This window comes from Adelges cooleyi, unplaced genomic scaffold (genome assembly GCF_023614345.1).
Source record: "Adelges cooleyi isolate 19-005CV unplaced genomic scaffold, UGA_ACOO_1.1 ACOO_flye_CR_arks_rails_tigmint_CR_PRNA_108, whole genome shotgun sequence".
Classification (NCBI taxonomy): Eukaryota; Metazoa; Arthropoda; class Insecta; order Hemiptera; family Adelgidae; genus Adelges; species Adelges cooleyi.
The window spans coordinates 6,742-150,920 of NW_026095761.1; the positions used below are offsets into that span (position 1 = coordinate 6,742).

At 32.4% G+C, this 144,179-nt stretch overlaps 2 protein-coding genes, 2 long non-coding RNA genes and 1 other non-coding gene across 11 annotated transcripts; 3 read left to right on the plus strand and 2 right to left on the minus strand.

The window, feature by feature from the left end:
* Window positions 1-227: 227 nt before the first annotated feature.
* Trnad-guc (transfer RNA aspartic acid (anticodon GUC)) lies at window positions 228-299 on the plus strand. Its single transcript has one exon. It is a non-coding gene; the product is annotated as a tRNA-Asp (tRNA).
* A 31,822-nt stretch (window positions 300-32,121) lies between these two features.
* LOC126838910 (6-phosphofructo-2-kinase/fructose-2,6-bisphosphatase) lies at window positions 32,122-60,213 on the plus strand. 3 transcript variants are annotated; one of them, XM_050573696.1, is made up of 9 exons: window positions 32,122-32,600; window positions 52,749-52,874; window positions 52,995-53,155; window positions 53,400-53,534; window positions 53,615-53,872; window positions 54,060-54,278; window positions 54,516-54,750; window positions 55,064-55,191; window positions 59,293-60,213. In XM_050573696.1, exons 1-9 carry the CDS (start codon window positions 32,435-32,437, stop codon window positions 59,374-59,376), a joined length of 1,512 nt encoding a protein of 503 aa, XP_050429653.1. In that variant the 5' UTR covers window positions 32,122-32,434; the 3' UTR covers window positions 59,377-60,213. The 3 variants fall into 3 exon arrangements, with proteins under 3 accessions (XP_050429653.1, XP_050429662.1, XP_050429670.1); XM_050573705.1 differs by lacking the exon at window positions 32,122-32,600 and adding an exon at window positions 42,346-42,479; XM_050573713.1 differs by lacking the exon at window positions 32,122-32,600 and adding an exon at window positions 47,448-47,926.
* Window positions 34,746-36,574, minus strand: LOC126838928 (uncharacterized). 4 transcript variants are annotated; one of them, XR_007685751.1, is made up of 6 exons: window positions 36,454-36,574; window positions 35,717-35,802; window positions 35,461-35,571; window positions 35,188-35,351; window positions 35,054-35,109; window positions 34,749-34,900 (listed from the first exon to the last, which is right to left on the minus strand). It is a non-coding gene; the product is annotated as an uncharacterized LOC126838928 (long non-coding RNA). The 4 variants fall into 4 exon arrangements; XR_007685750.1 differs by having other exon boundaries at window positions 34,837-34,900; window positions 34,978-35,109; XR_007685749.1 differs by having other exon boundaries at window positions 34,746-35,109; window positions 35,461-35,562.
* A 3,202-nt stretch (window positions 60,214-63,415) lies between the features above and the next one.
* LOC126846030 (endothelin-converting enzyme 2-like) lies at window positions 63,416-88,116 on the plus strand. The gene is made up of 14 exons (XM_050585116.1): window positions 63,416-64,093; window positions 83,518-83,653; window positions 83,719-83,880; window positions 83,960-84,108; window positions 84,418-84,480; window positions 84,789-84,989; window positions 85,080-85,207; window positions 85,283-85,607; window positions 85,676-85,857; window positions 85,933-86,049; window positions 86,119-86,374; window positions 86,445-86,540; window positions 86,906-86,982; window positions 87,278-88,116. Exons 1-14 carry the CDS (start codon window positions 63,701-63,703, stop codon window positions 87,366-87,368), a joined length of 2,376 nt encoding a protein of 791 aa, XP_050441073.1. The 5' UTR covers window positions 63,416-63,700; the 3' UTR covers window positions 87,369-88,116.
* Window positions 88,117-116,396: 28,280 nt separating this feature from the next.
* LOC126845237 (uncharacterized) lies at window positions 116,397-121,231 on the minus strand. Of its 2 annotated transcripts, none has more exons than XR_007686739.1 (4): window positions 120,554-121,231; window positions 120,070-120,469; window positions 117,141-117,312; window positions 116,397-116,638 (listed from the first exon to the last, which is right to left on the minus strand). It is a non-coding gene; the product is annotated as an uncharacterized LOC126845237 (long non-coding RNA). The 2 variants fall into 2 exon arrangements; XR_007686738.1 differs by having other exon boundaries at window positions 117,141-117,330.
* Window positions 121,232-144,179: the final 22,948 nt, after the last annotated feature.

The window sequence follows — 144,179 nt, forward strand, 5'->3', positions numbered from 1 at the left end:
CACGGAGGTCGTCGAACATTTCCGAAATTGGATTAAGTGGAGGAGGCTGAGATGATAGCATCGATCTGTTATTTTGTGGTGGTTGTAGTTCTTCTGTATTCGAGTCGAATAACATATTACTCACAACTCCATTTATAACAGCGGGCTCACGGTGTATCGTGATATTTGCGTTAGCGTTTTCGCTATTATTTGTTCCGCCCCTGTTCGCATCCGCCACTGATGATTCGTCCTCGGTAGTATAGTGGTAAGTATCCCCGCCTGTCACGCGGGAGACCGGGGTTCGATTCCCCGCCGGGGAGCCAGTTATGACGCGGTCGTGTGTGGACGCAACTCACGGGTTGGGGTTAAGTCAATAAGTTCAACACGGGGTTGCGGCGTAAACACTGTTTATTGTTCGACCACGCAATATATAAAATAGGTTTAAAATTTAAGTTTACAAAAACGCGGACGGATCCGGAATGATCGAACTAGCGGGCTAGTCGTGGGGGGGTCGCTAGAAGTTAAGTCGGGATAAGGCGTCGAATTAATTCTAGGTGATACGAGGGCGGACGGAATACGTTGGGAAAACGGTAAGTCGTCGGTCGCGCGTCGTATCGGGAAGTGATTAGCTACCCATTATATTCGCCGCGCTATGCCGGCGTCCGAACTGGACTTTGCACCCTAGGTAGAGAGTGGTGGTCAGCCAGTCAGTTCGTGTCTGCCGGACGGATTGTGGCGGTAAAGTGTCGCGGCCCGTGGCATATCACTAATAGTACGCCGCAGTGCGCGGCGTCCTATTAGTAGTATGTATCACGGGCCGTGTCAAGAATATATGGTCAAATTGCCGATTTGAGTGATTAAAATGGTCGAAATGATGAAAAAACAAAAATTTTGACCTTGTTCATGATTTACAAAAAACTGAATTTTTTTGCCAAAAATACCCAACCAATATGGCTCTACTGTGGCTTAAAAGATTCACAAATGACTCAGCTTGCCTTTTAAGGTTACCACAGTTGTGGTTACTGAGGTTACCACAGTTGTGGTTTCTGAGGTTACCATAGTTGTGGTAACCTAGGTTACCGTGGTTGTGGTAACCTAGGATACCATGGTTGTAGTTACCTAGGTTACCATGTTATGTTGTTACCTAGGTTACCGTGGTTGTGGTAACCTAGATTACCAATGTTGTGGTAACCTAGGTTACCATGATTGTGGTAACCTAGGTTACCATGGTTGTGGTCACCTAGGTTACCATGGTTGTTGTAACCAAGGTTACCATGGTTGTGGTTACCTAGGTGACCATGGTTGTGGTAACCTAGGTTACCGTGGTTGTGGTTACCTAGGTTACCATGAGTTTTGTCAGCAATCAGAATATATGGTCAAATTGCCGATTTGAGTGATTTAAATGGTCGAAATGATGAAAAAACCAATCATTTTGACCTAGCTCAAAATTTTCAAAAAACTGAATTTTTTTCCAAAAATACATATCCAAAATGGGTCTACATTGGCTTTAAAGATTCACAAATGACTCAGCTTGCCTTTTAACCTATACATATGTGTTGATTGTACATATATTTGTGTATAGGAAGAAAAACCTAGGTTTACCCAAGGTATGAACAACACAAAAACACACTAAAACCTACATAAATTCTACATTTCTGCACTAAATTCGCTCAAACCTAGACCAAACTCAAGAGAATTTTGTCAGCATTCAGAATATATGGTCAAATTGCCGATTTGAGTGATTAAAATGGTCGAAATGAAGAAAAAACAAAAATTTTGACCTAGTTCAAGATTTACAAAAAACTGAATTTTTTTGCCAAAAATACCCAACCAATATGGCTCTACTGTGGCTTAAAAGATTCACAAATGACTCAGCTTGCCTTTTAAGGTTACCACAGTTGTGGTTACTGAGGTTACCACAGTTGTGGTTTCTGAGGTTACCATAGTTGTGGTAACCTAGGTTACCGTGGTTGTGTGTAAACTAGGATACCATGGTTTGTAGTTACCTAGGTTACCATTTTATGTTGTTACCTAGGTTACCATGGTTGTTGTAACCTAGGTTACCATGGTTGTGGATACATACGTAACCATGGTTATGGTTATCTAGGTTACTATGGTTGTGGTAACCAAGGTTACCATGGTTGTGGTTACCTAGGTTACCGTGGTTGTGGTAACCTAGGTTACCATGATTGTGGTAACCTAGGTTACCATGGTTGTGGTCACCTAGGTTACCATGGTTGTTGTAACCAAGGTTACCATGGTTGTGGTTACATACGTAACCATGGTTATGGTTATCTAGGTTACTATGGTTGTGGTAACCTAGGTTACCATGGTTGTTGTAACCAAGGTTACCATGGTTGTGGTTACATACGTAACCATGGTTATGGTTATCTAGGTTACTATGGTTGTGGTAACCTAGGTTACCATGGTTGTGGTAACCTAGGTTACCAAGAATGTGGTTACCTAGGTAACCATGATTGTGGTAACCTAGGTTACCATGGTTGTGGTCACCTAGGTTACCATGGTTGTTGTAACCAAGGTTACCATGGTTGTGGTTACCTAGGTGACCATGGTTGTGGTAACCTAGGTTACAATGATTGTGGTAACCTAGGTTACCATGGTTGTGGTCACCTAGGTTACCATGGTTGTTGTAACCAAGGTTACCGTGGTTGTGGTAACCTAGATTACCAATGTTGTGGTTATATATGTTACCATGGTTGTGGTAACCTAGGTTACCATGGTTGTGGTAACCTAGGTTACCATGGTTGTGGTAACCTAGGTTACCATGGTTGTGGCAACCTAGGTTACCGTGGTTGTGGTAACCTAGATTACCAATGTTGTGGTTACCTAGGTTACCATGGTTGTGGTAACCTAGGTTACCATGGTTGTGGCAACCTAGGTTACCGTGGTTGTGGTTACCTAGGTTACCATGAATTTTGTCAGCTTTCAGAATATATGGTCAAATTGCCGATTTGAGTGATTTAAATGGTCGAAATGATGAAAAAACCAAAATTTCGACCTAGGTCAAAATTTTCAAAAAACTGAATTTTTTTCCAAAAATACATATCCAAAATGGGTCTACTGTGGCTTAAAAGATTCACAAATGACTCAGCTTGCCTTTTAACCTATACATATGTGTTAATTGTACATATATTTGTGTATAGGAAGAAAAACCTAGGTTTACCCAAGGTATGAACAACACAAAAACACACTAAAACCTACATAAATTCTACAATTCTTCACCAAATTCGATCAAACCTAGTCTAAACTCAAGAGAATTTTGTCAGCTTTCAGAATATATGGTCAAATTGCCGATTTGAGTGATTTAAATGGTCGAAATGATGAAAAAACCAAAATTTCGACCTAGGTCAAAATTTTCAAAAAACTGAATTTTTTTCCAAAAATACATATCCAAAATGGGTCTACTGTGGCTTAAAAGATTCACAAATGACTCAGCTTGCCTTTTAACCTATACATATGTGTTAATTGTACATATATTTGTGTATAGGAAGAAAAACCTAGGTTTACCCAAGGTATGAACAACACAAAAACACACTAAAACCTACATAAATTCTACAATTCTTCACCAAATTCGATCAAACCTAGTCTAAACTCAAGAGAATTTTGTCAGCTTTCAGAATATATGGTCAAATTGCCGATTTGAGTGATTTAAATGGTCGAAATGATGAAAAAACCAAAATTTCGACCTAGGTCAAAATTTTCAAAAAACTGAATTTTTTTCCAAAAATACATATCCAAAATGGGTCTACTGTGGCTTAAAAGATTCACAAATGACTCAGCTTGCCTTTTAACCTATACATATGTGTTAATTGTACATATATTTGTGTATAGGAAGAAAAACCTAGGTTTACCCAAGGTATGAACAACACAAAAACACACTAAAACCTACATAAATTCTACAATTCTTCACCAAATTCGATCAAACCTAGTCTAAACTCAAGAGAATTTTGTCAGCTTTCAGAATATATGGTCAAATTGCCGATTTGAGTGATTTAAATGGTCGAAATGATGAAAAAACCAAAATTTCGACCTAGGTCAAAATTTTCAAAAAACTGAATTTTTTTCCAAAAATACATATCCAAAATGGGTCTACTGTGGCTTAAAAGATTCACAAATGACTCAGCTTGCCTTTTAACCTATACATATGTGTTAATTGTACATATATTTGTGTATAGGAAGAAAAACCTAGGTTTACCCAAGGTATGAACAACACAAAAACACACTAAAACCTACATAAATTCTACAATTCTTCACCAAATTCGATCAAACCTAGTCTAAACTCAAGAGAATTTTGTCAGCTTTCAGAATATATGGTCAAATTGCCGATTTGAGTGATTTAAATGGTCGAAATGATGAAAAAACCAAAATTTCGACCTAGGTCAAAATTTTCAAAAAACTGAATTTTTTTCCAAAAATACATATCCAAAATGGGTCTACTGTGGCTTAAAAGATTCACAAATGACTCAGCTTGCCTTTTAACCTATACATATGTGTTAATTGTACATATATTTGTGTATAGGAAGAAAAAACTAGGTTTACCCAAGGTATGAACAACACAAAAACACACTAAAACCTACATAAATTCTACAATTCTTCACCAAATTCGATCAAACCTAGTCTAAACTCAAGAGAATTTTGTCAGCTTTCAGAATATATGGTCAAATTGCCGATTTGAGTGATTTAAATGGTCGAAATGATGAAAAAACCAAAATTTCGACCTAGGTCAAAATTTTCAAAAAACTGAATTTTTTTCCAAAAATACATATCCAAAATGGGTCTACTGTGGCTTAAAAGATTCACAAATGACTCAGCTTGCCTTTTAACCTATACATATGTGTTAATTGTACATATATTTGTGTATAGGAAGAAAAACCTAGGTTTACCCAAGGTATGAACAACACAAAAACACACTAAAACCTACATAAATTCTACAATTCTTCACCAAATTCGATCAAACCTAGTCTAAACTCAAGAGAATTTTGTCAGCTTTCAGAATATATGGTCAAATTGCCGATTTGAGTGATTTAAATGGTCGAAATGATGAAAAAACCAAAATTTCGACCTAGGTCAAAATTTTCAAAAAACTGAATTTTTTTCCAAAAATACATATCCAAAATGGGTCTACTGTGGCTTAAAAGATTCACAAATGACTCAGCTTGCCTTTTAACCTATACATATGTGTTAATTGTACATATATTTGTGTATAGGAAGAAAAAACTAGGTTTACCCAAGGTATGAACAACACAAAAACACACTAAAACCTACATAAATTCTACAATTCTTCACCAAATTCGATCAAACCTAGTCTAAACTCAAGAGAATTTTGTCAGCTTTCAGAATATATGGTCAAATTGCCGATTTGAGTGATTTAAATGGTCGAAATGATGAAAAAACCAAAATTTCGACCTAGGTCAAAATTTTCAAAAAACTGAATTTTTTTCCAAAAATACATATCCAAAATGGGTCTACTGTGGCTTAAAAGATTCACAAATGACTCAGCTTGCCTTTTAACCTATACATATGTGTTAATTGTACATATATTTGTGTATAGGAAGAAAAAACTAGGTTTACCCAAGGTATGAACAACACAAAAACACACTAAAACCTACATAAATTCTACAATTCTTCACCAAATTCGATCAAACCTAGTCTAAACTCAAGAGAATTTTGTCAGCTTTCAGAATATATGGTCAAATTGCCGATTTGAGTGATTTAAATGGTCGAAATGATGAAAAAACCAAAATTTCGACCTAGGTCAAAATTTTCAAAAAACTGAATTTTTTTCCAAAAATACATATCCAAAATGGGTCTACTGTGGCTTAAAAGATTCACAAATGACTCAGCTTGCCTTTTAACCTATACATATGTGTTAATTGTACATATATTTGTGTATAGGAAGAAAAAACTAGGTTTACCCAAGGTATGAACAACACAAAAACACACTAAAACCTACATAAATTCTACAATTCTTCACCAAATTCGATCAAACCTAGTCTAAACTCAAGAGAATTTTGTCAGCTTTCAGAATATATGGTCAAATTGCCGATTTGAATGATTTAAATGGTCGAAATGATGAAAAAACCAAAATTTCGACCTAGGTCAAAATTTTCAAAAAACTGAATTTTTTTCCAAAAATACATATCCAAAATGGGTCTACTGTGGCTTAAAAGATTCACAAATGACTCAGCTTGCCTTTTAACCTATACATATGTGTTAATTGTACATATATTTGTGTATAGGAAGAAAAACCTAGGTTTACCCAAGGTATGAACAACACAAAAACACACTAAAACCTACATAAATTCTACAATTCTTCACCAAATTCGATCAAACCTAGTCTAAACTCAAGAGAATTTTGTCAGCTTTCAGAATATATGGTCAAATTGCCGATTTGAGTGATTTAAATGGTCGAAATGATGAAAAAACCAAAATTTCGACCTAGGTCAAAATTTTCAAAAAACTGAATTTTTTTCCAAAAATACATATCCAAAATGGGTCTACTGTGGCTTAAAAGATTCACAAATGACTCAGCTTGCCTTTTAACCTATACATATGTGTTAATTGTACATATATTTGTGTATAGGAAGAAAAACCTAGGTTTACCCAAGGTATGAACAACACAAAAACACACTAAAACCTACATAAATTCTACAATTCTTCACCAAATTCGATCAAACCTAGTCTAAACTCAAGAGAATTTTGTCAGCTTTCAGAATATATGGTCAAATTGCCGATTTGAGTGATTTAAATGGTCGAAATGATGAAAAAACCAAAATTTCGACCTAGGTCAAAATTTTCAAAAAACTGAATTTTTTTCCAAAAATACATATCCAAAATGGGTCTACTGTGGCTTAAAAGATTCACAAATGACTCAGCTTGCCTTTTAACCTATACATATGTGTTAATTGTACATATATTTGTGTATAGGAAGAAAAAACTAGGTTTACCCAAGGTATGAACAACACAAAAACACACTAAAACCTACATAAATTCTACAATTCTTCACCAAATTCGATCAAACCTAGTCTAAACTCAAGAGAATTTTGTCAGCTTTCAGAATATATGGTCAAATTGCCGATTTGAATGATTTAAATGGTCGAAATGATGAAAAAACCAAAATTTCGACCTAGGTCAAAATTTTCAAAAAACTGAATTTTTTTCCAAAAATACATATCCAAAATGGGTCTACTGTGGCTTAAAAGATTCACAAATGACTCAGCTTGCCTTTTAACCTATACATATGTGTTAATTGTACATATATTTGTGTATAGGAAGAAAAAACTAGGTTTACCCAAGGTATGAACAACACAAAAACACACTAAAACCTACATAAATTCTACAATTCTTCACCAAATTCGATCAAACCTAGTCTAAACTCAAGAGAATTTTGTCAGCTTTCAGAATATATGGTCAAATTGCCGATTTGAGTGATTTAAATGGTCGAAATGATGAAAAAACCAAAATTTCGACCTAGGTCAAAATTTTCAAAAAACTGAATTTTTTTCCAAAAATACATATCCAAAATGGGTCTACTGTGGCTTAAAAGATTCACAAATGACTCAGCTTGCCTTTTAACCTATACATATGTGTTAATTGTACATATATTTGTGTATAGGAAGAAAAAACTAGGTTTACCCAAGGTATGAACAACACAAAAACACACTAAAACCTACATAAATTCTACAATTCTTCACCAAATTCGATCAAACCTAGTCTAAACTCAAGAGAATTTTGTCAGCTTTCAGAATATATGGTCAAATTGCCGATTTGAGTGATTTAAATGGTCGAAATGATGAAAAAACCAAAATTTCGACCTAGGTCAAAATTTTCAAAAAACTGAATTTTTTTCCAAAAATACATATCCAAAATGGGTCTACTGTGGCTTAAAAGATTCACAAATGACTCAGCTTGCCTTTTAACCTATACATATGTGTTAATTGTACATATATTTGTGTATAGGAAGAAAAAACTAGGTTTACCCAAGGTATGAACAACACAAAAACACACTAAAACCTACATAAATTCTACAATTCTTCACCAAATTCGATCAAACCTAGTCTAAACTCAAGAGAATTTTGTCAGCTTTCAGAATATATGGTCAAATTGCCGATTTGAGTGATTTAAATGGTCGAAATGATGAAAAAACCAAAATTTCGACCTAGGTCAAAATTTTCAAAAAACTGAATTTTTTTCCAAAAATACATATCCAAAATGGGTCTACTGTGGCTTAAAAGATTCACAAATGACTCAGCTTGCCTTTTAACCTATACATATGTGTTAATTGTACATATATTTGTGTATAGGAAGAAAAAACTAGGTTTACCCAAGGTATGAACAACACAAAAACACACTAAAACCTACATAAATTCTACAATTCTTCACCAAATTCGATCAAACCTAGTCTAAACTCAAGAGAATTTTGTCAGCTTTCAGAATATATGGTCAAATTGCCGATTTGATTGATTTAAATGGTCGAAATGATGAAAAAACCAAAATTTCGACCTAGGTCAAAATTTTCAAAAAACTGAATTTTTTTCCAAAAATACATATCCAAAATGGGTCTACTGTGGCTTAAAAGATTCACAAATGACTCAGCTTGCCTTTTAACCTATACATATGTGTTAATTGTACATATATTTGTGTATAGGAAGAAAAACCTAGGTTTACCCAAGGTATGAACAACACAAAAACACACTAAAACCTACATAAATTCTACAATTCTTCACCAAATTCGATCAAACCTAGTCTAAACTCAAGAGAATTTTGTCAGCTTTCAGAATATATGGTCAAATTGCCGATTTGAATGATTTAAATGGTCGAAATGATGAAAAAACCAAAATTTCGACCTAGGTCAAAATTTTCAAAAAACTGAATTTTTTTCCAAAAATACATATCCAAAATGGGTCTACTGTGGCTTAAAAGATTCACAAATGACTCAGCTTGCCTTTTAACCTATACATATGTGTTAATTGTACATATATTTGTGTATAGGAAGAAAAAACTAGGTTTACCCAAGGTATGAACAACACAAAAACACACTAAAACCTACATAAATTCTACAATTCTTCACCAAATTCGATCAAACCTAGTCTAAACTCAAGAGAATTTTGTCAGCTTTCAGAATATATGGTCAAATTGCCGATTTGAGTGATTTAAATGGTCGAAATGATGAAAAAACCAAAATTTCGACCTAGGTCAAAATTTTCAAAAAACTGAATTTTTTTCCAAAAATACATATCCAAAATGGGTCTACTGTGGCTTAAAAGATTCACAAATGACTCAGCTTGCCTTTTAACCTATACATATGTGTTAATTGTACATATATTTGTGTATAGGAAGAAAAAACTAGGTTTACCCAAGGTATGAACAACACAAAAACACACTAAAACCTACATAAATTCTACAATTCTTCACCAAATTCGATCAAACCTAGTCTAAACTCAAGAGAATTTTGTCAGCTTTCAGAATATATGGTCAAATTGCCGATTTGAGTGATTTAAATGGTCGAAATGATGAAAAAACCAAAATTTCGACCTAGGTCAAAATTTTCAAAAAACTGAATTTTTTTCCAAAAATACATATCCAAAATGGGTCTACTGTGGCTTAAAAGATTCACAAATGACTCAGCTTGCCTTTTAACCTATACATATGTGTTAATTGTACATATATTTGTGTATAGGAAGAAAAAACTAGGTTTACCCAAGGTATGAACAACACAAAAACACACTAAAACCTACATAAATTCTACAATTCTTCACCAAATTCGATCAAACCTAGTCTAAACTCAAGAGAATTTTGTCAGCTTTCAGAATATATGGTCAAATTGCCGATTTGATTGATTTAAATGGTCGAAATGATGAAAAAACCAAAATTTCGACCTAGGTCAAAATTTTCAAAAAACTGAATTTTTTTCCAAAAATACATATCCAAAATGGGTCTACTGTGGCTTAAAAGATTCACAAATGACTCAGCTTGCCTTTTAACCTATACATATGTGTTAATTGTACATATATTTGTGTATAGGAAGAAAAAACTAGGTTTACCCAAGGTATGAACAACACAAAAACACACTAAAACCTACATAAATTCTACAATTCTTCACCAAATTCGATCAAACCTAGTCTAAACTCAAGAGAATTTTGTCAGCTTTCAGAATATATGGTCAAATTGCCGATTTGATTGATTTAAATGGTCGAAATGATGAAAAAACCAAAATTTCGACCTAGGTCAAAATTTTCAAAAAACTGAATTTTTTTCCAAAAATACATATCCAAAATGGGTCTACTGTGGCTTAAAAGATTCACAAATGACTCAGCTTGCCTTTTAACCTATACATATGTGTTAATTGTACATATATTTGTGTATAGGAAGAAAAAACTAGGTTTACCCAAGGTATGAACAACACAAAAACACACTAAAACCTACATAAATTCTACAATTCTTCACCAAATTCGATCAAACCTAGTCTAAACTCAAGAGAATTTTGTCAGCTTTCAGAATATATGGTCAAATTGCCGATTTGATTGATTTAAATGGTCGAAATGATGAAAAAACCAAAATTTCGACCTAGGTCAAAATTTTCAAAAAACTGAATTTTTTTCCAAAAATACATATCCAAAATGGGTCTACTGTGGCTTAAAAGATTCACAAATGACTCAGCTTGCCTTTTAACCTATACATATGTGTTAATTGTACATATATTTGTGTATAGGAAGAAAAAACTAGGTTTACCCAAGGTATGAACAACACAAAAACACACTAAAACCTACATAAATTCTACAATTCTTCACCAAATTCGATCAAACCTAGTCTAAACTCAAGAGAATTTTGTCAGCTTTCAGAATATATGGTCAAATTGCCGATTTGAGTGATTTAAATGGTCGAAATGATGAAAAAACCAAAATTTCGACCTAGGTCAAAATTTTCAAAAAACTGAATTTTTTTCCAAAAATACATATCCAAAATGGGTCTACTGTGGCTTAAAAGATTCACAAATGACTCAGCTTGCCTTTTAACCTATACATATGTGTTAATTGTACATATATTTGTGTATAGGAAGAAAAACCTAGGTTTACCCAAGGTATGAACAACACAAAAACACACTAAAACCTACATAAATTCTACAATTCTTCACCAAATTCGATCAAACCTAGTCTAAACTCAAGAGAATTTTGTCAGCTTTCAGAATATATGGTCAAATTGCCGATTTGAGTGATTTAAATGGTCGAAATGATGAAAAAACCAAAATTTCGACCTAGGTCAAAATTTTCAAAAAACTGAATTTTTTTCCAAAAATACATATCCAAAATGGGTCTACTGTGGCTTAAAAGATTCACAAATGACTCAGCTTGCCTTTTAACCTATACATATGTGTTAATTGTACATATATTTGTGTATAGGAAGAAAAACCTAGGTTTACCCAAGGTATGAACAACACAAAAACACACTAAAACCTACATAAATTCTACAATTCTTCACCAAATTCGATCAAACCTAGTCTAAACTCAAGAGAATTTTGTCAGCTTTCAGAATATATGGTCAAATTGCCGATTTGAGTGATTTAAATGGTCGAAATGATGAAAAAACCAAAATTTCGACCTAGGTCAAAATTTTCAAAAAACTGAATTTTTTTCCAAAAATACATATCCAAAATGGGTCTACTGTGGCTTAAAAGATTCACAAATGACTCAGCTTGCCTTTTAACCTATACATATGTGTTAATTGTACATATATTTGTGTATAGGAAGAAAAAACTAGGTTTACCCAAGGTATGAACAACACAAAAACACACTAAAACCTACATAAATTCTACAATTCTTCACCAAATTCGATCAAACCTAGTCTAAACTCAAGAGAATTTTGTCAGCTTTCAGAATATATGGTCAAATTGCCGATTTGAGTGATTTAAATGGTCGAAATGATGAAAAAACCAAAATTTCGACCTAGGTCAAAATTTTCAAAAAACTGAATTTTTTTCCAAAAATACATATCCAAAATGGGTCTACTGTGGCTTAAAAGATTCACAAATGACTCAGCTTGCCTTTTAACCTATACATATGTGTTAATTGTACATATATTTGTGTATAGGAAGAAAAACCTAGGTTTACCCAAGGTATGAACAACACAAAAACACACTAAAACCTACATAAATTCTACAATTCTTCACCAAATTCGATCAAACCTAGTCTAAACTCAAGAGAATTTTGTCAGCTTTCAGAATATATGGTCAAATTGCCGATTTGAGTGATTTAAATGGTCGAAATGATGAAAAAACCAAAATTTCGACCTAGGTCAAAATTTTCAAAAAACTGAATTTTTTTCCAAAAATACATATCCAAAATGGGTCTACTGTGGCTTAAAAGATTCACAAATGACTCAGCTTGCCTTTTAACCTATACATATGTGTTAATTGTACATATATTTGTGTATAGGAAGAAAAACCTAGGTTTACCCAAGGTATGAACAACACAAAAACACACTAAAACCTACATAAATTCTACAATTCTTCACCAAATTCGATCAAACCTAGTCTAAACTCAAGAGAATTTTGTCAGCTTTCAGAATATATGGTCAAATTGCCGATTTGAGTGATTTAAATGGTCGAAATGATGAAAAAACCAAAATTTCGACCTAGGTCAAAATTTTCAAAAAACTGAATTTTTTTCCAAAAATACATATCCAAAATGGGTCTACTGTGGCTTAAAAGATTCACAAATGACTCAGCTTGCCTTTTAACCTATACATATGTGTTAATTGTACATATATTTGTGTATAGGAAGAAAAAACTAGGTTTACCCAAGGTATGAACAACACAAAAACACACTAAAACCTACATAAATTCTACAATTCTTCACCAAATTCGATCAAACCTAGTCTAAACTCAAGAGAATTTTGTCAGCTTTCAGAATATATGGTCAAATTGCCGATTTGAGTGATTTAAATGGTCGAAATGATGAAAAAACCAAAATTTCGACCTAGGTCAAAATTTTCAAAAAACTGAATTTTTTTCCAAAAATACATATCCAAAATGGGTCTACTGTGGCTTAAAAGATTCACAAATGACTCAGCTTGCCTTTTAACCTATACATATGTGTTAATTGTACATATATTTGTGTATAGGAAGAAAAACCTAGGTTTACCCAAGGTATGAACAACACAAAAACACACTAAAACCTACATAAATTCTACAATTCTTCACCAAATTCGATCAAACCTAGTCTAAACTCAAGAGAATTTTGTCAGCTTTCAGAATATATGGTCAAATTGCCGATTTGAGTGATTTAAATGGTCGAAATGATGAAAAAACCAAAATTTCGACCTAGGTCAAAATTTTCAAAAAACTGAATTTTTTTCCAAAAATACATATCCAAAATGGGTCTACTGTGGCTTAAAAGATTCACAAATGACTCAGCTTGCCTTTTAACCTATACATATGTGTTAATTGTACATATATTTGTGTATAGGAAGAAAAAACTAGGTTTACCCAAGGTATGAACAACACAAAAACACACTAAAACCTACATAAATTCTACAATTCTTCACCAAATTCGATCAAACCTAGTCTAAACTCAAGAGAATTTTGTCAGCTTTCAGAATATATGGTCAAATTGCCGATTTGAGTGATTTAAATGGTCGAAATGATGAAAAAACCAAAATTTCGACCTAGGTCAAAATTTTCAAAAAACTGAATTTTTTTCCAAAAATACATATCCAAAATGGGTCTACTGTGGCTTAAAAGATTCACAAATGACTCAGCTTGCCTTTTAACCTATACATATGTGTTAATTGTACATATATTTGTGTATAGGAAGAAAAAACTAGGTTTACCCAAGGTATGAACAACACAAAAACACACTAAAACCTACATAAATTCTACAATTCTTCACCAAATTCGATCAAACCTAGTCTAAACTCAAGAGAATTTTGTCAGCTTTCAGAATATATGGTCAAATTGCCGATTTGATTGATTTAAATGGTCGAAATGATGAAAAAACCAAAATTTCGACCTAGGTCAAAATTTTCAAAAAACTGAATTTTTTTCCAAAAATACATATCCAAAATGGGTCTACTGTGGCTTAAAAGATTCACAAATGACTCAGCTTGCCTTTTAACCTATACATATGTGTTAATTGTACATATATTTGTGTATAGGAAGAAAAACCTAGGTTTACCCAAGGTATGAACAACACAAAAACACACTAAAACCTACATAAATTCTACAATTCTTCACCAAATTCGATCAAACCTAGTCTAAACTCAAGAGAATTTTGTCAGCTTTCAGAATATATGGTCAAATTGCCGATTTGAGTGATTTAAATGGTCGAAATGATGAAAAAACCAAAATTTCGACCTAGGTCAAAATTTTCAAAAAACTGAATTTTTTTCCAAAAATACATATCCAAAATGGGTCTACTGTGGCTTAAAAGATTCACAAATGACTCAGCTTGCCTTTTAACCTATACATATGTGTTAATTGTACATATATTTGTGTATAGGAAGAAAAAACTAGGTTTACCCAAGGTATGAACAACACAAAAACACACTAAAACCTACATAAATTCTACAATTCTTCACCAAATTCGATCAAACCTAGTCTAAACTCAAGAGAATTTTGTCAGCTTTCAGAATATATGGTCAAATTGCCGATTTGAGTGATTTAAATGGTCGAAATGATGAAAAAACCAAAATTTCGACCTAGGTCAAAATTTTCAAAAAACTGAATTTTTTTCCAAAAATACATATCCAAAATGGGTCTACTGTGGCTTAAAAGATTCACAAATGACTCAGCTTGCCTTTTAACCTATACATATGTGTTAATTGTACATATATTTGTGTATAGGAAGAAAAACCTAGGTTTACCCAAGGTATGAACAACACAAAAACACACTAAAACCTACATAAATTCTACAATTCTTCACCAAATTCGATCAAACCTAGTCTAAACTCAAGAGAATTTTGTCAGCTTTCAGAATATATGGTCAAATTGCCGATTTGAGTGATTTAAATGGTCGAAATGATGAAAAAACCAAAATTTCGACCTAGGTCAAAATTTTCAAAAAACTGAATTTTTTTCCAAAAATACATATCCAAAATGGGTCTACTGTGGCTTAAAAGATTCACAAATGACTCAGCTTGCCTTTTAACCTATACATATGTGTTAATTGTACATATATTTGTGTATAGGAAGAAAAACCTAGGTTTACCCAAGGTATGAACAACACAAAAACACACTAAAACCTACATAAATTCTACAATTCTTCACCAAATTCGATCAAACCTAGTCTAAACTCAAGAGAATTTTGTCAGCTTTCAGAATATATGGTCAAATTGCCGATTTGAGTGATTTAAATGGTCGAAATGATGAAAAAACCAAAATTTCGACCTAGGTCAAAATTTTCAAAAAACTGAATTTTTTTCCAAAAATACATATCCAAAATGGGTCTACTGTGGCTTAAAAGATTCACAAATGACTCAGCTTGCCTTTTAAGGTTACCACAGTTGTGGTTACTGAGGTTACCACAGTTGTGGTTTCTGAGGTTACCATAGTTGTGGTAACCTAGGTTACCGTGGTTGTGGTAACCTAGGATACCATGGTTGTGGTTACCTAGGTTACCATGGTTGTGGTTACCTAGGTTACCGTGGTTGTAGTAACCTAGGTTACCGTGATTGTGGTAACCTAGGTTACCATGGTTGTGGTCACCTAGGTTACTATGGTTGTGGTAACCAAGGTTACCATGGTTGTGGTTACCTAGGTGACCATGGTTTTGGTAACCCAGGTTAGCATGGTTGTGGTAACCTAGGTTACCACAGTTGTGGTAACCTAGGTTACCAATGTTGTGGTTATATATGTTACCATGGTTGTGGTTACCTAGGTCACCATGGTTGTGGTAACCTAGGTTACCATGGTTGTGGTAACCTAGGTTACCATGGTTGTGGTAACACAATGTCCAACACAAAAACACACTAAAACCTACATAAATTCTACATTTCTGCACCAAATTCGCTCAAACCTAGACAAAACTCAAGAGAATTTTGTCAGCAATCAGAGTATGGTCAAATTTCCGATTTGTGTGATTTAAATGGTCAAAATTTTGAAAAAACCAAAATTTCGACCTAGCTCAAAATTTTCAAAAAACTGAATTTTTTTCCAAAAATATCCCACTTATTGGGCTGTTCTATGAAGAACCATGGTTATGGTTATCTAAGTTACTATGGGTGTGGTTAATAAGGTTACCACAGTTGTGGTGACTGAGGTTACCATAGTTGTGGTAACCTAGGTTACCATGGTTGTGGTGACTGAGGTTACCATAGTTGTGGTAACCTAGGTTACCATGGTTGTGGTAACCTAGGTTACCGTGGTTGTGGTTATCTAGGTTACCATGGTTGTGGTTACATAGATTACCATGGTTGTGGTAGCCTAGGTTACCATGGTTGTGGTAACCTAGGTAACCGTGGTTGTGGTTATCTAGGTTACCATGGTTGTGGTTACATAGGTTACCATGGGAAGCTGAGTCATTTGTGAATATTTTAAGCCATAGTAGAGCCATATTGGTGAGGTATTTTTGGAAAAAAATTCAGTTTTTTGAAAATTTTGAGCCAGGTCAAAATTTTGGTTTTTTCACAGTTTTGACCATTTAAATCACACAAATCGGCAATTTGACCATATATTCTGATTGCTGACAAAATTCTCTTGAGTTTGGTCTAGTTAACTCCAGCCTTCCCCTTGTATCTGCCCTTGTTTACACATAAACTGGAGTGATCTATTTTATATATTAGCTGGACATTAGAGATAAGTCTGATGAGTGTATCATATCTAGATCCAAAAGAATCATACCGGTTATTTTAGACCTTTAAAAACTACTGCCGGCTTAATAATATATAAACATTTTATTCAGCATCGGCAAGGCGCCAGTCTACCATAGGTTGTCCCTGTTTGAATTTACTATTGTGTAGCTAAGTATAAACAAATACTAACAATTAAGCATTGGTAGTGTATATGGAAAATAAATGTCAACCACAAAATAAAAAATAGCTGTATATTTCAATAACAAATGGAACTTATCACAGATGTTATAAAAATAGTGTAGACAGTAGACAGAACGCGGTCACACGGCGCGCGTAACACTGTTTTTGTATACTATTATAATTTATAACTTATAACTTTATAAGGTTCTGTTCAAATAATAAGTGTCAGCTAAAATACGTTCGATGACATTATTTTCGACCTAAATATTTTTCGTAAATATTATTTTCGACTTAAATATTTTTTGGCTATTATATTTTCGGTTCTAAATTTTTTCGGAATTATTATTTTCGGCATATATATATATAACATGATAACTAATACACAGATATAAAAATATATAATACAAAATTAAATAATATTTAACTATAATTTATTATTGTGTTATTGGAAGTTGTAAAGTATTTAAGTAAATGAGTTTAATTTTATTGTCGGGTATCGAATAGTTTCGTATGAGGTATTCACGATGGATTGTTTTAAATAGATAGGTATAATACAGCGGTATTAAATAATTTAAATAAAGTAGATTAAAAAATTAATCTAAAAATAACGTTTTTATGCGCTTTAAAAAGTATGAAATAACTTTCCGGTGGTCTTAATAACCAAATAGGACAGGTGAACTAGAAAAACGTGGGGCGTATCATTCTACTTAGATATTAAAACCTAAGCTTTTATGCTAATGCATTAAGTTGTCTCTCATAATGCTGTCTCTCTAACGGATCAGAAAGTGATGGTTTTACTTTTTATCGGAAATGAAATTTAATGGATTTACGTGCCACTTGCCTTAAATTTCATTGCGAATTGGAAAGACTTAATTGCTATTCTCTCCAAATTTTGTTTTATGTAGGTTGCTTCAATTTTTTTTGTTAACTTCCTACTTGCTTAACATTTAAAGTAATGTGGTGCTTAATTTTACATGACCTGTCATTAAGTATTATTTTATTTAGAAAAGAAAAGATGAGTTAAGGTAGTTATTAATAATGTAGTAATAAAAATGGTAGCTAAAAATAGGGATAGGAGGGGTAATCTGTGATGTCTTTATGAAATTATTTTTAATATATGTATGTGTGCTTTTAAATGTGTCCTACTCTTCCATATCCTATTACTACAATAGTATGCTAGTGTTAATAAGCTTTCACGTACCTTATGGCTCAGCTATAGAGTGGAAATGCGTTGTCTCGCTGTCCTCCGTTGTTCCTTTGTTGTCTGTAGTGACTGAAAATAGAAGTCCCGTACGACACGCACTTACCGAACTCGTTAGTTTCTAATAGATACCGAAAGTTTTACTTAATAACACGCGTACTACTAGGTGTAATGTATTAATGATCCGGCTCGGAGTGTATTCCTGTTCGTCCAAATAAAGTTACCCTTTTCAGATATATTTTTAAGCGTTTTTAACTTGGTGATCCTCTAGCATGCTACGTGATAACTAGTCAGAGGACTACACTAATTCGTTTAGAAGATCAGACTACTAGGCTGCGATATTTAGAAGCAACAGACCTTAAGGGTCCATATTTAACCTCACTAAACAGCCGCTACTCTAGTTGTCTTCCCTTAGCTAAACACTAATTAATTAACTACTTAACTACTTAAATTTTCCAATCGCTGACGAGAACATCCAAATTCCAAGTGAATAATTTAATTCAAAGGAATTGGATCCCTAGAGCTGCTTTACGCTTCTCAAGAGAATTAAATGAACCAGGTCAGTCTCTCGGACTATGTTAAGATAGCTAAATTAATAGACGAATTATTAAATGAAACAAATAAATAAACACAATGTTTTGTTGTGCATAGGACTTGGAACATACACTGAGTCAAAACCATAAACAATTACGAAAAGAATCGGTTAACTACGCACACCCTGCCTAACAATTAAATAATTGATAAGTTGCAGACGATTGTAGCTAAACGACTGAGCGGCGACAAGCCCGTCGTATTGTCTTATATAGGGAGTAAATGCGTCATTAGCAGGGGGTGAGGTATGAAATGTTTCCTAGGATAATCATCCAAGCGTACAATTGTATGGTATGAGTCAGCATATGTTATGTGTCCTGTTTATTTTAATACATCCTTTAATACTTTTATAAAATACTGTATTTGAAATAATATATAAATAATTGTGTGCGATATTATTATTTGTGCATATAATTGATCTTATATAATTGACATTTTTGATTAGTGCATATATTGAATTTAGTGCATATAATCTTATCATATATAGAGGTATTTTTAGTGCATATAATTTCATGTATTGTGTGTTGTGTATTATGTATTATGATATTACATGTAAATGATTCAATGAGTACAATATAATCATTACAATAAGAAGAGAATGTTATTATATATTTAGACGTGTGAAGTAGTAAAGATGTGCCCCACGTTTTTCTAGTTCACCTGTCCTATTTGGTTATCATGGCAAGTGATGAGCATCCAGTGATTTTCATTGAAGTTGAACGGGAAGAACAGATAGGTTTTGAGTAACATGTCTTTGTTTATTTTTTGTTTAACATGTTCGAATCCTTTGTTGATGTAATCCAATAGGAAGTTAGTGTAGAAATAATAATTGTTATTAGTATTGTTAATTATTAACTCTAAGTATTTCTCGATGGTATTTTCGGTGTATATGGATGTACTTGTTATGAAGGACATGTTGGTATTGGTATAGTACTATTATAGTTTGTGTATGTTCTGGCTCGCGATAAGTCGAATACTGAGGTATTAGTAAATTGGATGGTCTCTTCTTTTGAATTATATTTTTTGTATTTTGTCCTGGTGGTGAAATTTTCACTTAATTAAAATCTTGTGTTTCTAGGGAGTGGGTGGTTTTTGTTATATGCCATTTGCTGTTTTATGCAGGTGAAGGAGATAAGGTTGCCTTGTGGTTGGTTGTTTGATTTGATCCTTTGATGTTGTTTTCGTTTCCAGGTGTATTTGAAGTTGACAAAACGCCCTTACAGGTTTGACAATATATTTTGGTAGGGATGATGTGTGATAGTTACAATGTATATTTTTTATAATGATAAAAAAAAAATGGAAAAATGAGAGAGGTAGAAAAGAAATTAAATAAATGTATATAATATTATAGTGGTTGTGTGCAATATTAATGTGATTTAGATATTTTGATTTTGTGTTTCATCATTTAGTTTGGAAACAATTTTATTGTGTTAATATAACTTATTAACCATATTTATGAATATAAAACATATGGATCTTACATAAAGAAAATGTATTGTTTTTGTTGTTTTTAGGTGTTATATACCTAATACTTTTAAGAATTATATGCACATGCACTACTAAAGCTATATAATCTTACCTGGTTTGTCACATAAAAGTGCATGAATGCTTTAGTGTATTCTAAGTACATTTGAAAGCGTATATTATAATATAATAATTATATCCTTTATTGTTAAATCTCGTGAGTTTTGTGCATATGATTTTTTTTTCTGAGCGTCATTTATAAGATAATGAGCTCATATTTGTCATAAGCTGTATTTTTTTATGTGCAATTGTGTTTCGCATGCATCTTTGTGTGTATGGTGTAGTTTTGTTAAGTAAATATTAATTGTTTGAATATTTCTTATTCTAACTTTCACCAAATTATACTGTAGCAGATTTTTGATTTGCCATATATTTTTGTGTTTTTTTTTTTGTTTTTTTTTTTTTTAAGTTATATGTAATTAAAAGTTCAATAATAAAATTAATTAGTTGAAATGTAAGTTAATAATTATTTGTAATTTATGTTTAAAATGTAATGTTTTGTTAAAGTGGATGAAACTGATAGTGAAATATTTGTTTTATTTGTGATTCTTAATATTGTGTGCTTCAAGTCTTTTAGATAAAATTGAAGTTTAAAAGGAGTCGACATAACTTTACTAACTCATAATTCTGCCAACCTATTTGGTTAATGATATTTTGAACTTCATCGATTATGTTAGATACCACAGTGATCGGAAAATCTGCGGATGAAAGATGATAAATATTTCCGAGTTCATTAGGAAGAGCTAGAATGTTTTCGAAGTCGTTTGTTTTATAAGAAGTTAATATTAGTGAACCGGTAAATATTTCGTTTTGAATTATGGCGTCCGGTGGAATTGACGGGTGACTGAGACAATGAGTATTATGAAAGTGCATGAGTGTGCGTACGATTATGGGGTGTAAAGTATTTTTTTTAAAAGAACGAGATAATTGGTGACATTTTTTGTTCCAGTCAAAGAATAAATATTCATTGCACTCGGTTCTTTCTAATAAGTGTTGTGGTATTTTATCCGTGTTGAATTTTCCTATTTTTATAGATAATAATCTGACAGGTAATAGGTTGGCATAATTTATGTATGTTAGTGTCATGGCGAAAATCTCGATTAATTTATAAATTTTTGTGAAATTTGATAAATGTTTTCTGTCCCATAGATGACAGGTGAAAAATAGGAAGAATTCAGTTTGACAGCATATATTAAGAATTTCTTCTACGGAGAATCTATTTGATAGAAGGTTCTCATTAATTATGCGAGTTAGGGTGTCAATGGAGTGAATTTTATTGTCTAGATTAAAGAAAAAAAGATAAATTAAAGCCATGTAAAATGAAAAAAGGGCTATGTTGAGAGGATATTTGGGGGGTATTATTATAACTAAATGTTATGTATGGCAAATAGAATGACCATCTACTTTGATTATTATCTGTAATGTAATGCCTGATAGCCTGACATAATACGCCATTTACTCTCTCCGTAAAACCTTGCGTTTGTGGAGAATAACTTGATGAAAAGATTTGTTTTATTCCAAAATTATTACATACATCCCCTAGACTCTTGTTTCTGAAATGCAGGCCTCTATCACTTGTAAGATATCTTGGTACACCGAATATTGTGATGATATGTATTAGAAAGTTAATGACTGCTGTAGAGTCAGCAGCTTTCGTTGCTTTTGTTAAGATATATTTAGAACTTTGACAAGTTACTACTAGAATGTATTTCTTATTGTTGCTAGTTGGAAGTGGTCCTAAGAAATCAGCTGTTAATCTTGTCATAGGGCTGCAAGTATTCAGGGGTATTGGTTGTAATTGACCTGCTGGTTTTGTATGTGGATTTTTGTTGATTTGACATTGATGACAACTTTTTATGTAATTTGTGACATCTTTTATTAGATTTGGCCAGTAGTATTTGATTTGAATAAGTTTAATTGTTTTGGATATTCCCATGTGTGATGCCATAGGTGGGTCGTGATGTGCATATATAATTTTGTTTATTAAAGCTTTGGGAATTACTATTAGATTACTGATATTTTGTTTTGGGTTATGCTGTTTGAAATATAGTATGTCATTTATAATTGTATATCTTCTTGATAATTTTTTTATTTTGTGAGAGGTGTTTCCTTCTTTTATGGCAGTTATTAGATCTTTACAAAATGAATCTTCTTGTTGGCTCTTAATTATATCAATGTTAGGTATTGTTTCATTATTTATGTTGTTTATAATTTTATTTAAAGTGTTGTTTGTTGTATTTTTAATTTGCTCACTCTTATGAATGTCTGTATTTTCATGTATATGTTTGTAAGTTTCTGTTATATATTCGCTATTTTTTTTATTATTTAATGTGTTGTCTGTATTATCAGATTGGTTTGTGTATGTTTTAATGTTATCAATTTGGCCTAATTCATTATTATCATTACTATCAGTTATGTTGTTTCTATCTGTATTTTTTGTGTGTAAATTTTGTATATTATCATTATTAATATCACATATTTCCCAAGGATTATTATTATGATTAATATTATGTGTATTTGTTTGGCCTGTGTAATTTTTATATTTTTGTGTTATATTTATGCCATTATTATTATTGTGTGTTTGGCTTATCATATTGTTATTATTATTTGCTTGTTTATTCGATATGATGTTATTATTATCAATACGGGGAAATTGAAATATTACTGCATCTATTATATGCATAATGCCTTCTCGTGATAAGCAATCAGCTACTTTATTTTCTTTGCCAGGTTTATGTTTGACTATAAAATCAAAGTCAAGAATTTTCAGTGTTAAGCGAGCTATTCTGGCTGATGGAATTTTTAAATTTCTATAATATGTTAGGCTTATGTTATCAGAGAAAACTGTGAATTTTCGACCCCATAAGTATTCTCTAAAATAAGTTATTCCAAATACTAAGCCTAGAAGCTCTAATGTAGTACTTGAGTAGGATTTTTCTGTATTTTGGACTTTACGTGATGCATACCCTATCGGTCTTAATTTGTTTGTACTATCAGGTTGTTCTAGAATTGCACCAAGGCCGGTTAAAGATGCATCGACTGTTAAAAATGTCTCTTTGTCATCAGAAAAATGTGCTATTACTGGTTCAGAAGTAAGAATTTTTTTTAGTTTGTTAAATGCAATCTCATGTTCGTCTGTCCATTTAATTGTTTTTGTATTGTCATTTTTTGTTAGTTCAAACAAAGGGTGAGCTATTTTAGAGAAATCTTTTATTAGTCTTCTGTAATAGGAACACATTCCAATAAAGCTGCGAACTTGTTTAGGAGTTTTTGGTGTAGAAAATTCAGTTATAGCAATTGTATTCCTAGATAATGGTTTTAAACCATCTTGAGATATATGATGTCCTAATAATTCTATGCCTTCTGCGAAAAATTTACATTTAGAAGTTTTTAATGAAAATTGATATTGGTTTAGTATTTCGAAAACTTGGCGTAGGTTGTTAAGAGCTATATTGAAGTCTGTCCCGAATGTTGCTAAATCGTCTATAAATATTATAACTGATTTATATAAATGTTGTGAAAAAACTTGATTTAATTGCCTTTGAAAAATGGCACTTGAGTTTTTAAATCCCTGAGGTAATCGTGTAAATGTCATTAAACCGTGTATTGTAGTAAAGGCTAATTTATATTGATCTTGTTTTCTAACAGGAATTTGAAAGAAGCCACTGTTTAAATCGAGTGATGTAAAGAATTTTGCTCCTTCCAAACTTCTAAATAGATCTGTGGTTCTTGGAAGGGGATATTGGTCTGGTTGAACTAGATTGTTTAACTCTTTGTAGGATACCACGAGTCTAAATGAATTTTTTTCCTTTTTCTTTACCAGAAACGCGGGAGATGCAAAATTAGATTTTGTATGTACAACAATATTTGCTTGTATTAGTTTATCTAACTGATTTTTTAGTTCTGTTCTCTGTGCTGGGGAGACCCTATGAGGTGGGTTAAACTTTGGTTGTGTAGCATTGTCTTTAAGTTTAATTTCACATGGTGGTACTTTAGCTGGTTTTATTTGAGATGTGTCAGTTGAAAATATGTGTATGTATTTTTTTATGAGTTTAGCTAGAATGTTGTGTTGATCAATAGTTAAGTGGGAAGATATAATTAATTCAGTGCCATCTTTGTCAATTATTTGTTCTTTATTATTAGAATTGATAATATTTATAGTTTCATTTTTAATTATATCAGGTATCATAAGTTTTTTGCAATTGGCTTCTACAAAGCTTAAAGGTAGGAAATTTTCTGTGTGTATTATTTTGATGGGTATTTTGTTTGATTTTTTATTGTTTAGGATAAGTGATCCTGGAACCCAGTGTGTACCTTCGTGTAAATTATATAGTACTACTGGTTGTCTAAGTCCTGTACCAAATACATATCCTATTTTAGTTTTATCTGAATAAATATATGTGTCGAAATTGTAATGATTGGCAATGGCTGCTAATTGATCGTCACTCCACCAGTAATTTGGAAGTTGTTCTAAATTGAGTAATCTACATATATCAGCTAGATTGATTATTCTAGTTGATTTATTATCATTTATTGCGTTTACTAATGAATAAAGACCACAGTTTCCATCTGATAGTACATTTTCTCCCTGATGATATTTAGAAAATGTTGCTTTGAATATTGGATTTATATTATCATCTGAGTTGATGTCTATTGCATTCACAGTTTTTGTGTATTTTTTAAGGGTTGATATAATGTTATTTGCGTATGTTTTTTGTTTAATAGGTTCTTGGCATAGTAGTATTTGTATTCCCGTATGGTTAAATATTTCAAAAATCATATCTTTTATTACATCCCAGTTAAGTTGGCCATATGCCGTAATGTCTTGTATTGAAATTGCAATATGTGAATAGAAATCTTCTATAGCGGTAAGTTTTAGGTTGTATAATCCATCAAAGATATCTAAATATGATATTGGAGATTGGCAAGATTCTGTTATTACCATGTAATGAATTATTCTTTTATCTAATATTATAGTGTTTATATGGGCTAAATATAAATTAATGTCTTTTAATAAATTTGTTGTTTGACCATATTTGTTGAAAATGTCTACTGATATTTGAGTTTTGTAGTTAAGGTCTATGGATATGCAAGATAAAATAGAGTATTTTTCTGGAGAATGTATGATATTTATGTCAATTTCTTTTATGTTGTTTGATTGAAGAATATTTTGAGTTAATGTTTCTTGTACATTTTTTATTATTTGTGGAAATTTGTTGTTCATGATTTTTGTTTTAATTTTGTCGTTTAATTGAATTGTTTGTTTAGTATAATCTATTTTAGCTTTATTGTGTTTTAGAAAATCATTTCCAAGAATAATTGTGCTACTTAAGTTTTCAATTACACATACTTGGATAGGGAATTGTTTATTCTCAATGGTTAGAATTATTTTTGTTGTGCCTAAAAGATTTAATGGCGATTTATCTGGGCCAGAAAGTTTATAGTTGTGTGTTTTATTTATGGAATTGGGGTTTATTAAATCCGGGCGAATACAGTTAATATTGGCGCCTGAATCAATTGTTACTTCTATCCATTGATTATTTAATTTAGCTAAAATATATAATGCATTGGCTTTTCTATTTTTATTGAGTATAATATGTATAATGTCTGTGTTTTCGTCAAAATTGGTGTTAGGTATTGGAGTTGAAGGTAAATGCACTCCAATGTGGACATTTGACCTATTTATTCGTTTTTTGTGTTTTGAATTTTTGAATAACAATTTTCATCAGTGTGATATCTTTTATTGCAAATGGAACATTGCAATTTCCACTTACAATTTTCTGATGAATGGTTGGAGAGTGAGCAGTGTTTGCATTTTTCAATGGTGCCAAGATTTCTATTATTGTTATAGAGATTTTGATTTTTGTTGAAATTATTATAATTGTTTTGATAGTTATTTTTATTATGTGTGTTATATGCATTATTTGGGACATTGCTGTTGTTGAACCTTTTGTTGAGGTTTTGATTTTGGTTTTGACGTTTGTCTATATCATTGTTGTGATATGATTTATTATAATTGTTGTATCTGGGATTTTGATAATTTATTGGCCTAGAATTTGATTGATTTGGGTAGTTTGTTGGTCTAGGGTTATACTGATTTTGGTAATTTGATGGTCTGGAATTATATTGATTTTGGTAGTTTGATGGTCTGGGATTGTACTGATTTTGGTAATTTGGTGAATTATATTGATTTTGTTTATTAAGTAAAGTTTCCAAGTTGGATATTTTTTGTGTTAATGTTTCTAATTGTTTTTTTGTTTTAATGTCTTCAACATTGAAAACGTGTTCTCTAGTTATTTGATTTTTTATATCATTTGTAGATTGATTTTGAGTTCCTTCTAGCATAAATTCAACGGATTCATATTTTCTAATGTTCTTTTTTAGATCATCTAGAGTATTATTGTCTAATATCCCCACATATCTAGCGATGTTTGGTTTTAGTCCTTTCATTATTGTATGTACTAACTCAGATTGTGACATGTTGGGATCAATTCTTTTACAGAGATTTTGTGCTTCATTAATATAAGAAGCAATAGATTCATCTGGAAGTTGTTTGCGTTTTTCTAACAGTGTCCTAAGCATATGTGTTTGTGCTATGGGTTCGAATTCAGATCTAAGTGATGTTTCTATTGCATTCCAATCTGCTGATGGGTTAGTTTTTTCGAAATTTTCATAAAAGGTAAGGGCTGTATCACTTAGATAAATAACTAGAAATGATTTTTTTTGTTCAGAGGTCCATCCGTTTATTGATGATGCTCTGTTGTATTTATTTAGAAACGAGTCAACACTTTCATGTATTGCTCCTGAAAATTTAGAAGGCTTACAGAATGGAATTCTTTCAGTCATTGTGGAAATTTTTTGAAAATCAGATACTAACCAATCGCCTTTAAGGTATCTTATAAGTCTTTCTCGAAGTTCGTCTGCTGATCCTTCGACTTTTAATTTTCTCTTAGCTAAATTTTCCTTTATAGAATTAAAGGGTGCTTTTTGAGCCCACAATATATTTTGTGAATCGTCTATGTCATAAATATTTATTGAGTTTATTACATTAGTGTCATCATTCTGATTTTCCATTTATGTGCATTTTATGAAACGGAAAAATTTCAAACAACAGAAAAATTAAAACTAGATATGGTTGGTGAGATGTTAATATTTTGTGAATGATTAATCTTGTGTTGTATATTGAAATGTTCTATGTTGTCATGTAAAATGTAAATTCAAGCATCTGAAGTAATTCAAGAAAGAAAATTTCTATTGAGGAGGGAAATAGTATGCCTCGAATGGTGTTTGAAAGAATGAACATATATGATTTTTTTATTAAATCTTTGTCTACGATTTCTGTTTCTTTGGCAGATTGAACGTGTACTTCTCTTAGAAGTGTTCTATATTTTTTAAAATCAGTTATTTCGGTATTTGAGCCTAGTTTTGTCAGGAGTATTCTTAGAATTTGTTTTATTATGATTCTTTGTTGTATTTGTATTACTTCATTAGTAAGTGATGATTCATTTATAGGATGAAGTTCTGTTAGACAAGCTTCATGGATTTCAATCAATTCTAAAATTAATTCTTTAATATTTGTTGGGTATATTATTCCTCTAATTATTTTGGATTCAAAGAAGTGTAAATATCCATATAGATTTTTTGGACTGAATTGATTGTTGTCGTTAGTGATTATCCAGATTATGTCAGCAATAAATGTAGTTAGTTGATTTTTAGTTCTGAATTCAAAGTGTATGGAGTATCTTGATAAAATGTGTTGTATAATAAGTTTGGTGGTGTTATTTATTTTTAATGCGTTAGATGTGTTCATTTGAAAATGTAGTAGTTATGAATCTGATGTACAGTGATGTTGTGATAGTTTAAACTAATGTTTCTCTAATCGATGAATTAGTAAGTTCAGAATACATTGGAGCACACGCAAGAAGTTGTTCTTCGGTTAACCTTATAATAAGGTGTAGGAGGTCAGTTAGTTTATGTATAATAATTGTTTCTGATGTTGGTAAGTTTAAATCTTTATTTATTTGGGAGATGCAAAATCGTTGAATTGTTAAAGATTGAATTATAGTTAATCTTTTGTGATTAGAATATTCCCAGATTATGTTTGTGATAAATTCAATTATATCATAATGATTGTGGAATAGAGTATTTTCATAAATTTTTATAGTTCTTCTTAAGACAAATTTGACTGTTTTTATAAATTGTTTTTTGGAGGGTTTGGTCATTTAAGTGTTTAATTATTAAATACTTTTATGGTAGTATGGAATTTATTTATTTGTTTAATCGAGAGTTGCTTCTATTTCTATGTTGCCAAAAATGATATATTTTTGTGGAATGTATTTGTATATTTGTTGTATTGTATGAGATAATATGAAATCTAATGCGAGTGTGAGTCTATGAATTATTATTCTCTCTGTGATAGGAGATGTTAGACTATCTCGTAAGTATTGAATAATAAATCTGTAAAGAATTATTGTATGTGTTTGTTTGATGTTATTTTTAAATGAGATATTCCATAAAGTATTCGCAATAATGTCTAATGTTTTAAAAAAATTGTGGAAAGTTCGATTTTCGTATTCAATTATTATTTGTTTTGTTAATTCTTTGATTATAAATAAAAAATCTTGTTTAGAAGGATATGACATTTAAAATAATTTCAATGTTTTAGTGTTTGTATTTAAATATATTTTTTAACAATAATATAATTTGGAAGGAAGAATTATTATGAGTTTAGCAACGGCTAATTCAAATATGATGTGGCTTGGAAACGAGTTCTTAGTTGGGCGCCAAATTGTAGTAATAAAAATGGGTAGCTAAAAATAGGGATAGGAGGGGTAATCTGTGATGTCTTTATGAAATTATTTTTAATATATGTATGTGTGCTTTTAAATGTGTCCTACTCTTCCATATCCTATTACTACAATAGTATGCTAGTGTTAATAAGCTTTCACGTACCTTATGGCTCAGCTATAGAGTGGAAATGCGTTGTCTCGCTGTCCTCCGTTGTTCCTTTGTTGTCTGTAGTGACTGAAAATAGAAGTCCCGTACGACACGCACTTACCGAACTCGTTAGTTTCTAATAGATACCGAAAGTTTTACTTAATAACACGCGTACTACTAGGTGTAATGTATTAATGATCCGGCTCGGAGTGTATTCCTGTTCGTCCAAATAAAGTTACCCTTTTCAGATATATTTTTAAGCGTTTTTAACTTGGTGATCCTCTAGCATGCTACGTGATAACTAGTCAGAGGACTACACTAATTCGTTTAGAAGATCAGACTACTAGGCTGCGATATTTAGAAGCAACAGACCTTAAGGGTCCATATTTAACCTCACTAAACAGCCGCTACTCTAGTTGTCTTCCCTTAGCTAAACACTAATTAATTAACTACTTAACTACTTAAATTTTCCAATCGCTGACGAGAACATCCAAATTCCAAGTGAATAATTTAATTCAAAGGAATTGGATCCCTAGAGCTGCTTTACGCTTCTCAAGAGAATTAAATGAACCAGGCCAGTCTCTCGGACTATGTTAAGATAGCTAAATTAATAGACGAATTATTAAATGAAACAAATAAATAAACACAATGTTTTGTTGTGCATAGGACTTGGAACATACACTGAGTCAAAACCATAAACAATTACGAAAAGAATCGGTTAACTACGCACACCCTGCCTAACAATTAAATAATTGATAAGTTGCAGACGATTGTAGCTAAACGACTGAGCGGCGACAAGCCCGTCGTATTGTCTTATATAGGGAGTAAATGCGTCATTAGCAGGGGGTGAGGTATGAAATGTTTCCTAGGATAATCATCCAAGCGTACAATTGTATGGTATGAGTCAGCATATGTTATGTGTCATGTTTATTTTAGTACATCCTTTAATACTTTTATAAAATACTGTATTTGAAATAATATATAAATAATTGTGTGCGATATTATTATTTGTGCATATAATTGATCTTATATAATTGACATTTTTGATTAGTGCATATATTGAATTTAGTGCATATAATCTTATCATATATAGGGGTATTTTTAGTGCATATAATTTCATGTATTGTGTGTTGTGTATTATGTATTATGATATTACATGTAAATGATTCAATGAGTACAATATAATCATTACAATAAGAAGAGAATGTTATTATATATTTAGACGTGTGAAGTAGTAAAGATGTGCCCCACGTTTTTCTAGTTCACCTGTCCTATTTGGTTATCAAGACCACCGGAAAGTTATTTCATACTTTTTAAAGCTCATAAAAACGTTATTTTTAGATTAATTTTTTAATCTACTTTAGTTATTTTGTTCTTTTTCGTTTTCGTATGTACGTATCTACTATATATTTAAATGTGCAATGTTATTTAATGAATATACATATTATTATACATATATTTTACATATAAATAATATTATTACAATATTATATAATAAAATCCGTCCATTTCGTCTGTAAGCGGTGATTGCATTAGAAAAGGCTGCATGGTCAAAAGGATTATAATACGAATTAGTAATCAATTTAAAAGCTTATAATTTTAGATTTATTATTGTATAAATTATCATAAAAGTTGAAATTAAGTTGTGATTACTATATAAATTATCATAAAAGTGTAATGATGGGAACGGATTTGAACCTGGTACCGCTCATATCCGAGCACCGTTCACGCCCAAACGCACCACGCATAATTTTTGCTGGCGGGTGAGAAATAAGTCTTTTTGAATTGCAAGATTCCACCGAGAATGACGGACAAGAAATCGACCCCATTTTAACCCCCTTAGGAGTAGAATTTTCAACCTCTTGTGGAATTATAATGCATTGTCATCGAATTGTGAGCTACCCTGAAAGTTTCAGCCGGATAGCTAATCGGGAAGTGCTCGAAATTTGAGTTGCAAGATTCCACCCGGAACGACAAACAAGATTGTGAGTTCATAAAAACGTTATAAAAAAGTATAATTTCATTGAAATTTTATCAATGAACATTCTGTTTTACTTATTATAAAACGTGTAAGTATGTTTTGAAAAACTTTTTTTTTTTTACAGACTCAAGAGACAATTTATTGTTGGTAAATTATTACTATAATATAATATTGTAAATGTTGTTTCATATACTTTAAGTTTTTTTTAAATATAAATTTCAATAATAAAAACTGATTTGATTATAACTTCAATAAAAAAACTCAAAACTGTATTTTTAAATGTTTAATTCGAAAAGAACTCGACAACGTACTTAAATAATATGTTATATTTTTTATAAGTCTATGATATACGGCCATTATATCGGGAATATCCGATAAGTCATTATATTTGATAGTGGTCCTACAATTTTTTGTTGGATATTAATTATCATTATTATTATAAGTAAAAGTAAGTAAAATATAAGTTGACATTTAAGAGAAAGAAACTAACACAGGAGACAAGTCACACAGTGAATTGAAAATAGTCCAAGCCTTATTGCATTAATTATGAAATGTTCAAGTTTTCCCCTTTAAATAAACAATACTAGCCGCACAACATACACGAATAATAATCGTGCATTTTTTATAAATATTGTATATGTTGGTACCCCTTTGAGTGGCTGTTTGTCGAGTGGCTTCGTGTCGATTTTCGGTGGTCGTTTGTCGAGTGGCTCTTTGAGGTGTAACCATAATTATTACATACCTACTACATTCTTAGGCTTATGTTGTCATCAGCTGGAATCTGTTTAATGATAACGATTATTCGAATTTCGAGCAAAACGAAAACACTGTCGTTACGTACATCATACCATTGAAATTATCACCAGTCCTTATCAATCGATATGTCCGTTTCTGCATGGTTCGTATAAAACATCAAGAGTGTACGGCACGTTCTTATTAGCTAACCCGTTGTCCACAAGTTGGCTGCCTACTGTGTATCGCGCTGTTCGTTTGTTGCTGTCCAAGTACTTGTTTAGTGATTTGTTAAAAAATTTTTTTATACAAATTCACCGCTTGCGTCCAAACCGGATAATTTACACACCTCGTAGGGTACCGTAGGTTTTTTCATTTTGGAAAGTTTTTGTTATTTTTATTGTTGACGTCAAATTTTGTATTTATAATATTTATTGTTCATATTCATATTTATATTACCTTTACGCTACAAAAGTTACCTTTAATAACTGCTTAGTAAAGTGATGGCCGTGTGTAGCTCAGTAGTTAAAACTGTCGTACCCGATTACAGCAATGGTGACTGCGTCAAACTGTGCAGCGAACACTATCGTCCACCAAAAGACAATCTAGCGTACCGGCATCTTCCCCCAAATACGGACACCGTGCAGACTAAACCGTTTCCGATTAGAGGTAATTGTTCTTTTTGTATATTTCTTTAAAATGTATATAATATTCAAGAACTTCATAATATTTATATAGTAATACAGTTTGCATAACTAGCTCTAAAGATAAGTCCTTTGATAAATAATGCTCAGTCTGTCAGTAGAAATACATTTTTTAATCCTTCCCTACATGTGTACAGTATGACGTTAACTCGCAAAAATTGTAACAAGGTAATTAAATCTCGTGTCCTATAATAATGTCATACGTAGACTGATATTTATTTATCCATATTTTTATCATTCATTCGTTGGTTTACAAAGTATGAATTGTAATAATGTTCTTTCTTGATTAGTTTAACCAAGGAGTAGCAATTTTAATAGAAGTTATTAAAAAATAACTACATATTAGATAAAGATTTTTAATACTACATTTTAATTAATTTTATAAATGACAAAATGGATAAGTAAAAAATGTATCTAAATCAAAACTAATCTCTATCTCATTTATACTGTTTGTCAAAAATTGCATTGTTCCAATACAAAATTATCCATTTGAATTAGGTACCTCAATAAATTGAGTGTTATGAGTAATAATTCAAATATACTACTTGAGTGGTATTCTTTTAAATCGTTCAATATACTAACATGTTCTGTAGTTTATCGTACATAATTTTATAATCAGTAATTTTTAAATAAAAACAGTTCCCTACTATTATAAAATCAATATTTGTTAATCTTTCATTGACGTCAATACCTATTATGATTAGTACTTAAGTTAAACTATTGTTTAATTTTTATTAAATCGGTACTGACATTAAATTTGCAATAAATTATGTATTAATTATACTTTTTGTAACAAAACAATAGGAAAAACTATTTGTAAAGATTTGGTACTTATTATATTCGTTAATGATTACTGTTAATAATTACTGGATCTAGAAATATTATTCTTCTATTTACTAAATCATATTTTCAGGTTCATTAATTTGTATTACATTTATAAAGAAAACATTTTGTTAAATGACAGATTACTAGTAGGTACATTGAAAAAAAAACATATTTACAATTAACAGCTTCTAAGCTTTGCATCAGATTTAAAAAAAAAAAAATATATATATATATATAGTTTACATTTTTAAGGAATTAGCAATATTTCGGTTTTATATAAGGTATTTGCTCACATGTAACACTTAACAACGTAATATTACCGCCAGTTAAAACTATCAAATATCTAAGAGTTCACTTTGACCAAAAATTATTTGGTGTCATCACATCCGCTCCACTAAACTAAAACTGAACGCCCGCTTGCAAAACGTTTCCTACACTATATAAATCAAAGCTATCACTCATATAAAACTCATTTTGTGCAAACTTTTACTCAATCCTCTATGACCATATGAAATGCAAATCTAAGACTTTGCAAAACACTCTAACCTAAATAAACTACAATTATCTCCAAACAAAATACTCAGTCTTTTAACAAACGCTCTTCCCTATGTATTTAACTTAACACTACACCAAGACCTATAAATCAATTGTTAACAGTCTTCAGTTAACTGTCTTCCAAGTTGCTAAACAACTTTACATCCGTTATCACAATTCCCAAGAAAATCATCTTGATACACTTTACAAAATATTTCACTACCAAATATGCTCAACAACCCTCTCAAAAGGCTAAAAAGGAAGTGGTGCAGTGATCTTCTCTCCCCTTAAGTAAGAATAAAAACCATAAGACTGCTATCAGTGGGCAGCTTCTCTTTTTCATGCTCTCATCGTCTATCACTTGTGTCATCATATATAGTATTGTACTAAACTTGTATAGATTGTATATTTAAAATAAATGCGGAAAAATATCCAAGGTGAAGGTAATATGTAATTATTAGGTAAAATTAAGGGCTATTTAGTATTCACTTTTTGTTACCTACATTTTTCATTCATAATTTGTGAAATGCGGTCAGTCTGTCATTGCAATTTAATCATTATACGTTTTTTGCCTAGTTTAATGTAGTCCAATTCAAATTAATTACCTACCAAAGTATTTGTTTACGTTAGTTTTTAAAATATTAATTTTAATATTTTCATTAGGTATGTACATTTTTAAAATATTTTGTATACAACATTACAAAATGTGTTCATTATATTTAAAATGAATCATTATGCAATGGATTAAACATTTTACTTACTTAATATGTAATACTCATTAATTATTATTACTATGAAATAGAACAATCAACTTAATCTTTACATTTTTACATGTTTACAACGTACATTTTGACAGTAGTTTATAGCTCACATAATATTATATTATCACCATCACTTTCATCGTTTCTGTAATAAACAATAAGTACAGTTATACAATTTTATACAATGCAATTAATGAGTAGTTTTAGCTGAAGTGGCCATACAACTATTTTCTAGTGTAAAATATGTCAGAATTTAAACACAGGTGTTCAAATGTTGGTATTATTTATAATTAATAACCTCAAAACCTGAAATTATCAGTTGGCATGTATTTTCTTCTGCAATATTTGTGGTACCTAATAAAATTTAAATAAATGGACTAGTTGAATTTATCATAGAACCATTTTCATTAAATAAATTAATAATATTGTTACATGTCAGGGTCAGGATTTTCAATGTATGATTCTCATTCAGATCTATCCCTTTGTGGGCTTCTACCATTGGCTTGTATATTCGATCACTAAATATATGATCACAGTCTTCAGATGGCGAGGTTGTAGTAGAATCAGAATTTTAACAAGTGTTGCCGAAGTATTTCCTAAATAATCAGCATGATAGAAACCAATTCAAAATATTTTAGTTTAAAGATACTATTATTACTGCTAATATTACTATGTATTTATATTTTATAACTTTACAATACGTACCATATTTTTTTACAAAATCTTGTTTAGCCTAGTGCTATTTAAATTCTTATAAACTTCAAGTACAAGTACAAACATTCATTTTTTCAAAGAGATCATTAATATCTGTTAACACTGGTTTCAGAAATTTTTAGGGTTTTTAGATAAAAAGTATAATAGCAATTTGCACAGTGATAATATTATAATTAAAATATACTATATTTTAATTTAAACAAGTACAACATATTTATATACTTTAAAATTTACATAGATACCGTACTTTTTTTAAAAAATCTGGTATTTTTATTGATTTTTTCTTGGTCAATTTATATCCAGAGCTCGTTATTTAAACACAGTAGATGCGCACTGTAAATAAAATAGTTATTTCAATCATTTTTACACACCATTAGGCGAGTGAGAGATCTTAGTTCTAGTAAAACTATTATCGAGAAGAACCCACTCCGCCCATTTTTAAGGAGTAAAGTATAGGCAATATTTCGCATAATCTTAATTTGAAGGTTAAACTGTGATATGTAATTATTAGTTAAGTAATTAGGACTCTTTTTTGATAGTTAATTTGTTTTTCGGACTATTACAGCATCTTTGACAGCAATTTTAAAAGTAATTCCATTTAACAGAGCTTTTTTTTTATATTTAAAATGATGATAACTTTATCTAGGTTCTATTGTCGGGATTTTTAATATAGGTAATTAACTCAACAAGTGCTTGTATTTAAGGTAAAATTTAAGTTTATCAAAACAACCAACGATAGAACTTAGTTCTTCTCTTTTTAACGGTATCAAAATTTGTTTCCTATGACTATTTCACTTCAACCTACACACTTTTCCATAAACACGTTTTAACGGTTATTTTTAAATGTTATGACGTCCTCTTAATACACAGCCATAATAACGCCATAAAAAGAGAAATAAAGTTGGTATTTTACAAAAACGACATAGGTATTAAAAATTAAAATCACTTACTTAAAATGATAAAAAAAATAATTAATATTCTTACCGTCACGGTAGGGTCAAAGGCTTTAACAAATACATTTATTTGTTAAGTAAATAAAAAAGTTTTTTGGAAAAAAAAAATCACGTTTAGTCGGCAACGGCCAATTATCAACTGAGATAAGAGTCTTATAAGTTATATCAAAAGGCAGTGTTAAATCAATGCACTGTAACAACACTTAACGGGGAAATAATGATACAAATGCCATCTAGCGGCAAGTATTGAAGTAACTAAGAACTTGTTGTTCTATCAGTAAAGTTCAAAAATATAACTCGATAATTACAAATTTCTTTTAAAAAAGCCAGAGTTCTTACCCATTTAATAAAATCCTTAGGCCCTCAATTTTGAATACTTTTAAAACCTTTTTTGCATAGTAACTTTTGTATGTCTATACAGGATGAATTTATGATTCTCCTAAATACATTTTTCATTGTCGGGATTTTTTGTAAAATTCTATTAAAATATATCATTATAGTTTTTTTAGATGATATTTTGTTACTTTATAAAATAAAACTGCTTTAGTGTAAACAAAAAAAAAAAAGAAGATTTAAATGCAAATTATTGCAATGTCCATTTATACTCTTCGATATAAAAAAATATAAATATAAAACAATTTTTATACTCTTCAATAAATTGGCATAATTAAAATCTATCATAAAATAATTCTTATCAAATATTGCCTTTATTTATCCTTTAATAAATAGCATTGTACTTATACCCCTTAAGGGAGGAATTTAAATAGCTTTACTTGATGTTAGTTAAATAAATGAATCCACTGATTTCATATAGTTCTGTATTTTGTTTTCAACATTTTTATTCTGGGCTCGCAATATTTTGCAATGACTGAAATGATGCACCGTGTACATTTATGTTTCTTATAGGTATATTATTATTATTATTTGTATAAATTATTCTTATTCATCCGACACTACATTCCTACTTACTGTTAGGTGCGAACATTAACTTGAGTCCAATCACAGAACGCCGTAAAAAACGTGATGGTGTGTCTTACGCCACATTCATGATATTTAACTCATTATAAATTATAATACGTCGGTTTATGCGCATATTTGTTGTTTCGAATTTAGCTTCGAATCGATTCACTACGTTTTAAAAACATTATCTAGTCTTAATCCTATATTTGGACACCTTTAGACGCAGTATAAGACATCGCAATCACAACGATAGGTCTTGGCCGGTTTAATGTGTTAAATAAATAAATGATTAACTTATTGATGATTTAGACATTGGAGTAGGCTATCAAGTTATTTATAATTTTAACGTTATTACTTAAGTCAATACTGGTACATATTACATGTAATGTCTACATGTATAAACATTACCGGTTAATCATATAACATTTTTAAAGCAATAGTCATACCGTTTAGTTTTAACATTATTTTTTTGAAAATATGTACAACTGTATTGTAAAACTGTAGTTTTATAATTTTACCTTATACGATTTCCATGTTCTAGCTGATCCAAGTTATTATTCGTTTCGTTTGAATAATAGGGACGCGTGTAAATGTAAATTCATAAAATATTTCAAGTCATGTATAGTTATATCAACGCAATGTGTATAAAAATATAAAACACATTGTAAGTTTGTAATTTAAGTACGAAAAATTGGCTCATCGGAATACAATCTATTTCAGTATTCGATGCATTCACTTTCTATTTTAATGCAGCGGAATGTTTGAAAGAAATAATGTTAATGCATTTGAAAAAAAATTACAAAACGTAAACGTGGCACGTTTTTTAATTCCATTGATTATTACTTTACAATAATCTTTTTATTATACTCAATAAATTAATTTATCAAGGTAAAGGTTTAAGTTCTGTGTATTTTCTTGAATTTATCATTAATAATTATGATAATATTTTCTAAATAGATAAAAAATGGAATCGGAAAATAATATGTTGTATTATGGTTTTAAGTATAGGTAGTAAATATATTATATTTATGAAACAAATACTACTTAATAAATGAGGAAGTACTATGATCTATAATTGTATTATATAACGATATATTTGATAACGATTTCAATGAAATACGCGTTCCAAAAAATTGTACTTAGATCTATCTGGTAATCATTTTAACCCAATTTTTTAGAAATTAATTTTGTTTTTATATTCGTTGGGGATTATCACATATTTTGTCTTTTTAATGACAGTTTTCTTCGAAGCTATAATTGTTTTTCAAGGATTTTTACATGATTGCAATCCTTGGATTTATTCGTATATGACTCAGTGTCAATGTCAATGTGCGTAATATGTATGTATTTTTTTTTATGCGTACACTCTTAGTATGTACACATATAATACCATTGCTAACCCATCATCTTAATACTATAAATTCTTATCGCTAATACAATATTAATTCCTACAAATCACACATATTATACAATTAGACGACGGATGTTCGACGACGCTGTATGATTATTTAACGACGTTTATATGATTGTGTTTGTTAATATATTTAACACGTTTAACCTAAAACGATTGTAACAGTATTTGTAGTGTACACATGTGTTGTTTTTGTAAGTGTAAATTGACCCTAGACAAGTTATTATAGTATTGTGTACCCATAAAGATGACCAATACAATAATAATAATAATAATAATAATAAATAGTAAAAGGTATATTATATTGATTGAAGCAAACGCGAAAAAGCGTAGGTGTAGTGACTTGACTGATGTGCTTAGAACGCACTACTCGAAGAAAATTTAACTTTCCTAGCATGTGGTGTCATTCAACGTTATCTCGCTGTGACACCAACGACACGACGTTTGCATTTTATACATGAATGAACTCGCATTTATTACATTATAGTATATACTTACGTACAACATATGTATATTATTATATAATATACTATAATACTGCGTTTAGAAGTCATTAATTAGTACAATAATGTTAGCAATCTTATGCACGGGCAGGCAAGACACTAAAAAAAAAATTGAATATAATTACTAATTACAAAAATCCAATTTCTAATTTAGTACATCAAATTCAAGTAATATTACATTATTATAAGTAGTAACCAAACATAATATTAATAACTAAACACGGTTAATATGTATTTGAAAAAGGTGCTATCTGACAAGTAAAAACTACAATATTTTTTACAAAAAAAAAAATACACTTAAATAAACTGATAAATTACACTTTAAATAATATATAAAGTTAACAGTATGAGGGCTATAACTTATAATTATAATATTCCTGAAAACGTTTTTTCTGACGGACACTAAAAAGAGTCCCAAAAGGGTCAGATAGTTTTTAAACATTTTTCAAATGTCTTTCTTGGTTATTTGGTCCGGTCAAACGATTTTTCTTCAATAATATTTATGCTTCAGGTGTTGATAGAACTGTATACGTGTAATTGTAATTGTCTGGATACTGATCGCATACAACTATTTCTTGTACCATTGGCTGATGAAACATATTTACATGTTATTATTTCTACTTTAAGATAAGTGAGTAATTTACTGGAATCTCGGATAGTTTAAGAACCGACAGTCGTTGCATGTGTAACGGTATATAATTAAAATTAACAATCTACACGCTCTATATTAATCCTAAGTTGATATTTTTTCTCAAAGTGATAGGTGTGTAAATATTCAGTACACTATATAGTTAATGTCTAAATTATTTTGTTTTACTTGTATAATTTGTTGATTGCGCTAGAGTTCGCTTACTCCTCATTTCGAGCCTTTTACTTATGTGAATGAAAACATGATTAGGCAAATTAATCATGCATTGGGGTTATAAAAAAATATCATAATTGAATGCGTGCAATGTTCCCATGGTGTATACTTACTATAAACACCACGTGCAGACATTTTATTTGCATGGAATGCAAGAAACGTTTGATCTATAGTTCTAAAACCTCTGTATACAATTACAGGGATAGTGGGTCTTCTAATTTCTATAACCCTGAAAATATTACACATAGTTCATAAAATTTAATTCAGTACTACCAACACAAATTTTGTTTTCTCTTTATAAACAAAAACCTTATGCCTTGTTTCATAAACATTATTTATTTGAAAATAATTTAGTAATTTATAATTTTAATATAAATACCTATTGTAAAAAATAATCTAATTCATAAATTAAGACGATTGTATTTTCTCATTACTTAGTTGGACCCATGTGTCCAAGATTATCGCTTGTGATAGACCCGGTGTTTTTTCAATGTTCAAGGTGCAGTTCCTCCAGGGTATAAATACTATAATTTGTAGGTATAATTTGGTTATTGAATAGTATTTTTTTAATTTTTAAGTTTTGGTTGATTATTTGTCATACAATAATAATAATACGTTTTAAATAACATTTTTTTCTCATTGACGCAAAAATTATTTGGAAGATATATACTATTATTAATTATTTTATAAAAAGAAAAAATGTATTCAATATTGATACAAGCTATCATTGAAAATAATATGCTAGTTTTTTTTAAAAATTCAATTTTCCTATTTATACGGTTTCTTTATGTTTTTGTTAAATACAAATAACTCAATAATATAATTAAAATACGTATTTTAACACTTGAACTAGGTACTTATTTTGCGTACAGTTCTTTAGATTTATTATAGGAGTTTTTCTTTAATCAAAGTGTTCTGTTTGTGCTGCAATCGCAAATCCTTTTATGGCCAACTCCCATTGTTTTATTTTGTTCTTGTAGTAGGTATTAAACGTCTGTAAATGTTATTAGAAGTGTCACGTGTCATCGTGACACGTTTGCCGTATACTTAGGTGTTTTCTGTAGCACGAGTCCGGTCGCGTTCTATAGGAGGGATACTAAAAGGCTTTCTATTTACTTTTCGCCTCTTTGGCTTACTTTTTTTTATAATTTAAAGCCTTGTGACTATCGTAAATAAACCCGATTAATAAATAAAATAACATGTGTTTTCTGTAAAGGTAGAGCGAATCTAAAAGAAAAAAAGTAGCATAGGATTTTCCTCCAGAGATCATAGCGGCTGTCAGAGTGACAGTATTTCCTCCTCCCAGTTATTGGAGTCTAACTGTAGGGTAAATTAAAATGTGAACAAAAATAGTCTACTTTGATATATAAAAAAAAGCCTACCCAGTTGGGATGAAACGTACTGGGTACTTAAATATTAAACAACCCCTAATAAATAGAGGGTATGGTTAGGGTCGGCCTGGCGCCTAAGGGCTTTGGATTCTAAATCTCTGAAGGCCCCCAAAAACAATTTTATCTGTACATTTTATGTATTTTACATAAGTTTACAGTTGTTTTACCTTAGCAAATCCCACATATTGTGTTAAATGCCCAAAATCCAGGGCCTCAACATAGCTGGGGGCCCCGGCCGCGTTCACGGCCTCGCGGCTCTAGCCAGGCCCACTCCGGGTATGGGCATTATACTCTCTACCTTAAGTATTTTCTCTTTTGAATCTGCCTGCCCTTTGTTGTCAAGTCGCTTGTATGTACTTCTGAAGGTAGTAGCACTCCACTCGCGGTACCGACCCCCCGATTGTGTGTTTGGCTAGGCGTAATTAATATGAGCCGTGAGGCTCGTCCGCGGTAACGTAGCGCGACCACGTGCGGTTCAAGGTCTTTGACCGGAACAAAATTGTATATTTATTATTTTGACGTTGGCATTTTGCGCAGAAAATAATTAATACACGCGTCCAAAGTGAAATAATAATAACAAATGATAAATGGTAAATAATAAGAAAAAAATTATTGCGTTCGCCGTCCGATGATGATGATTATTATCTAATGTGATCTGTAGCGGTGACGGCTGTTGTATAAATAGACACGGAAGCGTGCGCGCGCACCGGAGCCACGCGTTTACCGTACGGCGGCGGTGACTGTGGACCGGTTCGGACTTGGGAGCTTCTACCGGCCGGATGCCGGACGCCCTGTCCCCTGACAGCAGTCGTATCACAGCCATGGACAACAAACAACTGGCCCGGCGGTATTACCGCGATGGACCGCATTTCGAGCCCATGGGTTATAGGCACATGAACAAAGAGATCTGGGTCGTGTCCAAAGACGAGGGTGAGTTTTTTTTGTATGGCTAGACCAGCCCCCTTATCTCAAGTCCGTTCGCAACAACTCATATGCGTTTTGCGTCAACCGTGGCCTAAAATATTAAATAAAGCTGGTTATTACAAACGCGAAATTTGTAAATATTTGAAAAAAATGCCAGCGTAAGGGTAAATGCGTATCAAAATAAATTTATATTACTTTGGATCTCTTTACTTCACGCGCCTTATCACATCAGAATCGCTCGTTTATTATGCTAAATTGTAACTCAATCAAAATGTCCGTAGAAATAAACAACACATTTTTTTGTCCTCTCCGTTTTGCGTTACTATTATTAATAATCTCCTTCTTGTTGACTTCAACGCCCAAATCGCATGGCCGCATGCCCGTCCTAAAAATGTGTGTGTAGAAATTAATATTTATTACTTAAATATAATACATATTATTGCATATTTTGTGTGTAACGTTGTTTGCTGATCACTAGTTTGTACAGCTGATAAAATGTATGATAAAATAATTATATTACTGTTTTAAATTATTTATAACATTAAAAATGTTTCAAGTCTCGACTACTGTAACTATTATTTATTATTATTTGTTACATACGTGCATTATTTATCATATGACGCATTTTTTAAATTTATTATAAGGCTAATACATTCTCAATATACGTTATACTGTTAGTCATAGCTTTGTTTTTCCATTAGATATGGTTTTGACTCAAAGTCATACACCTATCTAACATATATCAAATACTTATGTCTGCGGTTTCGGGGAATAACTAGATAAGTCTCTTGCTAAGAAATTCTTGTTGAAATATGTATTGTTTGAAAGCAGGTAAGTATAAAAGTCAATAGTTCTATTAGAACTTGGAAGAAATTGTTAGAGGATCTATTGACTTTTATGCTTACCTGCTTTCAAACAATATGTATTTCAACAAGGTGCCCTGGGCAAGAGACTTATCTCAATTTCACAAAAATCTAGTTATTCTCCGGACCGCAACAATTTCAAATGCACTCAGTTTTTGCTTCAATTAATATTGTATGAATTGTATGTATTTATATATATTTTTTTAAAAACGAAACACGTAAAAACGTTTGACGGCGTAAAAATAGTGTAATACACGTTTCATATAATATAAATTTGTTTGCGATTTTTATTGAAATAAAAATATTGAATTTGTATTTTGTACACAAGATAAGATAGTAGTTATTGTAGTATTATATCACATAATCCGTCGTGTTTTCGTTAGTTGTGTAATAAACTACTCTGCAACGAATAATTTGCTAATGTTTGCTTATAATTTATAGTGAACTTTATTAAAAATAGTAATAAAACTTATTAAATATTTTGTTTATTACACTGTACACGAAATCGTCCAAAGTTACGGTGATTAAAAAATAAACTCTCATAATAGCGTGTTGTTGTTATTGCTCGTTTGATGACCATTGTGTATGTAATATGATACTATTAATGTAAGTTTATTAATAAAAAAAACTTTAATAGTTTGCACGATAACTGCAGCTGTTTAATGTAGTTTAATACCTGATGAAAACCAATAAAATATGTGCACAAAATTAAGACATCTCCTTTTTAACCAGAGACTACCTACCTACTGTCTACTATTATTATTGTTGCGTAGGATGTGTTATTTCGGAAAATGTTCAAAAATCACGCTCGTTGTATCTGGTATTAGAGTTATTTGAATTGTTGCCCGATCCAAAAAACATGCATCTACAGTCATTTAACGGCTATTTATAAAGTTATATATACTAGATTCCGTGACAATAATTAATTACGGTACTTGCAACCTATCAAGACTAACGAAATCGTGTACAGAACTAACTTAGAAGTATGCATAAATTGTAAAAAAATAAAACGATTCAATTTCCCTCTAAAAATTACTACACGCTTATAAACTCTACTTTTATGATAATGTTATAATACTAAAATTCTCATGTAACTTATATAAGTTGTATAATACCTTATTAATTGTATAACACCTGTATAATACATTATTGTATTAATAGTATTATAATATAAGCGGCGCTAACGGTTATAATATATTTTGATTGGCGATACATTGTTGGTAAACCTTCCGAATTTCTAATATTGTAATCCAAAATAATGAACCTCAAATATGGGCTATTTTATGTATGGCTTTATCCTTACTGTTATGTTATTAATGAACATTAACAAAAAAACATATTTTATTATATTATATGATCACTTTATGATTTTTTATTTATTCATGCAAACATTTATCAAGAATAGTACTTTTGTAAAATTCTGAAACGATTTGTTTTCACACAAATATTTTAAATATCGTTGCGAATTGTATTTCTAAATTTGTATACAACTGTATTTACCGGTGGAGCCTAACCAATCAATTGTATGATTACACATATGGCTCTACTGACACGTTTTTGCAAGCATTAAACGTTTTAAGGAGCATAGCTTGTACGTTTTAATTAAAAAAATTAGAGTGTTTTTGTTAAAATTTATTCAGGAAAAAAACTGCTTCAACTTTTAATAATTCGTTTTAGGTACACAAAGCAACGCCGTTTGATAAAATATTTTTTATTAGTATAATAAATAACAACCCAATTTTAAAAACTTAAAATACTACTTTGTAGTTAAGTTTAAATGCAATAGCAATGCAAATGAATTTTTTTATTTTTTTGGTATCAACATCACGCTACATTTCTTTTGTGTTATCCACTCGACCGCTTACAAAACTTAGTTAACCGAATTGCTAATTTTATTGTCGTCTGCTTATAAACCGTACATAAACCAAATAATAAATTATACAATGTAGTCATAAATGATTGAAATAAGGTATCTAAGTAATTATTATTTATTATGTCGCTCTTTTGCATTTTGTACATAAAATAAGAAACTGTCAAACTTATTTACATTGCTTGTAAAAAAAACTCGGGGAATTTTTAACGACTGAGTTAAAGTTAAATACTATTAGCCAATTTGCCAGAGAAAAAAGGAAAAGTTATTAGAGTTTTTTTTTTGGCAATTGTACAGAATGTTTACAGCACATTTGCTTATTAAGTGAAATTAGTTTCCAAGCAGTCTACCTAACCGATTTCAAACATTTTTGATATGAAGTTTAATATCTCCTTTATGAAGCCTTAAAACACCGAATTTTTATTTTTTATTTTAAAATTGTGTTATTGTGTTTATATATATTTTTTTTTTTTTAGTTCAAATAAATTTAAAAAAATCGGTCATTAAACCCATAAAAAAAGTAAAAATTAATAGAAATCTAAAATTTGGCTGTCCTTTTTTAAACTATATAAATGACTCGATTCCCCCTTTGACGTTTGAATCGGCCCGCCAATTAAATAACTGTTCAAAATATATTGGGCGGTTATAACAAAAATGTTAAACTGACAGATTAACGTAGCGAAGATTATTTATGTACACAAAATTTGCTGGCACGTATAACACAATGTATTACGTCTATATAATTTTTTTTTTTGTGACAACAAAAAAACCAATGACAATCGGATGAAAGAAATAATTGCACACAATTCTTACACACAAGCGACTGTTAGTTCTCTGATAAGAATTGTAGTGTCTGCCAATTTTTTAGATTTTTTTCATGGTGTGCTGTTGCATGTAGCACAACCTGATAAAAGTCCGTTTTAGACAGTTATATATTATTATAAGTTGATCTATTATTTTATTAGTTTCGATTCGTAGCTGAGAAGGTAATGGTTTTACAATGATGTCTCATCGTTTTTTTTTGTCTCCGGATCCACGCTTTTAAACCGCTGAATGTCGATTTCTCCAAGTAACACTCTGTTGATTAGAAATCGTACTTATCGTACCAGAAAAATACTTAATCGGGCCAAAATGTTTAAAAATTAACTCCTTTTGCTTAAAAATCCAGAAAAACACCCCTAAAAATATTATTCAACATTTATATGTAATATTTACAATACAAATGTTTTTTTTTGAAAAATGATTGTTTGTAGTTTTAAAATTAAATTTTCATAAGGAAAGGAGTTTGGTGAGCTTAAAGCTCCATGAAGTACCCTCTAGATACGATTATTAGTCGATTGATGTGTTCAAGTGTGTGTAATACTTCTTAATTTTAAGAATCTTATTTTTATTTTTTCTTATTTTTTTTTGGAACTTTTCCTTTCCATTTTTTGGAGAAAACACGTTTTTAATTCTAAGTTTGGTGGTATTGTATGGTATAGTCTACGAATGTGTGGGTGGTAATTGGACTGTCAACGTTGTTAAAAAAAACTCAGACCGAAATAAAAACCCGCAGTTTTTGAAAAAAAAATGTTTTATTATAATATTTATAAATATCTTCTTTAAAAAAAAAAATGAAAACGTATTAATAAATGTTCTAAAATTCCTATAAAAATACCGTTTAGTCTACATTTAGATAAAAGTGCAAAATTAAAGTTTCATTTTTCAATTTTGCGTTTCATAAATAATTTTTTTTATAAAGAATCTTTATAAAATCTTTATTAAAGATGATCATCACAATAGAAATTAAATGCGTTTGCATCGAGATCCGAACCCTAGTAATAATAATAATTTAAAAAAATATATATTACAATACTAGTTATATATAATATAATATTAATTGTAATAATGTCATTATAGTATTTTATTAAATAAAAAATAATGCGAACACGCAATAGGTTTGTCCACCAAACCCCCCTATTACTGTGTCCATTGCACGAATGGACGCTTACGCTACGTAGATGACATACGTATTTTACCTTGACAGAGACAATTCTGGAGACGCCGCGCCGCTGTATAGGTGTCAACGTAAGATCGCGCGTCCCGGGACGGGGTAGACAACTCTCCCGGGCTATTTATATAGTGAGAAAAACGGGCCAACAATATAATAATGTATGCGAATCGTGGTCAGTGTTTGTCGTCGACGTCGTCGCGTTACGTCACCCCAAACTAGAAGAACAAATCTCGACCGGTGACACAGTGTCGCTCGCGTTCGTTCGTTTTGCAGGCCTATGCCCCGCCGCCGCCGCCGCTGTTTGTGCGTTGAGTACCGCCGCAACGACAACACGGCTTAACGATTTTACGCCAACTATTACAACACGACGGCGGCAGCTACTGCCGCAGTATAGGAGGTATAGCCAGTCGACGCGCGCGTTGTACTTGGCGCTTTAAAAAATAATACTTAAAAAAAATCCGTCAGAATCGCGCAATAATAACTGTCAACCGGTCACCTCACCTCAGTCGTCCGGTTTGCGTCCGTGCGTCCAGATCGACTTCGTTCACAACAGTGACCTCCAGTCGTCTTGTGGCATGCCCGACTTAATAAAACCGAAAGAAAACAAATTAGAAACCGTGTACTCAGTAAAAATAATTAATCGCCGACGGTTGTATCGTTGTTCGTCCGGCCAAGATGTTGTCCCGTCGGTTGTCGTATTTCGAGCGACAGGAAGTTATCATTGTCGGTGAGTGGAAACAAAAAAAAAAAGATGCTGAAAAATCCGTGACCTTCGGGGCTAAATGCTCCTTTATACCTGACGCAACCCTTTAGCTGGGACGAACTGATTCGCAGTTACTGCAGTCGTTAACAGTTTGTGTCATACCGTTAAGTCAGTTTTGCCGCTAGGCTATTAATCGATTAACACGCCACTTATAATAAAGGTGTGCGAGGAAACAAGTGCCGATTGCCTCTTTATAGGCTGTATAATATTCATTTATCGATTTAAGAGCTTGTTATATTTTGTACTACCCACTCGCTGCAGCAATGCAGTGCTATTCCCAACAACGTTAACCGCCAAGCTGTTGCACGTTTTGAAAATAATTCTTATGTTCAAAAATATTTATTAGTCTGTAACATAAAACAAAATATGCTTAATTTTCTGTCGAAGTACAAGTATCGCGGCAGAGCTATCATGAAGTAATAAATTGTCCAATGAAGTACAGGGTGTTTCATTGAGGTTAAGACACTCATTTTCTCTTAAAATAATTGTAATTTTGAAGTTTTTTCATCTTTTTGGAGACAATTTTGCTTATGTTATTTTACAATATGCGGCAAAATTCAAACTTTCAAATTTTTTTCCTGTGCTCGTCAATTTTTGAAACTTCAATAGTAACGTATATATTCTATTAACTTTTTGAATTAAGAATAATTTTCTGAAATTATTGACTGGTCAAAAACTAGTTATAGAGCGGTGGAGTAGTGCGTGCCGATAAAAAGAATACTACACTCCACCATACCTCCCGTCCTCAATTTTAAGCTTTAATAACTTTAAGATTAATTATCCAAAAAATGGTTATTGACTAGTTAAAATTTTCAGCAAATTATTCTTAATTCAAAGTAATAAAATATAACCATTGAAGTTTTAAAAGTTGACAGAGCTCTAGAAAATACTGAAAAAGGTAAATATGTATTAACTTTAAATTATTGTAAAGTAACTTAAACAGCAATGTTTTCAGAAAGAAAAGCAACTAAATTGCAATTATTTGAGGAGAGCAAAGACAAAATTTCAATTTTGATTACTTATTATAATTTTCTATGTGATCTTATACAAGTTTCCTATATTCCTAGATTTATAAATCGTCAAAGGTGTAGAAAACAAAGGACTATTCGTTTTTTTTTATAAATTTACGACTCTTTGCTTAGCATTCAATATCCCAATTCCATTACTAATAGATAAACAAGTCTAATAGTTATTAAAATAAACGCATTGATGCATATATATAGATGTTAGAGTTACTAAATACCTATTAATGCATTGTAAAGACAATAATGTGCTTAAAAAGGTATTTTTAGTATTAGGGTGGATACGATTATGGTTGATCGTCTTTTTATAATAATGTTTTGCAATAATTGTCAAGCACCTAATAACTTGACTATTTTTATACAAGTTATAGCGTGCCATAATTTTAAGTTATAAATGTGTACATTTTAGATGGTTGTATTACTTTATTTTGAAAAAGGGGTAAACTTTTTGAATTTTTGGCCTGAAGTACTTTTCAGATAGATTTAGTGATCTTTATACTTGCTACATGCAGAAATTAATTCAGTGGTTAAAACTATTTTGGGTTCAGATATAATAATAGAAAAACTATAAAAAAATTTCCGCACTGGAGCTAAACGCTTTTAAAACAATAACCACAAAACCCTATTTATTTATTATTAATGTATAATATAGATATGTATAGAACAAAATTCAATCCGCATACTTAAACACCATCCAATTACTTAAGTTGAAATTTGTGATGCAAAACTACAATTTTATAGAACTTTCTATTCAAATATTTAAAGTTTTTGTAGTTGTTATTTATAAGTGCAAAAAAATAACAATGCATTATTTATACTACAAACGAGATGTATTTTTTTAAATTTTGCCATTGTGGTGTAGCTTTTATAAGTTAAATATTTACATTGTTTTTTTTAGAACATCTTTAAGTAGTTATATGCCTAAATTTTTTGTATTTTATTATTAATTTTTCGAAAAGTTTAATTAACGAGTACTTTTTAGAGCACTAAGAAAATACTTCGATATTTTACTGATCTTACTCATAAATAGAAACATAATTCCTAAGCTTAAGTATATGATGCAGATTGTTTATAGTAGTAGTTTTATTTTTTCTTTGGAAAGAAATAAAATACATTTTTCATAATTAATTGCTCTCCGCATGTTCAATATTTGTCGTTATGGCGTTTTTTTTATCGTTAACAATATAATGGAAGGCACAGATGTGTGTGTTAGATTTATATTTTTTAGAGATTGAATTATATACTGCATTTATACCTAATAACTTCCTACAGTGTGGACGAATATTAAAAACCAAGAGATCTTATTATGCCATAATACATATTTCCAAACATCACTCCTAAATATTTTTTAACGCACTTACCACACTTGTGTAATAGACTATTGTTACTATGTTCTCTATAATATATTAAAAATCCATTAGGTATATAAGAAGTCTTAAACAATATGTCCGTTGCACCTTAGTCAACACATTCCTTTGGTTTTTGTTATATTCTGTTTTAATATGCATTATGCAGTTTCCAGGAAAAACATTTTTCCGAAATGGATTCGACCTACGCTTTAAAGCGTGTACTCGTGCTAGTGTAGCATGGGTATTGTTTTCGTTTGTTAAGCTTCTGAAAATTAAACTGCACCCGAAGCCATTGGCGTTCAAATAAGTTTTTATTTAAATTAGCAATTTCAATAGAAACTAAAACGAAACGTAGCCGTACAAAACTTAATTTTCAAATGTGTTTGTTTACTACAAATTTGTCCCGGACAATGAATTTTTATTTTAATGACTTCATTGTCGTACTGCCGTGAAATTTCAACGCGTTTCAACCGCATCTAAAAAATGACACCTGTCCAGTAAAACCTCTCTATTTGTGTGCAAACACATGTTTAAACACAATACATAAGTTAATTTTTTTATTTTACTCAACCGTCGTTGGTCGACCTACAGTCGATTATCAAAATGAATCGTGCTGTGTACTCGTTGAAAACAATATAATGAGTATTTCGGTTGTTGTACTTGAGCATAAGCTTTAATAGACAAGACAAAATGTGGCATTACTATATTATATCTCGTCTTGTTTCGAGATATATAATAAAACAATATGACCATTTTGACTCTGTTCGTTTAAACTTTAACATAATACCATTAAATTTAGGGCGCGTCACGCATATTGTTTTGGTTAAACAAAACGCCAAATAATAACATAATATTCGTAATGTTTTCGACTTAAGTTACACCAAAAAAACAGATAATGCTTTTTTAACTTTTTTTTTTTTTATATAAGATAGAGAATATACTTAATTGTTTTATTAAGTTATATGGAAAATAGACGTGTTCGTTTTAATATTTCTTGTAATAGTTTTATCTAGTATAGATATTACCCCAAGAAGCTTTGGAATTTTTCTGATTATATTATGTAAAACGTCATGTAGAATAGGTAGGTACGCTGGTGATGGGGTGAAATGAATTATGGGTCCTACTCCTTGTAATAATAGTTAGACATTTTTTTTAAGTGTATTGTTTATTTATTTGAAGTCAATCTTATCACATACTTAGTTTAAAAAAAGGCACTTGTTTTTTACTTTTTAACTGTCTAGGCATTTCAATTAAATTGATAAAAGAGCAACGAGGGCATAACGTATGCTCGTTACGTTTTTCATTCGGTGTTACTACTTACAACTGACATATGACCTTTCATCCGGAGCCCGGATGTCATATTAAAATCATATTCGTTAACAAATTCCATGTACACTAGTATTGATAAGTGATGAATTTTTTCATTATGGTTACCTATTGGGGAACATACATTTATAATTAAAGGAAATTAACAGTATAATAATCTTCGTATAAAAATAGGATAGTTTATTAAAATTTAGTTTTTAAATTATTTTTCTATATGTTTGTAACGTTTGTAAACAGTTGATTTGTATAGTATAAGTAAAAGTAATTACAATTTTAGGAAATACTTGGTAATTCTATTTAGTCGTTTTAAATTTAAAGTTAAAGTTAACACAAGCTCAAATTATATAATATCTCGCCAAACTAATTAATACTATTATTAATCTTTTACTAGACTATTAAAATGTCCAAATTAGTTTAATAATTTTAAAAATCAATAATAAAACTCATTTTATTCATAGACAAAATCCGAACAACAATAACTATACAATCCTTCGGCATAATATTACTTCTGAACATGTGCCATAATAAATAAATAAATCTGATCAAACACCATGCTAAATAACTATACAGAATAGGCGTCTTTTAAAGTATGGAATGTTTAAGCCTATTGTTGTCTGTATATTTTGTATAAACAACTCGCACTTTGACCATCCGTTTATTAGGTTCATCGTCTAGCTGCTGTTTTCTTTTATGATTTACTTTAGAACGTTTTAAGAAACTGGTTAATATTTCCACGTCCTAATTATTACGTCAAATTGTTTACAATTGAATAGTTTAGTAACATTATAATTACAAGGTAATATGTACATTTAGATACATTTTTACAACTCGGTTCATGACTGAAAAAAGTCGAATTGTCTCTATTCCTCGTTTATAAAAAAAAAAAAAGAATATTTTTGTAAATCCAAAGTTTATTGGTTTATAAAGTTAGTTGGCACGCTACGCGAGTCTCATTGCGTTGTTGTCGGTGACAACTCGAAAGAATTCATGACCTCATAAATGATAGTCGACAAAACCAGCCTATTGGATTACTTGTGAATCCGTTCACGCGTTTACAATAGTATTTCTATTTCGTTTTACTTTTTGCAGGAGAACGTTTAAATTATGTCAACACACCGCACGTTATTGCCATGGTCGGGTTGCCGGCCCGCGGCAAGACTTATATTTCGAAAAAACTTTCCAGATACCTTAACTGGATCGGCATCAACACCAAAGGTATATCACATTGCGGTTGTGTGTCGTCACACTACCAACAGTTTGCCTCTTGGGCAATATTTTTGGTTTCGACGGATTCCGTTTACGTTTTTTTTTTTTTATTGTTTTTAATTTTTTTAGTTTTCAATCTCGGAGAATACCGCCGACACGCCACCACGGCCTACAAGAGTCACGAGTTTTTCCGTCCAGACAACAAGGAAGCCATGGCTATCCGGACACAATGCGCCATCGACGCTCTCGACGACGTGTGCACGTGGCTGGACAACGGCGGGGAAGTAGCAGTGAGTAAAATCATCAAGTTGGCATTGTTATTGAAAACGAGACGTGTGTGTGCAACTCGTTCCACACCAAAAGTGGCCATAAAGTCGACCATTAGCGGGTCGATTGACAAGAGCTTGTTTCGAAACCGATAGCACACGCTATTGAATGGGTTTCACATAAAACGATCCGTTTATCCAATTTTCCGGGTCGTCGTACCGCACTTAAAAGTCATCGTTGTTTCTATCATTGTTTTTATCTCCGTAGGTGTTCGACGCCACCAATTCGACCATCGAACGGCGGCAGCTGATATTGGACATTGTCGTCAAGAAACGAGGGTTTAAACTGTTCTTCGTGGAGTCCGTGTGCGATGATCCGAAAATCGTCGAACAAAACATCATGGTAAAGAGGAGGAGGATAAAGACTTTGCAATACATTTGTTTGTGCGATTTCACTCGGGTCGTTGGTGATTTGTTTTGCAGGAAGTCAAAGTCAACAGTCCGGACTACCAGAGCATGGGTGCGGACTTAGCGCTGCGAGACTTCTTGCAGCGCATAGAGCATTATCAAGAGCGGTACGAGCCGCTCGATGAGCACACTGAGTCCAGTCTCAGCTACATGAAAATATTTAACACTGGCGAGAAGGTGTTGGTGCGAAAACACGAAGGTCACATACAGGCGCGCATCGTTTACTATCTGATGAACATCCATATCATTCCAAGGACCATTTATCTTACCAGAGTAAGTTGCCGATTGATTATACGCGTTCTTTGCTGCTGCTGAGTTCGTGGTGCAGACCAGTTATTAAATGGTCAAAGCTGGTTAGGGCAGGTCGATAACCATGATTTGGTTTAGTCGGCGAGTCCATTTGTATAGTCCTGTTCATTTCCTCGTGATGTTTATAACGACGATACCGGTTATTTTGTAGCACGGCGAAAGCGAATGCAACAGAGAAGGCAAAATCGGAGGAGACTCGCAGCTGTCTCCGAACGGTGTTAAATACGCCATAGCTTTAGCCAACTACATCAACGACCAAAACATCAAAAACCTCCGGGTGTGGACGTCGTGGCATCATCGGACCATTCAGACGGCGTGCGGCGTACGGGCACCTCAGGAACGGTGGAAGTCCCTCAACGAAATAGACGCAGTACGGTTACTAATATACGCCGTCCCCCCTCCGGTCTATACATCTTGATCGAATCAAAACTGGAGATTAAAACTATTGCTCACGTGTGTTTCTGCGACGACTTGCAAATCGATCACGATTGGCGAGCAGTGACACGGTTAAGCGACAGAATTATCTCTAGTAAATTCTTGAGTCAAGATATATTAACTGGATTTTTGTCTGATTGTGGTGCTCGTTTTTACCCATCTGTTTTTTCAGGGCGTTTGCGAAGGTAAGACGTACGAAGTGATTAAAAATGAATACCCCGAGCAGTTTGAAGCCCGCGACAAAGACAAGTTTGCCTACCGCTATCCGAGGGGCGAATCGTACGAGGATTTGGTAGCACGGTTGGAGCCGGTCATTATGGAACTGGAAAGGCAGGGTAACGTGTTAGTGGTTAGCCATCAAGCCGTGCTGAGATGCTTGCTGGCGTATTTCTTAGACAAATCTGCAGGTGAGTCTCGATCAACCTAAACTATATATCACCGGATGTGTATAATAAAACAACATAAATGATTATTAGAGCTTAAGCATTGATTAACTATGCATAGAGAGGAGCCCGTGGCAATATAAAATTTGGTAACCATGCTTTACTGTCTAAATCCCATTCTCCTTTGCGTCGCTCTCAGTTATGAGCGACAAATTTTTAACACTCCATAGGATATCCATATTTAGTTAATCAGTGGCTAAAGTAATTACTTTTATTGCTTGGCAAAACCCATAGAAGCGCTTTACGATTAACTAATTGAATATATTTACCATTGCAGAAGAGTTACCTTACTTGGAAGTGCCTTTGCACTCGCTGATCAAGCTAACGCCTGTAGCGTATGGTTGCAAAATGGAGCAAATCAACTTTTCCATTGATGCCGTCAATACGCATCGCCCTAAGCCTCAGGTTAGTTACGCTCAAAATCAATTATCATAGAACTGCTTAGCATGATGAAGATTGAAACTTGTTTTTTATACTTTACTCTCAGTCATGTTCTGTCGTATACGTATATACTTTTGTACGGTTAATATACTTAATGAAAATAAAAGCGTCTTGGTATATTTAATTATAATAATAAACGGACAAAGTCTCTATTTAAATTTACAAAGTTTTTGTTTTTTACATTTTTTAACGGGAAATTTTATTATTTTTTATTTTATAAGTTGTGTATGTTTTTTATTTGTATATTTTAAATGTTAATGGATTTGTTGTTTGAAAATGGTTTTGACGCAATTACATGACATATTTGTTGCCAAGTCAACCAATCATTTTTTAACAATCTATTCAGTAATTTGGGAGCAATATTATTTATCTTTATCTCTGGAACACTAATAAAATCGGCTATGTAATTAATGTTATTATAATTAATTATTGTCCTTCTTGTCCTGTACGTACAACAAAAAATATGGTGAGCTCTTGAGCCAAGTTCTTGCTTGGTTCTACCAAAAAAAAAAAAAAAAAACGTCTGAGGGAAATATGTGTACAAAACTAATAATGTTGAGATGAGAAACGTGGAAATCCAAAAATGTCTAGTTAAGAATTAACTAAAATAAATATGTCCAATTCAATCATTTATTTTACAATATCGAATTTTTACATTGTTTCGGTGGACATTTTCAGACATTTTACGCATGCCTCAAATGGGCAATTTTTTTGTCAGTTGTTCCTCAGCTGAATATTTTTTAGCGTTGCGTTTTTGCACCGCAACAAATCAAATTGGTACACGTTTTGTCATTACGATATTATTCAACAATAGTTGTGTAGCGTCGGTAAAAATCATCGAAACACTATAGTTTTTGTTGGCGCCTTAGAAATCCCGTTAACTTTCTGTGCACTTTTTGTTGCCTATCAAAACGCCCGAATTCGTTATTTTAGTTGCAACCTCGTCCTGACATTGAATATCCTTGATTAAGCTGTTTGTACCTTTTTAGTGACAACAATAATAGATACGATAAAACGCCAAACGCATCCATTAGATTATCGTTTCTTAACTCAAATTAACACGTTTTCGACAGAATCAAAGTGAGCCGTAATGCCGTTGAGATATATTTCTTCTTTTTGTTTTCTTGTGCTATAAAAATAATAGTATAATTATGTTGACATTATTATTCTCTTTCCAACTGTCAACATTTCAACCAAGCATGTCATGTGTAGGCGTTGGTGTAAGAAAAAAATATGTTGTTCTCTTTAGAGAATCTTAGGACTCCTCGATAAGTGATTTGAACAGCTTCGTGGATTTGTCTGTGTCTTGTTTTACTGTTTTAGAAATAAAACATTGTTAATTGAACCGATAGATTAATAAAATTCTTTGTAGACTTATCGATAATATTGGTAATTTCCAAAGTTAAATAATAGACGACTTGTTGAGTTATATTTATCTAAATTAGATAAGTGATAACAATTGTTTTACTCGCTTTAATTGTCTTATTGTTGTAATATAATCGCCGTCTGTTTTTTGCGCAGATTTCAACTACGAAATTTATCAATATTATAAGAATTTTATTAATTAGTGTAAACGATTACAATTTGGTTTTTTCAGATAGAATTTTTTTTCATCCCAAGACTACCATGTTTTCTACACACCTTTATTTTATTTTTTTTATTTTTGCATACAAATATGTTGTTTTCAGTCTTAAAACCCAAATTATCATATAAATTGAAACTGTTCGGCTCAATAAACCATCTTTAGTACTTTTGTTAGCATTTTTAGGTTATAAGAAATACACAAAAGAGTTCTTGTTTATTTCCAATATACATTTTTCTACTCACCATTTTGGTTGTTTAACTTGCAATATATAAACGTGTGTTACCTTGACAAAAGAAAAAATTTGAAAATAATTAATTAAGATAAGTTTTTTATTTATTATTTCGCTAGTACAATTATTAAATTGTAACGCACAACAATATATACGTATACACTGAACGTACAATAATATAATACCTATATAATATGTAATGTAAGAAAAAATAACACTTGATAATAATATGTACTTACCACACTGACTTTCAGAGATTATTGATAAGATGTATTATACATCTTATACATCATGTATACATATATTATATATATTTTTCAAGCCTACGCATTTCGACCTTATCACTGGGTTTCTTAATGATGTGTTCAGAACTTTTGTCCTTGATAATACTTAATAATATACCTTGTTGGGACGGAAAAATTATTTTGAAAAAAATACATGTATAATATTACACTTCTTGTGTTCCTGGTCAACAACATGTTATGTGTTTACATAAAACCAATAACTTCACTGCGGGTCACGTTAACATAATATTGATTTAAGTTGAAGTATAAATTAAACCGGTGCCTTTTTTTTTGGAGTCAATAAAAAGGAAACCCAACTCGCTCTAAGACTGATTAAAAAAAAAACACAGCCGTATAACGAAATCGATATTGTAAGCATGACCTTTTAAACGGCAACGGTATAAATTTACTTTGGTAAACGAATTGGTAAACCGTATGAAAAAAATATATTTTTCAAACTTGATATTAAAAGTGTTTCTTATTATTTTCAATACGATATGTGATTACTCGTCTTTATAATATAATATATTATGATCTACTTTCGCCTCAGTCTAATTTGTTTTGTGTATATAAAACATCCAAGTTGTTTATTTTTTATTATATAGTACTTAAAACTTACAGTTTGAAATAGTTCACGGTTGTTTTATTATTCTAAAAACATTACCCTGTACAACAAAATTTGATCTTTTTTTGACACGAAACCAAAATACGACTATCTTTTTAATAGCACCTCAATTTGTTTTTTTTTTTTTTTTTACTCGTCTCAAAACTTCTAAATAACATGATTATCAACGCTGCCGTTATGAGATGGTTACTAGACGAATTCATTATCCGTCGTTCTAAACAACATAGAAAACAAAAATAATTATTTCTATCGTTAATTTATCCTATAGAAATGACTGTAATAGTCTGACAAAAAAAAAGAAAGAATGGCGAGCAATAAAGAATCCTTATTGTTGTATTAATAAGTATATACACTATGGTTCAAGCTCTAAATTAGATTTTGCAAACATTTTTCTATACTTTACTCCTTAGAAATATGCGGTGTAGGTAAAAGGTGTAGCTTAAGCTTTCCTCTTAATAATGCAAATTGATTACATCACATAAACTATAGTTTGTACATAATTATTATGATAAACTCATTGACAAATCCAAAAAGACCAATCTTGTGGATTTATGAAATGTATTCAATTTCAGGTGATCAATGTTGTTTTAAGTAAATAATAGTTTACATAGAATATACAGAACTTATCGAATGCAATTATTTTAAGAGGTCCGAAACCGAAACGAACAGATTCTATTTGCTTAGGACTTGAAATTCCAATACACTTTCATTTCTTACACCTTTTTTTCTCAAAATCCATTACTGGTTTTTGTTTTTCAAACAAACTTTTTAGTTAACGAATTAGTTTTGTAGTGTCAACAATAACCGAGCATTAAAGCAAAAACAAAAGGATCTTATGGATTCTTATTGAGTAGTATTAATTGTGTATAGCGATTCAGATTGTGAAAATCTTTGCCTATCTTCCACCCCATCAGGGTTTAGGTATTTTCTATGTAGGTAATTTTTGAGGTAATTTTCGACTGTTTGTATGATTATGGTCGAATGACGACAGTTGAAAATTTTAAATGGTGATTTGTAAATATTTACACCATTTTGTTGTTTTTATTTGTTTTTTAAGGACATATTGTACTCGGTCTACGATAACGCTGGTACGGGTTCGGCTAATACGGTGTGTTTTATCTTTACAAATTGTGGTGCATGCAATTGTCAATTGTCTTTAACTAATACTATCATCTACTATAAAATACTACTAAATTAAATTATCGTTAGTACGCTTAGAACATTTACGTTGTTTGTATTTGTATTTGAAACCAATATTAGTGATCGTCTCGGAAACCCACAACGCGTGACCAAATGATTATTTTGCGTTGGCCAAGTTTGACAGTTTGATTTGTTTTTTTAGGTTCCAGGATTCTTAGAAGATCGGTTCAAATTCAAACCCGACAGCGACAAGAAAGAAAACGGCGACACGAATTTACCCACTTAACCGACCGATAATTATTATTATATTTTGTAATAATAATTGTAATATCACCAAGAGCTAATTATAATAACACGAAGAAGAGCTACACACACCTAAACACATGAGCGTCCAATAACATATTTAAAACGAAAAACAAGAGCAGGGAGAAAAATGTCTTTTCTTTCTTTTTTAAATTTTCGCCGCCGAGAAATTGTTTCGACGAACGATCGACTTTGATTAACTGATGCTTTGACGCTATATTTTGGCAACCATATAAAATCGAATTCGACTAATATATAAATTTTTTTTTTTTGTATACGGTTTAATAACTTCTACTTAATTTAGATGATTTTACAATAGGATGTATGTAAATATTTATTATAGCGCAATGTACTTATAGCCTGTTTCAATCTATTTATATTTATAAATTATTACATTATATGATATATTGATATTACTATTATTATTATTATATATTAACATTACACGCTATAGTTGATATCTTTAAAATTTCCATAAGTTTGTTTTTTTTTCTTTGTTTAGAAGTGTAAGGATTTCTTCTTTTTTTTTTTTTGTATACACCTTTAAAACCAATATTATAACTCATAATATCTATTTATGGTGATCACACAATATGTTTTTATCGTTTTGAGCTTATATATGTGTATGTCCTTGAATGGAAATCTTTAATAATTTTTTTTTAAAAAAAAGAAACAATTTCCATTCTTCGATCTATATATTTTCACTTAACTAAATTATTATTGTGATATTTTCGAGAAACTGTGAATTTTTCTTCTTTGTTTTTGTATACCAAATGTTTGTTATTTAAAAATAAAGAAGGTTTTTTTTTGTTTTACTAAATACGGCACTTGATATTTTTAACATTTACTATTGCCTGAATATAAAGAATAAAAAATGAGCAGAAAACGAATAGGATCAATTTGGTCAGTTATTAAACCAATATTTAAATGTTAGGGAACCTTATAAAAAATCCGATTTTACAAGACATTTTGTACATTTATAAAATTATTAAACAATTTCTTCAATCGGATCCACTATAATATGTTCTATTTTTTTTTCAATAAGGAAATAAAAGCTTTTCCACGTACATATTCAATTAAGTTGAACTAGAATGCGAAAAGCTCATTTTACCAGAAAACGTTTACATTAGATTATGACAACCTAATAAAAAAATTAAATATCGTTAAAATTCCTCGTTCCATCCTACTGGTTGGTGGAGAGTATGTGCTTACTACATTCAGTACTGTTTTCCCTAAAATTAAGTTCAATTCAAAAAATAACATTTTCTAATTAAGAAAAAATGTTATTATTTGAACTAAAATTAAATTGGGAAATATTTATAATAACTTGGGAATCTTAGCTTCGAGTATTTCTATTAAATCGATCAACCTGTGGATTTAATTTTATAAACATATAAAGATATTAAATATAAGGTATTTTTAGTAAAATAAAGCCGTTTTAATTATGGTCAGCATAGCATAAAATTTAAATCTACATAATAAATTATAATTATTGTTATCGTGCAAATATATACTAAACAGTCAAACCTAACCACGAACTTCAGTGGTTATTGATAACATAGGTAAGTCAAATAAGTACAATTTCCACACAAACTACCGTATAATATCTTTTTTCATTTTAGCTCTAGATTTTTGTAGGGAAACCAATTTGAGAAAGTATAAAAAATATACCTATTCCGCTGAACAATACGTTATTTGATACTTAAGGGCGGGTATTAACTACCAAACTTGTTTAAATGAAATACGGCATTGTTCAATTTGACCATGTTTATGTAGCATATTAATGTCGTCAGAAATTAAATACCTACAATATATTTCAATTAATAATTGTGATTATTTACTAAACCGTCAAGAAATCCAGTGTTAGCTATAAATTATTATAAGTTTGAACCCGAAATTGTTAGCAATAGGGAAAATGCTTCCACTATTCGAAGATTGCTATGAAAAACTTTTTTTAAAATCTCGGGTTTCATTGGTGAGGTTTTTTAAAAGAGACATGTAAAGATTAGGTATGCTGCGAATGTAAACTAATTCAACGTCATTTAATCGTGTCAAGGATTTCAGTCATTGTGTTTAATATCAGTCGATAGAGAACAATACGTTTTGGATAAAAAGATAACATTAATTATACTTGAATGTAAACGCGAATTAGTCTGACAATGACATTCACAAAAAAAGGCGTCGATATGAAATTGATACCCTTTAGGAAGAAGAGATGATGCTAAAATATAACGTACCTCAAAAAAACTTTAATTTTACAATTATTAGTGTGTTATGTATTTAATTGAAAATGTAATAACATGAAACACGATTTAATAATAATTATGTAAAGATTTCATTTAGTTTAAAATTATACAATACAAAATATTTAAAACTCTTAGTTATAGGAGTATTTGAGTATTTGATTCTAGAGTGGCACTATAACTTGTACAATTTCCTTAAACATATTCATTTTTATTGACATTTAATATTTACGCTATCAATAGATTTGCATCAAAGTGTTTTATTGTGTTCTCATAACTCTTTCAATTATAACTATTTTTTTTTACAATCTTTAAACTACTCCGACCTCACAAGTTGACAATTATAATTTACACAATATTATAATGTCTGCCATATAATACAATTCCGTATGACTGCCGTTTGGGGAAAACGTTAAGTGAGATTATTACATTTTGCTTAATTCATACACTTATGCTGTTCTTTTTTATCTTACTTCGTGTGTGTCGGGGCATATCTAGAAAGTAGGTTATTATAAACTAAATAACGTTATGGTACTTTTATTATGTTTACTCGCCAAATCCCAGTGGTTTTTTGAAAACATTATTTCAATTTTTCCCCCAAAAATTGATGTAGGTATTTACAAAAATAGACGTCGGCCACTGGTGGCAACACTGTAATGCAAAATGATTTATTTAATTATTATTAAAAAACGTATTGCGACTCAAATAGTCATATAATACAGAAATAGACATATAAAACAAAATTAGTAACGAATTTATAATTAACAATATACTTAACAGTAAACACAGATAAAACTAACTGAAAGGACGGGTCCTCATTATAGCTATACGCATCATTCTAAATATTGGTCGATTACGATGAGAGTAAATATAAGAGAGTAATAATTATATTTAGTAAACTGTAGTAGAATCTTAAATTTACAAATAAAAAAAAAATTGATATCATCACTTGACACCCGATAGCAGCCAAGCCAAATGTGTCAATTTCAATTGCAGTAAGGCGCTAAGTTTCATTTTATGTTAATCGTTTAACTCTATTTCAACGTGCTAATGTTTAACTTTTTCATAATATAATTATTTTGTGTTTGTTTTATTTATTATTTTTACACTGCTCTATTGTTAGATTTATGTAGTTTTTCAAGAATAACAATAGTATGATCTATAGTCTTACGTTAGTCCAGTTTTCCCAAGTCCAACATCTTCTTGTGTCCCTAATAAATGTGTTTATATTCGTGTTAATCGGTTATTTGGTTTTAATTAACAGGATTTTCAGATTTGCATATAATATTATAGGTACACATTAGACCTATTTTCAGTTCATTTTTTTCAAGGCTGCGACCCGGAATGGGTTACCTCGTCCAAATTTATCACAAGCAAGTAGATAGATTTTTAGATATCGATCTGCAGAATTGGCAAACATCTGGAAATCTAACCTTACACAGAATAACGAACTGGATCACTTCCAGTCAGTTTCCGAGTAATTTTTCCAATAAAATATTATTTTATTATATTTATAAACGTTGTAACTTTAAAGTACCAATGTATCTACTAATGTAAAATAATGTACTACAGGTATTTGTATATTATTATTGTGATCATAATTATATTAGGACGATGGTTATAAACTAAAAACGTTAACCATGTGTTAGGCTCTAAAATACTTATACTGCCGTGTGATCGCGGCGGTGGTAAAACAAGTTGGTACCACTGACGTTCCCGCCAAACTGGAAGGTTTACCTACTCTTGGTGCGACGCCGCCAATCCACCGGCCGTCCGTCGTTACTCGTTACTCGCCAACAGGCAACAGCGTCTAGTCTCGTACCAAGTGTGTCCGCGCGTGTACTCTGGCCACCTGCTGCTGTTCACACGCTCCTGGTTTTTGTTTTTGAAAATTAATCGTGTTCTTTATATCGGGGTATTTTCGAATCGTATCGCAACCGTGTAGTGCCGTTGTTGTAATTAGATCCGTCGTCGTTCGGTACGATTGTTGTTTTTTTCTTTTTTTTTTATAAATACTTTTCCTTTGAGTTCATTGCAGATGTGACCTAGTGTCGTTGTCGCGCGATGGCAAACGGACAAGAGCAGAACTTAGAAATGCAAGACAAACCGGACGGATGTCTGTCGGCCACGGTGGTGGACGAGGAACGGGAACCTTGTCTGAAGGAATCCGAAACGAACAAAAACAACGGTGTGGCGTCCAAAGCGGCCGCGGCGGACAACAACAACAGCACCAGCAACGGGGGTGGAAAGTTTCTGACGTTCACGGCCACCAGCTTAGAACAGAAGCTCCGGGACAAGACCGGGTTCTCCAGGGTCGGGTTGACCGTGGCCGCCGTGGAGCTAATCCTGTGCCTGTTCCTGTTCATCGCGCTAGTCGTCCTGTTGATCTTGTGGCCGCGTCCACCGCACGTGTTCCCACTCTGTCGGCGAGCCGCATGTCTACGGGCTTCAGCTGAAGTGAGTTTTTTGTTTTTGAAGTTTTTTATTATTCCTACTTACATCGTTTTCAGTGGTTCGGTAAAAAAAAACGAACAAAATAGTTGCCTCAGCTCTAAAAGTTTAACGAACCCATAAAATTAGGTACCTACCATTTTTTTTATACAACCCGGCATTAGATAGCTTAATGTTTTTTGTCCTTTCACTTACACGCGGAGGCGTCAGAGTCTGTCCTGATAACGGACTTTATCGAAACCGGCATTCGGCGTGTTAACGCATTTTTAATGAAACCCACAAAACTGGCATTCGTCAAAAAATCGTGCTATCATAAAATGTACATAACGAACACGTTGTCCCTTTATGTCACCGGGAATCCAAGTGATATCTCTAAAGATTCCTATGCAGGAATAACGAATTCCTCGAGGATTACCCTTTAAAGGCGAGGACTCCTTGTAGGCTTTCTACATCACTAGGTCTCATCAGTTGAAATGCTTAAACGGGAATCCTAGTCGATGTTATAGGATTGCTTTTAAAAATAGTCAAATCTCATTTAGAATCAACTTCTCGGCAAATGTTGTGTGTTATTAGGAGGGAACTACCCAAAGAGCAATAATACACTGTTAAGTTTATAATACTTAGGCTATGGTATTGAAGCATTTGTGTTATGTTTATATACTTGATTGACTGCTAAAATATGATGTAAACATATTTTGACAATATTAATAAAAATGAGTTGTGAGGGCAAATCGTATAAATTTACTCTTAAACGCCAGTAACTTTCGTGAACGCTATCCAACCCTTTGATATTATGTTCCCACGGTACTCTCGCGCATAATATTATAAAGCACTCAAAACACATGGCAATTGTCAAAACAGAGTTTTATTATATATTTTGAGTTAGATACTTGGACAAAAAAAAAAAAAGTCCTATAATATTACTGCAGTGATTTGATAAAAGTTTCCATCATTCATCATAACATTGTATTAAAAAATCATGTCATAAACAAACCAAAGTCAAATAATATCGTCGTCGGTTGGAACTGGTCGCGTTTGACCGCAGTCCGTATCTGTTTATATTATAAATGTTACAGTAAACAGACATAGAAAAAAAAATGCAAATCCTATGTTAATCGCGTTCACTTATGCTGGTTGTTCGTTACCGGTGCTTGTTTTGATCGGTGCCATGCCACCTGTATATTTTTACATTATATTCAACGGTTTTCGAGTAATACACCACGTCCTATAACTACATCCGTATTATACAAAAAATCGATATAACGCAATCCCGCGTTAGCTTAAGCACAGGTGCGTCATAAGTGCATTTAAAAAAAATATTTTACAGGCGCGACGTTTGAACATGACGTTGTATATTTAATGAACATGGGTTAAAAATTGAATTTGTTTGCGTGTAATCTTTGTGCACAACGTGTAGGATAAGGTGCGCTGTAAGTATCTGTCAGACTTGGCAAGACTTGGATTACTACGTACAACCATATATTAGGTATTTTTATCCAATTCAATTGACTAAACTCGATTATCACAACGTGGACCGATCTCGCAGGCAAACTTGAAAGCTATTGAAAGCTATTACCTAAGTATAACCCTTAAAATCGCCATTTTAGAGCTGTTGTAGTTTGTCCGAAGCTCGAGAGTGATGTGTGCTCGTTTTGAGTCTTGTATTAAGAGAAATATATTTGTATTATATTTTTGATTACCTACGACTCACGAGTTAAGATTCTGGTGCTGCTAAAATTTCGAAACGCCGATCCCGACCCCTCCGTTGTTGTAGAGGAACCTATGGCGGCGGCAGTGGACCGACAAAAGACCAGTCAGGATATATCAGGAGTGCACCATTATATTCGAAAACGACCCGGCACGACCTGCAGGTACAACAACAACAACCAAAAAATAATAATAAAAGGGACCGGGGCCACCGTCGGGTATTTTTTCTTGGTCTCTCTTATTTCGTTTTACGATTTCGGCGAAGGCCGTTAAATTCATAATACGACCGCCTCTCGGGTGGTTTAGAAAAAATACACACACACACCAGTATCCTGACGAACCTGTATCATTAGATATTTGAATTATCTACTAATTTTTGAGAGGAATCAAAAGTTGCAAAAATATACAATTTTTATGTTTAATAGGCAGACAGGGAAACTATTCCCGCCAAATAATAATATTTGCCACTCTATCTTATTAATAAAATCATATTATTTGCTTAGATATTCACGTTAGTAGCCATTTCTAACATTGTCGATTTATGAATTGCCTATATACTTTCAAAACTTAGCAATTTAAAAAAAAAAACTATAATTTGTTTAGAGCTTTAAAAAATATTTAACCAACAAGTAATACAATAATAATACATTTATTCTGTGCGATCACGTTTATTTTGAGCTTCTTAGTTATCTCATCGTATCATGTACAGTACAATACTTATGATACATTAAGTCAGATCACTTACTAGTATTAATCGATGGATTAATCACTTGTACGGGCTCCACGCTTCTTGTCTTGATGATTTCTAATAACGAATAACACGAGTGAAAAATTGTATAACATGTTATTGATACCAATGGAGCATGTACACAGCTGTTATTGTACATTTTTTTTTTCAGCTACAACGGTATTTAATAATATAATAATGGCTCAATGTTGTTTGCTTCCTTCCGGGCGAATCCTTATTACTGGCAATTTTTATTTTCCTCGGCACACGTGGCGGAAGTAACTCGATATCGTTCGAATTGCAAGCCATCCAATTGCGTGCTTATACAAATTATTATTGTCGTTAGGGTTAGCGCACAGGCAGGTGTGAAATAATAAAAAAAAAAACGTTAACTGTTTATGATAATCAGAGGTGAACTCGATTAGTATTTATTAATTTATCAGTTCATTTTTTTTTATGGAAGACTTTTTTTCCCATTTAAATACGCATAAATTATAACAAAGAAAACTGAAAACCTAAAACGCTATTTTTGTTGCCAGTAAGTAAATAAAATGTACTATCTCACAAAAACCGTAAACAACGTATTTGTACAACGATAATTCACGATTTTGCAAGAATGTATTTAGCAAGTTTAACACTGAAATTATATGTTCTTTATATTGCAATCTTAAAAATAATTACTATTTTCAAGTCCAAAAATAGGGTTAGTAGTTGATATGAAAGCCTACAGTTTAAAAGTTTAATTATTATAACTTTAATTATAAACTAAATGTATAACTATTTCATTATCTTGTACATCATTAGTTTTAGAATAATTACTAAAAGTGGTGGGACAAAATGGGTTTAGGAAAAATTTTAACAATTTTAATTAAATTTCAAATATATAATAAAATTTTCAAAATTTTTTTGTTTTTGGAAAACCTCAATTAACTCAATGGTACCTGTTGATCGCTAATAAATACTCATGCGCAGTTGGTCAAAAGATAGTATATAATCAATTTAGACTTATCCTATTTACTTTAAGGTCAGGAGTTGTATTTTTTTTTTAAATGTTGTTGTTAGTTGTACCTATTATTTACATTGTTGAGGTAGTTTTTACTGTGGATCATCCTGTGTAATGCATCAACTTATCGGCTGGCTATAACTAGAACAAATTTGACTAATTACAAATCTGAGAATAATACCTTATTCTGTATGTAACTATAGGGTCATCGTGGTCATGGTGATTAAATACATTATTATGGATGCATGTGTGTGTTGTAGGTATGAAAAAATGTTTAATGTTTTTGTAGATGGTTGTCGGTTTACTGGTAAGGTATAGTACTATTGGCATTACAAGGAATGGTTTTTAATACATTTGACTGTTGCCAAAGGGCCAAATGTATACATTATATTAATCGACCGTAACCTAAGCCGTATCGACGTGAAGATGAAAACATATCAAACGTATCAAACATATTAATCAAACGCCGAGGCGCCAACCGCACACAATATCACCTAAGTTTGTTTTATTACATAGTGGGTATCAATATTGTTGCATTCAATTATTGTCGAGTAGTAAGGCGTGGACAATCCATTGAGAGTGTCTACACACACCCGAAGCGGTATTGACGTCGACGATCGTTGATAGAAAATCGATAATAATTATTATTATTTTAACCGTTAGCCGTCGACGTAAACTCGAGTCAGTACGAGTAGATCCGGTGAGAAGATACATACATTGCCAAGATAATTGTTTGTAGATTGTGTGATTCCATAATATGTTAATATTCATGTTACACAATATTACGAGTTTCTTGTGTAGAAGGAATTTCAGGAAAAACGTGGCATAGACTAATGGAAAAACAACGCATTATATTATACTGATTTTACACGTGTAATTTTTGCACTTTATACATAACTCGATAATTGCCTTACTCGACAACAATAATTTTTTGTTTAGCATAATGTATTTTTTTTTTTGGCTATCGAAAAGGAAGTGTCTAGATTCGTTTCCGGGTAAGACAAGTGCGTGCAACTACCCTCGTGACACGCAGCTTTTGAAAAAAACCACATACTTAGCGTTTTAGTGGTTATTATTGACAACCTTGCTTTATTTGTTTTTCTCGGGTATATAATTTACAAGAGCTCGGGCACTACTATTGCCTAGAGTTTAGGAGGTATTTACTAGTTAGTGTAAATCAATGTAATTATTCCAACTCGTACGGATATTAATTATATTATTTATATTGCACTTCTAATTTGCATAGATGTTTCATAGTATTGCGCTATTCGATGCACTTAGTCATAGCAATAGGAATTCGTATAAAATATTATGTTGAAATTAAAACTCGAATTTTTCCGCCAATGACTGTACCAGGTACCCACGTAATACATGTGCCGGTGACTAAAGGTCATCGGGCTCCGCCGCTTGCTTATATTATAAGTGTCGTTTACTATAGACTGTACAATTGACTAAAATATTCGCCTTTGGTTTTAAATTTGATCTACCAACTTAATCATTTTGCGTTTACAATGAGCCCTAATCCCAATTACATTATAAAAATGTCTGCATGTTAATGCCATTGCTATTGCAGAATCTGATCCTGATATGAAGTCGGAAGTGTACCGCTTTGGTTTATACAAATATCAGTGGACAGTCATCTAGTATCTATCCAGTATCTAGGCATAATGATGACGCATGCGTGTCAAAATTGATATTTTATATTATGGTGTACTTCCGGTCGACGATGATGACGATTTACCAATTTTTTTATTACTCATTTTCCGGTTGCTCAAAATTGGGCAATATCTCGATAAATCATTGGCGTCACACAACATGTCTGTAAATCAAATTATCGCGTTTAACAAATACCCGCTAAACGGGGGCTGGGGGGGAGGGTGTTCCATCGCGTTGTGGTTAAAAAGTGTTTCGATGAGCAGAAACACGTTGTTATTATTTATTTTTAAAATGCTAGTTTAATATGGCGTTGATCAGTGATCCCACGCGTTTGTTTTTTAGGAGAAATGTTCGGCCGATACGTGATTTCTGATCAATTGGCAATGTTAGCATAATCAGAATGCCGGTTGTTCTCATAATAACACTATAATATGCGATTTATTGCCAAGTCGATAAATTATTATTGAGAAAGAAACCCAGACGTTTTCGAGTGCCGAGTCTCTACCACGGTCCACCGCGGTGTTAATTTTGTATTTTGTAATTGTAGTCTATGTAGTTTAGGCAATACTAATAAATGCAGTATTAGAGAAAAAGTAATAACACTGTAATCGCTATTAATATATTTGAAAACTGTAATTTTTTTTTAACGATTGCAATTGAGTCGGAGAACATATATTTTGAATTATGCATTTTTTAAACATAACAGTTTTTTTTTTTATAAAAAAATTATATTTTTTATTTAATTTATGAAAAGGATTTTTTTAAATATTGTCAAGAAATTGGAAATATTTTCACAACATTTTGTAAATATATTTTTAAACCTAAAATCTTTGGTATTATGTTAGTTGTTAAAAAATAAATATTATTATAATTTTCTTTATATTTTAAGGACAAAAAAAAACGGACACAACTAAAGTGTTTAAGATTATAGATTATTCGCACCTTTCTCGTACTCGGTGCTTTGAAATTGTTTGATTTGTTTCATAATGTGGAACCGACGGTTAAGTACATACATATAATTTGAGTTTAGGAAATGTCCGTGGTCCGTATGTACACAGCTATTGTTTTTTTTTCTTGTCTATCCGGTTAACCGTGAGAATAGACTTGGAAGAAGAATAATGATTATAGTAAAAAACAGTATTGCCATCTGGTCTGGTGTTACATTATTATTTTTAATTTACTTGTCCCGCATGAAAGGTCGAACGAAAAAAAGATAAGAAAAAACTTCATAAAAACCGTCAACAGCTCATAGTGCACTATAGGATGAAAATTCGTCATACTCAAAGAGGCGAGACAAGAATTTTGGATACATACATAGTGGCAGAAAAGCTGATTCATTTTAGTTTTATTGTTTAGAAGCCAAGTTAATGACCTCCGTTGTATAATTAATTTTGAAAAAAACCGACTTATTTTAATTAACGGTGTCGGTAGAAAATGATGTTTTACTCAAAACCACGCACACACGAGTCACCTGAAAAGATATTTATTACGATCGTATATATTATTATTGTGATGAATGATTTGGCTTTTCTCATGTAAATCACACTAACAAAGCACAAATTGGCCAATAAAAGTAAATACTAGGAGGTTAGATAGATTAGGTTCGGTTTTGTAGAAATACGCTGTTCTAGCAGTATCTATGACTACAAAATATAGTTGTGTATGACTCTGGCAACAAAAAATCCCAAATAATAAAAAGCTGTCGGGTTTTTATTTACTAAACAAAGCAAATGTTTTTTATTTAACCAAAAATGTACTGTTTTAACCTAACAACTAATTCGATTGAATTATTGTTTGGGTTTCTGAGGCAACGTTCTGACTTTATGGTTCGCGCCAATGTGCACATAATGTATACAAAATGTTATAACCCTCTATCAATGCTCACCTCCAGTAGTATCATCGTAACTAAAGCCAATAAAAATAAATCAGCGTATCGAATATTATTCAAGTGATTTCTTTGGCGAGAATAAAAACTAAATTTTGTATTGAATGTGCTTGGTCAATGACCAACTTGGCTTAAAAATAATAATTTATTGAAATAATTTGGTATGTTATTTAGTTGTGTTTTTTGAGAAGTATTTTGGTCATCCTTGTAGTTACGGTGCTTCCCAGCTATTGTATAATATGAGAAATAAGACGGTCGCGGTCGTTACGATGTCTGTACGTTTGAAACAAAACACACAGTACACACTGCTCACTGCACGCACATACTTAGGCAAACGACCAAAATGGTTGTACTGTAACCGACACGCGAAAAAAAAAAAATGTTGAAAACCAGTTTTTCGTAGAATAGTCTCCTTAGGGGGGTTACGATGCATACCTAAAGAGTTGCTCTACAGATTCGTCTAATAACCGTGTTGTAAACGTGAATTAGCCGTCGCTAATTTCACGGTTCCACCGTATCCGTTGGCATGACGCCAACCTCGTCACTGTTTATTATTTTTATACATCTTCATGACGACGACGATAATCACATAGGCGTCACGCCGGTCACGAAACCAGTCAAGGTTAAGGTGCACCAAGCGCCTTGTTATTATTGAATAATAATATAATGCTACCGGGGTAGCATTACTGGGGTAATGCCACGCTGTGCTGGTACGACGAAGACCTCCTATTCAGAAGGGTTAGGTTATTGTTTAGAGTTTAATAGTAATTTGGTTGCTGGATAGTCGTGCCCGACCAACGGGAACGGTATTTTTAGAACCTATCATTGTGGGACCCAACACGTGGCCCCTTTGGCTTCTGAAGTGTTTGGCGGGTCTTCGGCAGAATATATCCCCAAAAACGATTATTTACGCGGGCACGTGGTCTTCTTTTTGTGTCTCGGCGACAATATGCGTTCTCCAATATAGATTATGACTTATATATGTGTATAGGATATTGTTTTTTTATTTTAACAGGCGGCGTTTTTATGTTTATTCGACCATAAAAATGCGGTCACCCGCCCCTCGCACAACCGGGATGTTAATAGTTTGTGTCCGAAAGATCTAAGGATCTACCGCTTCGGCTTTTTTTTTTTTGAAATTCCTTCACTTCCTCCGTAGTCGTAAACAATGTACTATAATAATCACATTACAACACTAGGCCACAAACGCACAAGCCTAAATCGACGGATGACCTCAAGCCGAGCGACGCCTCTAAGTTTTTTTTTTCTATCCGTACACCATTTTATTACTTGTTACCATAGTGCATTTTATATTTTAAATACATAATATAGGCCGTTTTTATTACAAAAGTTTATTAACAGGCTCTGTACTGATATTAATACAAGGAGTCAGTCGCGAACCCCGATTGTTTTTCATTTTTAATGAATACATTTTTGTCAACATGGTTATTGGATTTAATATTGGGTTTGTTTGTACCTGCTGTTGTTGTTTTATATTAATCAACAATATTTAGTTGTAACTAAGCAATGAACTAAGCATTAATAGCAAAAACTCTTTTTGCAAACGTTTGTATTTTGTACATTTACTCGTCGACTAGATAATACATATCTCTATACACATACTATAAAAGTTTATAATTGGACTAAGGAAAATATTTTGGCAGGAAACATTTACTCTCGATTTATTGTATGTATGTATAATTGAAAGCTTAAAAATAGTTGTTTATGCAAAACTCACCGCATAAAAACTGAAATGGAAAGGGTTTAAAATAACTGAATCTATAGTGTCTGAGAGTTAAAAAACAGACTTGTGCATTATTTCTTTTAGAATATTGTTTATTTTTATAGCCCATTGGATTACTATTATTTTAAGTTCCTAAGTAATTATTTAGTACGACATTTATGTGCATAAATAAAACCAACTTCTTGTTTCGTATCATGAATTATAATGGATGTACATCAACATGGTTAGCAATGGTATATTTACCAACCTATTTAAAATAACAAATATCGTATGAATCGCCTTTGGATTGCATCCAAACAAACAGAATGTTTGTTATAATTTGAAGACCGTTAGGACCTTTCCCAACGAAATTAATAGTGATGTATTTGACATTTTTAGCAACCAATTTCTCTTTTCTCACTAAAATAAAAACTATTTCTTAAAAAAGAATGCACTACAAAAAGACTTTAGGTACATTGCAATACAATAATATACGAATAGTACGACAGGTGTATTTTATAAATTGGTTGAATTGTTTGTTTAGGTGAATTTTAATTTTATGTTTTTTATTGATCTAGGCTATGAGCCGTAAGCTTAGTTACTATCGCGTCCGTCAGTCACAGGCCATGTGTTTTCTTTTCTTAGGTCTTTAGGTCTTAGGCGCTGTACTCATAGTGCCTGTTAGTTCTCCGGCATTGATTATATTTTGGCGTTTTAACGAGTTACTAAATACTAAACAGGTGTTCAACTGTAAAACGTAAATGGTAAATTATTAAAAATGGTAAAATGTTTTATTTTCAATATTTTAAATTAAGTTCAAAATTTACCAGCTATTTAATAGTTGTTACCACTTATCTTAATTTGCATGACAATTGGTACATTGAGGTCCGAGATTTCATAAAGTCCACACTAAAAATTATTATTAATTGTAAGTGCATTAAAATCATAAATTTTAATTTTAATTACTCTTTAATCGGCGATTCTAAGTCATCAAATAGTTTGAATCATTTAAAATAGAATTTTTATTAACGTTAATGGTCAAGAAAATTGATGAAATGTTTAGTATAAAATATAATTTATACTATATTAATTTTCTTATAACATTTAGTTTGACCGTCATTACTTTTTATATAAAAAATAATTGCTTAAATGGTTTTCATGTTGTGCCGTTTTTTCACAAATATAGTCTCGAAATGACATAATTTTGTATAATATTATATTGAGCCAGGAGAATTAGGCGAACAGATAACAGTGCACATTAAAATAATAAGATCAAAAGCTATAATGGCATCTCTATGGTGCAAAAACTATTTTATTCCTCGACCGTATCTCCGAGATTGTGTTTAGTAGGACAAGTGCACGGCAGAAAATGGCCGACAATGGATATACCTGCCCAGAATGATTTACAATCCTCTGCACTGTCGGTGACCATGGATCGTTGTGTCGCTTTGTGGGGACCTCGTTTCCATCCCCGGCCAGAACCGCACTGGACATTCCTGTGTGTGCATTATATTATAAAATGTGTGTGTGTGCATCTCCTCTTTTATGCACAGAATAGAGTGCCGGTAACGGTAGGAAGTCACCAGAACTGTCTTGTCTGTTTTTGCATCCCGCGCAACCGAAAGTTTCGTCTTGGCCTTCAGATACAAAATATATATCAATCTTTGTCTTAAACCGACCGTTTTGGGGCGCAAACGATTTAAAAAAAAAAATTCCTCCTGATCCGTAAAATAGGGTATTTTATATGCACTTAAAGACTGCGTACAAGTGTGTAATGGAAACAGTGTGTCGTTGTGTGCTGGAAACGATTCGCCAATGTATTCGTGCACTCGATTGAGAATAAAAATAAAACGAAACGTGACTTGTGTACCTACCACCGTCATAGCGACCATCCATTCACCACGCGATAGCAAAACAGGGTCATCGTCGAATACATTACAAAAAAGAACACACGGTTTGCGGATCTCTCTTGACTTAACTGAGTTTTGTTTTAAACCGGCAAACGGTAAAATGATATTACTTACGCTCAAAAGCTGCACTGCGTACCGTGTACAATAATAATTATAATTCCAGATTAGTATGATTTTACATTGTTTTTATTGAGTGCAGCTCGACGCGAGTAAAAAACGACGGTGGTTTGTTTTATCAGAGCATGTATATGAAAATCACCATTTTTTACATCATACTATAAAAGCTTATATTTTATGTAAGAGCAAATTTTCCACTAAAACATATAGTGTTATATTTGTTTTGATATATAATTACATGTTATTTTAAGGTTTTCAAGAGGATAATAATGCGTTATGCGATTACTACTGTCCGAATAACGTGCTAATGTCTAATTTTTGGGGTTTTGTTTTTTGCAGAATATTGTACTATGGACCAATCTATTTTATGAATCATAAAATATAATTGATTTTCTTTGATACTTTCAAATTTACAGATTGGTTCTTAGCACGTTATTCGGATCGCTTTCAACTATTCAAAATGTACAACCATGAAACCTTTTTTTTTTTTTTTTAATGTTCAACTCTTTAGTCTTGTGTACTTGCCTAATCCATACAAGTATTACACTCTAGTATGGACTATGTGCGCTTATCTGGAAGTAAAAATGGCGTGTTCTACATACGACGTTTATGAGAATTTGTAACGCGCTTTGTAGAAATTTAATTTATACCACACCAAGAAAGTTGTCGGATCGCTTTTATATATATAGCTGATGGCGCTTTTACAAACATGGTAATTGTAATTAATACTACGATACTTAAATGCTGTACATGGTAAATATTTTATTATAAATTATACAGCCGACGCGTTTTACCAACTGAATAAACAATACAACTGTAAATATGGGGGGGGGGGGCGTTGAGGGATTCATGACTTTTTAAGTCGAACATATATAAATATTGGCATCATAACGTTTTTACCATAAGACTAGATTTTGAGCGAAAACGGGCCACAGACTTGTAGCACCTAACGTTTTACTAAAATAATATATTTTTCTTTAATAAATTACTGGAATTCTTAATGCAATAAGAAGCACTTAACTAATTTTTTAAATTAATAAATCGTGTCAATTGGTAAAACTGATTATACAAATTTACTGTGTGCTAAAAGTGACAGCTAAGTTGTGGTACAACCATGTTACGAAACTCATACATCACATTTGAATAATTTACTGCATACTTTGTCTTTATTAATGTTTTTTTGTTATCCTTATAGTGTAATTCAGAAAGCAAAGTTTAGTATATTACATTAAAACATATCCTGAACATATTTGTTTGCCCATAATCAACGAAAAGGATATTATTTAAATTTTGATGTATTATTGTAATATATTATTATTTAGTGATAAAACTGAGGCAATTTTTAATAGTCACTTTAAAATTCGTGCAATCCATTTTATACATTTTCTCAGTAAAATTATTCTATTTCAATTTTTTTTCGTACAAACACTTACTGTTTATAGTATATAATATTGATCAAATATTCGCTACTTCTCTGTTTCTCGTACATTTTTTTATAGCTTATTTCTCTGTCCTACTGTGTTCATCACACACGTGTTTGGATATGGCCTATGTGTTTCGGCTGATATACCAAAACAGTGATGTCGTCGTTTCGACGGCCTAATACTATTATCCCATATTGCGAGGGGCCGAGTGAAAGAATTACTACGTCGAAACAAAACAAAAAAAAAACCTTAATGACATTGCAATATTATTGTAATAAAGCTGAACACTCACATCATAATAATATAACATATTGTAAAAAAAATCATCAAAACATATAAATGCGTAGTGGGCATATTTTCATTTTAAGAAGCGATTCCATGAAAATCTACATTCTACTTGTGTCTACTTCTGTCGAATGTTGTTGCATCTGATTGAAATGGAAAAAAAATAAATAAACCATCGTGAAAACAACGTATTATTGCTGTATTTATCTTTGTTACTTTAAACGTCGACAAAAGCGACACAGACAGAGCGAGCAGCGAGTGTGCTGACAGAATTGACTTCCAGTAAACGCTCGCACGTGAAGTGTTCGTTTGTTTGTATAAAGCTCGCAACAGTTATCTTTTTTTCCTTTTTTTTAATTTTTTATGCTCGTATTTACCTATTTGGATCCACTGCACCGTGACGGCTAACGAATCGACGGTGTGTACAATATATTATTATTGTTATAAACATGTTTCGTAACACATGTCGTGTTGGTGACACGGCAAAATGTGTGTTTTGTTCATGTGTTTATGTATTCCGACACACTTTTGGAAACTTATTTTTTCCCTTATACCGAAGAATTAATTGAAAAAAAAGCATAGCCTTAAAACTATATCACGTTACTTGATGTGTGTGTGTGTGTGCTGGCCGTTGAGACAATATCAAATATTTTGCGCCATAATATTGTGTGACACCAGAGACGATCAAGCGGATTCGCTTTGGATAATGAATGGGCTGATCCGATGTCTTAAGTGCAGTGTCGGTACTTATTATTTTTTTTTTTTTCACGGTCTAATAAGACACTTTTCTCGGTACAATTGCGATGTACGTCGTCTGTGTAACACTATCCGTCGGTCAGAGGATTGTTTTCATTAGGATCTAATGTTTTGAAAAAAAAACCGTTTTTCCACTAAACCGCGTGCTCAAGTGATACACTCATAGACGATTTTAATAATACAACTGCTGGCATAAACCAATGATTAAGCGTAATGGGTGCTCATAATAAGGGTCGTATAAATTATATTTATGTTAAGTATGTTGTATGTCATCCCGTGACAACTACCGGCTACCCATAAAATTAAACTGTAGTGAAATGTTATCAAAAGTTCATTATTTAAATAAAAATTTAAAAAATAATTGATAAAGTTTATGAGGTCGTTGAAAGCGATTACAATTGAAGACGTGGGTGCAACAACCAGACATTTCCATTTTTTCAAATATTAAAATCGAAAAAAAAATTTTCAAAAAATTCTACATTTTTTTATTTTTAAAACAATTAAAAAAAAATCTTCAAGAAATTCTAATCACTTTTTTTTGGAATTTACAATGTTTTGTAAAAATGGACATGTCTGGTTGTTGCACTCACGTCTTCAATTATTATTATAGGATCTTATTTGCAGTGAAACTTTTATAACAAAACATTTACTTGCGCCACCAGTATACGCGTACGGTAATAGATTTATATTTAAAACTATTACTTTTGGCTGCGATGCTAAGACGATTTTATGTTCAGGTTTATTATTAAGCAACGAATAAATTTAGTTATTCTCGTTTACTTTTCTTGTACAGCTTCCAGGCTTGCGAAAAACACGTTATAATATAATATTCTTGCGGTGTAGGCAAGGTGTATATATTATAATAATTCTCATTAGCGTTTACCGTACACCGCAAAACCCTTTTCACTAATTTACCGGGGGTCCGCGATTGCTTCCACCACTTACCCGTTGGAGGTCATCCACCTTGGGACGAACACATGTACCGGCTTACATACACACAAGCACTATTGTTACAGCACGCGTATAATAATAATTATTGCCTTTCACGTTATTATTATTATTATCATTATATATATTTTTCATTTCGTTTCTGAACGGTTACCGCCACCATAATCGCCGGTAGATCTATCCGGTCCACACGGACCTGTGTACCCACACATACATTCTTCTTCTTGTGTACAGCTGCTGTGGCGGTGGTTGTGTCGTTCCCAAAGGAAGAAGTAAGAACCTATACGATACTGCACAGGCCACTAGCGGCTAAGGAAAAATATATTATACGTGTATTATATAGGTATATAATTTAGCGGAACGCGACTGGTTCTCGCCCATCGTCGAAGTCCCCACCATCTTGAACGGCCGTACACTATACGAATGGGTTCTCAAAATATTCAAAGGATTTTGCTAGTTTTTTTTAACGGTATTGCACGTGTTCAATGTGACCCCACGTGGAAAAATGCGCGTCACGCGAATTACAGCCGATACCCAATTGTCGAATCGTAAGTTAAAATCGTTTGAATAACGCAAAAGCAATAAATAGGTATTGACATTTTTCCCATTAACTGTACATCGCTTAAACGCGGTCTTGCCTGCTGACGGATACGGGCAAAATGTTTAAAGTATCTAAAAGTCACAAACTATTTGAAGATTTATCGATCATTCAAACAAATAATACCTATTGCCATCAAGAAGTAAACGTATAGAGGAATTATGATATTTGAATTATCATGTATATATTATTTTATTGCCATTTGGAATTACGAATTGAAATTATAATATTTTACACTAATTAACAATACAATTTCTAGTCTATGTTGATGGACGATGAATAGTTTTTTATTTTTTTAGTTGTAAAAATATTATCGGCAATTTTAGCCTATTTTTTTAATGATCTATGCTCAACATATTTCAAGTACATACTTTTATACAGTATAGAAAATACTGATTTAAATTTGTTCCTATAAAGTAATTGTTTATCTAATAAAATTGCAAAGTGAACATTTTAATTTTTACATATTTCGAAATAAGCGTGGGTAGCATTTTTATTATTTATATTATTATTCTTTCTTTTAACAAACAACTTGCTGAACTATTGAACAATTTTTTTACTGTTTTGGCTTAATTTTCCTTAATAATATAAATATTAATGTTAGAATGTAGGTTTGTGCGACTCGACGGTAAAAGTAGTCACATAACATACACATTTGTCGATAATTTTTTATTATTTCCTCAAAAAAAAAAAAAAAAATTATATGAAAAGTAAACAGAACTTTATTTAACTTCATATTGGTTTGAATACGAATTCAGTATTATTCATTTACGTTGCACACGAATATCTATCTAATAAATTGCATTATCAACTCGCGCACATTTCAAAACAAACTTGACAGTTATAATTTGTCAATGTTACTATATTTATTAAAACGTTATCGTGGACCATATAATAACACATTCCATTAAATATATATATATAAATGGCCACTGGTAGAACATATGATATTTCCGTTAACATTACACAAAATTCTAATATATGACGTGCGGTTATTATTATCATCGTGAGAATAGTGATCAACGAGCATGCATATTAATAAGTATATATACACAGTATTATTATTGGTTTATTTTATAGCTAATAAATACAGCTCGCTGCTTGAAACTAGTTCATGGTGTATAATTAAAATCCAAGACGGGGATTGGCAGATCATCAATATAAATAATATAATGAAAAGTTTGGCCGTTATATAGTACATAAAATGTGTTTTCCTGAATTCAAAAATATATTTCTTATGAATTTATTTGCAAAATTGAATTGGGAACCGTGTTACTATTTTAATTTGTTGCGAATTTTTCTATGACATGTTACATTTTGTACTTAATACAATTGATTTGGAGAAAATAAATTCTCATATTTTTTATTTACATTGCACAAAAAAAAAAGATATGAATGGTTCATCAACATTTTGTTTAAACAAAAAAATATAGATAGATTGTTTAACGATATAATAATATAATATATATATATATATTGCGGTTCTGACAGAAACCAGATTTTTTTTTAACTTTACCTAATTATGTTATTTTGGCGTACACAAACCTGATAGAATATGCAATCATTAGCTGGGTTGGCACAAAAAAAAAACACCGATTATTTTTTAATACTGTTAACTCGCTATGTCATGGGTATTTGTAATTTTTTTTAATTCAGAATTAACTTGGCTTATATTGTCCATCACCATAATATTATATCGCATGTAGTTTCGCTCTGCTGATGTTAGTGTAATTCGAGGAAGAAGCGGTGTAAACAACTATTTTTTTGGGGATTTTTTTCCCGAACACCTTTTTATATATTTTAATCTTATACGTTACTAAATATTTCTCGTTCGATCGATCCCAGATGTTTACAAATGGGTCGTTTATAATTAGTAAAAATCGAGTTTTGAGAAAAACGTCGAACGCCGCGGTGGTTTGAGTGCGGTGTTGTTTATTTGCTTTGGAGTAGTTGGACGCCAGCGCGCACATGTTGCGGTCTCGATGGATGACACCGGTTCAAGTGTGTTTTCGGAAATATCGCCAGTGGTGTATGTATTATTTCCCTTGGCGCTATAAGGTAAAAATCGTCTTAAATTATATTGTGGGCGTCTGATGATGTTAGGCGCTGATCAGCGAGAGGAGGGCCTTATGGTTTCCACGGGCCGTGACGGATTTAATTAAAAACTCCGCGTGTCCTTAACCTTGCCCATTGTTAAATCGCCGGTTATGACCCCTCGAGTGAAAGTGTTATTATTGGATTACACGTTTTGGGAGTGAATAAAAAAAAAAAAAAATATTTAAAAAAAATGCATGCACACACACACACACACACACTGCTGCTACATTATATAGGAGCAGGCAGCACTCCCGTACAACAATAATATTGTGGCTGGATTAAAGTCAAGGGCGAGGTCTCTCGGCGTCGCGTCGGCGCGGCGGCGGTATGCATAGGAAACATCAAAACGCCTAGCCTTTTATCCGATAGAACACAACACAACACAACACGGTCCATTAATCTCTTACAGGGTTTACGCATCGAAATTTTCGGGGTAAAAAAAAAATTAAAAAATATAAAGTCACATATAGTAATAATAATATAAAGCGTGGGTATGAGCGGCGGCGGCGGCAGTGATGCAGCGTTAATTCCATGACGGCGGTCATTTGATGGGTGGACCGGAACGCCTCTCATCCGTTTCCAAAAACCCCTTGAATCTATATATTATACTATAATAATGTGTATAATACTACTATTATGATGATGTGCACCGAACGGAAGCTCCTGCGCGGGGGGATCGTTTTACATACACGTAGGAGCAGTCGTGGAGTTAGCGGTGCGAATACTATTTCACTGGTGTTGTGTACATTGTTAGCAGACGTTGAAAGGTTTTTCACAATGGATTTTCGTTCATGTCCAAACACTTAAACTCCGCATTAGGTAAATGTTCGAAATCTTAAATACCGGAATTCTCCTACAGTGCAGTTGTTATCCTGTATATATATACATACATATATATCGCTACCTGTAATATATGACATCTGTAGAATACAAATGAGAGAGTGGTATTGGTTCTCGGAGTTAGGGACGTGCCGACAACCGCAGGATCTGTTTTCCCGCGCGCAGGTACTCATAATAATAATATATGCGCTTAGTAGTGACCGCAGGAAACAATAAAATGTCAAATAAAAATCCAAAAATTTCTACGCCCGTTTAAGAGTAATATTATTTAGGCACTTACTCGTGTATTGTATTATATTTTTTTATCCATTACCTTGGTAACATATTTTCTACTTTCTGTCAGTTTCTAGTGTTGACAATGCAATATTTTAATGAGTGCTACTAGCTAGAGGTCACTAAGTGTTTCGTTTGACTGTAAAAATATTGTTTACTTACTTAAATCATGAATTTAAATATAGTTATAAATCATTTAATATGTCCAATTTAATTCGATCCACTAACCTAACACAGCTTCAACAATTATTTCTCACTACTAGGCGATCGCCCAATAAATCGACTCGAGACACATTATTGTCAATTATCATAACTAATTTAATATTCATATTGACCTGCGTGGTGTTTTCAGTGAACGGCTTCTTCCATTATATATTATCATAATATTATTTACACATGGCATACTGTGTATAATTCTGTATGGGATTAAATTTACATACAATTTTTCAAACGCTTTATAGACTGAATAAAACTGTCATAATACATTTCCAAGATTAAACAAATATCAGAAAATCCCCGTGTCAAAACAAATACTACTAATAAGTCACAGCCGTAACAAGGTGGAAAATTATAGTGGTAGCAGCGATGGTCCTACGTGAACCGAAATGCAACAAGACCTAATGATGATTCATTTAGTTAATTAAGCGTTTTTATTGATTGTAAATCGTCTAGTTAAACTGGCGATCAAAAAATACATACACGTTTTGAAATCTTAGCAGTTTGTCCTATCGAAAAACATACATATATAATATTTTGTTTTTGTTTGATTCGTTCCGTCATGAAGATTCTCTAAATTTGTATGTTTTCAAAAAAGCTGTTATCGGAATGCACGTCGTGTCAAGCTGTTTGTTGAAACAGAAGAATGAGTTAATTTCATCTTTCCCTACCCTTTTAAAAATACCGAATAGGAAGGATCATTAATGACTAATCTGCGCTACTAAATACAACTCACCTGCTTGTATTTACGAAAAAAACGTTTTATCTATATCGGAATACGCGTTGAATGATTAATCATAATATTTTATACTGCCTTGAGATTAACATTGTGTTCACGTTGTAAGACTGCATGGTGTGTAGGCACGACGATGCACGCCTCGAATATATTCTATTCCATTGTTTTCAAACGCGTCACACAGGGTTCGGCCTTGCTACCATAGAACGTTATTATCTATTATTTAAATCTGGTGCCAAATTACATTCGTCGTTTTATATAGTACACGGATACACGTTCTCTGGGTTTTATTTTCCGATGTCGGATAAACTGATTCTATTCATAAGGAGTCGTCTTGTACGACCCTCAAATAATGTATTTTACCGGTTGTCCTGCCTAACCACATTTGTCGGCTATTCAAAATCGAATTAAACTCTGGAACTAACGACTCGTGACAGAACACACATGAAGGAAATCATCGTTTTTTAATGTAATAACAAAATTATAATGATCTTGTTCTAAATGCCGTGTCGTATAATTGTGTTCGCAGGTGTTACCTAAAATCAACTTCACCTATTCCGTGTGCCGTGATTACAGAGAATTCTCTTGCGGCGGATGGTTGCACTCTAACGACTTGCCTCCATATATGAGCTCATGGAGTCTCAAGAAACGCATTCAACAAGACCGTAAGCGAGGACAAATTCCAATAATTAAAATTGTCAACAAAAAAATGTATGTTTAACGTTTTCAGAGAAAATTAAAACCAGAAACATGATCGTCACGTTAAGGAACGTGGCCACTACCACGTCGTTCAACTGGAAGATGAAGTACTTCTACGAGTCTTGCATGAATTTGGACAACATCGAAACTGACGACAGCAAACCGTTAAAGAAAATCATCAGCACCATTTTAGGTAGTTGTCAGAGCTAGTGCCTAATCGCCTTTGATACTTCCGAAATCCAAAACTGTAAAAACGCATTCACTATGTTTAGGTGGTTGGCACGTGTTGAAAGACTTCAACGTCCACGCGTGGGATCCGTCTCAGACTATTGTCAAGTTACACGCTGAGTACAGCGTGAGTCCTTTCTTTAAAATCGACGTAGTACCCGACGACAGAGTTGCTGGTCAAAATATAATTCAGGTATGCCCTCCCTTGTTTCATTCAATCCCCTCTCAATGTTTCCTTTTAATGACGTATTTCTCAAACTACTCTTTCTATAATCATTCCTAACTTCCATCTAATCCAGGTTACATCCAAGTAGATATAGGCGTCAACTACAAATAGACCACCTATTCTTGCCACACGATATCCCTGTTGTCTCTTTTCATCTCAACCAACTATTTTTGTTGATTCCTCCATTTTCTTTTATTGCCAATACTCCTTAAATTCCACTAGACTCCTTGCTATTAGCTTTTGAATCGCTTAATAAAACGTTATTAATTGTTGTAGATTTCTCCGGCAGGACTGGGATTACCCAATCGAAGATATTACTACAGACAACAAGACGCCAAGGTAATTAATTGGTATAAGCCTAATAGCACCGGAAAGCCTTCTCAACCGATTTCTATGCGGGATAAAGTTCTCAATGATACCTTTTGAATGCCTCTTGTTTCATTTGGGCAAGTCCAATCCGACTACCCACATTGTAGTGGGGACAAGGATTTCTTGTACGGTTTTTAAAAACAACATAAAGCCTCATAAGTCAAACGGGAATTCTAGTTGATTGTATATGTGTGACTGACGGTGTTGTTAGGGGGAACATTCTTCTTTGGTCATTACAACCTTGGGATTAACTATTGTACCATGTTTGGTAATTGCAGATAGTCGCCGCGTACAAACATTATTTGGTCGACGTTTCTCAACTGTTGGGAGCCACTAGCGGTGACGCTAGCATATTCAGCAACGACATGTTCCATTACGAGAAACGTATCGCCGAGATAACACCGGCCGACAAGCTTGAAGATCCGTTTACATCTCATAACCGAATGAAACTTTCGCAGTTCAAAGAAATCGCAGGCTTGGTAAGTCGGCCGTCTAAAGCTGCAAATGTTGTTGTTCTAACAAGTGCTGTCCGATAATTAATCGCTCATCGGTCGTGTCTCTCGTTGCAGATTCCTCTTTTGGACATCTTACACTCAAAGTTCCCCGACAGTGGCATTACCGACGATACGTACATATCGGTGGTGTCGCCCACTTATTTCAGTAACGTTTCCAATTTGATATCGTCGTCCGATAGAAGGTGAGTTAGTATTGTCGTTGACCACCGGCCATTGATATAGTTTTGACGTTGCTAATTTCCGTTTGATTCGTACAGCGGACTCAACGACTATTACATGTGGAAAATGGCCGAGGCGTACGTACCGTACTTGTCGAACAAGTTCAGGGATATCGTGAAAATCTACACGGCCGAACTTACCGGTGAAAAAGATTCGCCGCCCAGGTGGGAGACTTGTGTCTCGGTTCTTCAAAAGTTTATGGGCTTCGGAATAGCCGCCACGTTAGAATCCAGTACAGAAAACAAAGCGGAAGTGGTCGGGGTCGTCAAAGAACTATTCGACAACGTTAAAGATACGATTAGATCCGGTATAGAAAAATCTAAAGGACTGGAGCCCGAACTTCGAGCACATGTATTAGACAAAGTAAGTGTATTTTTAACGACCGGCAAAGAATGTCCGGTTAAGTGTACTAATACCGATGGATGTTTTAGCTAAATTCAATTACAATTCAAGTCGGGCTACCCGAGCACACCCTTCAGGACTCTTACATAAATCAATTTTACAATCTCTTGCCCATTCAGAGGCTGGACTTTTTCCCAAACGTCAACCACGCTATATCTTTCCTTAAAGATTACTCACAGACCAAACTCAAGTCTAAAAAAGAGGAGTACAGGTAAGTTCGAAACGAACAGTAATAACATGTTAAACGTTGTTTTTCTCTCTACAATTGATTTGTACCTCTCATTAGGTGGCTCGACGATCTCGTGTCGGATGACCCAAAAGTAACGTACAACGTTGCTAGTAACAAAGTGATCGTGCCCTTGTCTTTACTTTCACCACCTTATTTCGAAATCGATTATTCCGAGTAAGTTTATCATACAACAATATGAAGAAAACATAACGTTAAAATTAATTCTTGTACACTCTTCTTTAGAGCGTTAATCTACGGAGGTCTTGGCGTGGAAATCAGTTCAGCAATCTTGTCTAGCGTTTATCCGTCAGGGGTCGCTTTTACAAAAGAAGGTATGCTGCTAGACGTTAACTCGGTAACCGTCAACAGAACCGTTGCGGCCACAATCGAAACGAGAAATTGTTTTGGAGACTCCTTTAAAGGCCAACAAGTAGAAGTCCTGAACAATACCGCCCTCACAGCCATGTTGTCGGTTTCAAGCGTGAGATTCGCATTACAGGTATGTTTTTTTTTGAATACTATAAATTAGGTATAAACTGCATTCTACATTACTATACGTATTTTAACAGAGTTTGCAGAAGAAAACAAAACTGGAACCACATTTCCATCAGCCGGCGATGGAAAATTATGGATATGATAAACTTTTCTTTTTGACATACGCACAAGTGAGTAGACAAAACTCAACACAGTGGGGTCGAAGGAATTCAAGTCATTAAGAGAACCATTACACTGAAAGTGATGAAAACTATTTAGTGTGCTATAAATAATAAAAAAAGGAATTTAAAAACGGGCTTTTTGCTTGAATGCCAGTTTTTGAAAAATTTTTTCGGATATAGATTGAAAAATCCATTGGGGCATATAATGATTAATTTTTTGATACCATGTTTTTGAAATTGACCAAATCGTCAGTGGTTTATTTCCATAATTTCATTGTAAATTAATTGATTTTCCAATGAATAACTTCAGTTCTAACGACCTATTTATACCATTTTTTAAATAAGTATTTATGACACTTTTGTTTTATGTTTAGTCACTGTGTACCATCAAGTCCCCACAACAACAAGATTTGGACACCATGTACGATCTAATGTCGGACGAATCTCTATTGTAAGTAAAACCTACAATTTGTATAAAAATAAATCACATACTGTTGTTCGTATGCACTGCACGCATTACTTATCAGGGTTTTCGATATTGTTTTGTCTTAAACGAAACCACCAGATATTGTTTGTAACACGTCGCGCTAACCATCATAAGGGAATTTGCGTTGTCAGACTTAGCGTTTAAGGCGTTTTAGTGCTGCAACACAAATTGCAGTACAGTTCCCGTATAGCGTCACTTAAGGGGCAATATCAATGAGATTTTTTTTTTCGTTTGTAAAATCCAAATTTTGTCGTTTCAGATTGAAAACCGTTGCCGATCATTTAGATCTATTCAAAAGCGTGTTCCAGTGTCCGGAGAGTTCATCGAAAACTTGCAATTACATTTATTGATTGGCGCCTCGCGAGCGTTTGTCGATGTGACTTAAAACAAATGGAAAGTATTATTATCGGTTATTCTTGACAACAAAACGGTGAACGTTTCTTCTTTTAGTATTCATTTTGATACGACGTTTATTTCATTGTTCGTATTTGTTGACTGTACTTATTTTATTTTGCATTCGAGAAAACACGACCATGACATTATTAATTTTATGCGATAAGTTCACAATAATAATTGTCAGTACATGAATATCATTTTAACACAATATGCAAAACGTAACTATAATTTGATAACTCTAAACGCATATTATTGTACTCGCACGGTCAAGACTGGAAATTCTTACGCATTAACCCACTTAAGGTGATAATAACGTTAATTAAAAAAAAAAAAAAAAAGTTACATAATAATTGTTCTTCTACAGGGTATATAGTATAAGCCATTTGAATAAATTAAAATATAATTTTTTATTTTATTTTTTGAAAAAAAAGAACTATTTTTGAAATTGTAAATATTTATATATAAAATATATACATATATATATATATAATATATATAGTATAGATATCTAATTTAAAATCTTACTTGTTGTTGATTATAGCTATAAATTGTAAATAGTATACGTTTTTTGTATCATTGACATTTTATTTAAGTTAGATTTATTGACATTATTTTTTGTTTGTATAAGACGATAAAATAATGGTATCACTATACAATTAAGATTTTTTCTCGAATTATATATATATATAGCTTTTTGATAAATTATAGTATTTTTTTAAAAATAATTACACTGATTGTAATGTCGTGTCACTAGCACTGTCGTTAAAACAATACAATACATGACCTACTATTGTTATTAAATGAAAGATAAACTGTCCAATGTAATAGGAATCGTCTGCATAATATAGTCAAATATCAATTTCGAAAATATTTTAATATCACTTTCGGTTTGGAGCATTATTACTACAATTATTTATTGTTACTAAACAAAATTTCTTGACATAATCGAAAATTATAAAAAATACTCTAAGGCGTAGTCTTACATTTACATTACCAATTACATAGGTAATTCGATTTTAGTTATTTGGGTATTTGAATATCGACGAGAAGACAACTGTTATCATGTATTTAGCGAAATGGACATGTACCTACCGGACATTTTTTCCAACTTGAGTTTCCATTTTGGAAAGGTTTCCGTTTTGTTGAAGCTTAACAAAAATTGGAACAGTTGTGGATTATAAATACATTCACCCCACAATTGTATCAATACACCATATTTGTTCAAAACATCATACGGCCCAAAAGAGGGGTGCTAAAACGATAGACGATATTTAAATGAAAGTAACAAAGAAATCGACAAACAAAGAAAGAAGTAGGGTGTGCTAAAAAAAACGTCCATTGTGCTCTTTTTGCTAAGGTTTACAGAGATGAAAATACTTAAAACGTTTTAATGCAATAGTTTTAATTATATTTGCCAGCGTGACAAAGACTTGAAATAAGAATTCTTCTATTACACAAAATATTACTAGGTATTATTGTTTGTCGACCAATGGCGTAACATATTATGCGTATTTTATATTAGAAAAAAGGGTTTTCATACTTATAAATTATTTTTAATTAAAAACCAATAAACCTTTTGCAGCGTGTACGTTTCAACTACAAATAAAACAAGCTAATCATCGTTTTTGTTATAATCGTTGTAACCAATACATACAATAAATATAATTATACCATTTTGTTTTACAACTTAATGATATGCAACTATATTGTGTAGTGTAGGTCTGACAGCGATGAAAAATTATAAAGTTCTCAATTTATAACGGTCTCGATTATTACATATTATGGGAAATCTCCAGACCCCAAAAGAGCTGTGTTCCCAGTGTACTCCGTTTGTCCCCTTTGTAGACGGATTTTAATTGTTGTGTCCTCTCAAGGGGACACAAATCCGTTGGATGTTCTTAATGATTCTGTTCTTCTCTTCATATAATACCCAAAGGGTCCGCTTTTTTTTTGTCACCCACAGTGTTAATCGATGCGTGACGTGACGGGTTGTATGTTCGAATGTACACAGTAGCACTGCAGCTTGTACAGAGTAGTATTGAGTTTCAAAGTACTTGAATAAAAAGAAATTTCAGCCAAGACCGAGGCCATTACGGGGATTCTCAAAAGCAGACTGTGAATTTCATGAAAAACTATGTCTCGAACGACAGTTCACATTGTGGTCAGTAGATTTGCTGCTATGTGAAAGAAACCTAAGTGTCAAAAATGATCATTGTATATGTCTTGACTCTGGTCTCAGTGCATAAAATAAAAGATCTCCGGTCCGAACAATAGGGCTAAACAAAATCCTAGATAGTTAGTGATTTTCGTAGCAAAGGCAAATGAAGGAAAGTCGATGACGTTGTGGTTCAATTAGGTCAAAAGGTTTATGAGACATCTAAATTGCAATTCACGACCGGCTCGAATTTAATAGTTACACTTACATTTTGAGCAGAACAAGTAGAAATAATAAAAATAATGGTAGGACAAAATGAGTGATATGCATAACAAATGATAATAATAAATGTTTGTCCATTTTTTAAATAAACATTTATTAAATAACCGATATTTTTTAATAAGCAGTTCCCAATACGTTAAAATGTAAATCTGTACACATACAGACATTTAATCTTTAAACAAATCAATGTAGGCTTATTTCAGAAGATTTTAACAATTGTAGACAGTAGACCTGCGGACTAACCTACTAAAGTTCTGTAGAACTTAAATAGCAAACATTTGCACAGTAGACTTTTTTCGGTGGACCTATACTGTCTGTCAACCTACAGGAATACTATAAACAACGTTAAAAATAAACAAAAATTACACTCTCAGCTCTATAACGAAACTAATATAAATAAAAATATATTTTACCAAGTGAAATTGTATGTGTTACCACTTATTTGTAATTTATCACATTTAGTAACTTGGCCCGTCGAATTGTATTACATATTAACCGTTTACAAGATGTGTACAAACATTAAATTAAACCGTCATCAACTATAGAAAGTATAGGTCTTAAGTCTACACGTTTTTTTCATACCGTATTAGATGATGAAAAAAATGGTAGGCTTTGTACGGACAAAAGTTAAAGAAACTTTCTGTTACTGTATACCGTATTTTACAAATACGGTATACAGCTAGGTTACATATTATTATTACACAGCTATTAGAGACGTACAACAAATTATAAGACCGCAATATTATTTACAGTATAGCAAAATATCATATATATATATATATTATTTTATTAGTATAAATGCAATATCTCGTGAAAGCTAAGGCGCACATTAATATAAATGCAAATTTCATTTCGCCCGAGCAGTCGCCATATGGTGTAGTTATAATTTTAGCGACATTTTTACTATCGAATGGAGCAACACTAGTAGGGGACGAGTACCATTATTAGAATTGTATATACTTAATATACACGGTTGAGAGTTATGTTTCGAAATAAGTTATCATTATTGTATCACAATTGTGACATTTCATTTTGTGTTTTCTGAGTTCTGACGGAGAATGTTGAACATAAACAATAATTCCAAAGAAACGGCATTAAAGAAAGCAGCATTGTTCAATTAACACACTGAGTTATTTATGCATTTTTTTAATGCCAAAAAAAAGTACATTTTGTCGATAAACGAACAATTAAAGTTTGTACTATGAATAATAATATTTATCAAGTGTCAAGTTGTCAACTGACAACTATATCAATATAACCTTTGTCAATGGGTAATCGAAGTGATCAAAACTCAACAACTTTTTGGCTACTCTACAATAGTAATATTTTTTGTCTATACGACTGTGCTACTCTCGATCAATGATAACATTGGTTTTTGGGTTGTTTCCGTATCAACCGAGGTTAATCTCGTTGTGAAACTCGGACAATATATTTTAACTCGGTCAGTCGCGTGCCGGGTAAAGTCATTGTTAAAATAACAGAAATTGATCAAGTTAAGTACGCTATAGGAGCAATCGAAGAGCCAGTTTCCCACGACTAGACTGTTCTCGAATAACCCAGAACAATATATTGTGTAGTAATAATATTATACACTATAGTATATTATCACGATATGGACATTGGACCAAAATCTGAACTGTGAAGTGGGTTTCGCAGATCGAAGCGTGTGCCGGCCGGAGGATTAACTAACAGACGACGGCATTGCTTCGCGCAGCAATCATTGCATAGCACGTGCGTTTCCCCTTGGGTATAATATTATATACTGTATTATATAGGGTTTGAGGTTTCCTGCTCTTCGCATCTGTCCTCGGGGCAAAGGCGGCGGCGACAACCAGGATCGACGGCTGCAATCCGCCAGACGTGTGCCCCGCAACATCTGTCAAGTTTTTAGCGGGTGCCTTTCGGTGAACTATATATTTTATTATTGTACTGTACAATATCGATAATATCGATATGTGCACTATATATACGAGTACGGTGTACCTACTGCTTACACCTGGACATAATTAAATATTGTGAAAATATTGTGGTATACGTTATTCCGCGACGGAAAACATCTGGATCCGTTGCCAGCGCAATGTGATGTATTTTGTCGATAGGTATGTAATTTTAAAGAATTTATCAAAAAATTGACCGTTATTATATTTCAGAAAGTATAATCGTTGATTAAAAGAACTGTAATAGTATTCATAATCAACGGTGTAATATTAATAAAACGCATAAAGTATAACGACGCTGTAATAGGCCAGAAACAATTGTTATCTAAAATCATTATTATATCCGTACAAAATTACAAATATACATAATAAAAATAATTATCGAAAAAACTATGTTTGCGTGCGTGTCCATGTGTTATGGATCAAGCAATAAAATAAAAAAATATAACCTAACCTAAACTAACCTAGCCGATATATGTATTCTGTTAGTAAATATAATTGTGTATTAAGAGCAAATAGTTTTTGCTTATTTATCGATCCTTGAAATGTAGTAAAATATATTATTCAATAACATTGGATATTCTCATATAAACTAGAAATAGTGGTAATACATTTTTATCTATAAAACAACATATTTGTGTTCCCAGTTGAAGTGATGACAACCAAATGGGCCCTAGTGATAATGTTTTCAAAACAATTATGACCTTTTTATATTTATTTTTTGTTCCATATATTTTTGAAAAACTTCATAAAGAAAACTAATGCCGACCACCCATTATAATACATTTAATGTATCATTTTGATTTACCATTTATCTTTGGATTCTTATATTATATTCAGTTGTCTTAAAGTATAATATACCATCATTAGGCATATGTAAGAGAAGCCATGTAATATTTCTTTTCTCCAGATAACTGCATAATTTTTCAGGATATTCCTAAAATATAAATTAACGACGGATATGACATGATAAGCAGTTTATCGAGACTCTCGGATACTTTTGATGTTAGTTGACTATAGTAATACCAATACGATTCCCTATTCCAAGCTAGCTAACAAGGGTGGTTTTACTTGCAGATGTCCTGCTCAGTGGTTGTCCCGGAGGTACCTTATTACTGACCCTCTATGATTACACGCTTACGGTCATGCCAAATATAATATCTCCCCTTTGCATTGTCACCAAAAGAATACAACTCGGGTTTTTATCCAGTTATAATTCTCATTATTACCCCTCCGAAATAGGGCGTAACATTATTTTTTGGTAATATTGCTAAAAAATGGAAATTACAATCACGAGAGAACATTTTTTCCCAGTTTTTAATGTGAACACAGAACAGTCTCGATACACAAATAGGTTGTATAATAAAAAAAACAGTTAATTTTTTTATATTTCTGAGCATGCTAGGTCGCAGCATCTTCTTTGGTTTCTGCACTAATTATAGTCCAAATGTAAACTGACTTATCATTGACGCTTAACTATCTGCAGATTCATATTGAAGTGTTTTTTTTATTTTAAAATTATTAACATTATTTAGCTAACTGAAGCAAAAAAAAAGTTATTTTGCTGCATTTGGTATCAAGTTAGTAATTATTATGTGCACGATTAAGTTTACAAGTATAAATAGAGTTTGAGAAATGTGGAAGTTTTGGTATTGAGTACATACTTACCGTTTAAGGTACTGCAATAAATTGCCTATACCAAATAAATAAAGGATATACCGTCCTTTTTAAGTAAAATAAAACTCCTTTATTTCGATAAAATACAATAATTATCAAAAAAAAATAGATAAAATCTTCAGGCTTAATATTTATGTAGATCTAATTATTGTAATACTCACGCTACTGTTAAAAGCAACGTAACTTTTAATAAACTTCTCTACATTGATAATTTATAATATTATGTAGAAAAAGATTTAACTGAACAATGTATGGTTTTCATTTTGTCTCAATATTTTGCCATTTAATCTTTGTAGTTAAAAACGTTGACTGTCAACCTACGTGATAACTCGTAGTTTAATTGTTACTTTAAACGGTAGTCTAAAACGTGTTAATTTATGATTATCCATAAATTTTCAGTCGTACAAGGGAATAAATCAAGTCGCATTTTCAATAATAACATTATATTTATTGAACGCACAAGCCGTAACTAAACCGATTGCCACGTTGGGTAAGATAGGTCATAACTTTTTGTAGGACAAAAATAACATATGACTTTAAAAAATTACCTCATAGACAATTTTATTTATGACAACATTTACTTTCATTATGCACTAATCTTCATCAGATTTCTCAAGTCAAAAAATAACGATCAATTATAATATAAAAAAGTTTATAAATTATCACAACTTTTAAGTTAATAAAATGCTGAAATTGCATAATATCTTAAATGTTTTATTTACTATTTACAAACTTTGTACCTCACGATGATTTGTTAAAAATGTTTTAATTTGTCTAGAATGTTTTAATCTATAGGTCATCTTGAGACTTGCATACCATATAAGTAACAAGTTACATTAATTTTAATTTTATCCAAATACAAGTGGCAACAAGATACTGAGGTACCTACCACCTGGCAGTGTTAATATTAATATTCATGTTTTTATTTTATACTGTGGAAAATTCTTTTTTTTTTATCGTTTTATTATATGCCGGAGGATACGCAAGCGACTAAATGCCTTAAGCCGACACCTGGAAATTTCCTAAAATAGTTTATTATAATATGTATATAATGTTGGTATGCATATGGACAACCGGAGAATTTTATTTATCTATTTTTATTTTTAATCTATACAACGAGTACACGATCGTTTTTACACACACACATAGATACCAATATACTATATTTACCGGAGTATAGATATATTGTAACAATTTTATGTACCAATAACCTGATTTATCCGTACGGTATATCATATACTATAGTTGTTTATACAATGGCTTTTTAATAATTATACGCCCACAGTGTACATACGTTCGGGATGTATGAAAACCCATAAAACCGTCTACAATGTAGGACGAAATTACTTTTTATTCAAATAATATAGGCCGAGTCGATTCCTTCCAGCTTCTCGATAACGTTTTAATCTGTATAATTACACTTGACATGACTGTACACATTTCAATAATTTATCTTAAAAAGATTATAATTTATCTGTGTGCCGCAAGTAGAATAAAATATAGAAAACAAACGAAAATTCAATGAAATAGCATAACAAGTTATGCAATGACTTTATGTACTCCTAGTCAAATAGTTTAACTATTTGAGCTTTTCATTAAGGTTATCAATATTGATCCGTTGACGTGGATATGTTAGGCAGTATTTATTTCAAGTGCATAAACATCAGATTGTATAAAATAGGGACGTGCCAATAGCCATAGACTATAGTCGGGTCAATTAGATACGTTTAATGATTAACTATGATGAAAACTAGATCTGTTATACCTGGCCATAGTTCACGGTAATTAATTATTATCCGAAAGTAAACGCCAATAAAATAAAGTTGGATTCATAGGAGAGAGCACTGCATAAACGATTTTGAGACGATTTATTAAAGTGAAGGGGAAATAGCCGAGAGATTGGTCGTTTATAAAGTATATTACAGGCTCACAATATAATGTTTTTTTTATAACAATTAATTAAGTACGTATAGATAAAAGCAATTATTGCAATAAAGCGTCTATAACAACAACAATAATAATAATAACCAAACAACGGATGAGAGATCTATATCGTGTGTACATGTAATATAGATCACGTTTGGGCTGAACACGTTCTTCTTGCGTTGTCCGAGTCCATATAAATCACAAACAAAAAATATAAAACCAATACTTTGCGGTGCAACTCGTTTATAACCGTTCCTTGGCCGTTTTAAGCGTACAACACTCCATTAGTCCCGTCATTGGTAGTCGCCTAGTATCTGTGGGATACACGATTAACGTTTTAATTACCTGTAATTAACTTCAAGTACTTGAGTGGATAAGTACATACACAACTTGAACCGCACATATTATATTAATTAAAACATTAGCAGCTGGAACATATTTTTTTATAAAATTAGGTATTTATAGAAATATTACCATCCTTTGTATCTTCGAGATGAATAACCTGATCACATCTAATCTAACCTAAAAATAACCTTATATATTATCTAACATAACTTACCCTAACGGATTTTCATTTGAGAGTAAAATAAATACAATTGGAAGACATCATAGCTGTGTACAAATGGCATAAATAATGTATTAAATTCAGAAAAAGTTGACCTATTTGATATTATAATCGCTTGATGATTCTCAAAGCCCAAATGATGACCAATGTTACCGGACAACTGTCGCCACCTTGCAATTAGTTTTAGGAATTGAAAAAGGGAAGACTTGATGAGCGCATGCGCCAGCCTTCTGTTATGAAAAAAAAAAAGTTGTGTATGCTATTATACGGATAATAACTAACAAATATCTAAACTCGAATAGTTTTGTCATAAGCAATTAAATAATTTTTTATTTGTCGCTTCGTCTAAACTAGAAAAAAAATCACCGGGTCAATCAATTATTGATGACCTATAATAATAATTATAGAGAATTATTTTTATTTCAGCTTGGTGGCCCATTAAGGATCAAACGGTGATATCACCATTACCTTACAACGGCAATAAAACAATTAAAAAATGACATAGCTCAGGTGACAAGTGGCCGTTTAAAAAAAATTACCCAACAAACCAAACGTTGACACGACCGCTACTGATTAATATATATGCACAGACACGAGAAACGAATACGTTTACTCTAGCGCTTACATAACAAGTAAATAAATAGGACGAGCAATAATATTGGTATTAGAAAGCTTTGCAAATTTGCAAAGTACGCCTTTAAATATGTGTACTTTGCATTAAGTCTATCTGTAACCAATCATCATCGTGTATGTTACAAAACGTTAAAAAATTTAAGTTTTTTTATATTGTGATTTAATTATTTAAATAAAAACTATTCAGTTACACTAACCTAGCCGTTTATTTCTATTTGCTCTTTGTGTAAAAAAAAAGTGCCTTTCTTTCTATTGCCGTAAATCACAGGCCTAATGGCCCTTAGGAGTTGTGCCTGTATGCCTATTAGTTAATTTAGCCCTAAATACAATTCAAGGAAAAACAAAGCATGTTTTGTTGGTGAACATTACATCAGCCAGTTCACAGACAGTTTGAATGCATTAATGCTTTGCAAACTATGAGGATTTTGTTTAGTATACTTGTTTCTGTTATTTAGTACAAAATCGGGTTAAAAATTATGATATTATATCATAATAATATCATGCACCAAGTATTCCGACACCTAAGTTAGATTAAAATAGCTTTTTTTTTTTTACTATTGTCCATAATATTACTCAACTATACTGTATAAACGCATTCTTTCTCGAACAAACAACAAAATAATAATATGTATTTCACGGTATCACCTTTGAAACAATGGTAACACAGCCATTGTGTACTGTTTTAGTTTGAATAGCAAATGAATTGATCACAACAGCCATAAAGAAACATTCGTAATAATAATTGGAACCGTCTACCCATAACACTGCCGTAACCCATTACCTACTTTGATCGACTGGTGTAAACTGTAAACCATAGTTTCTATATTATTACACTCTATATATAAAGAGTACTTGTATTGTATTTCATGTTCTATTGATTTCAGTCAGATATACCGCACCAAAAGTACATATTTCAGGTCGCTGGAAAAATTGAAAGTAGTCAAACAATTGAATTTACCCAATGCAACTTCTAAAAAATTGTTATCTTATTTCTTGATAATGAATTTATAGAAAAAAAAGAAATCATTTTTTGTCGAATAAATTGTTAGCAAATGGGGGGGGGGGGGTTTTGGTTTTTAAGATTTTTTTTTTTTTAATGTGTTTTTAGTGACCCTCAAAATGTATTTTTTCAGAGTACTAAAAGAAATGTTAGTACCATTTTACAAATATACCCACGTACATTCAGGTAACAATAGGTATACTACAAAAAGAGGCAAATCAATATATTTTAATATTAGTCTACCAGTCTGAAATAGCTTGAATTCTTTATAAATTGTTTACATATATATTTTTAGTATAATATCCTTCCAGCAAAGGTTCCCGCACAAAAGGGTATTCGTTCGGTTGACACGTACCTATTATGATGCATTACATTTGTATGCAAAATGAATCAATCTTTTCTACGTGAAAAGAATCAAGAAATGCATTAACATATATTATTATTTGTGTTAAAGTTTCCTCGTCGTTCAAAAACACATAACATGAATACCCATACCGAATTATACAGATTGGTCGAGTGTTTTCAACGTTTCAAGTTTGTAAAGACCGTTCGCGCGATGCGGTATTTTAATCTAACCGAATTATTATATTTTATCATTATACGTTTATATATTATGTATAAATATAAATGTATATCTTATTATGTATTTATTTGTCGCCGAGGAATGCAACCGCGGCGGTGTCGTAACCTTTTGGCGCCACTATGTAGACTTCATTTCGGGAGATTATAAATAGGCCACCTGAAAAATGATTTTCTCTGACGGGCGATTTGCTAATACTTAATGTATGTACGGACGTAAAAAAAAAAACAAAATTACAATACAATACGAAGTAAAAAATGGGGGAAAAAAGGTGTGCGCAAGGTTGGACGTTTTCACGTGACGGATTTTTAATTAAATCGTGATCCGTCAACACATTCACTCTCGACGCAGCCGGACAGCCGACATAACGATAACAGCAGCACCGGGGTCGACAGTGTATAGTATACTGCTATAATAACATTATTATTAATGTAAGGGAACATAGTGCATAAGGGTCCTGCGTTTAGAGGGGGGTTTTTTTTTTAAATAAAAAACACCAACAACGTTCACACGTTTCAACATTTTGTAGAAAAAGTATTCAGAAAATTTATATAATTTTCATTATTTTTGTACAATATTTTGGCCATTTGCCAAATCACCGTCTCATTCAGCCCTACAGCCCTTCCGATAGATCTGACCGTTGGCCGTTATTAAAAAAAAAGACACTCGACATAACGCCTTTTTTCTACAACCTAAAGTGTATTTAAAATGTGCGACTGTAAGCATGTAATTAGAATCGGTACGTGGGATTCCATTATATATATATATATATATATATATATACTACATACAAAGACACACACCTCTTCCTCTTGATCCGGCGGAACAAAAGATTGTTGTATATAGAAACAATATGGTATATTATATTGTATATTTTGACATAACGTTGTTTCTACACGTCGCGCCGTAGCACTATTCGGCTTGCGGTGGTAGCAAACGCCAAACAAATAATAGTAAACATAATATATAAAACACTTTATGACATTGTATGTGTTACAGCAAATAATTATACAATAGTTGTTACAACTAACGTTAGTCGCTGATGTATACATATAATGAGCAGCTCCGTTTTGTTTGAAAACGTTTGGTCTGTATGTAGTGTAACTATCTTGGGGTAAGTAAAACAAAAATCGGCTTATTCCTTTTTAGCTTTCATAAAGAAAGTAATATAGGCTTTAAAACAAAAAACAAATTGAATTTCGATAAATAGATACATCCGTGGTCAGATGCACTTGACTACTATGACCTCGGCAAAAATAATATTTTATCAAACTTTTGCCCTAGGTAATTTTTAAAACATTAACTTTGAAAATTGTGTAACTTGAAAAATGTAATATTAACTTACCTTGAATTGGTCTGATAACAAAATTAACGAATTAAGTTTCCTACTGTCTGATTAATGTATACAACATTGTGATTTTTTTTGAAGAAATCGTTCAACCGATTCCTTTAATAACTACAATTAATTAATAGAACGTGCAGCGTCCCAGAAAAACTTTGTCTGCATGTAGTGTATTACAGATGACTTGCATCCGGGTTACATATTTAGAGTGTATCAGACCTAAATATAAAAAGCCCCCATTGTTTACCAACGCCGAGAGCTCTGCACAGGTTTTTTTTTAATATGTTCTTGAGTACAAGGGTATAACTCGTGTGTAAGGTGACTCGTGATTCAAAATATAATCTACCTTAATGTAGATAATTTCAACAACAATTCATCTATAGTCGACGCGTGATAACGGGGACTATTTTCTAATTAATCCGACTTTCTCGCAAGCAGAACGCGTAGATACTTAACCGTGTATTAAGTAGTCTCGGAATAAAATATGTAAAAAGTATTAGGTTTGATTTTCGGCTCAAACATGTAAAATATAATATTATTATCACGTATGAAGAATGTATATATGTAATATATTATTATAATATGCTGAAGTACCGATGTGGAATGATAACGAATTACTATAATGCACTTAGCCGATTTTCGTTCCTATATAAAACGTGCAGTAAAATATAAAAATAATAATGTTCTTATCGAGATCAAAAGGCTAACACACGCGTAACGCAATAATAATTATACATGCCGTAGAGCATCACACGAGCATGGGGGCATACGTACAGTGTTAAATCATGCGAACATGATTAGGAGAATAATAAGGGGCTTATTAACGTACAAAGTGCATGTAATTCAATTAAATGGAGAATTCGCTTTGTAAATCGCACATGCTTTTCTATTGATTCGTCAGCGACAACCTATTTACTATACTCGTATTGGTTGTAATCATATTAATATAGATTGTGCTCTTGTGACTTCTTTGGATCGAGATCATAACGACTGCGGTCTGCCGTCTGATAAAACGTTTCAGATTCAGTGAAATTTCAGCAATATAATTCGTTCGAAGCATATTTGAGTAAATTAAAAAAAATATTCTGAAAACGGTTAAATTTGAAAGGTCGTTCGCGTTTGAGCTTATCTGAAAATAATTATCGGCCCATTCACTTGGTAACGTCCTCATTCGTTGTCATGGTCATGTCCGTTGGACATTGTAACGACAACGGTTTGTATTCTCAGGCGTGGCAGGTGGCTCATTTCAAACCTGTAGGTTGAACTGGATCAACAGTAAGAGCTGAATAGGAAATAATATATAAGCACAACGCCTAGGGCGAATGACAGTAGCTGGCCCAACGGCATAGGTCAAAGTAAACAAAATGCATATGTGGCATTTTATTAAAATAAATTATCAAAATATTGTAATATTTGATGTAAATATTATATGACATTTAGATGTAAAGAAAGCGTATTTAAAAAAATATATAATTAAGTGTTATTAATTACAGTAAAAAAACTTCATAATCGACCAGCTGTCTCATATATTATACGTAAAAGATATTTTTATGATATATTATTTTGTACGATCGTATTCAAACCGTTTTGTATTCACATCAGAAACAAATACCATAATAATAATAATAGTAACAAAATATTATACAATATTACATATTATTTTGTCGTTCGATGTGGTCGGGCTGGCAAACAATAGGCAATTCAGGCACAACGATTTAGGTTAGGGCTTAGAATAAAATATTGACCCATGTCCCCCCGAACAAAGCAAGAGGAATATACATCTGTCATATTTTAATAAATATAAATGCATTACAAATTACAATACCAGTTATATTTCTTCTATTTGTGATATTTTAGACCCTTTTAGGTACGTGATAGATTAAGATTAATCATTATAATTTTTTTTTTGAACATTGGACCTACAGTGCCCCGCGTGTGCCCTAACATATTCTCGACCAAAAGGTTTAATTTTTCAATTTTTGACCATGTCGTTGTTACAATGAGACGAAGTGTGTTATTTTTACAACTTTTATACAAATATCGAACAACTGAGGAAAAAAAAAACCTTTATTTTTTCTTTGTACTTTCGCTTTGTAGGTAGGCCAATTTCCCTACACAGATACCTACATATTATTTTACATGTCATACTGTACTATTATTTTAATGAGTGATGCATCGAACAGAATATTATAATTGGTAACAGCTAGACGTATATTCAACAACAGAAACCGTACAAGAACATAATATTATAGTATTAGGTATCGTGTTGACTCCCTAGGAGGGTACCAATATGCTGACGGTTACTCGGATAAAACTTCACAGGATACACATATTATAGTAGTATAGTTTTATAGTGACTTGCTACACACCGACAAAAACGCATAATGAAACTTATGATAATCTCCTAACGGGAGAATGCACCTCGCATTCACTATCACCACCAACGTTCATGCATTATGTATGAATACTATTAAGTAGAAACATTAATTTTTGTTTTACCTACCGTCGCCCACGCGGGTCATGTAGCATCAAAGTGATTTTATATTCAGGTGTGTATATACTGCTATTTAATTGATCCTCTCGTAATCGCCATTACAATATTATGTACACATTGTCTCGATTTAATTGGACGTCAACGCGTTATCAAACAAGTGCGGGCACATGCATAATAATAATATTAATAATATGTTATAATATACATTAGATCGTGATGAGAGGGATTACGTTACACATGGAAAAAGAAAATAAAAGAACCATTAGTAACCTTCGTAGCTAGTGTCTATCGTAATCTTTCACCGGTGATCATCTCTGAATGTAGATCATCGTTTTTTTTTACCATCAAGTACTATTAAGAAGTTGTGTAAAATAAACTAGTGGTTAGTAATAAATTAGCTGTAATTTAAACTAGTGGTTGATTTATGAAAGAGATTATGAGCAATAAATGATGCAATACAGGTTGATTATTAATAGCTTATAATGTAATAATATTTGGGGGTTCAAAAATTGTGTACAAAATTATTTGTGTCAAGTATATAAAATCCCGAGTTTACTCGTTAGGCAATTAGGTCTGAAAGTTAATAGCAGTATCCAAACATTTTTTCTAAGTGTACCTAATCTTTAACAAAAATCAAGGTATAATACAAACATAATTATGCTAAATTTAATAATATAAAAAAAAAAATAGAAGGAAATTGTCTGGGTATTATAATTAATTAGTTAGTCAAATAAGTATTTTTTTTTTTTAAACAGAGTTATTTTATTAGCACGATACTACGCATGGAAATTAGATCAGTGGACTTGCTTTTGTAAAACAAAGATTTAATCGGATCGTTTATGGGAAAATAATATGAAACCGCGTGAGAACAAAAGTAACAAGCCGTGAACAATAATAATTAAAAGTGAGATTTTAATTGAGTTTTATAAAAGGGCAAGAACATGCACGGAGTTGAAATTATATTATTATATCCTTATGCGACGACAGAGCGACTACGCTGCCATCTTGCGTGTCTATGCTGAGAGCTGTTGGTAAATACTAAAATGTTTAAAAGTTAACCAACATACTAGGTTGGTAACCTTTAAGTATGTTTTAATTTTGGATTTGACTCGTAGAGCTTTCTAATTTGATTTTGTTTTTATTGTTTGATAACGCCTTGATAGGCGTTGAAATTGCGTCTATCGTTACAGCTTTTTCATATTTTAGTATATAATTTAACATGTGCATTTTTTCTTTCCACTCGAACACGTTCGCGGACCACTGGAAACGAGTTGCTATTATTTACACAACGTCACGTTGAGTACACAAATAATTATAGCAATAATTATTATTACTATTATTATTATGACCTATACCAAAGCTTTATATTATATACCTACTTGTGCGGCACTCTCGAGTCACGCTAGAGAGCCCGTTGTGTCGCTGTCTGAGTGGGTCTCTACCTATAACAAGTAACACACTTAAGTATATAGTGTTTTTGCGTAAACAAAAGCGTGTACCAAAGATCAGTTGCTGCACGTTTAGCGACCGGCTGGTGACCTATGGGTGTACTATGTACTGCGGTTTGTTGGGCTTATTTGTTTTTGATAACAATATCATATTTTTTTCCCTTCCTTTTTCCGACTGAGTAAAGTGTTATTAAGTAAGAAAAACCGTTTACAACAACGAAATCGCGCCCGTTCAGATCGAATCTGACCTCTTATTATTATTATTATACGGTTAATAGAACAATGGGCAGATTTGTTATGTGATTAGATATACGAGCCCGCTTCACCTACAATGTCTTATGTGTGTGTGTGCATGCAGTTTGCGCAACTTGTCCGGTGCAGCTATTGTCCTCCCTTCCCCATTTTCTCTCAATCTCTCGCTTGCAATACAACAATGTTTTCCATTTAAACATAGTTAACGAGACCCCAGTAACAGCAGCAGCAGCAGCAGCAGCAGCTGTTGGCGATGAGAAAAGAAAAGTTGGCAATCTGATGCTCGTTGCTAGGGTGCCCCCTCCCCATCCCCAGAGACCAAAATATATAATTTGTAACCCGACGCCAAGTCGTCGTTTTCGTCTTAATATAATGTGTGTGTTGATGATTGAACTATGGCGAAACTATAGCAATCGTTTTACAACCAACAAAAACGGTCGGGGTTAATGCCATAGACATTAGCAGCGGGCTTAACCGGCTTAACTCTTGACCTATACGAAAATTGTTTCGAGTCTACTGTTATTGAGAAATATCGATTAAATACTAAAATAAAATAAAAAAAAGTGCTCGATACAATTCATTCGTAGATGATTGCAAATTGTGTGGGTACGCCGTAAAGTTCAAGACTAGGAGGTACATAAGTGGTGTGACATATCAATTAGATATTGCGTTGAAACGCTGTATAGTAAGTGCTGTATAGCTACGACAGATCGATGGACGTGTTAAGCAACGCTTTGTCTCCAATAGAAACAAATCTAAGTAATCAACCGGATCACTTATGGCCGTGTTTCGTAAACGCCAATACACCTCTAATACACATTTGATCGTGAAATTGCTCTTTGTTAAATTTAAAGACAAAAAGAAAAACGGTACATAATATATGTTTTATTGCCTTTCGGTTATTTTATAGGCCATCAACAATAATATAATGGCTAATGTCGCTGTTCAAAACGAATGACCGTATGCGGTTTTAAGAGGCTATACTTTATTATCTCGAACCGGACCATTAAAAGTCGTACTATGTATAATTGAAAGTAGATTTAGATTTATAGACTTAGTTAGTTATGTCCTCTACACGGATAGAGCGCACGCAGCCACCTTGGCGGGTAGTGGGCGTTTTTAAAACAACATTGATGTTTTGTTACACGACAATAATGTACTAATTGCATGTTTTTCAAGTCAAATATTCATCTTTCAACCGGCTTGAGTTATTCGAGTTCAAAATATACGTTAAAAAATGAATAATATACATTATGTTTTTCATTTATGTATTGATAGTATGAATTTTAACTAAATGAACACGGTCGTTAGTTAATTTTTATTGCATTGCCTATTCTCACGGTTGAACGGTGAACGAAAATACATAAATGTAGAGTTTTGAAATAGGATCTCTCACAGATTCAATGTTCTAAAACTTGAGGTACCTAGGTATTTTTTCTTAATTCGCTCTTTATGTTTTGCAACAGGACATTGTGTTTCATTAATATTCACAAGAAAATACGACCCTATGTGCATCGCGTTACTTTCAGGTCGGTTAAACTTGAGCAACGTCGAAATGCACGCATAATTTGTCGTTGTCCTAAACATTGTTGCATAATAATAATTATTATAGCACTCTATCTATTGTTTTAAGACACGTGACGTATACGCTGTTAAACATTTTCTAAGAACCTGCGCGAACGATTTGCCAAATTTTTTTTTAACGATATTGCTCAACTCATTTTGATAATAGTATATGCCATTTTATTTCTAAAACTTTGGCTCAACGTTGTTCAAGATGGAATTTTGCTTAGCATACCAATATCATAACGTGTTACATAAATTTGCACGTGGTCTAGTGGTTAAAGACATAATATGTACAATGTTAATATTAACATAATATCATGTTTTGGTGCATCAGGTCACGGTTCGACTTCGTATGGTAACCACGAGGTCGCAGTTCTCTAGAGTAATTAAACCTAGCATAATAATGAATTACTAAAATTACCCATAATTTTGTTAGACTTAACTTGTCCTTGTTGGCAAAGAAGAAAAAACCATCTTCGTTTAACTATCTTCTATAACGTATTTAATACGCCACTCGGGTAGCATGTTGAAAGGATATAACCAAGTGTTTCAAAATCTACATCCACTTAAGGTCAACTGCGTTAAAAGTGATAATTTTGTTTAAACATATGTTTAAACGTATTTGACCTTTCTCCAAAATTATATTAATTAGTAATACCGTTTCTCCGGTGATCTACCGTTTAATCTGACCTCAGCAAGAAAAAAAGCACCTAACATTTGGTATACCTATAGTGGTTACACTAATGTTACTTGTTTAATAAAATAAATAAACGAATAAATTGCATTTAAAGTTATTTCAGATAATAATTCAGATTTTCCACGAAGATAGTAGTAATTAACATTGAACATGATGTATATTTTATTTCAAGAAATGAATAACACATTTTATTCTCAACTTACTACAAAGGCGACCAACCAAACAAAGGCAATCCATTCAACAACTAAACATCCCTCCAGCATTTGAACAATGTTATTTTCTATTTAAATTTTAAGACAAATTTTAATCTGAAGTTTCACAGATGATATCGAACTGTTCAACTATTAGGCTTTTAAACTTATTTTAAGATAAATTTAATTATGATTAAATGTTATTTGTTTGAGATTGTACTAAATATGTTTATTGTTAAGTAGATACAATATTTATTAATATTGATATCTTCTCGTCTACACTTGACGAATATACCTACTAATAATTAATAAAAAAGGAATTTATTAATAAAACATGAATTTGAACACTAAAATCCTAAACTGCTTTAAAACTGAATCAGTAATTCAACTTTCACATAATAACATCTATTAAAAATAGATAAAATAGAACAAAATAATTTGTTTATTTAAAAAAAATCTATTTATGGAAGGATAATATTTGTAATACAGAAATTCATAAACTAGTTTTTTGGCAATACGTCTTAGTCTAGATCTGGACTGAGAGAGTTCTACATTTATGCATAAAAGACAAACAGACATACATTAATTTATATATATATATATATATAGATTTGATATGAAATTTTCAAAATGTTGAACATTTATTGGCGAATTTCGGGTAATCACTATTCAAAGTGCTACAGCAATATTAATACAGTGGCCCTGTTTCACACTTTTACCCCTTCCTCGGGCGACGCTCTGATACGTTGTGTACGGATAAAGTATTCAAAATGACATAGTTATCATTTTAATATTGAATTGAAATTTTTTTAAGACGGGTCGAACATTAAGCATTAAGGTCGCCCGGGTCGCGGGGCAACAACCAAGAACGGTGTAAACACAAAGCTCTGTCACTCTCTGTTTAGGGCAGAAACGGGACTTGGGCGAACATACCGCGTTGTGTGTGTGTGTGTGTGTGTATACAGTATGGTACGTTATATTATAGTGAGTGCGTGTCCTTGGCGTTACCCGAGGGAAATCGAGTCGCCTCCCCGACGCTTGCATTTCTTTTGTTGTGCGTCTCACGACCTCGTGGCGGTGCTGGCGACGGAGTACTGCTGAGCCAGGTCGTATATCCACTCTCGGAGCTCTAGGTACGCGAAATAAAATTAAAAAAAGTTAAAAACTAGCACGTCACGACTTCGACCGATATTTCATAACGAGTCGTTACTTCTCTTATCCGGTGACGGCTTTGGCGGCGATCCTATACGGGCACATGCACCGGGCAGTGTGGAGCAAATAGAAAAATAATTTATTCAAACGCGATTACCGTGCCACGAACGACAACCGACAATGCACTAATAATATCCACCAACAGCTGCCCTCGAGTGTCGACCCCAGTCGTACAGTGTGGTGTGTGCTGAAGATATACCGGTTGAGATGCCACCCGGATTCGCGATACTATATATACCGTGTCTCAATATAAGTCGCATCCATTAAAACTGTTAGTATAATGTAATTTATACAAATACGCACTATTGCGGTAAGTGTCGTACACGGTAATGACATTGGCGGATTCGACTTGTTCGACTGCGGCACGAACGACGTCCATTATATAATAATAGTAACGTTCAAATATACCTAATACATTTAATGTATTTGATTATAATGGCCTATGTACTATAGAATATTTGTAGTCATTGTAAAAGGTGTGCTTGTACAATATAGTAAAGGTACAGTGCGACGCTCTTACCATACGCTGTGCCGCCAAACTTCATCGTGAAGACATTATAGTAATGTGTAATCATTTACAACGATCACTGTAAGGCCATCGGGTCGAATTAACGGGTAGTACTTAGACAAAAAAGAAACTCCACATTTGAGAGTGTATTGTGGTCGCGTCGACCAGTGGAAAATCCGGTTTTCAAAAAAACAAAAACTAAGGGACAGGGTGGAAATTTATTGTAAATTCAATCCGAAATACACAATACGCTTCATACAAACTACTCAAATATTAATTATTCAGTTCATCGTGCACCACTAATTCGACCCAAGAACACGCCCTTTTTTATGTAGGAAACTGTAAAACGATGACTCATTTGTACCATGACCCAAGGGTTTTACCATTATTCATTCACCAAATTAATTGTTTTTCACGTGTGACTCGTTGTCACCGACTACATTTGAATTAAATAGATAAATTAATTAGTTATAAAATAAAATTTAAATTTTAGACATAGGGTTAACTTTTTTTAGAATATTTTGTCATGATAAATTTCTGTAATTTATATGAAAAGATTCTTATTTTTAGTGTTTTTGATAAATAAAAATCACCATTTTTACCGTGATCGCGTTATTGTATAGTAAATACGCTAGTTTAGTTCTAGTCTAGTTTAATTCTGTTATTTTTGAAATATTTCACAAGCATCATTTTCATAAACTTTTAAAACCGGTACATACATACTCAACCGGTGAGGATTTTTAGTGCGGCGTCGTCGTGTGTAAATGACAATAAAAAACACACATTTCAGCGATATATCGGGCTATACCTATCAATTTATTATACAGCACAATTCATATTGTTGTGTTAGCGAAATGCTGTTCAAATAGCGATTGGGAAAAGCCGACTAATGAAATGCAGTTGCCGCATTGTGTCAGTATGGAAATCGGTCAATATGTTTGCCTCATCACGACCCGGGCAATCGTTTCGTTTGGGATCGATGGACGAGCACAATCTCGACATAAGTAGGTCTTAGAAAAGTTTCAATTAATCACCTCAGTTAAGATACGGATCCGCCGGTTTCGACGAACTGAGCCAATCGACAGTGATGCGCTCTTAATTATTTTTTAAATGGAAATGTTAACGCTAAATTGATTGACCTTTTTGCGGCTATTTTACTGTCATTATTTTGTTATTTGTTTTATTCCACTTCCCGTTTCCCACACTTGCCGTACGTACTACACGATATCTGTCTTAACAGCATTAAAGGATTAAAATTTAAATGGCGTCCCAGTCGCGACGAATTGTAAGTATGATATACGTTCGAAGAGAGATGACATTAGGTACTTATTGTATTGTGTTGTCTGTTGCATAACTTTGTAATGTGTGTTTAGCGGCGGAATCGATCGATTAATACCTGTAAGACGTATTACCGCTATATAGCCATATAGGCTATATGTACAGAGCCAAGTGGTGACCTCAGCTGCCGGAACTAATTGTGGTGCAATCGAGTAAACCCTTGTCGGTCGGTGGGTCAGTGTAATTTTTCCTGACCAAGAACAACGGCCAATACAGTGCCATGTCGTGTCCGACACCTTCACCTATTAAATTTATAACCATAGAGAAATTTAACCCGTCCATAACCTATAGTTGTAATCGTGTACGGAATAACGAGTGATCTGGCATATTTTTCAAGACGGTCATGTGTGACTTCACAGAAGATTAATGGACAATTATAGGTCATATTGTATAATACAACAAAAGAAATGTCTGGATGGAAGACGTCGAGCGCTTTCCTAAATAACACCTCAATAAAACAATGATGTTTTTTTTAAATAAAAAATAACTAACTGCAGTGAATTTTAAATTCAACCAATTCTAGTTTACAACATTGAAGTCATGAACTAAAAAAAAACAAGTTAGAATAAAAAGAACTAAAATTATATTTTAGGAAAACGTTTGTCTAATTGATCATATTATTTGTTGTAATTGTTGTATTAATGTATCAGATTAGTGTAATTAAATTATCGATAAGTAATCACTATTTTTATGACTGAAATCATGTTGTGTTAAATTTTGATACAAATCTTTAATACAATTAGAAAAAATGAGAACCAAAGGTTACAAGTAATATAATTTTCAAGAACAAGTTCTTGATCTTATAATAATATCTTTCATAAAACATTTTTCTATATTAGTATTTACTTAACAATTTTTACAAAATATATTAAAAAAACGAATAAACACAGTTACTGTATAATTTGTATTTATTAAAAATAACTTGTACCCTTTCATTCCCACCATTAATTTGGTTATCTATTGAATGTAAACATTTATAATGGATCGACAATTGTCTCATTCTTCTCTATCAATCGCCTCTCTACAGCTGAAAAAATGAGATACCTAATATAATTTTCATGTTGGACGGAATAGTATTATTTTCGTTTTAGAATCTAAATTAAACAATAAAAAAACTAATAATAAAATACAACATATTTTTAGAAAGAATGCCGGATATGAAAAAAAAAATACAATTTATTGATCACTTACCTATTGTGACATTTTATACGACCATTAAAGTCTCCGAGTAGAAATAAAGTCCCATGTTATATGACCCATTAAAATAAATAGAAAAACAAGCTAAATTATATTATCCTTGTGTTTTTATGTCTTTGAAATATTCAGTGCTATAATTATAGAAAACTTTTAAGTTTTACAATGTGAAGAAGAAGTACTGTAGTAATATTTATTTAACAGTTAAATAAACTTGCCTACTTTCACGGTTCCGGACCTTACCATCAATGTTAAAAGAAAAATTGTGTTATGTACTATTGTATTGATTTAGTATGCTGTGTCTTATATGGCAACCTATGTTTTAGGCAGCCCGCTTGATTTTTTAAATAAAGTTGCTTCTCTCTCTATGAACCACTAACTACTATCCTATTACTATTGTATCATTAACACATTATTATTGCCGTTTGTTTTTAAGTATTGTCATATTTTTGAAATTATTATAAATATATATGTATATATATATATATATCATGGTTATTTAAAAATAATACCATCTAGTAGGTACGAAATATTAGAAACTCATGCGTAGGAAAAAGAGTTAAAAGCAAATATCAACTTATATTTTTATGTCTTATTTACCTAACTGGGTTGATTTTTTTATTTTTATTGTGCGATTTCTTGACTTCAAGCGTGCCAGTGGTGATTGGACACGACTGAGGGAAATAAGGAAATAATATATTGTCGTCGAGTTAAGCGAATTTATACCGTCTCGATTTTACATAAGACCGGTATAGATCACGGACGGATTTTCCAAACAAGCGAAAAACAATTTTTTCAGCAAAACCGGATGACACGCAGGTGCTTGCTTGTACTGAAAAATCACGAAACTTCGTGCCCTACACAGCATAATATAATAATAAAATAAAACTGAGAACAGTACACATACACGAAATACCTACAGAGAGAATATTATATGCGACCGCGGCGGAGAAAGCCGATTCTCGTCTGTGTTCTATTTATGGTTTTGTCGTTTTTTTAATTTTTTTTTTTTTACTCCGAAGTTTTTTTTCATTTTGATTTATCGCCTTCGAAAAATAGGACCCCCTCTGGTACGGTATTTATTATATTATTATGCACTGAGGGTTACGCGTAACGGCCCATAGCTTGGGACTCTACACTGTGGGTGAACCTCCTTGTGTTGCGGCGACGGCTTCTATACCATTTTGTACTGGCTCTTATTAATTATCATTATCGTTATTATTATTAGGTACCCGTCCCGTGGTAAACAAAACGACAGTTTTCCGGTAAAACGGTCCACGTGGAATCCAACAGGCGTATAGTATATATTATTAGATACCGATACGTGTTATTATGATATATAAATTTGCTACAATACACCGTGTATAGTGATATCAAAGTACACCAAGCTTTAAATTTGTATACAATTATGTTATGGTTAAAAAGGATCAGATCAATGCACACCTAACCTGACCTAACCGCTACCGACTACGAATCGTAATACTCGACCCAACTATAATTAATAGTATTTTAATAATTATTAAGAACTGTTCAAGAGAGAGAGAGAGAGCTTGTATGTTTTAAATATTAATATTATTAAAAATTAAAACTCGTTTTGTATTCAATTCGGTGTAATATTAATGAAAACTACAAAACACTTTCATATTATTATTATCTAAATATACCTACCAAAGCCGTGCGTGTTGTAAAAAAATAATTATTACAAGACTGAACATTGATGTGATAGTAGTAAGTCTCTTATACGAGAAGAAGAAAGTTAAGTAGTTATCAATTCAAACATGTTCCAACTAATTTGTCTGCTAAAATAATTATAATTTGTACGAAATCTTTGAGAAAATTGATGCAAGCCACTCACGTGACATGGTATAGAAATTTGATTAGATGTAAATTAAATTATTTTTCAATAATCGCCCAGCCAAGTTCATAGCGAGTTTTGTCAGCTATTTATTTGTAACAATTAATGTGAATTGTTTTAAAATTGATAAATTTGACCTCTTTGTGCGACAATAATATTATAATCTACACAAAATAAAAAAACCAACCGTAATTTCGTCATTTTACTGTGGCCAGTTTAGCGTCTAACAGTTTCTAAATTAACGATAGACCATACACTATACTATTAACATTTCGTGGATAATTTAATTTATTGTCCGTTAGCTGGTTTGGGATGCGCAACATAAATAATTATTGTCCGGGACAACTGAATCACGATACAAACAATGTAGGTCAACCGGTTGCCAAATTTGAATGTCAGCAGGCCAAAGTCGGCGGCGGTGACGTTCACCCGGCAATATTTTATCGCAAATTTGACCAAGTCCCGGAGTAGCTATTTAAAAAATACCTAATTGTCGTTAACCTATAGAGTAAAGAACATATTTTCAACATGTTGCTGCCAGCCACATAAGGTACGCCGCCATCGCCTGTGCAATCCACCGATTGTATAAGGTGTTGATAAAATATATATATAAATATATATTGTAAAATCAAATATTAAAAATGCTCGAAAAAAGCTTCTTTTCAACAAAAAAAAAAAATGGTATACAGACGTTTTTAGAATAATTATACTGGTCATAGTACACTGTATATAATATACTATGCCTAATAATATTATTACACTTACCATTATCGATATTTATTATGTTTTTAAATAATTTACAAAAAAAACCAATCGGTTTAATTGTATCAATTTCTAAACTATTTATCGTTGCAGGGTATTCGTGGTGGCCGGAGCACGACCACTGTGCTGTGCATACTTAATTATTAATCAAAATATGATAAATCGACATTTATTAAAACACACCACCGGAGGCTAGCGTACAACAGCATTATGGCCTAAACGTACCTATAGCATTAAAGTATGTACTTTCGATGAAACTGAAAGTTAAAAATCGAATTAATAATTAACGAACTGTTTTTATTCGTCGTCCATGAACGTTGTCGTTTCTATATTGTCTGTCACTCAAAGAGCTAAACTACAAGAAATCGAAAATCAATTAATCATTTAGGTATTTTGTTGTTTTATACTTGTAGGCACGCGTTGTCAAATCGTTATTAGAAAGAAAATGAATACAAACATATATTGGAGAAAACATTATAAAAAAGAAACAATGAACAAGACTTTAAAATAATATCAATATTATATTTAGTCGAAAGTGTAAAAAACAAAACGCAATAAAGTCAATACGTTTTTTCTGATAATTTGCGAGGCCAGACATTAGCAATTTTTGTTTAAATAAAAAAAAATTATCTGTTAATAATGTAGGTATTATCTGAAAAACTCTTTTATTTTACGTACCAAATAATTTATTATTTAGAACTTCAAATGATAATACATTTTTGTCATATATTTATATATTTATATATATATATATAATATATTATATTATATTATGTACATAATTTGTAAAGCATAATGGTATAGTTATATTTTTACAGCAAAAAAAAGCGTAATTTTATGTTTAGTAAATGGTTATTTATTCGGATTTTTATTAAAATTTTTTTTAAATTTTGATTATTGTTTTAAATTATATTTATATAAAAAAAGCCTTTGGGACTAAAAATGCGTTTATGTAAATACTTTTGTGTTTTTAATAATTATTTTAATGTAAAATTACCGTGTTTAACTGTAATGACTAATGATATTGACCAATCGACACAGTTGGTGTTGTATTAAGTTTTAAAAAAAATGATTTCACTTTAACAGTGTTCATTTTTCAGTATCATACAAAATGTACACGCACACACGGTATACAGCCTCTAAATGTGAAACTTTCATTCAAATTGTTGTCAATCGCATTTATTTTTATTTTTATACCTACTAGTTAATGTATAAAGTGCATTTGAAATTACATTTTATCGTTCTATTAAATGCTTTACCACCTTTATATCATCCCGTTTTCAGTCATTTTTACGGATATCTTTCATTTTTTTTTTATAGCTTGTACTTAGATGTTTGTATGCTAGTTTATTATGATTCCTAGTTTTATGATTTCATTTTATACGACAACATTCTCATACCTAACTGATATTAAAGAATTTTAACCTTAGTTTGTTGAAAGCCTCTAATGTTTTTTTTTTTTTTTAACTGTGGTTTTAATTTTTTATTTAAAAGCCTTATGTTATTAGTTGTTGGCATTATACCAAATTGTTTATCTTAAGAATTTATATTTTAAGGAATTTTAAAACCTACTTAACCGCACGTTAGGCTTATGTATGGCGAGCAAGGCTTATAATAATATGTTCGATTCCGTGCTAATTGAGATGGCAGTTATTTGTGTTCACATAATGCGAGTTGGTCGTAAAGGCTGTGCTAAAGCGAAACCAGAAATTGGGCCACAACCGGTCACTGATCTACTATTTATTAATTTAGGATATGTTTAACAAGCATGAGCTGCCGTACATTTTTATTGAAGACAAACCAGATAAAAAAATTCCTAATAATCTCTAAACCACATTTTTAAACGTGTTTTTTAATTTACTGACATACAATTAAAAAAATCGTGTATGAATGAATGAATATATCTTTAAACAAAATCATTATAGTAGGAACTCAAAAGATAGCAGATTAGATTTAGTATGTGGAAATAATATAAGAACCAATTTATTTTTAATGCGAGATATCTCTGGTTGAAAATAAATGGTTTTATCACCAGGTATAAAATCCTAGATGTCACAATATATCAGGCTTGAGTATTTTCTCTATTCTAGTAGTTTTTATTATATTTAAAAGTCTAAGGGACCAAAGCCTTTATAGAACGCCATTTGTTTTTAGAAAACTAAAGAACAAAACGGTAATTATTGTAAACAACAATAGTCCATAACAAAGCCAGCGTTTACCAAAAACGTAGCATGTTGCAATAGGTCAAACGGATATAGTTTAAGATGTCATCCGAGCCAAAGTAATTAACGACCGGGATATTGTGTAGGCTGACGTCATATATATATATATAATAAAAATCATAGAAGTTAAAACGCGCCGAGTCATTAGGACAATTTAAATTTATCAGTCCGAAAGCGACAGTGTTAGCACTATCTCAATCAAAATAATTACACAAGGATCGTTTCTACGTAGGTACAACCCGCATTGATCGACAATATCCAAATTACACGTTTGAAACGTTTGGGTACTGGGGAAGTAGGGATAGTGCTGGTACTGGGATAGTACTGGTTGTATTCAAAACATTCAAACTAGAACTGAAAAATAAATTCATTAATTTAAGAGGTCATATTCTCATGAATTGTTTTAGGCCAAATATTATAAAAACACTAAAATATTAGCCAGAAACTTAATATGTTTACTAGTCACCTTAGATAATAGCCTGTTAATATACTATTCCATTATCTATAACTCCACCACTACTTTAAATTTAATCGGTACTTCAATGTGACTTGAAAATGCTCTTTCGCGGTTGCAGAGTCGGCTAAAAAATATTTTTTTTAAATATTTTTAATTAACGAATAAGTTGAATTTTTACTAAAAAATTGTAAAAGTTCAAGATTCTATTATGGTGTAATTAACCAATCGGTTGTTTTTAAAGTAATTCGCGTGTTAATTGACGTAAATAGTAGTATTGCGATGTATACAATTTTTGATCTAGAATATTCTTTTGGTCTTATATAAAAAAGAGATCAGATGATATCTTATTCACTCACTTTTTCACTTATGTTCGTGTAAGCTAACTGTGTATAACAAGTCTTTATTTATACTTTATTGTATTAGTCGTAGTGAAAAAATACTTCATCATTGTTACTTTACAACTTGTGTTGATTATTATTTTGCTTAAAATCCACTCAACACTCAAACTCCAGCAATATTGATTTTATATTTAACATACGACGTTGAACACATTTACTTATATTATTATAATATATATTTAAATAAGTTAAAGAATTATGGCAAAAATATGATTATTAATAATATTAATAAAGTATTTTTTTTTATTTGATTTTCTAAATTATTTTAAATGATAATTGTCACGTGTTGTTTGAGCTTTTCGCCGTCCTAGATCGCCCGACAACCCCACGGCCGCGTCTTGCTGGCACACCACTTGTTGCGTGTTCCCGCTTCTCGCCGTCTAAAGGCACCAGGGAAAAAGGTAATGTTCATTGTTGCGCTTTCAAGGTCGTTTAATAATATGCTTCGTCATCTTGTCTTAGAATAGGAACATCAGCTACGGCCTCTGTATCTTTTATGCTGTCTCGTCAAATACATATGAGAGCTCAGGCCTCTGTAACAATAATTTCCGGCCTTAGTCACGTGATCGAGAGCCGTCGGTGGTCCCGAGGTATGTTCACGACTCCGGCTTATTTTAGATGTGTAGGCTGAGACGGGACCGCCGTCTCTCTCTCAATAGTCGTTGACTATATAGAAGAGTGCTTAGACATCTAAAGGCGTAGCAGCGAAAACACCTTTGGACTGCTGATGATTTTCAATCACATGACTAAGTCGATCAGTAAAAAATTTGAGTATAATAAATTGATGGAAGGATACGAAAAAGAGAAAAATTCATAAGGGTGCGAAAGATGAGAAGATAGTAATTGTTGCAGAAATGGTTATCAACGATGATTTTCGAACACATGACTAAGTCGATCAGTAATAATTTTTAGATGAAAAATTGATGGGAGGATATGAAAAAGAGAACACTTCATAAGGGTGAAAAAGATGTGGAAATAGTAATTAATTAATTATTAAATATAAATTAATAAAACTAACGTGTGCTAAGGACCGACCTGTTATCAACGGAATATGGTTCATTGTTGCGCTTTTAATGTCGTTTAATAATATGCTTCGTCATCTTGTCTTAGAATAGGAACATCAGCTACGGCCTCTGTATCTTTTATGTTGTCACGTCAAATACATATGAGAGCTCAGGCCTTTGTAACAATAGATTTTTTATTGGCTCTGCTTATACATAATTTACTATGAAAATATATATTTGTTGTGTAAGATATATGCAAAATCTTATTTTATAATAATGAATTAATAATTTCCAATTTTTATTATGTTAACGCGCTGTTGATATGGCCTTTGTACACGTTGTGTCTCGTGGTTGAGGGAGTTTTTCGTTTAATTATTGTTTATTTATTTGTTTATTTATTCATCACAAGCTGTCCCGACCCGTTGTTGCCCGAGATTTAGTTAGCCAGGGCTGATTAAAATAATTACAAATAAGATAAAAAAGTCAGTACTCCATGCTGTATATTGTAAATCTTTAGCATACCCCACGGTTTTTTTTTTTGAATCTACATATAGACATTAAATTATGTTGATTATACTTCGGTAATAGGGGGACTATTACCGAAGTACCCAGTTCTAGTTCTAGATCCCGTTAAAACAGTTAAAAGCTTGACCAGAATCATGGTATAATGAATCGACCTGTTCCTTTAATCATCACTTACCATTCGCTCGAGAACCGTGGTTACTATGGTTACAAACAAAGTTTTTATTTTGAGTTAGCAACGAAAAATGTCGTATTTAAAATAAAAAAATTGTGTTTAAGGCCACCCTTAGGGGCCTTGTACACAATATTAAAAATTAATAATATAACAACTCGTGGACCATAATAAAGTTGATGAATCATGAAAGAAGCCAAAGTTACTAATTTTATTGCATAAATTAAGCATGCGATTCACCGGCGAGTTGCAAGTGGTACATTACATTTTAAAGAACTAATTTTAGTTCTCAAACCTCTATTATTTTGATAAAAACCAACAAAAACATTTTTGACAGATATCATTACGTTTTTACAGTTTTTTCACGACATTTATTATAATTTTTACAATATAAACGGAAATAATTACTATAAGGTTTAACGAACAAAGATAATTTTAGTTTTTTTGGAACGCAATTTATATATTTAATAATTAAATTTGTAATTTGATAATATTTTGATAGTTTTTCGTCAGATCAGAATTTATCCAAACGTTTTTTCCAATTTCGAATGAACGCAATTTAGATTTAGATTTAAAAATAGATCTAAAATTAAAAAGTTATCCACTCTTTAGCAATTTTTAATGTATGGTTAACCTCATCAGGCGATTGTTTTATTAAAAATAATAGCATTTTTACTTTTCATAAACCAATGTTTAGCTTCTAAAATCAACTGGTCTGATGAAAAATGTATAACTGACTTATTAGATTCTAAAATTGAAACTTTATCACGAAGACTATTTACTTCAGATTTAAGCTTATCATTTTCATTTATTAGGCTATTTATTGAGATCAACATACCCTCTAAAGTATTATTAAGAACCATAATTTTGATTCGTATCTGGAATGTTTATCATTTATAGATAAAAATGTTCATCTTAGGATGTCTCCATTTGTTTAAGTTTTGTCATCACATGTGTGAGAATGAACTCACTATTGGAACGAGAGAACGAACACAAAGTTGTAGTCCTTTTCAAAGGAGTGTCAACAGTCAACTTTGGTATTATTTGGCATTTTTAAGATTTTTCACTTCGGTTTACTAAAAACTATTTCATCATTGGGAAACTTTATTAAACCTTATTCCTAAAACAGTTTACACCCAAGGGCTACGGCTACCCGTTTTGTTGTGAGTTTTGATTGAATCGTGTTAGCCACGGTTATAAAAGTTCTTTATTATCGCGTTCGAAGCCGCATAAAAATGGAATGTCATCTAAAAGAAAAAATAACAGTATTTTTTTAAACAAAAAACACAGCTGATCCTGGCAATCCACAACCTCATACTCAGCCCGCAACGGTAAGTATAAAATAATTATAAGGTACAAATTATAACGCTAGTATACATTTTACGCAGTTTACAGTTATTTTTACACTTTTAAATAATTGCCAATTTATAATTATTAACAATAATTATTACATGTTACATAGTTTGTATTTGACATCATAAAATCAAATATAAATAGTATAACTTATAATCAATTATGAGTAATTTACAATAAATTCTAATATAAAATTTATTAATATTCTAAAATATTTGTTTTTCAGCAATAGTGGCTGTAAATTGGTCCACAACTTCCTTAACAACGTTCGCCTTTATCTTGCCCGACATGATTTCCTCTCTTATAAGCTCCTTAATTTCAGCCGTTTTGCTTATAAACTGCCTCGTATTTCCTTTGTTTAGCAGCGAATTATTATTGGAGTCTCGTTCTTTGGCCTTAGAAGACAACCAATACAGACCCTTCATGATCTCATTATAGCGTTCTGTTATCATGACTGACATCGATTTCATCTTTTTACCTAACCTTACTCACATCACTAATTACTTAAACGTCGACCGACATTTTATAACTTCTATTTAAATCGATCGATAAAAATTGCCAATAAGTCCCGTTTCTTTGGCTCTACAGCCTAAAACCTTGACTTATAGGTCGCAGACCCTTCCCGAACGATTCCGGGTGAGAAAAGGACGGAAAACCCTTTCCTTCCCTCAAAACCTGTGAAAACCTATCTTTTTACCTACAGTTGTTATGGTAAATAACAACCGGAAAAAATCTCAATTTGCTATTAGAAAAATTAAAAAAAGGAAGCTTTCCCTTATTACACGGCCGCTATAACAGACTGAGGGTCGCGCGACCCCTCGTTGCAATCGCGAGAACATCCTCTATCTATTAATGCAAAGCGCGCGCAGAAAAAGTAACGTTAAGTGTCACAAAACAAATGTGTTACACTAACCTCTTAATATTGCGTCTTCCACTTCTTCCCGGGCTTCTAAGCTCACGTACCGGTCCACGGAGGTCCTCTGCAACCAGCCGATGAGGTTCTGAGTGGCTCTGAATGGATTTTGATTTTCCTGTAAAATCGCTATATTGGACTCTTTCGGTTAATTCCCGACGCGAGCACTTCAAATGAAAAAAACCTATAAAGTAGTGTCCAAAACGGTGATCTCGCAGGCCTCGCCTTCAGTCAAATACTAAATGAAAACACTTGCAGGCGTAAGTTCTCGTAGCTTAATGTCAATCACAATGATGTCAACGGCCGGCCTTTGTGTCTGTGGTCAGTGTCATGCTGACCCAATCGTCGATAAGCTTTCTTCGGAGCACGGCTGCCGGGGTATTTCCTTAGAAAACAACCTCTGAAAATGACACCACGTCTCATCAGCGATTTCAAATAAGTATAAAAAATAACTTTGAAAATCAAATAGTCTTATTAGTATTACCTTGACATATTCCCCATCGAGGATGACAGCGGTTTAGTCACGTGGTCGATTCTAAATAAGAGGTCTCGTCTGTTTATTGATAATTCGTATCGGTAACTGGTCATATGTTTAAGCCAGCATTATTAGAATTAACGCATTCATATTATTAGTATCGTTATAAATGCTGATTTTGCATATAATTTAGTTGAAATCCGCTTAGTGATACAAGAAAAAGTTTAACGTTACATAATTTCTTCCTTATAAGTTGTACCTAATATTAGTCTTGTACTAAACTTTGGGTTTTAAAACATACTTATTTCCCGATAATACGTCTTGGAAACTTTTCACATTCATTCTTTAATTTTTTGTAAAATATGTAGTCTTCCGAAGCGTAATGTACTTGAGTATTTGCCAGTTGTCACTCTTGACGTGGTACATATTCAGTAATATACTTACAATTATTAGTACAGTCAGTCGCACACATACTGTACTAACAACCGTTGCCAGGATGTGCGTTATTTACTGACAAAACTTGACCGTGTATTGTTCTGGACACGCGGTCAATCAGTTTTTACAGTTATCCACTATTATATTATTATATAATATATATTTTAAAGATATATATAAATAACATACTGTACAGGTATATAGATATTGCGCTGATGACAAATTTGCGAGCGGCGGTGGACGTGTTCACGATTGCTGAGGGCGGCGCCAGCGACACAATGAAAAACGACTTCGGTTGCCTCTGTGTTATAAGTACTTCATATGCCACGATTTGCCGGCAGATCGTGTTGCGTGTAAAGATAATAAATATTATACCGAGTGCGATTTTATCCATTTGTCGTGTTGGTCGCTTGTAAATTTCATCCACGTACCTGCAGTCGCCCCGGTTATTTATATAAAAATATGTATAAAAAATATATATATATATATTTATAGTATAATTCCATGTATAGATAGGTCGAATGTATGTAGATATTCCGAAGTGACACCTCCACCGGATCGCTTTGACTTGGGAGTTATAGATGTTTTTCATTTATCTTCATCCCGTCGTATACATATAAGTATAATACCTATCTACCTACTTGGACTCATAAGTCGGAACTCGGATCGTTGAGGTATTTCTATTTAGACTAACAGAGCATCTGTTTACTTGCGTTGTCAATTCACGCTAAAGTCCTAATATCTGTTTGAAAAAAAAAATCGTTAAAAATACTGTACAAGCGCTGATTTTTTATGAGACTAACGCCAACACGCATTAAAAAAATGTATCTATTTGTATACGAGTACATGTGAGTTACACTGTACATATAATTTCATATCATATCACTTACCCATTTAAGTACATAACAATAGGTATATGAGTTTCTGTTATTTTGATTTTTCATTGCTCTGGCCTAACACCGTCCCTGTTATTATTTGTGCAAATAAAACGTGGGAAAAAAGGCAAGTATTCAAATCTAAATAATTCAGGACAAAAAATCTGAATTACAAATGAGACGCGAACCTGTCGTTTGCCATGGAAAAACATGTAATAATTTTAAATAACGCCACTCCTCTTGTACGGTAACAGTGTACAGATAACATAGTTTTTACACTTAAAATGACAAAAATGTTTGAAATTCAAACGTTTTAAGATTAATACGGTTATTGCAATTTTAAATAGGCAACTATCGAATGGATGGTAAGACAGATTGAAAACAATGAATTGTACACAACTTTACTGCTGTAGGCGATATTTGATGCACATCAGGATATGGAATAAACAACGTATTGTAACGAAGTCCCACATTGTCATATACTATTATCATATGCAAATTGAACCATTCCAATTAATTATTGCAATCCACTTGGCAGCGTTTCAACAATGACAATTTTATACAAACGTTATTCATTAACAAATGTTACAAGACGTAGTTGATGACATATTAAAATTACTAATTGTAGACGGCGTTTCAATCTATTAACATTTTTATTTTATTTTCAATTACATAATATAAAAAAAAAATTTGTTTTGTATACTTATTTATTTCATTACTACATGCACTATGCGGACATACCTACACAAAAATGCATGTCGCGGTAAACCGATTGCTGCAATCTTCTATACAAGTCCAGTTTTAATTGTTTATCATGTTTATTGTAATGGTAATTGCTTAATGCCGCGTTATAACATAATAACTTATAATGGTCCTTGCAGAGTACCTATAGTTATTTGTTTTGTTTGTCGACAATTTAAAGTTCAAGACTCAGATTGCCGTGTCCGCCTAACGAGTATAAAACTATAGTGATAGTCCATAGAGCACAACATACCTGCCTGCCTACACTGCATTCAGTAAATTAACGACTGATGAGTGATGAGCGTAATACAATAAAATGTAATGTATAACAAATGTGGTAACTGGTCGGTCGGTATAATAATTAGTTTCTTTTCATGTATAAGTAACCGCCGCATTATCTCATACCTTTCATAGAACTTTACAAGATCCAAATGATGTACATACAAACCCGTGCTACTAAAGAACGAAGACCAAACGAAATATATTTAATGTATACATTATATAACTCGAAAAGTAAACGATCCCACTCCTTCTGGAGAAAAATAATGATAATGATGTTTTTTTGGTGATTTATTGCAGATCGGTAAGATATGAGATGATATAGGTAGGTATTTAGATTTGAAGATTCTATAACCAAAATAATTTGAGACTATTAAGACTATTTTCGGAAAGTGGTGTTCAGACAACTTGTTGTATGCTGTACATATTTAAATTGGACGCGAGTAAAAATATAAAATCAATTTTACCCTTGGCTTAAAATAACCTTTAATTATCCCATATGAGCAAAAGGTTACGTCCTACTGTATAGTAACTAGTAAGTGCATTATTCGTTAATGTACGATTAAGAATGTTGCAATTCAACATTTGGTGTTCTAAAATCTAAATACTATGAATTGTAAAAGTTCAAAGTTATAATTTTCTACTTGATTAAGCGTTATAATTATTATTTTTTCGCATCTCTGAAGTCTGCCAAATGTTAGTATTTGCAACATTCGAAAATGCGCGATTGGATCATAAGCAAAAGTGTATAGCAAAAAACCATGCTAGAGACTGTTATTCAGTTGTGCGTAGCCGAAAAATAACGAAATGGTAATTATGATAATAGTCTGTTGTCCGGTTTCGCCTAACGGGTCTGTCCATTATCGGGTTAGCGAACCGATCCAAAGAATTAAACATATATCGCGGTCAAGTAATGCAATTCTTTAGAATTTTTTGATTTTTAGTTTTAAATATATTTACGTTCGCCATAATATAGTTTTTCATGAGTTTTGAAAAAAAAAAAATAACCCACGATAAATAAAAAGTATACATATCTAATGAGCGGTTGTAGATTTTAAGTTTCTTTTTAAGAATTTGGAATTAATTGTTGAATATAATAAGTGTGTGTTTATACTCTTTGTAGAATATTATAATAATTATTAAATGTTTGAAATTTAAGACCCGGACGTGAAAATATAAAATAATAAATTATTGAAAAATATTTTATTTACTTTTAAAAATGATAGAAATCATAAATCTGCGCACACATTATCCGATTAGCATAATGCTTGCAAGTGTTTTCACGCAATATCGAATTAGACCGTAAGAAACAATATTAAATCATTTTTTTTTTATCACAAGGCAGTAGTCCAAAGGTCAGTAATTGACCTTTGAGTTAAAGTGTTATGTTATTGAATTATTGCGGACTCGTAAAAATTAATATGTTTATTTAGAAAGCGTCCGAAATACGTTATGAGCCCCCGATAATATTTCATAATTGTTATCTATTTAATTTTTAACATACCTTAATAAGTAATTCAATGTTTGCACAATTACATAAGCAACAATTACAAGCAATTCAAGCTATTAATTTTTGTTTTCGTCTTACACTGTGTTGGTGATATTAAATAAGTAGGTATATAGAATAGTTTATTTTTAATAGGCACAAACAACAGCTGCTTACTCTAAAATGTAGTATAATTGGAGCTGAGTAAATTGTATTTGAGTATTGTGTTTATTTATTTACAAGTTACGTATAGGCAAAAGTGAAGTGATAATGTTACCAAGTTGTTTATTTTTGTAACTTCTCAACATTTTAACTACTCTAATACTAAGATTAACGGCGATCTAAACGGTCATTAAAACCAAAAACTGTGTACTGACCCTAAAAATTATTTTACAAATTTTTAACTATAAGGATTACACCTACATGTTTAAGTCACTTTGTAACTTGCTGCTTATAGCTTTGTGTATAGTTCATAATAAGCAAACGCCAGTCATCATCGTAGATGCTCTAATTACTATTATGTTTATATAGAACAAATACACGTTTTACGCTGACTCATCAATTTTAATATTTTTATCTCGAGTTTCATTAGTTTTAGTACATAATTCAAACACAAATATGCGAAACACAATAATGTTGCTATATTATATAATGTTAATTAGAAATAATAGAATTGTGAAATAGCTTTTGTATTATACCCAACCCTACTGGATTTTATAACTTACGAAAATTTATCGATTATAAAAATAGGACAAAAACAGTTCTATTTTGTACAATAGATCTTGTATTTCAGTATATTATTACTTTTTTTTAAATAACGAAACAATATTTTTAAAAAAAACTAGCTATTATAATATTACTTTTGGGTTCGTCTTTATACTAAGTTGGTTGTTATTACTGTTTTACTATGTGTTGTATCTGTTTACTTGATATGGGACAATTAAGCCGAAACTCAGCTCATTTACTCAAACAAATACTTTTTTAAAATTAAAACAGGTCACCAAACAATTATTGTTCGGTAAGGATTCTTTGATAACTAGTGTAAATACTTAACCCTCCTACCTACCCCCTTGGTAATAGTTTACCAAGTCGTCTTAAAACTGGTTCAAATTGATTTGAAATTATGTAATGTTTTATGCAGAAAAAAATCAGATAACTTGTGCTTAAGGTAATTTAGCAAAAAGGCCTTGAAATTTTGTGTACTGTGACTTATATGCATTTTTAGTGTTACGCATTCAAAGTTATTATATAACGAATAATGTGTGCAGTAAAAGTAAAAGTTTTTTTAACACTACTCACAAATTCACACGAAAGCTACCGTTTTATCACTTTTCATAATTTTACCAGATTTTATCACTTCCAAATTTATGGTACGACCAAATCTCCAACTGAGCGCATTTTTCACTGTAGCCTGTCCTGACTTTTCAAATAATAGTAGTATTATATTGTTCAGATAAATACACTACACGAATAACAAAATTATTTAGAATTGTTTTTCAACTTAACATGGCACGGCGCGTTTGTTTACTTTAAAAGGAAATGCGTTTGTCGTGTTTACTATAACTATTATTTTTTTAAAGTAAAATAACTGCTTAATATATTGCTAGTATAGAAATAAATTATTTTCAGTTCAACAATACAACACAGATTGATATTGTGGAAAAATGCACACGAAATTAACATAGAACTGTATATTTTCGATTACATTACAACTTAGTGTGCGAGTGTATTTATAATAATATACGGAATGCAAACCTATCCAGTCTCTTCTATAAATACAAATCAAGTAATGCCCACACCGATCTGTTTTCGGGTGGGACTTAATTTCCACATGACCATCATTTCCAAAATGCATTACACGCGCAGGTATGTCTAGTGCGTATGTTTAGCATATATATTGTATAAAATGCATAAACGAGCGATGTGACATCTGTTTTTTAGTGTACACGACGTCATGGTGCTTTAACGGACCTCTTTGGTACATTATGGACGACCACAGTGAATATCGATAGTGACTGTGACCTTTTAGAATATAGATGGTAACTTGTATTCTAAACTCCTTACACACAGGCATGACTCGACCAACGACAGTCCGTTGAAAATCCATTATTATTGTTGTATCACAGTTGCCAATGGTAACTCATACCGTGTAAGGTGTTTAATCGAAAAATAAAAATAAAATAAGCGAAGAGCCTCTTAAATGACACTAGGTGTTGGTTCGATCGATACTGTTTGGCTAATTGACTCCAGGACCAATGAGGAACGTACAGCAGTAAATGCATAATTTTTTTTTTTTATCTATTATATTAAGTTTAATTTATAGTCGTACTGAGTAATCTCTTTACTATTTATAAGTTAGTTGGACACGTTTTTAATAAGGAAATATGTAGTACATAATTTAACGACAAATGTTTTTATTCACAAATTATGGATAACATTTAATTCTCACATTAATTATGGATAACAGATAATTTATACATAAATTATTAATGAATGAAATATGGACTTGGATAATTTTAAATGTATTTTATAATATTGGATGAATATTATTAAAATAAAAATTTAATTAAATTAATTAATGTGGTTTTAGATACAATTTACGAAAATAACTTTTATAAAATGTTGTATAATAAAATATCTTCTGAAACTTTAGTTTTACCATTAATTATTTTGATTGGTTAAAATGGTTTTAATATTAATTATCTTATTAACAAACGCATTTAAAATTCTTCAAAAAAATTATAAATCAAGTCTGACGAATAAAACAGCTATCTGCAAATAATAAATGTTATGTTATTGGTTAGGTTTAATTCAAGCATATCATAATATGCAACTACTTTTTGATAGTTATATTGTGTGAATTTTATTCACTACATGTTGGAAATTTGAAATTAAAGATAAAGAGTGTCAAATCAAAACCAAAATAATTAAGTTCACATTTATCAATAAAATATTGGATTTTTTTATCCATACTTTTTAATAGGTACTCCAACGTTTATAACACTAAATTAACGTATTTAAAAAAAAGATAACATTTACATAATATGACCGAGCGCTAAATGTACCACAACTAAATTATCTATACACTTTTAACATACTCATAACAATCATTAATATTTAACTGTTATCAAAAATCACAGTATTAATTCCGGTAAAACGTTTACTTGCAAAAAAAAAAAACAACTTGATATTCTTATTTGAAGTTTTTGGTAAAACATGGAAACGCTATCCACAATAGTTGTTTTATTATCGCTTAAAACGCATAAAAAATGTAATTATTATTTTGTTTTGTAACAATCTTTGATCCCCGCGATATTTGTTTTCAGGAATAGATAAAAAGGGCCTGGAATTAGTGACTTCGATACGCTCAGCATTATGTAGCATGTTAAAGAATAAAGGGTAACCGGTTTAGTGCGCATACAAAGCGTATTCGCCAATTCGAAGAATAATTATTGAGCTCTCTTCATAGATAACATACTTACACCACTTGTAACTTTTGGGTTTCAAGAGTTGAATTCAATCACGATATAGATCAAGTATGGAAATGCGACTAATACTGGTAATAATCTTTAAATATCTTACGAAACTTCTAAGAAATTCTCAGAGTTTACTATACTTATTTAATGGATAATTATAATGTTTTTATTTGGGCTTGATAGTATTTCTACCAGACCATTCATAAACCAAATAATTATGTGGCGCTTTGAAACATTTATTCTGGGTGCATTTTAAGTTTTAGCAAACCTTTTTTTAAATATTTTTCATTAAAAAAAAAACTAGGCTTTACTAAACGTACAGGTTAAATTCTGACCATATAATTTGATAAAAATGGACGCACTATACACACTTAACTGTGGATAATAATATGATTAAAAGCTTTACCATTTTCGTTGATGGTTTATTTTCTGTCGTTCTTGATGCACCAAAAAAACCGAGACCCATTTCCACAAAAACCCTTTGACGATTTCACCCGGCACGATGTCCATTACGTCTAAGTTTTTAACGTGTTCTAGATTTGTTGTCGAACACGGTTTCCGGTTTAATGTCTATACTCACGGCTTAATAGCGACATATTTCAATTGTCCAGTGTACTTGTGTACACTCGAAATCGCTGAAATCAGAACGACGAACTTGTATGTACATATTTAACAACGATAATCGCGTGTAGCCAAGAGCAACATTGCCCATGGCGTGCATTAATAGCTGTAGCTGTTACCGGAGCCAGACTCTTTATGCGCAACTCTTGTAAGTATAATAATATACTAATAGTGTGTGTGCGAAGTGACACTTAACGAATTCCGTCGCCCATTTTTGCCGGTACAGTTGTGCAATATTGTGTTTTTTAAAACCATTTTGCGCGCCACAACGAAAACAATTTTGTTTCAAATGTCGGCGGCGTTGATAAATAATCCGTGAGCTTTGTAAACAATATGAAAATACAATACATAAAGCGGTTACACAACGCGTGGCCCGTATATACGTATATACACGGTAAGCATTGACCTCTTGACATTAAACGGACACTGCGCTTGGCTCCGGGCGGTCAACGCGGGATGTCGGCCAACGGATTTTTAAACACACTCATACAAACCTATTTACACATATAATATAGTATATAGTGTAGTGTTATAGGTAGGTATGTAATTGGGTACCATTAATAATACAGATAGGTTCGTGTTTCGAACACTGGTAGTGTTCGAAAATTTAATAATATCACAACGTCTAAATTAGAACAATCGTACCAATGACAATGGAGAGTATGCGATTACAATTTTTTTCTTTCTTTCCACAAGGTCTTTTGGCATAGGGTAGGTCCAAGTGGTGTTGCTCAATAAACGCGGCGAAAGTTTACCGAGTACATGGAAAACAATTGATTTTATTTAAGTCCCAGTCCGTTTATTTCACGCTCGGTGCATACATGAGTCATTATATTGCTATAACATATAATACAAAACTGTTTTAAAATAAATAAATAACAATATTGATAACTCTGTACACTGAACGCTTAACTTTTAAAACGCCTTATATATTGCCCGTCCAGTTAACTCTTCATCTTGGCTGTTACACGATTTATGTCATCGGAAAATTGTTATTATAAATTTAATATGTCAGGTCACAAAATGTAACTCATATCGTTCAGCTAAAACTCAGAAACTGGCACACTGCACCAGAGCTTAACAGCTACTTCATTTTACTGACATCTTGAATTTGGATTCTAAGTATTTATTTGTGCTTGAATCACGCTTTATTTTTAGTGATATGTGAATTATTAAAAGTTTAATAAACTATACTTCCTTAGCTCAAATAAAACAAATACAATTTAGGTTCAATATCTTTTGCTCAACCGCCACAGAATTATTAAGAAATAAGTAATTACAAAATGAAGATTTTCAGATTGGCCAAGTAAATTCTAATTGGTTTTAATAAACAATGAAGTGTTGTATTTTTTATGAAATGCAAGTTGCAACTAATAATATGAATGCTTGTGTTAATATTTTACTGCACCTTTGCACCTATGTATAGTTATGCTTCTTTGTGTGTGTTCACTACAATAATATTGTGACACTATGATTCGTGTAAACTGCACTTAACCGGCGTGACAGCGGCAAATAAAAAGCCCGGTAAAAATTATCATATGTGTACAACGTGCGTACCACACTTACCAGTGTTTTGCATAATATAATTGTTGTATCTGAGCTTGGATTTTTATAATATTTCCATAGAACCATACGTGTCGTTCAGTGAAAAATAAATAAATAATAATGGCATGTCCAAACGGCTGTATATCAATAAAAACAATAAGAAATAGACGAATTTCGTAGTCGTCCATATTATTACTTTAATATTTGCGTTATTGAATCAATACTGTCCAGATGGTCAAGCACTAACGGAATTTTGTATACACCGGATGGCTTCATAATTTCTGACAAATATGTAAGTAAGTGATAAAGGGTGATCAACATTTTACTGCGAAATAATTAAAGTCTTAAATGAAATCGTTACTAAATTAAATTATTAATAAGAGTTTTAGCTTCGATGTAGAGCGGCGAAGGTATTAGTTTTACTCTGATGTGGGCTTTTTTATTATCTGTATACACTGTAACTTTTTTAATACTAGACCAATTCCTTCGAAATGCAACTGTATAAATTACAATTTTCATCTAGTTGGTACTTTAGAGGTGTAAAAGTTGGAAAAGTTTACTTCTTCACGGTCAAAATTTGAAGAAAAAAAATAAAACCGTACGATTTTTTAAGTTAGAACTTTTACTGGCTATAATATCGAAAAAAAGTCGGATTGAGTTAAAATTTATAAAGAGTATTTATTTGGTATGCATGCCCGCACACGTCAGTTGTATCAAATTTAAATTAAAACCATTTCCCACCCCCCTAGATGGGGTTCAAGTTTTTTATAGTTTTTTAGTCGTAATTTTAGGACCTTTAAGATGAAAATTTGTCAGTAGTTAGAACTCATATGTATCCATAACGTATTAAATGGAAAACAAATTCGGCACTACCGTTTTTCTTAAATTTCCGGAAAACTGTGATTTTGATTGCGTACATTTAAAAAAAAAACACTAAAATCTTAAAAAAGTGTATCAAAGCATTAAAACAATTTTATGTATATCTATGCTAAATGATAATTTAAAGTTTTGTGCTCAAGTACCACTTTTGACTTTCAGTGTATACAAATTTGATTTTTTTTTACTTTAAAACACTTTAGGCTGGTTGATGCTGTTGGAAAGACAACACCCCTCCATAAGTCTAAGGCCGTCCATTGACCGTCAAGTGGACTGTCCATAAACAGTTTTTGTACAATACAGACCTGTAAAAAATCAAATACATTAGTCATCAACATACTAGTACTAAAAGCTAAATCCATGAGCCTAAGAGTCCATCTGTTAAATTCGGTAGGCAATGTCCACTGTGGTCACTATACTTAAGTTGCTTTTGAGTGGTCTTCTTGCTGGTAGTAATTCAGAGTCTTAGAAATAAAAATATAATTAAAATTGTATGTTTTTTTGTAAAAAAAAAAAGTAAATTCTCACCTTACTGTATTATTTTTTACAAGTACAATTATGTGTACAGGCAACAACCTATTAGAATATGATTTTATTAAAAAAATACATATTCTTTTTAACATTACTTGCAAAAATACTTGTCCGCTGGTCTCAGAATAAGAGTTGTAGCTAGCCTCAGTAAGCGTTTTTGGACAATGCAGACCTGTAAAAAATAAAAAATATTCGACTAGTCATCAAAGTAAAAATATTAAAGGAAGAGTCCATGAGCCTGAGATTCCATCTTACAGTAGAGTATTTATATTACAGAAAACTATGTTTAGTACTTTTAAATTGTTGATATATTGCCAAAAGTCCGTATGGCATGAATGATGCGATTGAGGGGCTCGATGATCGATCCGATAATCTGTATTTTCAAAATATCTCAATTCATTTCTGGATCATTTTTAGATCTATTCATGTCTTCAAATCAAAACGGCGTACAGACTCTTGAGCTGTAAAAAATCAATTAAATGTGATTATCTATGCTCCTCAAGGCATTTTTTGTTCAAACCTATTCAATTCGTATAACACTCAGTCTTAGAAATATTCATGTCTTCACATTTCCGATGACAGTTTGGCTTCGTTGTAGACTCATTACAGTAACTGCACATGCTGTCTTCTTCTAAATGGCCTTCCCGAATCCACCTTGTCTAAAACTGGTAAGGCTGACGAGCAAGGGGACGCCTCTCCTTAGGTCTCAGGCCGCCGACTTCGGACGGCCGTTAACCACAAAACGGAGTGCACTTAAACCCTTTTTAAACAAGGCAGATAAGAGAACACAATTTTGACCTGCAAAAAACTAATAAATGCGATCTACAATCAGTATACTAGTATATATTAGAGTAATTATGTTTAGTACTTTTAAATAATTAAAATATTGCCAAAAGTCCGTATGGCATGAATGATGCGATTGAGGGGCTCGATGATCGATCCGATAATCTGTATTTTCAAAATATCTCAATTCATTTCTGGATCATTTTTAGATCTATTCATGTCTTCAAATCAAAACGGCGTACAGACTCTTGAGCTGTAAAAAATTAATTAAATGTGATTATCTATGCTCCTCAGGGCATTTTTTGTTCGAACCTATTCAATTCGTATAACACTCAGTCTTAGAAACTGTAGTTTGGATTCGTTGTAGACTCATTACAGTAATTGCACATGCTGTCTTCTTCTAAATGGCCTTCACGAATCCACCTTGTCTAAAACTGGTAAGGCTGACGAGCAAGGGGACGCCTCTCCTTAGGTCTCAGGCCGCCGACTTCGGACGGCCGTTAACCACAAAACGGAGTGCACTTAAACCCTTTTTAAACAAGGCAGATAAGAGAACACAATTTTGACCTGCAAAAATCTAATAAATGCGATCTACAATCAGTATACTAGTATATATTAGAGTAATTATGTTTAGTACTTTTAAATAATTAAAATATTGCCAAAAGTCCGTATGGCTTGAATGATGCGATTGAGGGGCTCGATGATCGATCCGATAATCTGTATTTTTCAAAATATCTCAATTCATTTCTGGATCTTTTTGTATGTATCCATGTCTTCAGTGTTCCACTGTAGTTTGGATTCGTTGTAGACTCATTACAGTAACTGCACATGCTGTCTTCTTCTAAATGGCCTTCACGAATCCACCTTGTCTAAAACTGGTAAGGCTGACGAGCAAGGGGACGCCTCTCCTTAGGTCTCAGGCCGCCGACTTCGGGCGGCCGTTAACCACAAAACGGAGTGCACTTAAACCCTTTTTAAACAAGGCAGATTAGGGAACACAATTTTGACCTGCAAAAATCTAATAAATGCGATCTACAATCAGTATACTAGTATATATTAGAGTAATTATGTTTAGTACTTTTAAGTTGTTGATATATTGCCGAAAGTCCGTATGGCTTGAATGATGCGATTGAGGGGCTCGATGATCGATCCGATAATCTGTATTTTTCAAAATATCTCAATTCATTTCTGGATCTTTTTGTATGTATCCATGTCTTCAGTGTTCCACTGTAGTTTGGATTCGTTGTAGACTCTTTACAGTAACTGCACATGCTGTCTTCTTCTAAATGGCCTTCACGAATCCACCTTGTCTAAAACTGGTAAGGCTGACGAGCAAGGGGACGCCTCTCCTTAGGTCTCAGGCCGCCGACTTCGGACGGCCGTTAACCACAAAACGGAGTGCACTTAAACCCTTTTTAAACAAGGCAGATAAGGGAACACAATTTTGACCTGCAAAAATCTAATAAATGCGATCTACAATCAGTATACTAGTATATATTAGAGTAATTATGTTTAGTACTTTTAAATAATTAAAATATTGCCAAAAGTCCGTATGGCTTGAATGATGCGATTGAGGGGCTCGATGATCGATCCGATAATCTGTATTTTTCAAAATATCTCAATTCATTTCTGGATCTTTTTGTATGTATCCATGTCTTCAGTGTTCCACTGTAGTTTGGATTCGTTGTAGACTCATTACAGTAACTGCACATGCTGTCTTCTTCTAAATGGCCTTCACGAATCCACCTTGTCTAAAACTGGTAAGGCTGACGAGCAAGGGGACGCCTCTCCTTAGGTCTCAGGCCGCCGACTTCGGGCGGCCGTTAACCACAAAACGGAGTGCACTTAAACCCTTTTTAAACAAGGCAGATTAGGGAACACAATTTTGACCTGCAAAAATCTAATAAATGCGATCTACAATCAGTATACTAGTATATATTAGAGTAATTATGTTTAGTACTTTTAAGTTGTTGATATATTGCCGAAAGTCCGTATGGCTTGAATGATGCGATTGGGGGGCTCGATGATCGATCCGATAATCTGTATTTTTCAAAATATCTCAATTCATTTCTGGATCTTTTTGTATGTATCCATGTCTTCAGTGTTCCACTGTAGTTTGGATTCGTTGTAGACTCATTACAGTAACTGCACATGCTGTCTTCTTCTAAATGGCCTTCACGAATCCACCTTGTCTAAAACTGGTAAGGCTGACGAGCAAGGGGACGCCTCTCCTTAGGTCTCAGGCCGCCGACTTCGGGCGGCCGTTAACCACAAAACGGAGTGCACTTAAACCCTTTTTAAACAAGGCAGATTAGGGAACACAATTTTGACCTGCAAAAATCTAATAAATGCGATCTACAATCAGTATACTAGTATATATTAGAGTAATTATGTTTAGTACTTTTAAATAATTAAAATATTGCCAAAAGTCCGTATGGCTTGAATGATGCGATTGAGGGGCTCGATGATCGATCCGATAATCTGTATTTTTCAAAATATCTCAATTCATTTCTGGATCTTTTTGTATGTATCCATGTCTTCAGTGTTCCACTGTAGTTTGGATTCGTTGTAGACTCATTACAGTAACTGCACATGCTGTCTTCTTCTAAATGGCCTTCACGAATCCACCTTGTCTAAAACTGGTAAGGCTGACGAGCAAGGGGACGCCTCTCCTTAGGTCTCAGGCCGCCGACTTCGGACGGCCGTTAACCACAAAACGGAGTGCACTTAAACCCTTTTTAAACAAGGCAGATAAGAGAACACAATTTTGACCTGCAAAAATCTAATAAATGCGATCTACAATCAGTATACTAGTATATATTAGAGTAATTATGTTTAGTACTTTTAAATAATTAAAATATTGCCAAAAGTCCGTATGGCTTGAATGATGCGATTGAGGGGCTCGATGATCGATCCGATAATCTGTATTTTCAAAATATCTCAATTCATTTCTGGATCATTTTTAGATCTATTCATGTCTTCAAATCAAAACGGCGTACAGACTCTTGAGCTGTAAAAAATTAATTAAATGTGATTATCTATGCTCCTCAGGGCATTTTTTGTTCGAACCTATTCAATTCGTATAACACTCAGTCTTAGAAACTGTAGTTTGGATTCGTTGTAGACTCATTACAGTAATTGCACATGCTGTCTTCTTCTAAATGGCCTTCACGAATCCACCTTGTCTAAAACTGGTAAGGCTGACGAGCAAGGGGACGCCTCTCCTTAGGTCTCAGGCCGCCGACTTCGGACGGCCGTTAACCACAAAACGGAGTGCACTTAAACCCTTTTTAAACAAGGCAGATAAGAGAACACAATTTTGACCTGCAAAAAACTAATAAATGCGATCTACAATCAGTATACTAGTATATATTAGAGTAATTATGTTTAGTACTTTTAAATAATTAAAATATTGCCAAAAGTCCGTATGGCTTGAATGATGCGATTGAGGGGCTCGATGATCGATCCGATAATCTGTATTTTTCAAAATATCTCAATTCATTTCTGGATCTTTTTGTATGTATCCATGTCTTCAGTGTTCCACTGTAGTTTGGATTCGTTGTAGACTCATTACAGTAACTGCACATGCTGTCTTCTTCTAAATGGCCTTCACGAATCCACCTTGTCTAAAACTGGTAAGGCTGACGAGCAAGGGGACGCCTCTCCTTAGGTCTCAGGCCGCCGACTTCGGGCGGCCGTTAACCACAAAACGGAGTGCACTTAAACCCTTTTTAAACAAGGCAGATTAGGGAACACAATTTTGACCTGCAAAAATCTAATAAATGCGATCTACAATCAGTATACTAGTATATATTAGAGTAATTATGTTTAGTACTTTTAAGTTGTTGATATATTGCCGAAAGTCCGTATGGCTTGAATGATGCGATTGAGGGGCTCGATGATCGATCCGATAATCTGTATTTTTCAAAATATCTCAATTCATTTCTGGATCTTTTTGTATGTATCCATGTCTTCAGTGTTCCACTGTAGTTTGGATTCGTTGTAGACTCATTACAGTAACTGCACATGCTGTCTTCTTCTAAATGGCCTTCACGAATCCACCTTGTCTAAAACTGGTAAGGCTGACGAGCAAGGGGACGCCTCTCCTTAGGTCTCAGGCCGCCGACTTCGGACGGCCGTTAACCACAAAACGGAGTGCACTTAAACCCTTTTTAAACAAGGCAGATAAGGGAACACAATTTTGACCTGCAAAAATCTAATAAATGCGATCTACAATCAGTATACTAGTATATATTAGAGTAATTATGTTTAGTACTTTTAAATAATTAAAATATTGCCAAAAGTCCGTATGGCTTGAATGATGCGATTGAGGGGCTCGATGATCGATCCGATAATCTGTATTTTTCAAAATATCTCAATTCATTTCTGGATCTTTTTGTATGTATCCATGTCTTCAGTGTTCCACTGTAGTTTGGATTCGTTGTAGACTCATTACAGTAACTGCACATGCTGTCTTCTTCTAAATGGCCTTCACGAATCCACCTTGTCTAAAACTGGTAAGGCTGACGAGCAAGGGGACGCCTCTCCTTAGGTCTCAGGCCGCCGACTTCGGGCGGCCGTTAACCACAAAACGGAGTGCACTTAAACCCTTTTTAAACAAGGCAGATTAGGGAACACAATTTTGACCTGCAAAAATCTAATAAATGCGATCTACAATCAGTATACTAGTATATATTAGAGTAATTATGTTTAGTACTTTTAAATTGTTGATATATTGCCGAAAGTCCGTATGGCTTGAATGATGCGATTGAGGGGCTCGATGATCGATCCGATAATCTGTATTTTTCAAAATATCTCAATTCATTTCTGGATCTTTTTGTATGTATCCATGTCTTCAGTGTTCCACTGTAGTTTGGATTCGTTGTAGACTCATTACAGTAACTGCACATGCTGTCTTCTTCTAAATGGCCTTCACGAATCCACCTTGTCTAAAACTGGTAAGGCTGACGAGCAAGGGGACGCCTCTCCTTAGGTCTCAGGCCGCCGACTTCGGGCGGCCGTTAACCACAAAACGGAGTGCACTTAAACCCTTTTTAAACAAGGCAGATTAGGGAACACAATTTTGACCTGCAAAAATCTAATAAATGCGATCTACAATCAGTATACTAGTATATATTAGAGTAATTATGTTTAGTACTTTTAAGTTGTTGATATATTGCCAAAAGTCCGTATGGCTTGAATGATGCGATTGAGGGGCTCGATGATCGATCCGATAATCTGTATTTTTCAAAATATCTCAATTCATTTCTGGATCTTTTTGTATGTATCCATGTCTTCAGTGTTCCACTGTAGTTTGGATTCGTTGTAGACTCATTACAGTAACTGCACATGCTGTCTTCTTCTAAATGGCCTTCACGAATCCACCTTGTCTAAAACTGGTAAGGCTGACGAGCAAGGGGACGCCTCTCCTTAGGTCTCAGGCCGCCGACTTCGGGCGGCCGTTAACCACAAAACGGAGTGCACTTAAACCCTTTTTAAACAAGGCAGATTAGGGAACACAATTTTGACCTGCAAAAATCTAATAAATGCGATCTACAATCAGTATACTAGTATATATTAGAGTAATTATGTTTAGTACTTTTAAGTTGTTGATATATTGCCGAAAGTCCGTATGGCTTGAATGATGCGATTGAGGGGCTCGATGATCGATCCGATAATCTGTATTTTTCAAAATATCTCAATTCATTTCTGGATCTTTTTGTATGTATCCATGTCTTCAGTGTTCCACTGTAGTTTGGATTCGTTGTAGACTCATTACAGTAACTGCACATGCTGTCTTCTTCTAAATGGCCTTCACGAATCCACCTTGTCTAAAACTGGTAAGGCTGACGAGCAAGGGGACGCCTCTCCTTAGGTCTCAGGCCGCCGACTTCGGGCGGCCGTTAACCACAAAACGGAGTGCACTTAAACCCTTTTTAAACAAGGCAGATTAGGGAACACAATTTTGACCTGCAAAAATCTAATAAATGCGATCTACAATCAGTATACTAGTATATATTAGAGTAATTATGTTTAGTACTTTTAAATTGTTGATATATTGCCGAAAGTCCGTATGGCTTGAATGATGCGATTGGGGGGCTCGATGATCGATCCGATAATCTGTATTTTTCAAAATATCTCAATTCATTTCTGGATCTTTTTGTATGTATCCATGTCTTCAGTGTTCCACTGTAGTTTGGATTCGTTGTAGACTCATTACAGTAACTGCACATGCTGTCTTCTTCTAAATGGCCTTCACGAATCCACCTTGTCTAAAACTGGTAAGGCTGACGAGCAAGGGGACGCCTCTCCTTAGGTCTCAGGCCGCCGACTTCGGACGGCCGTTAACCACAAAACGGAGTGCACTTAAACCCTTTTTAAACAAGGCAGATAAGGGAACACAATTTTGACCTGCAAAAATCTAATAAATGCGATCTACAATCAGTATACTAGTATATATCAGAGTAATTATGTTTAGTACTTTTAAATAATTAAAATATTGCCAAAAGTCCGTATGGCTTGAATGATGCGATTGAGGGGCTCGATGATCGATCCGATAATCTGTATTTTTCAAAATATCTCAATTCATTTCTGGATCTTTTTGTATGTATCCATGTCTTCAGTGTTCCACTGTAGTTTGGATTCGTTGTAGACTCATTACAGTAACTGCACATGCTGTCTTCTTCTAAATGGCCTTCACGAATCCACCTTGTCTAAAACTGGTAAGGCTGACGAGCAAGGGGACGCCTCTCCTTAGGTCTCAGGCCGCCGACTTCGGACGGCCGTTAACCACAAAACGGAGTGCACTTAAACCCTTTTTAAACAAGGCAGATAAGGGAACACAATTTTGACCTGCAAAAATCTAATAAATGCGATCTACAATCAGTATACTAGTATATATTAGAGTAATTATGTTTAGTACTTTTAAATAATTAAAATATTGCCAAAAGTCCGTATGGCTTGAATGATGCGATTGAGGGGCTCGATGATCGATCCGATAATCTGTATTTTTCAAAATATCTCAATTCATTTCTGGATCTTTTTGTATGTATCCATGTCTTCAGTGTTCCACTGTAGTTTGGATTTGTTGCAGACGTCTTTCAGTAATTGCATTTTGTGTCTTCTTCTTGTTGATACAGCGTGAAGTGCATATAAATCATTAATAGTCGGTAGTCCACAAATTTTTGAGTTCTCTACTTAATTAAAACATTTTAGGCTGGTTGACGCTAAGATAAAAAAGAAACCGACACTTTAGCCGGCCGTCGTCTGTCAATCGGATCCAATAAAGCGTTTTTGGACAATTATACCTGTAAAAAACCAAATTCACTCGATTAGTCATCACCATAAGAGTATTGAACGCTGTTTCCACGAACCTAAGAGTCCATCTGTAAATGCAATAGTTACTGTATTTAGTCGTGTGGACAAGTGGAGTTCACAAAACCAGTGTTAGCCAATGTTGACTAGCATACACAATTTTTAACTGTTAAAAATTAAAAATAAATGCGATTACCCTTCACCATCAACCGCCTGTATTGTTCAAAACTATTCAATTTCTATGTCGCTCATTTTAAGATACATTCTACATCTTCAGTTTTCCACTGTAGTTTGGATATAATGCATACGTATTTCAGTAATTGAATTTTAAGTCTTCTGTTTGTTGATAGAGTGTCGATTGCAAATAAACAATTTTTATACGGTAGTCCACAAGTTTTCTCGTTTCCTTCTTATTTTTAATAGTTTAGGCCAGTTGACGCTTTTGGAGAGACGACACTCCTCTATAGGTCTCTTACCGCTGACTAATGCTGGCCGTTGACCATCAAGTGGACTATCCATAAACCGTTTTTGGACAATACAGACCTAAGATTACAACAGAGACAACACTATACAGAGTAAAAAATCAAATTCTATTGATTAGACATCAACACTAATACAACAGGTATTAAATTATAATAGCCTAAGAGTCCATCTGTAATTGCGTCAGTCACTGTCCACTGTCGTGACTATACTTTGATTGCTTATGAGTTTTCGTCATTCTGATTGTCATCTAAGACCCTTAGAAGTAGAAATGTATCAGAAATTGTATATGTTTTATTTAAATAAAGTAAAATCTCACCTTTCAGTATTGTTTCTCACAAGTACACATACGTGTACAAGTTAATACCTATTAGAAAAGTTTTAATTAAATTTTATTTTTAATATTACTTGCCAAAAAACTTGTCAGCTGGTCTCAGAATAAGGCTATAGCTTTGGCCTCTATAAGAATTATTTCCCGGTCTTAGCCTCGTGCCTAGCCATCAGCCAACCAATATTTTTCTCGTTTCCCCATTATTCAAAACAGTTTAGGCTGGTTGACGCTTTTGGAAAGACGACACCTCTCCGTAGGTCTCTGGCCACCGAATACGGCCGGCGGTTGACCGTCAAGTGGACTGTCCATAAACCGTTTTTATACAATGCAGACCTGTAAAAAATCAACAAATACATTCGATTAGTCATGAACATACTAGTATTATAGGCTGATTTCATGAGCACGAGAAGTCCATCAGGAGTCGACCAAAATGGACCTAGCAATGGGCAGCGACATTGTTAGTATCAAGTATAGAATTATCTATACTCGAATAGCATCCCTTAGCAATAAGAGATGTCATTGCGATGCAGAAGGCAACGGGAAACCACTGCATTAAGCAATGAAGGTCAACCATAAGAATGATAAACAAGACGGTGGGATTCGGAACCCGGAGTCCGGCGGGGGGAGAAAGAGCATGGCTTCCCAGGTCGTCAGCCAGCGAAATCCATGCCGAAACCAAAAACAAAAAATTGAAAATAAAATCAAAACAAAACAAAACTATTCCAACTAAAATAGGAACATGGAACGTAAGAACGTTGTTAAGACCAGGAAGATTTGAAGAACTTAAACAACAAATGAAACTAAAGTAGCTTGATATTTTAGGAGTGTGTGAAACTAAAGGGTGTCCCAAAAATAGCACAATCGTTTAAATGGCGCAACCATGTTAAAAGTTGCGCTATTTTTGGGACAACCTTTAGATGGGGTGATAACGGAGATTTCTGGAGTGATGAAAAACTTTTCTTCCGCTGAAGTCAACTATAAAATACCTTGGGGTACACTTAGATCAAAAACTTAATTGAACACACTTCATTCACCTCACTAAAACCACACTGAACGTACGTCTTCAAACACCCTTCACACAATACTAACCATTTTTTAACTCAATGGATATAATATGGAGTCTCTACAAAACCATCTAATTCCTCTTGTAAATTACCTTGATTGACCCTCGATGTCCAACAATCCACCTAAACAGTGATAACAGTGATATGATATTAATGCTATGTCTATTTAATTAATAGTAATTTTTACAGTAGGAGTTTTCTTTAATTTATGTGCTAATCTGCAAAAACTCCTAGCCGTTCAGCAAAGAAAAGAGTAACACGAACGGATAACTGGAATGCCCTTATTTCAATCCAAACAAGCGTTAACTAGTACAGTATAGTATAGGTCATACTATAAAGAAGGGGGACTTGCCATTTGTATTAATAAGAAACATAAAGCAGTGTGTATTATTATTGTTTACACCTATTGGCTCTATTGAACAACTCTTCATAGAAGTTAGGATAAGTCCATGAGTCCATTAGCCAATGTAAAATGTGTTATCCTGGGATAACTTACCAGGTGCATTCTTTAATGCCGATAGCTCAGGTCTCACCCTAAGTGGTAGACATTCTCCTGACAATCAGATACTGTTTTTAAAGGTTTTCCTGAGAACGGGTTCTTGCAGCTAAATCAGATTTTAAATTTTAGTAGTTCAATGTTAGACGTTGTTTTTTTACAATATAAATAATTTAATAGTCGCCAAAGAAATGGAAATAGTATGACGTAACCAACGTTTCATTTTGGCGGCAATTTTATAGATAATAATATTATTACGCTTATTCTGTTTATAATGACAGCTGTTTTTTCTAATAATTTTACATTTTTTTATCTCTACATTCAAATGAATGTACAAACTAGTAAACTTAAGTTAAATAAGGCTGTTATTTTATGACGGTGCAGTTAATAAATTAGGTAAGTACCTGCTTGCACATTTAGGAATTATAGCATGACAATTTTCATATTTTTTTACATGGCTACTTATTGCATTTTGAAAAAAATTCACATCTTAAATCTTAATAATATTCTGTGTAAGACTCCATTACTAATTAATATTATACTTTGGTAAAATCATTTTTTTACCTAATTAACAATTTAAAATTGTGTTAGATTAAATCTTTAAAAAATTGAAATATTATAAATAATGCAAATACTAAGAGTTCTACTGACTTAAGCGATCATAGTTTATTAAACCAACCTTCTTGTTCTAAAACATTAGTATTTAATGCCCTTGAGTTGTCTAACAAAAATAGAGATAGTAGTAATAATAACAGAATGTTCTGAAAAAACACATGTTTTTTGAATCGACTGAACCAGAACAGTTAGAACCTTACCCTCTCGAGTTTTTGGATAGTTGATATTAGTTCTAACATAATATTTAAAGAAACATGTCAAATAGGAACTAAAGGCTTAGAAAATATGTAAATACAAAAATAAACTTAAAAACTGTTGAAAGACTTAATCGGTGGTCCGGTTCTAGTAAAGAAGTTCAACCCAATCCGTATAAAATCGGAAAATGTCCTGCCAACAGTTTTTATTAAAAACGCTAAGTATTACTCAAAAATGTTATCAAGATATTATACATTGGCAAATAAATCGCCATTAAGCACGTCTCCTAAAGATGGTCATAGAAAGGGCACACCATCAAATATGTTCATGCATTTATTCAAAGTTTACCTGCCGTCCCATCCCGTCATCAAGTGTATATTCACCATCTGACATATTATATTTAGGTTTAAAAAACTAGTTTAAAACGTTAAAAAGCTTGCGGATGAAGCAATTCCCAAAGTTATTAAAGAAAAAAACGATTTAAATGTCAACATTTTGAAAATAAAATACTTAATTTTTTGTAAAAAATCAGATGGTGACATATATTTTCTATTCAGTTTTTTTAAGCAAATTGTACAGATGAAAACCCAAGAACACTACAATATCCAATCTCTACATCTGCACCTATGAAAGCTAGGAAATTATCCGATATAAACTACCGATTTGCATCGAAGCGTTTTTTCGAAAGTGATTTTATCACTTTCAAATTTAAAAATTCCTGTAAACCTGTGACCTCCTCGACCCCACTGTACTGGTTTTTCATTGTTCAAGTTGAAAATACTCTTTTAAAGGATAGTTATAAAGACGGTAATGTTTTAAAGCCAAATAGCAACCTTCGTATTTAAATTACATGTTAAAAGCGGAATGATGCAATGAAAACGATGACTAGGCGATGACCAGTTTTGAGTTATTACTTTTTTAGTTATCAGGTAATAGATGGACTGTAATGACTAATGTTATTTTTTAAATTGTTGTTATTTTTGTGAACTAAACTTGAAAATAACATTTTTAGCTTGTGCAGTAAAAACTATTGTCAAATAGGTACTTTATAAAGAATTCATTTGAACTAAGAAATGCAATTTCCGAATTAAAAATAAAAACGTTACTAATAAAAAGTGTCATATCCAATAATTCAGAATTATTTGAAATAAAAAATGTTCATCGAAAAATAGTCCAAACAAAATTATATTCTTACCCTAATATATTATGTTCGAATCGAAAATTGTCTACACAAATAATGTTAAACATTTTAAGCAAGAATTCGATTTTAAGCATTCGTTTTTAATTTGTTCAAGTTCCGTATGAAGCCGATTAGTCTATTTTTGTAATTAAATCGGCTTAGCACATCAGGAAAATTGTTTAGATAGTTACAGTCTAGTCTTCATTGTAACTGGAAATTGGCAGTTTTCATCTTCCGTCGCCTTTTTTGTAATGGTCGTCTAGACAGTTTTGAAAATCTGTCATTTCGTCGACTTCTAGTATACTTTATACC

Bases quoted from the DNA above. Each gene is read 5' to 3' on its own strand.
- LOC126846030 (XM_050585116.1), top strand. From the start codon at position 63,701: ATGGCAAACGGACAAGAGCAGAACTTAGAAATGCAAGACAAACCGGAC. The intron at 86,050-86,118 runs GTAAGTTTATCA...ACTCTTCTTTAG, and splicing joins TTCGAAATCGATTATTCCGA to AGCGTTAATCTACGGAGGTC. The intron at 86,375-86,444 runs GTATGTTTTTTT...GTATTTTAACAG, and splicing joins GCGTGAGATTCGCATTACAG to AGTTTGCAGAAGAAAACAAA.
- LOC126838910 (XM_050573696.1), top strand. From the start codon at position 32,435: ATGGCCGTGTGTAGCTCAGTAGTTAAAACTGTCGTACCCGATTACAGC. The intron at 52,875-52,994 runs GTATATCACATT...TAATTTTTTTAG, and splicing joins GATCGGCATCAACACCAAAG to TTTTCAATCTCGGAGAATAC. The intron at 53,873-54,059 runs GTAAGTTGCCGA...GTTATTTTGTAG, and splicing joins GGACCATTTATCTTACCAGA to CACGGCGAAAGCGAATGCAA.